This window comes from Eschrichtius robustus, chromosome 12 (assembly GCF_028021215.1).
Source record: "Eschrichtius robustus isolate mEscRob2 chromosome 12, mEscRob2.pri, whole genome shotgun sequence".
Taxonomy (NCBI): Eukaryota; Metazoa; Chordata; class Mammalia; order Artiodactyla; family Eschrichtiidae; genus Eschrichtius; species Eschrichtius robustus.
The window spans coordinates 85,731,655-85,874,490 of record NC_090835.1 but is presented as its reverse complement, the minus strand read 5'-3'; the positions used below and the strand labels follow the sequence as shown (position 1 = coordinate 85,874,490).

The 142,836-nt window shown below is 44.7% G+C and overlaps 5 protein-coding genes and 1 pseudogene across 6 annotated transcripts; 2 read left to right on the top strand and 4 right to left on the bottom strand.

Moving 5' to 3' along the window:
* Positions 1–16,840: 16,840 nt before the first annotated feature.
* On the bottom strand, positions 16,841–28,481 carry TRIM31 (tripartite motif containing 31). The gene is made up of 9 exons (XM_068558254.1): positions 28,065–28,481; positions 27,343–27,438; positions 26,028–26,258; positions 25,012–25,020; positions 24,330–24,459; positions 21,703–21,777; positions 20,615–20,680; positions 19,143–19,316; positions 16,841–17,635 (listed from the first exon to the last, which is right to left on the bottom strand). Exons 1-9 carry the CDS (start codon positions 28,479–28,481, stop codon positions 17,109–17,111), a joined length of 1,725 nt encoding a protein of 574 aa, XP_068414355.1. The 3' UTR covers positions 16,841–17,108.
* Positions 28,482–53,458: 24,977 nt separating this feature from the next.
* Positions 53,459–65,737, top strand: TRIM40 (tripartite motif containing 40). The gene is made up of 5 exons (XM_068559380.1): positions 53,459–53,803; positions 64,034–64,129; positions 64,763–64,987; positions 65,286–65,308; positions 65,491–65,737. Exons 1-5 carry the CDS (start codon positions 53,459–53,461, stop codon positions 65,735–65,737), a joined length of 936 nt encoding a protein of 311 aa, XP_068415481.1.
* Positions 65,738–71,649: 5,912 nt separating this feature from the next.
* On the bottom strand, positions 71,650–79,044 carry TRIM10 (tripartite motif containing 10). Its single transcript, XM_068558290.1, has 7 exons — positions 78,616–79,044; positions 76,943–77,038; positions 75,856–76,086; positions 75,093–75,115; positions 74,639–74,754; positions 73,422–73,454; positions 71,650–72,191 (listed from the first exon to the last, which is right to left on the bottom strand). Exons 1-7 carry the CDS (start codon positions 79,042–79,044, stop codon positions 71,650–71,652), a joined length of 1,470 nt encoding a protein of 489 aa, XP_068414391.1.
* A 2,366-nt stretch (positions 79,045–81,410) lies between these two features.
* On the top strand, positions 81,411–90,131 carry TRIM15 (tripartite motif containing 15). Its single transcript, XM_068557235.1, has 7 exons — positions 81,411–81,779; positions 83,327–83,422; positions 85,996–86,226; positions 86,995–87,017; positions 88,246–88,361; positions 88,719–88,751; positions 89,614–90,131. The coding sequence occupies exons 1-7, from the start codon at positions 81,411–81,413 to the stop codon at positions 90,129–90,131; spliced, it is 1,386 nt and encodes a 461-aa protein (XP_068413336.1).
* Positions 90,132–99,941: 9,810 nt separating this feature from the next.
* LOC137773758 (ras-related protein Rab-9A-like) lies at positions 99,942–100,591 on the bottom strand (annotated as a pseudogene).
* Positions 100,592–103,609: 3,018 nt separating this feature from the next.
* TRIM26 (tripartite motif containing 26) lies at positions 103,610–126,245 on the bottom strand. 2 transcript variants are annotated; one of them, XM_068557733.1, is made up of 8 exons: positions 126,113–126,245; positions 113,300–113,787; positions 113,040–113,135; positions 111,501–111,731; positions 107,198–107,220; positions 106,591–106,706; positions 106,316–106,348; positions 103,610–105,797 (listed from the first exon to the last, which is right to left on the bottom strand). In XM_068557733.1, the coding sequence occupies exons 2-8, from the start codon at positions 113,735–113,737 to the stop codon at positions 105,112–105,114; spliced, it is 1,623 nt and encodes a 540-aa protein (XP_068413834.1). In that variant the 5' UTR covers positions 113,738–113,787; positions 126,113–126,245; the 3' UTR covers positions 103,610–105,111. The 2 variants fall into 2 exon arrangements, with proteins under 2 accessions (XP_068413834.1, XP_068413835.1); XM_068557734.1 differs by lacking the exon at positions 113,040–113,135.
* Between the last annotated feature and the right edge of the window lie 16,591 nt (positions 126,246–142,836).

Sequence of the window (142,836 nt, the reverse complement as noted above, 5' to 3'; positions counted from 1 at the left end):
GAAGCCACTGCAATGAGAAGCCCGCGCAACACAACGAAGAGTAGCCCCTGCTCGCCACAACTAGAGAAAGCCCGGGCGCAACAATGAAAACCCAATGCAGCCAAAAAATAAATAATTAAAATTAGAAAAAAAAAAAAAAAACACATCTAATTGGCCGAACTTAATTCATATCCAGAACCCTAGCTGCAAAAATTTCTGAGAAATAGTTTTTTACTGTCCAACCAAATAGAATGGGAAAAAAGTCAATCCACATATCTAGAGTTGCCAGGTAAAATACAAGCAAATTTGAATTTCAGGTAAATAATGAATTTAAAAAATATATAAATATCTTCCAAATATGTTTGGGGGCATACTTATACTTAAAAAAAAAGATTATTTATCTGAAATTCAGATTTCAAGTAGGTGTCTTGTATTTGTACCTGCTAAATCTGGAAACTTTATAAAGATCCAGCACAGAGACTGATAGCAGGAGGCTCTAATTTAGGTGAGGGGCTGAGGAAGGCCTCTCTGAGGAGGTGACATTTAAGAGGAGACCTGAGAGATGAATAAGAGTTCATCAGGCACAGAGAGAAGGGAAGGGCATTCCAGGCAGAGGGAACAGCTTTGCAAAGACTCTAAGGCAAGAACAATTTGGGCTAATTTAAACAAAGCTGGGGGAATTCCCTGGCGGTCTAGTGGTTAGGTCTCAGCACTTTCACTGTCAAGGGCATGGGTTCAATCCCTGGTCGGAGAGCTAAGATCCCACAAGCTGCGCAGCGTGGCCAAACAAACAAAAAACAAACAAAAACCCAAAGCTGGTGCATGGGGAGCTGGGGGGTAAAGATGGTACAAGGTGGATAAAAACTTAGGCAGAGACCAGATATGCAAGCTCTTAAGTTTTTTTGTTTGTTTGTTTTTTAATTAATTTATTTACTTTTGGCTGCGTTGGGTCTTCGTTGCTGTGCGCGGGCTTTCTCCATCTAGTTGCAGCGAGCGGGGCTACTCTTTGTTGCAGTGCGTAGGCTTCTCATTGTGGTGGCTTCTCCTGTTGCGGAGCACAGGCTCTAGGCGCGCGGGCTTCAGAAGTTGTGGCTCGTGGGATCTAGAGCGCAGGCTCAGTAGTTGTGGTGCACGGGATTAGCTGCTCCACGGCATGTGGGATCTTTCCGGACCAGGGCTCGAACCCGTGTGCCCTGCATTGGCAGGCAGATTCTTAACCACTGCGCCACCAGGGAAGTCCCGGCTCTTAAGTTTTGAGTAGTGGATTAAGACAAGTGTGGAATGGGAGAGACCCAGAACCACTACATGCTAGTGGCATCCCCCAGAGTTGTGCAAGATGGTCATCCTGAAGAGAGAAATTGATTCCAGTAATTTAGGCAAGAGATGATGATGGCTTAAGTTAGATGGGAGCCAGTGGATCTGGAAACAAGCAGGCCAATTTGAAATATATTTTGTAGGCAGAACTGATGAAAGTGTTGGAGTGGTCATTGGAGGGTAAGGGAGAGGAAAATCAGGGGTGAATTCCTAGTTCCTGGAATGAGCAACTGGGTTGACGCAAGAGCTGTTAGGGAAATGGGGAAAGCTCTTAAGGAGATTTGGGTGTTGAGATGGGATCACAAGGGAGGAAGTAATGACAAAGTGATAAGATATCTTGTTTCAGTTGGACAACAGTGCACAACCACTGCCTCTCTCTGCAGAATGTTTCCAAACATCCACTTACCTGCCTACTCCTTCTCCCTCCTTCTCTGCCTTCTCCTCCATCATTTTCTCTTTCTTATTCTCTCTCTCTTTCTTTTTTTCTTTGTAGCCATCCTATTTCCTGGACAGAATCAGAGAGTCAACCAGTGAGATAGGTGGAGTGTAGGAAGCTAGAACTGAAAAGGTTTCTCATGAATCTGTGGTCCACAGTTTCCCAGTGGACCTGATAAACCATTTAGCCTCTCTTCCCTGGACCCAGGAAGGGGTGAGGCTAGGAGGAGAGAGAAGAACTTGGACTGAAGCAGCTAAGGAGGCATCATTCTCTAGCAGATGGGAAATCGACTAGTCTAAATCCCTCATTTTGAACTGAGAAAACTGAGGCCTTTGCTCACTCTGACTAAACTAGGTAAGAACCTGCAGAGAATGAAGGAACACACACCCCGCTTGGAAGCAGTGGAGTTTTCAAGATTTGATTCAACTCTTGTTATTTTTGTGACTATAAAGTAGAAACAATTATGCTTACATCAAATAATTGTTTTAAGGATCAAAGGAAATAATTTATATTCATTTATTCAACAAATGTTTACTAAGTCCCTACTATGTGCCAGATGCTGTTGGGAGGTGGGAACTCAGCAGAGAGCAAAGCAGACAGGAATCTGCCCCCATGGGAATTACATTTTAATGGGGAAAACAGATAATTAACAAATAAATAAGTGAAATGTATGGTAGGTATCGTAAAACAACATAAAGCTTGGAAGGAAGATAGAGGTGCAGGATAGGGTGAGCAGGGTTATAATTTCAATAGGTAATACTTGAGCAAGGATTTGAAGCAGGTGAAAGAATTAGCCAATTGCTTATCTGGAGGGAGAGTGGTCCAGATTGAGGGAAGGTCAGGGGCAAAAGCTACTGACGTGTGAGACTTAGCATGAAGGCCATGTGGCTGGAGCAGACGGAGCAGTGGGGAGAGTGGTAGGTAGTTAGAGAGGTGATGGGCTGACGGTGTGTGGTCTTGAGGCCACTGTGAAGACTTTCTTTGGTCCTGAGTGAAGTGAGTCTGGTAGGGAACAAAGATGATAAGGGGCTGACTTCTGGATGTGAGTTGGTGGAGAGCTGATACAGTTGCTGCTGAGTTGGATGTGGGATATGAGAGCAAAATAGGAGTCAGGAAGCTCCAAGAGATTTGGCTCAAGCACCTGGGAGAATGGAGCTGCCAGTGACTGCGGTAGGGAAGACTGTGAGGGGCCAGTTTTGGTGGGAAGTCGGGAGTTAAATGGTGGGCATGTGAAGCTGAGCTGACTGTCAGATGTCCAACTGCTTTGTGAACTGTGCAATGTCCACGGAAATAATCAATAACCAATCTATAATGAGAATAGAAGAGTTTTATTCAAGCCAAATTGAGGACTCTGGCCTGGGAAACACAGACTCAAAAGCACAGACTACAAATGGGGGAGGCTTATAAAGGCAAAAACCGCAAGGTTACATAAGTTGTTTGTCAAGAATTAGGATTGGAGCTGGCAAGAAGGATTGGTTGGGGTCCAAAATGGTTGGATAGTTACAAGGGGTGAACTTGAGACCATAAGGTTGCAGCTGGCAGCTGCTAGCAGATATTATTTTGAAAATGGCTGGTGGTGTCCTTGGCTTTGATACAGTTGAGAAAATTCAAGTTCTCAGTAATGCAGGAACCTGTCTGAAACCACAGTCCTAATGGCCACCTGGTTCCATTTTGAATGCCTGAACCACAGTTACTCCATTTTGGTTTTTAAATGCATTCTTCTCCTTAATGGTTAAAGCAGATGCATGCTTGACAGGCTGTAAGACAGGCTGTTCTAGTTAACATAAGATCAAGCAAATCATGCATAAGCCAGAGTGACTTCCCCATACCTCAACATGTGAACCTTTCTTCCATCAAGCCCTAGGTAAGCGTACGACAGTATGAGCAGTGACAGAACCAAAAAGAATAGTTCATGTTTATATAGAAATTTATAATCTTTAAAGCTTCTTATTATTTTTATTTTTAAAATTTCACTAACCGCTCCAGAGGAATTACAGGGACGAAACCAGGGCCCAGGCTTGCTTGCCCAAGGTCAAGGCTGCCGAGATGCACAGTCAAGACTGGGATTCAAGGGCTTCTTCTCCCAACCCAGTGTTAGAACCCTCATTCTTGGCTCCCAGGGACAGAGACACAAAGAGAGACACAATGAGAGTCAGAGACGTGGACTATGAGTCACAGGGACCAAGTCAGAAACATGAAAGCAAGCGTGAGGCAGAGCAGGGGCGCCCTGGAGGGAGACAGCAACACGGGACGTGAACTAGAAAAGCCTAATGAGCTGGAGAGCAGTTGAGAGAGCCCCACGTGCCTCTCAGGTCTTGACCCACATGACGGACTGTCCCTCCCTCCCTTCCTCTTCCCAGGTGACCTGTCGCCAAAACATCACTGGCATGCCGCTGGCATCCAGCCTGCCAATTAGTTCAGGAGCCTCTCCCTCTGACTTCCTCCGGAGCCTCAGATGTACTCCTTCTTCCTCCCCTTCCCTCAACACTCCCCTGCTGCACAGCCCTGCCCTGCCCTACGTCTCTGGGAGGAAAACTGGCTTCGGGACCTGCGGACTCTGCGGCTCCCCTCATCAAACCCGTCCCTGTGAAGGGCGTGGCATCTCGCACCCTTTTATCTCCCATCTCTGAGCACCTTTGCGAGCGTCTTGAAACCAATGCTTGGTAGAGGCATCCACCAGCCACGCCCGGCGCCCCCCCGCCCGCCAGGGGTGGTGTGTGTGGCAGGAAGGACAGGGAGGGGCTTCCAGGAGGTGGAGGAAAAGGACCCCACCAAAGTTCGTGGGATGGCTCCGAGGAAGCTGTAAAGATTCATTTACACGTAAGAGGAGAAAGGCAAAGGCTGCAGAGAAGTCACAGGAGGAATTAGTGGAGAACAGGGCCCATCAACTTAGATGAAGGGGACTGGAGAGTGAAACAATAGCACCAGGAATGAATGGGGAACAGAGATGGAGAGGAGAGAGATGGTCTCACAGAAGTGACTGGACCTGGGGAGAAGATTTGTCAGAACTAAGTTGGAAATGAGTTTGGAGAAGGGACAATAATAATACTTGTTACTTTTTAGAGCACTTTTTATATATTTTAATTTATTTCATCCTCATGAAGTAGATATCTTTACCCCCCTTTTACAGATCAAGAAACTGAGGCTCAGAGAGGTCATGTGACTTGCCCCAAATCACACAGCTAGTAAGACTCTAAACAGTCTCCTTTATCCTTTATACTATAAGTGCTGCTGCTTCTGTATGTGGCATATTATATAGAAAAGAGAGATTAGACTTTTAGGAAGTTGAAGATTTTTATCCAACAAATATTTATGGCGCCTTTTTAATGTGCCAGGCAATGTGCTAAGCCCTGAAGATGCTAAGACAGTCTGCCTTCAAAAGGCTGAACTAGGGACTTCCCTGGTGGCACAGTGGTTAAGAATCTGACTGCCAATGTAGGGGACACGGGTTGGAGCCCTGGTCCGGGAAGATCTCACGTGCCGCGGAGCAACTAAGCCAGTGTGCCACAACTACTGAGCCCGTGCTCTAGAGCCCGCAAGCCACAACTACTGAAGCCAGAGCGCCTAGAGCCGGTGCTCCACAACAAGAGAAGCCACCGCAATGAGAAGCCTGCGCACTGCAACAAAGACCCAGTGCAGCCAAAAATAAATAAATAAAAATTTTTAAAAGACTGAGCTAATCGAGGAGTAATGTGAGCAGCACAAATGGGACAGGAAGGCAGCCCAGATAACTGAGGGCTCTTCTCTGGGGGAGAGCAGCTTTCACAGGGGAAGTGATGCAGTCTGGTCTCAGAAGAAGACGGGAAATATTTCCCCAGTGGATGGAGGGAGAGGGGGTGGGAGAGGGCCTCTGAGGCATAGGCAAGCAAACACAGTGTCTGGGAGACCTCCAAGGAGTTGAGTGGGTTAAAAGAGAACAAAGGAGGGATATGAGGGGAACTGGGTGGAGATCAGTAACTTTTAATTCACGATCTATTTAAAACCATTGCATAAACAAAGAGAAGCCACCGCAATAAGTCCGCACACCGCAACAAAGAGTAGCCCCTGCTCACCGCAACTAGAGGAAGCCTGCGTGCAGCAACGAAGACCCAACACAGCCAAAAATTTTAAAAAAATTTTTTAAAAAGACAAGGGAATTCCCTGGTAGTCCAGTGGTTAGGACTCTGTGCTTCCACTGCAGGGGAGCCAGGTTCGATGCCTGGTGGGGGAATTAAGATCCTGCAAGCCACAGGGTGAGGCAAAAAACAAAAAACAAAAAAAAGGGTAAGATATAAGTGATGGGAAGGATGTGGAGAAAAGAGAACCCTGTTGGTGGGCATGTAAACTGGTACAGCCACTATGGAAAATATTATGGAGGTTCCTCAAAAAATTGAAAATAGAACTATCATACAATCTAGCAATCCCCTTTCTGGTTATATATCCAGAGGAAAGGAAATCCACATCTTGAAGAGATAGCTTCATCACATTCAACACTATTCACAATAGCTAAGATATGGATACAACCTAAGTGTCTGTCAATAGATGAATGGATAAAGAATATATGTTGTTCATCCATAAAAAAGAAGAAAATCTTGCCATTTGTGACAACATAAATGAAGCTGGAGGACATTATGATAAGTAAAATAAACCAGGTACTGAAAGACAAAAAAAAAAAAAAACATTGCATAGCTCTTGTCAGGGTTGATGAGGGATCTCACAACTATACAGTTAAGGGAAAGTGAGAGTGCTTCTCCATTATGTTGGAGTAATAGGAACTTAAGTGAAGTAAAGAAACATTCATTGAGAATTTCTATGTGCCAGATAGCATACAAAGCATTTTCACATACATTATCTAATGCAATTCATGTAGCTATTAAAAAGGATGTGGAAGACCTCTGGAGTGACTTGTGAAGATCTCTAAGACCCATAGCTTAAAAGTGCAAGATAGGGGACTTCCCTGGCGGTCTAGTGGTTAAGACTCCATGCTTCCACTGCAGGGGGCATGGGTTCAATCCCTAGTTTGGGAACTAAGATCCCACATGACATGTGGTGTGGCAAAAAAAAATAATAATAATAAAATAAAATAAAAGTGCAAGATAAAATAGAGCTACCATATGATCCAGCAATCCCACTCTTGGGCATATATCTGGAGAAAAGCATAATTCGAAAAGATACATGCACCCCAATATTTATTGCAGCATTATTTGCAATAGCCAGGACATGGAAGCAACCTAAATGTCCATTGATGGAAGAATGGATAAAGAAGATGTGGTACAAATATACAATGAAATATTACTCAGCCATAAAAAAAAGAAATAATGACATTTGCAGCAACATGGATGGACCTAGAGATTGTCATACTGTGTGAAGTAAGTTATACAGAGAAAGACAAATATATGATATCGCTTATATGTGGAATCTAAAAGAAAATGGTACAAATGAACTTATTTACAAAACAGAAATAGAGTTACAGATGTAGAAAACAAACTTCTGGTTATCAGGGAGGAAGAGGGTGGAGGAATAAATTGGGAGATTGGGAATGACTTATACACACTACTATATAGAAAATAGATAACTAATAAAGGCCTACTGCTTAGCACAGGGAACTCTCCTCAATACTTTGTGATGGCCTATATGGGAATAGAATCTAAAAAAGAGTGGATATATGTATATGTATAACTGATTCACTCTGCTGTAAGCAGAAACTAACACAACATTGTAACTCAACTATACTCCAATAAAAATTAACTTAGGGGCTTCCCTGGTGGCGCAGTGGTTGAGAATCTGCCTGCCAGTGCAGGGGACACGGGTTCGAGCCCTGGTCTGGGAGGATCCCACGTGCCGCAGAGCAACTGGGCCCGTGAGCCACAACTACTGAGCCTGCGCGTCTGGAGCCCGTGCTCCGCAACAGGAGAGGCCGCGATGATGAGAGGCCCGCGCACCGCGATGAAGAGTGGCCCCCACTTGCCGCAGCTGGAGAGAGCCCTCGCACAGAAGCGAAGACCCGACACAGCCATAAATAAATAAAAATAAATAAATAAAAAGTTTAAAAGATAACTTCTCAAAGATGCCTTATTATTGTATTCATAGTTTTTTTAAAAAAAAATTAATTTAAAAAATTTAAAATATAAAAGTGCAAGATATTTTGCACTATGAGTTATGATCCATATTAAAGACACACAGGGAAGTTTTGGTCAGAGGGAACAGGGAGTACAGAGCCAGGGAAGCCCAAGAGAACAAGGTGTGTCTGGAGAATGGTAGGTAGTTAACCCTGATGTTGTGTATGGTACTGATGTTTTCGTGCCTGGGGCTGGAGCTGAGAGGGACATGGAGCTTGCCATGCAAAAGGCTTAATATTAACCCTGCTCTACTAGGTGAGTCTCAGAGACTTTTTTTCTTTACTTTTTTAAAAATTGAGATAGAGTTGATGTACAATATTATATAAATTACGGGTGTACAACACTGTGATTCACAATGTTTAAAGGTTATACTCCATTTATAGTTATTATAAAATATTGGCTACAATCCCTGTACAATGTATCCTTGTAGCTTATTTATTTTATACATAATAGTTTGTACCTCTGAATCCCCTACCCCTATCTTGTCCTTCCCTCTTCCCTACTCCCCACTGGTAACCACTAGTTTGTTTTCAGAGAATTTTTAAGTGGGGAGAAACACACCCCGATGAAGCATGTTACAAAGATGGTTCTGGCTGCAGGTGGAGAATGGACCAGAGCGGGGAGGGAGACCACGAGGGCTGCACAAGGCTGGAACGTGGGAATGGAGAGGAGGAGGAGGAAGGAAGTGTGTGAACCGGTCTGAGGGAGTGAGCGGGCAGCAGATCTCCACATCGAGAAAAAAAAAGCAACACAGAACACAGATTATTTTGGGGGAGTGTGATCGAAGTTATACCTGCACGTGAAAAGGCAAACAATGAGTTAATGAGAAAAACTCACAGCCCCACCCATATCCACCACTTTCAACTCTTTTAGCTGATTTGCTTTTTGGTATTTGTCTCCATATCTGTAAACAAGATTATATTATTACTGCATGCTTTTTCCATTTTAGGCATGATCTATTGATTTGCTTTTACAAAGACACAGCTTTTTTTTTAACCATCAACCTCACTTGGTCCACAAACAGATATCCTCACCATCCCCACCATCTTCACTTTATAGCTGTTTTAAAAATATATACACACACATTCACCTAAATATGTACGTAAATGCACAGAAAAATGTCCTGAAGGACCACATCTAACTAGGACCTAGGGGGACACTGACTAAAGGAGACTTTCATTCTACCTGTCTGGTTTAAATTCTTTACAAGTGAATGTATACATTAATTACGTGTGTAGTTAAAAAAAAAACAACTAAATCACACAACAATAGTAAGAGGTAATTATCATTACCCACAGTTTACAGATGCAAAAACTGAATCCCAGAGACTTAATTAATCTGTTCAAAGTCTTACAGCAAGCAAGCACAACTGGTAAAAACCAGACTTGAGCCTGAAGGAAGAGAAGGAACAAGCATCAGACCAGGACAAAAGGAAGTGAAAGCGAAAGCCAGGAATCTTTAACAGGAGAGGTGCCATCTTTGGCAGAAAGGCATCAAGAAGGCAGAAGGCCGGAGGCAGGCAGTAGCATCGTAGCTGTTGTTTGGAAGGAGATGTTAAGGGCTCTGTGGGGAAAGGGGACTCACTAATAGACAGAAGCAGTGGACTGAAGGAGGCAAGGTCACAGCCTCATGCCCGCCTGTCTTTAGAGAGTATCCCCAGAGAACTCAGGTGCCAGGCATCTGCAGTGAGTCACTGGATCCCAGAAACTGATGGCATGAGTGAGATCATCAAAAGGCAGGGAGCAGAGACAACAAGGCCCTTGGGGTCCAGGGAGTTTAACCTGTCTGGTCAGAGGCCACTGTCACAAAACCAACAAAAAATTCATGTCTGATAGGTTTTCCTCAGGGCTCAAATGAATAGGTAGGGGAGTAACTGTGAGGCTGTGATACCAGGCAGGATGACAAACAAAAACAGCCAGGCCAAGGAAACAAGCTGCAGAGTCTCTGTCCTGGGAGAATGAAGGATGTCTGGGAGAGGTCACAGCCCAGGCCATCCAAGGCAGCCGGCCCCTCCCTAATCACAACTCAGCTTCACCAGTGCCGGCGGTGGTTACCAGTCCCCTCCCATGGCCATGGGGCTGATGACCGTAAGGGCTGAATGTGTCAGCCCTGTGACCTGGGATAATATGGCTGAGTTGGGGGTTGGACACCGGAGATAAACACAAGCCTTGCTCTATTTGAAAAGTTTCTTGCATTGAACTGGATTCTGCAAAGATAAACACACATGCCCCAGCCCCACTAATTCATCCTTTACCCAATTCCCCACCTAAACATGGAGAATGAACAAAATAGCCGCCTCTGACATTCAGAAGCTGGCTTGACACTCACAGGTAAACCATGTTATTCTTCTATTAGGCATAAACTATCTTACAAAACAATGACCTCAGACAAGTTCACTCTGAAATCATATGAGACAAAGCAAGCCCAGCTCATAATTCTATCTGAGCACAGATGAAAAAACAGTCACTATGCCACCCACAAAATACCAAACACCCCTTCCCTTGGCCAGAAAAAAAAAAAATGCTGTTACTTTTTTACCCTCATTCAGGTCTCCCCTCCCTGTAGAGAGGATTGACTGAGATAGTCATAGAATCTACCCTGCTTTCTGACAGCATTCTATCTAGAGCAAATCCCTACTTCCTCAGACCCTCCCCCAAATCACCTAACCAAAGCCCAAATCCTATTATAGATTTTCGTTCTAACACTCTCTTACTGCGATGTCCCACAGTTCCCTATGGTGTGCATTCTCTTTTGATGCCAAGAGTAATAAACCCAACTTGTTCAACTACAGGTGTGTTTCTGGGGGTCTTTGGCTGGAGGACATTGATAACATCCAGTGTTTCTTTTCTTCATTCTTAGCCTCTGAGATCTACCTTGAGGATCTGCACCCAGGCTGTGTGGAAGAAGATGGTACAAAGGCAGGAAATGCTGTCAGAAGGGACAAAACAAAACATGCATTCACTCAACAAATATTTATTGGGGACCCACCCACATATGCCACATACCGATCTAGGTGCCAAGGACAATAGGCAAATAAAGCAGGATCCATGATTTTTCAGGAAGCTCTCATTTGGGGGCAGAGGTGGGAAAGACACATAAACAGATCGTTATGATTTATAGAGCTAAGTGCAGTGATTGAGGGAGGGGTGCTCTGGGGACTGTTGCCTGCTCAAGAAGAGGTGCATCTACACTAACGTGGTAAAAGGCAGGTGGGGTATCAGGAAAGGCTTTCTGGGAAAGAGGATACTTGAGGTCCTGGAGGCTGAGGACAATCTCATGAGAAGGGACAAGAAGAGCAGGTCAGGGAGGTGACAAACTAGATGGTGAGTGGGGAATTTTTTGATCTCACTAGAGTGAAAAGTAGGAAGCACATTGCAGGAGGAATTAGGCTGGAGGCACTTACAATCATGATAAGGAGTTGCGTTTGGGCTTTACCTTTAGCAAAAGGGTGCATCATGGAAAGTCCATTGAAAGTTCTGCAAGTCCTGACAGGATGAGATTATGTTTGTAAACATCATTTAAATGTCTGCAACTTACTTAAAAATGCATAAAATTATAAAATGGACTGATGGATGGATAAAGGGACAGATAGACGGGAAAAGCACTTGATAAAGTGATTATAGTAAAATGCTAATGATAGAATCTATCATTAGGTGGGTATTTGGGTGGTCCCTGTAAAATATTCCAACTCTTCTGTTTGAAAATGTTTGTAATAAAATTTGGGGAGGGGGGCCAATTATGGTGGCCTCTGTCATGGAGGATCGATTGAGCAGGGTAAGTCTAGAGGCAGGGAGACTGGATTGATGCTTGTAGAAAGCCAAGGAAGGACAAGGATTGCCAGCGAACACAGGAATTTGAAGGGGGCAAGAAAGGTTCTTCCTTAGACCCTTCTGAGAGAGCATGGTCCTGTTGACACCTTGATTTCAGACATTCAGCTTCCAGAACTGTGAGAGGAAAGTTTTTCTTGTTTTAATCCACCTAGTTTGTGGCAATTTGTTATAGCAGACCAAAGAAAATAGTACAGGAGTTGAGGGTGTCAAGGTAGAAGGCAATACCATGGAAAGGTTATTATTTGTTATACCACACTATCATATATTTTATAGTATTTTATCTTTTCAAGATGGCTTTTGTATGTGCTTTGGGTTAACAGACCTGAGTCTGAGCATGAGTGCCGTATCTGGAATATGGGGAGGTAATGAAACCTAATTCAAGGGGTTGTGAGGAACAAATGGAGTAATGTGTATGAAACAATTTGGTAAACTGTTAAACTCTGTAAACAAGTTGTTGTTAGTACTGTTATCAGCACGTGGAGGAGCAGAAAACACCTTGAACTAGAGAATGGAAATCTAGGCCCTCGACCTCAGTGACCACTTGACTTCCCAGCCATATCACTGTGTGAGTGGCCAGGACCCTCTTCAGGTTTGTCAGCTTCTGAAAGATTCAACAGTGCTCCTCTCTGAAAGGGACAGAAGAGGGAGTGGTTGCAGTTCAAGGTCAGGGATCAGGGGGGAAGACCTCCCCAGATTTAAACCGTGTCACACAGTGTCCCTTCATTCACTAAGAACTGTGCAAGAAGGGTGGGAGGGTGAAGCCAGAATGAGTAAGAGGCTGCTTCTGCCCTCAAGTTCACAATCTCCTGAGGTCAGTGCTACCGCTTTGGGAGTGTGCACCTTCCTACAGAAGGAGCCGGTAACCGGACTGGGGAAGGCATCCTGGAGGAGGTGAGGTGAAGCTGGTCCACGACAACTGAGTGGGATTGCCAAGACGTCCTTTGTGGGAAAGAGGAATTAGGAGATGGTTTCAGTTTAGTCAGTGTTATCAACTACCTCATTCGAGGATCTGCGCTTAGCGTCAGGGGCTAGGGGAGGGAGAAAGAAAGTATGAAATCAACATACATTAGTCCGGGAAGCTCCCCTGTTCTAGCAAGGAAACAAAATCTGCATACAATTAAAGGAAACTACGAGATAAAGTGTGTGACGTCAACGACTCGGGCTTTGAATACCGGATATAGCGAATGTGGACTGTGTCAGGGAAGATTCTGAATGAATGTGCGGGGGGGGGGGGGGGGGGAGGGTTGTGTGTCCTGGTCCCCGTGTCCCCAGTCGTCACCTAACAGGCAGATGACGGCTGTTTATATAATCGACGGCGCCTCGCGGGCGACCGGGGGAACAGGATGGGGGAGCCGGGCCGGGGCTGAGTGCGCGCTCCTGGAATCCGCGCTGGGGTGTTGCCTCTCCCAGGCCCGACACCTGGGTCCGCCCTCCCACTGCGGAGACTGGCGCGCGGCCTCCGAGAGGTCGGCGGGTGGCTCGCCAAGCCGCCTGTAATCCAGCCATCTCCTAACTGCAACCGGGCGGCTGTAAATGCCCAGGAAGCCCGCCCCATCCGCCTACCCCGCTCTCCACCCGCTTGAAGGGAGTCGAAGAGGAGGAAACCGATAATAATCTTGAACTCTGGCGCAAATCCTGGGTCTTGCTCTCCGTAGGTCATCTTGTCACCGCGTTGGTTCGGGTTTCCAAGCCTCTCGCCCCTTTTACTTTTTCGGGATCATTCTGGAAACAGGGGCGGTACTTCTCTGAGTCAAACTTCGATCCCTCACGTGACAACACTATAGAAAGATTTTTGCTGCGCGTGGTGGTGGTGGTGAGGGTTAGAGAGCAGGATGCATCTGGTCCTGAGATTAATTTTGGTTTCCGAGTATGAGGAAGAAGAAAATGCAGACGGTTTGCTTTTGAAAGGGAAACTATTGATACATCCTCTTAACCTCCAGGTTAAGCGAATCTTTGGTAAGAATCAAAATCTTTTCACACCTTTGAAAGGATGTTTGGGTTCTGAGTCAGATTCACTCCCAAGTATTGACGGTGGGAGACCACACTTACAGGATGTCTTTAAATTTTTGTGTCAACTTTTTTCATATGGAAAAATTCAAACATACATGAAGTAGAGACAATAATATGAACTCTTGTGCACCCATCAACCCCTTCAAGAATGATCAACTCATGACCAATTTTATTTCATCAATTACCTCCCACTCATCCTTCCCCTTTTCCCAGTGTGTTATTTTTTTTTTTAACATCTTTATTGGAGTATAATTGCTTTACAATGGTGTGTTAGTTTCTGCTTTATAACAAAGTGAATCAGTTATACATATACATATGTTCCCATATCTATTCCCTCTTGCATCTCCCTCCCTCCAGTGTGTTATTTTTAAGCAAATCTCAGACATATTTTATTAATAAAATTTCAGGGACTTCCCTGGATGGGGAACTAGATCCAACATGCATGCCGCAACTAAAGAGTCTGCATGCCGCAAGGAAGATCCCGCGTGCCATAACTAAGACCCAGAGGAGCCTAAAAAAAAAGCTTCAGTATACCAAAACCTCGTTTTTAAAGAGGTTTAATATAAATGTACAATGTTAAAATTTCTGTCTCATGTTTTAAACATTAGATTACAATTAATTTGTTCAAACCGGGATGCAAACAAGTCTACCACTGCGTTCTTTTGATATGTCCTTTAAGTCTCTTTTAATCTATAGGTTCCCTTTCTCTCATCACCCCCTCAAACCCTTTTTCTTCTGGAAATTTATCTGATGAAGAAAAGTGGTCCTTTGTCCTATGAATTTTCCCAGACTGGGATTTGCTGACTGCATCTCTGCAGCGTTTTTTTGTTTTGTTTTGTTTTTGTTTTTTTTAAATAAACAGTCTTTGGTGATCTTTTATCTTTTTATTATTTTTTAAATTTATTTATTTATTTATTTATTTTTGGCTGCGTTGGGTCTTCGTTTCTGTGCGAGGGCTTTCTCCAGTTGCGGCAAGCGGGGGCCACTCTTCATCGCGGTGCGCGGGCCTCTCACTATCGCGGCCTCTCTTGTTGTGGAGCACAGGCTCCAGACGCGCAGGCTCAGTAGTTGTGGCTCACGGGCCTAGTTGCTCCGCGGCATGTGGGATCTTCCCAGACCAGGGCTCGAACCCGTGTCCCCTGCATCGGCAGGCAGATTCTCAACCACTGCGCCACCAGGGAAGCCTCTGCAGCGTTTTTTAAATGATTCTGGTAGATCCAGAACTGTGATGGGTTTTAGATTCATCATTTTCGGCAAGTATCAAGTCGTTACCTCCTGTTGTATTACATTGGAAGGCACATAATGTTGGATTGTCTTTCTTTTTATGATGTTAGGATTGATCAGTGGGTTCAGGTGTTGTCAGCCTGATTCATCATTGTAAGATTCCCCATCGGCTTTTCACATATGCTTCTAGCAGCCGTTGATGATTATTGCATAGGTGCATTATTTCATTGGGTGTTACAAAAGAATGATATTCTTCCATTGTCTTCATTTATTAGCTGGAGTTTGTAATAAAGAACTGTCCCTCAACCATTTGGTATTCTTAGATATATTTGTACAAGAATGATAGCATAAAAAACTGAGTATTTAGCAGTGTTCAGAAAGTGGTATAGTTTCCTAGCATTCTCCAAAAATGACCAATGAGTTTAGTTTTTAGTTGTCATGATGAACTGATGGAATTTTTTGCATATATGACGTGTCTCAATTAATTGCAGTTATTTTCCTTATTCATGCCAAAAGTATCCCATCTTTAACCCTTCATGTTGGCTCCTGAGTCATTTTTGACATGACCCCAGTAGCTTTCTCACAATCTGATGTGACAAGATGCTCCGGAATCATCTTGTATATTTTTTCTCCCAGACCTAGAATTAGCCAGTTCTTTAAGGAAACCTTTTTTTTTTTTTTTTTTGCCACGCCACGGGGCATGTAGGATCTTAGCTCCCCGACCAGGGATCGAACCCATGCCTCCTGCAATGGAAGCAAGGAGTCTTAACCACTGGACCACCAGGGAAGTCCCAAGGAGCCGTTTTCTTTTTGGTGGGAAATAATAAGATCACCATATGGATGTAAGCAGTGCTTGCTCAGTGTATCCAGTTAGGCTATTAATATTAGGCCTTCTTTGTGAAGGGAACTAAGAAATACATTTTACTATTTTTTAAGAGAAAACACATCATGAGTTTATACTGATTTTCCAATTCAAATTTGGGATCACTATGTTTTTATTTCTCTTCTTTTATGTCATAATCATAAGAGAAACCTAATCTTTCAGGTTGAAAATCTTGGTTCCTGGTAACATTAACATAATTGCTTATTTTCTTTATCCTATTATATATGTGTATGTACATGTACATAATATATAATATATTCAGAATAACAACAAAAATATTATTACCCAGATGACAACTGAACATTTTAAGTTTTATTTTCACTTCTTTTTGTCATTAGGCTATATCCCACTGGGGATATACAGCTAAATTACTGCATTTTAAAGTCACCTAAAATAACTCCTTTCTAAGGACTTACCAACTGCAGAAAGTTTAAGCTACCAACTACACACAGAGTTTCATTTTGTCTTGTTTTAACTTAATTTTGTTTTATAGTGATGTAAAACATTTACATGATTCCAAAGCCAAACATACAAAACAAAGTACATTTAGAAAAGACTAATTTCCATCTCTTCCACCTGGTTTTCCTTTCCCCACCCCACCCCCCACAGGTAACTGTTTTTGTTAGGTTTTGGTTTATCCTTCCACTTAAAAAATAAATATAAGCCCCGCAAAATGTATATTTACATTTCCCCTTTTCTTAGGTAAAATGTCGCATGCGGTGTGCGCTGTTCTCCACCTTGTTTTTTTCACTTAATATATCCTGGAGGTCACCATAAAATAATACACAGATAGTCCTTATGTGCAAAATGGATAGAAGGCGAGGGGGCAGACCTGACTGAGTCGCCTGGGGAGACAACATCCAGCGGTCCGGCGCCATGTTTTTCAGATCCCCAGAAAGGATGAGGTCAAATGGGTCAAGCCCGCACACGCACCCAGGGGCTTCCGGGAATGAGTTGGAGGAGAAAGCCGCAGGCCAAAGTCAGTTGTCTGGTCCCCTGTATCTGGATCTCAACCAACTTTCTCATTGCAGAGTTTTCAACTATCACCTATCGATTTACAGTGTGACAATAAATAGCCTTGTGTGGAGTCTTTTCGTGTATTTGAAGCTTTCTTTTCGACCGAGGTATACTGGGGAGAAAGGGGGACTGAAAGAAAAAAGGAAAATTTATTAAAGGGGGGTCAGAGACATCAGGCCTGGATCAAGAAGCCCGAAGAGTGTAACCTTCCTAAATTGCTCCTGGAAGTCTAGCTTCAACCCTACCTACCAGCGGCAGCATATCCCAAAGAGAGGAAGCAACGGGGAGGAGACAGAGAGAAAGGCAAAGAAACAACTCTAGGGACTCAGGGTGATCTGGGTGCCGGGAAACAAGAGCCAGAAAAAGGGGAAGACCTGCCCTGCAAAGGAGGCCTGGAAGGTGTAGATGTTGTTGCTGGTAGTGGCGTCGTAGAAGACGACCTCCCCGCATTCGTGATTCACGCGGACGCCCACTTTCCTGGGACAGACCGAGAGATCCTCCCTGGTGCCGACCTTGGTGAGCGCCTGGCACTTGGAGCTTGCGATGCGCAGCACCCAAAAGCCGGTCAAGGGCGCCAACACCAGCGTGCCCCTCCGTGGTACTGGCTCTGAGGCCACGCCCACCACGCAGCCCCCGCCCCCGGGCCCTTGGAGCTCCGCCTCCCAGGCCTGGCAGCCGGTGGAGAAGCCTGGCAAGCCCAGGACACAGCGGAACGGATGGAAGCGCTCAGGGTCGGTGGGCTCAGTCCAGCCGCTTTGAAAAACTTGGTCCAGCGTCACTGTCTTCAGATCCTGGGAAATGATGAGATCCGGGTGAGCCGAGGCAGCATCCAGGGTCACTGGGACTGCGGGAAGATAAGGAGGAGAAAGAGGGGCAGCCCCAGGTCAAGTCGTCCAGCCCCCTTTAGGATGGCTTTCTCTTCATAGTCAGAGTCCTGTTTGTCCCCAGAGAAGTCCTATCCCCCCTCCCCCTCTTTGAAGTTAATTCCTAAATTTCACCATATGCTGCTCTGAGCGTGCTCTTCATTGGTGGTGAGGGGGGTGTCATTTCAACACTCAGCTGAGACTCTCCTCTTCCCCGTTTCCTGTGGTCCTCATATTCGAAGAAGATTTGAGGCTTGTATAAGAGATGTCGAGGCTCAGGCTATCTGAGCTCGAGTAATTTTCTAAAGTGCAGCCCCTCAGAAACAGGCATAAATGGAGGGGTGGAATGCAGAAGGAGAGATAGTCAGCCCAGTCTCACCGCAGAAGCACACTTTCTTTTTTTTTTTAATTTATTTATTTTTGGCTGTGTTGGGTCTTCACTGCGGTGTGCGGGCTTCTCATTGCGGTGGCTTCTCTTGTTGTGAAGCACGGGCTCTAGGTGCGCGGGCTTCAGTAGTTGTGGCACGTGGGCTCAGTAGTTGTGGCTCGCGGGCTCTAGAGCGCAGGCTCAGTAGTTGTGGCGCACAGGCTTAGTTGCTCTGCGGCATGTGGGATCTTCCCGGACCAGGGCTCAAACCCATGTCCCCTGCACTGGCAGGTGGATTCCTAACCACTGCATCACCAGGGAAGTCCCCCTTTTTTTTTTTTTTTTTATGTCAGCGTGACCATGGGGGATCTTAGTTCCCCCACCAGGGATCGAATCCACACTCCCTGGAGTGGAAGCGTGGAGTCTTAGCCACTGGACCGTCAGGGAGGTCCCCACACATGCACACTTTTAATTGGATTTGGACATTAAGTTATAGTTTGTCAAGGCTAGAAGTCCCCCATCTGCCCTCTACAATTGCTTGAGCAGCTGTGGTTCCAGTCTTTGCCAAAGACTTAGGAATGGGGGCCTCATTCTGTTTGTTGTCTGATTTGTTCTCTGATTTGTTGTCTACTTTGTTGTCTGATATGTTGTCTGATTTGTTGTCTGATCTGTTGTCTAATTTGTCATCTAATCTCACACCCTCTTACTGTAATATTACTTAATTCTCCCTGCTGGATGGGGGTTGGGGAGAGATGGAGGATGTGGAAATGTGGGGAAGAGGAGAAAGAGTGACCAGGTTCATGGGGATGAGTTAGGTGAATTGTGGCCCAGGCAGTCCTTACTGGTCTCTAGAGCCTACCTTGGCTGAACTGATGCCTAGGTAAATAATTTAAAAAAAAGAAAAAAAAAAAGTGGACCAGAGCAGTCAACTATAGTGACTTCCTTTATCCACCAGGGGGTACCACAGCCAAAGCAATAAGCAGAAGCCAAGCTGGGGCTTCCAGGTCATCTTCCTCTTTTTGCTTGAGAACCCCCTCTTCCTTCTCCAAATCGTCAACATCACCCCCATCTCCCTCAGCCCAACTCCACTCAGGGACCCTTCACTGCTCTCAGCCACTCACCCAGCGCCATCTTGTGCTCTTCAATAACCGTAGCTCCAGGGCCCCCCAGGTTCTCAGAGCTGTCTTGGATTGGTAAATAAGAAACAAAAGAGGCCCTGCTTCGGCTCCGGAAGAGTGGGGCGAATGAAGCTGAGGGTTTGGGATTTGGTGGCACTGGTTTAGTTGTTCTGTCAACTTTGAGGGAGAAGGAGAGGAGAAAAGAGAGGTCAGTGGGAGCAAGGCAGCAATGCCAGAAAGTACTGCTGAGCTCTAGACACAGCAGGAGGGATCAAGGTTAGACTCAAGAAGGTGAAACCGTGCTCCAGACGGTTCCAGAAGCTGGGGACCAACAGAAATTCTTGGGCTTGTCTTACAGACTGATAGATAAGGGAACAGCTTGTTAAAACCCCTTTGCTTGTAAGCTGCCTTCACTGATTAAACTCCCTTTAGTGACTTTTTTCCCTCTTTAATTGCATACCCTCCAGGTAATATAGCACAAGACTCATCAACCAGCCCTATAGATAACACCTCTGACATGAGTCGCTATACTAATGGAAGCTTAAGTTGTTTCTTTAGGAATTGGAGTGAGCTCTTGTCCAGTTTGAGCTGGCTAAAACCCTAAAACTAGACCTGCACAGGTGTCAGAGGAACAACCTTTTGACATCAGAGGGCCAAAACTCCATCCTCAAATTATGCTAAGCACCTCCATTTTTGAACATGCATCCCATGAAGAAGCATGTAACCCAAATCCGCCTGTGCCGCAGAACGCTGATTACCTCACCTTTTCCCTACCTCTGATCATCTTTCCCCACGCCCGAGACCACCCTGTTTCATGATCCCATAAATATCTCAAGCCCCTCGCCTTCAGGGAGGCAGACCTGAGACTTGTTCTCCCGTTTCCTCCCTTGGCTGCCTTGTGAATAAACTTTCTCTGCTACAAACCTCAGCGTCTCGGCATTTGGCTGGCTGCGCGTGGGGCGAACAAACCTGGTTTGGTAACAAAAGCACACCTGAACAAGTTAGGAGTAAACTGATCAGGTGGTAGATTATTTCCTGGAGGAGGTATACTCTGGGAAGGGGAAGAGGAGATGGATGAAATGCCTGCTATCCCCACCCCCATCTCTGCCCATGCCATCTTAGCACCCGAAGTTTTCAAGAATGCTAGTTTCTACAGCCCTTCCTCTTCCTCTCCCAACTTCCAGGCCCTCTTACAGTCTTTCTAAATTCCTCTTTCTGCTCTGTGTCTATTCCCCTCCAACCCAAGCTGGAACTGAGAACAGTTATTCATTCCCACCTAACTCTGGTCAGGGAGGGTGATCTTGTATGTTAGGAAGTTCTTTCTACAGTCTACTGTCTTTCCTTCCTCTGCAGTGTCAGTCCAGTGCATTCCCATCTATGCTGGGGGTGGAGACAGCATTTTGACTCTCTGTAGTCTTAGAGGTTCCCTGACTCCACCACTGGAAGCCACCAGTGGTCAGGGGCAGGACTCCTACCTGGAGGGGTCGACTCAGGCTCCAAGGTTTTGTTCATTTTAGGATTGTTTTTGTTTGACAGGTACCCTAGGAATTGAGACGAGAAAACCTATTTTGGTCTTGATAACCAGAAGCTGCAAACTAAAAACAAAACCAAGCACCCTGCCACCATCAATAAGAACAAGAATAGGTGGTTCTCAGTGAGGACTGCCGCCCACTCATGGGGAAGTGTGGAAACCTTTCAGGTTGTCCCGGTGCCTGCAGGAGGAGGGGGAGGGTCTTTACTGGCCTAGAGTGTTTCCTGGGGCCTGGGATGTGCAACATTCAACAGGACACAAGGCAGAGAGCACAATGGAGACTTAACATCTGCAAATACCGATAGCTCCCCTGGGAGAGAAACTGCTGGTGGAACGGAATTCCTAAGTCCTGCTCTCAGCTTTGGAAGGCATTACGTATTTCGTTTCTGGCTTTGGCAAAATGATTCCTAATGTTGTTTTTGCCACTTAATAGTCACATGACTTGGGTTTAATTTACCTCACTTCTCTGGAGCTGCAGGGGCCTTACTGTAAATTGCCGATAATAACACCTACCTTGGAGGATAGTTGTGGGATTTTGAACTATTAGATGCGGGGTGCTTAGCACATGGTGGGCCTTTACGAAATGGTACCTCTAGTGTTACCATCTCAGATGGCAGAGCCATCTCTGATGACTTTGGCATAGGCTGCTGTTACAGTGGGTCTTCCTCCCCTGAGCTGTCCTGACCTGACTTATAACCAGAAACCCAGCCTATGGCTGAGGGCAGCTAATACCACAGAGACTGAGCTGCCTTTATCTTCTCCTTGTCTTACCTTTTCCTCCCTTACTCTGAGGAATGAAGAAATAAATTTACAATTTTCTATTACTTTTGAATACTTCTAAATTTTGGGATTTGTCACTGTTTGGTGAGTTACCTGAGTTTAAAATAATAAAGCACATCCATATGCCTGTTCTTCTCAACTGATGAGGAATGGGTATTCACTTATATTTGGCCTTCATGTAATCAGAGAGACAGAATTCTTTGCCTTTGCTTTTTTCACTTTCCCCAAATGGCAGGAGCAATCATCACTTACATATCTTTATGTGTTCTTCAGTCATGCCTTTGAAGAATTTGCTTTTATCTTTCTTGCTCTCAGGCTGGAGGCTGTCTGTGGAGAGAGAACAGAATGAGATGGAGGGAGTCCAGAGAGGTTGAGCAAGGAACCCAGCACCAATCACACAGCAGGGCACTGATCTCAAATGCCTTGGATTTGTCTCTCATACTCTTAGTGGACCGAGAGGGTGTAAAACACTGAGAGATGCCCTTTCTGCTTCCCTGAAGTGGCTCTCCAGCCCAGCACTGTCCAGTAGAAATATACTCTGAACCACAAATAACATTTTAAATTTTCTAGTAGTCCCATTACAAAAAGTAAAAAGAAACAGATAAAATTAATTTTAATTATATTTTCTATTTAACCCATTATTTTTAAGATATTGCCCTTTCAACATATAAGAAATTATTGCTATATTTTACATTCTATTTTCATACTAAGTCTTGTGAAATCTGACGTGTTTCCTTCACTGACAGCACACGTGACTTTGGACTAGCCGCATTTCAAATGCCCAAGTGCACATATGGCTAGCAGCCGCCATACTGGGCAGAGCAAATCTAGTCCCTCCCTAGTGAGGAGAACTGAGGAGAAAGGGCTGAGGGACAAAAGGTGCTTTTTGGCCTCACCCTTTAGCTTCAAAAGAAAGCCTGCTGTGGTACCAGCCACTCAGGAGCAGGGTGTGGTAAAGGGTGGTCTCACCCTCTTAAAGCCTGGATGGCAATTCCTCTCTCCTCCCCCTAAGAGAGGACTCGAGAGAAGAAAGCAGACGGAGCTGCTGATGAAGGAGCTTAGTGCCCTTCTGTCCTGGTTCTCTCCAAGGAGGGAGCTTCGTGCCCCACGTCTCCTGTCTCCCAGACATGGAGGGCTGTCGACTTCTGTGTACCCTGATGGAAATAAGGGCAGAGGACAAAAGACTTTGTGTGGTTGAAGGATGAGCTCAGAACATGGGGATGATGACCCATGTCCAGCCTGCATTACCTGTAGGGATGCTGGACTAGGTGAAGAGCTGTAGGGTGGGACCCCTAGATAAGGGGCTTCCTCTGGGCCCCTGTACCTTTCTAGTGATCTGTAGCTCCAGGAGAGTATAGAACCAGCCCTGGGGATAGGTGGAGGGAGACACGTGGGCATCTCATCTGAGAGCAACAAGCCCAGCCATGGGGAACACTCAGTGACCCTCTTATGAAGGGTCCGCATACCTGGAGCCAGAGCAAACACTGCCCTGAGCACTATGCCTACAGGGCCTTCAGGGTCCAGCCACCACCCCCCTCCACCCCTGGCTTCCCAGACCCAGTAATTCCCCAACAGGAGACAATGACCCTCAGACTAGGGAGCTATGGAGATTGGACCAGTGTTGTGAGTAGACTCCCCAGCACCCCCTCCACCCCCTGGGCTTTAATAGGGCCAGGTGGGAGTTTGGGGACTGTGTGTGTGTGTGTGTGTGTGTGTGTGTGTGTGTGTGTGTGTGTAGGGAAGACAGACCAGACCACGTTCATCTCTACCACAAGGTGCGTCTTTGTATCTCCCTCCTCCATGCCCAACTCCAGCCTGTGCCGAAGTGAAAGGGTAGTGGATCCCTTCACTGAAATTCTAAACTGGAACCAAACTATTTTATTTTTTAGTTTTTGGATCTTAGTTCCCTGACCAGAGATTGAACCCAGGCCAAGGCAGCAAAAGCCTGGAATCCTAACCACTAGGCCACCAGGGAACGCCAGAACTAAACTATTTTAAACCTGAAATGATTGTGAAATTGTTGGGCCAGATGAGATTACACCCAGTGGGATGGAGAGCTGGACAAAGCAGAGCAGTTACTGGGGAAAAGAAGAGCTCAAAAAACAAAATTAAGAAAAATACGCTGTGTCTGGTGAGCGGAGATTCTTAGCTGAATGAGTGATGTTCTTGGGGGCGTTGTCCTGGTCCTTTTCCATAGGCACATGGGAGGGGTGTATGGGGACGTGGGGGGCTCTTGTGATATTTCCTGGGAGAAAACTCCATCCAGCTGTCGCTACTCCTGGTTTAGACAAACACAACTTTTGCAGTGAAGGGAGTCCTTACAAATACCCAACGGTCTTCCTAGTTGCAAACCCAGACGTGTCTTTGAAAAATATCTGACCGAATATCTAAAGCCCAAGTCATCCACTTCTGTCTGATCTCTGTTTGCCTGCAAGGCTGGAAGAGGGACTTCCCCAGAATGTCATTGCCTTTGAATCTGTTTTCTCTTCTTCTGTAGTCAGCAATAGATGGAGCTCCAGTGTGAACCAGAGAAGTAAAAGCGACTTGCTGGAGATCACACAGTTTCTGCCTCTTCTCTGGTCCACCAGACAACCGAGAACCAACTTCCTGACAGTCACTGTGCTAGGCAAGGGGACCTTTTGTGGCTTTCACAGGAGTAGGGAGGAAGATAAGTGAAACATGATGAAGACAGAGTGCAAGAAATGCCTGAAAAGAAGCATAAGGATGCATGGAAAGTGCTCAGCAGAGAGCCTGGCATTGGAAAGGTCCTGTGATTACTATTGGCATGGATGAGTTACAGCCCCATTTCCTCCGGGAAAAGAATGGGAGAAGAATCCCTAGAGGTAGGTGAGCCGAGACGGTGACAGCCTCTTCCTTACCTTTGAATTTCTTCAGGCTCTCTGTGAAGGAATCATGCCGTGACTTGGCTTCACTGAGTTTTTTCTCCAGGTGCATTGAAACAGGGGTTGGGTTGAGAAAGCAAAATCCTTCACTCCTAGAAAGATATGGCTCAACTGGATGGTGAGATCAAAGGATGGGGTGCAGGGGAGGAGGAGCTGTGACAAAGAGATGGGGATGAGGTGACGGAGCCCTGAGGTTGGGGAAGGAAATCAGGATAGTGAGCTGGGAGTCAGGAGCCAGGGCTGGGGATATGGGCTCAGGGTGAGGTGGGGCATAGTGGGATATGGAAATGCAGATGGGAGATGAAGCCAGAGACAAGCAGAGAAGAAGGGGGCAGGGAGATGGGGTAGGGACCCAGGAGCCATCTAGTTGAGCAAGGGGTCATGCAGGAGGTGCAAGAAAATAGGAGAATCTGTGATGAAGAAATAGGAACCTAAAGAAAACAGCTCTTCTCTTTAGTAACCAACCTATGAGCTAATATGCTCAGCTCAGGCCTTTGCTCTCTATAGCCTAAGTACCTGACTGCAGTTAGACAGAGTAGGCAGGAATTTGGGAGGGAGGAATGTTGAGTGTGCTTGAATGCATGTTGAGCATTGTACGATGAATGAATCAGTAGGCAAAATGCACTTGGGGTGGCCCATCGTACCTTCGCAAGACAGCTTCGATGTCCTAAAAGAGAAGGAGAAAGGGCACGGCCTCAGCACTTGGCTGATTCACAGGAGCCAAGGAGGAAGTGCTGACCCTGCTGGGCGTGGGGGTAGAATAGGTGGAGTGAGAACACCTCTCTCTTCCCACGCTCCATAAAGGGCTCCTCCAAGAAGCATCCAATATGCCAGTAGGCAGGAAAATGGTTAGACCGCGAGGGGAACTAACTGAGTTGTTTGAAGATAAATTTACCTCTGAGACTAAACCAGAGACTGGAGCGGGGGGACAGAAGAAGGATTGGAATGACTTTGCATGGTCTTTCGTGACAGAAAGAAATGGACTTCTGAACTGGTGGGAGTGGGAGATGGATTTAGGAGGGATCTCAGCTTATTTCGTGCATCAGCTAGATCCGTACTGTCCAATATGGCAGCCACCAGCCACACGTGGCTACTGAACACTTGAAATGTGGCCAGTATGATGAGGAACCAAATTTTATTGAAGTTTCACTAGTCCAAATTTAAATTAAAAAGCTGAAGTAGTGCAAAATATTTTTCCATTAAACACAACTAGATCGATTTGGTCGGACTACATTTTACTTCACCCATTGAAAATGTGGTGTCTGAGTTGGGATCTGACAAACATATACCAGATTTCAAAGACTCAGTTTTTAAAAAGGGGGAGGTTCATAAAATATTTCGTTAATACTTTAAAAATATTGGTTAACAGATTGAAATGATAATATTCTGGATATATATTTAAATAAAAAATATTTTATTTAAATTAATTTTGCCTGTTTCTTTTTATCTTTTTAATGTGGCTATGAGAAAAAAAGTTGACATCGCATATGTGGCTTGCAATATGCTTGTAAATTACACGTGTGGCTCACATTGTATTTCTACTGCACAGCACTGGGCTAGGGGAAGGAGGAGAGGCGTAAATCTGGTATTCTGCCAGGTGGTCAGTGTTCTGACCTGTGACTGGGGATGGACTGCTACCTGTTTACAACTTGGCCCCCAAGGGATTCTCCGCACCTGGAGCAGCTGGCCGGGCGGCAAACACTGCCTGGCCTTCAGGGAATCCTTAAGCTTCCCGAGAGAGTTCAGCTGCGACTTGGTGGAAATGACATAGAATTTCTTCGACTTGGTGATCTCCTGATCCAACCAGTTGATCCGTGACAGGAGGAAGTTCTTCTCCTCCTGTAGCACCTGATGCAGCTGTCTGAATGCTGTGATGATCTTTTGCCTCTCAGATTCCACATGGGCCTGGGGGCAAGGAAAATGGACACTCAGAAGATGAGAGGAAGCCCTCAAAGTTCCTTCTAGCCCATTTTATTCAATGTTTTCATTTTATTAAGTTTATTCTGAGCAATGTGCGGTGGCAGACCTGGAGGAAAGGAAAGGAGAGGAGAGCAAACTTTTTAAAGCACTTACCATGTGCTTTGTTTTCATTTTAGGTTATTTATGTTTTTTGGTTTTTTGTTTTTAATTTATTTATTTATTTATCTATTTTTGGCTGTGTTGGGTCTTCTTTTCTGTGCAAGGGCTTTCTCTAGTTGCGGCAAGCGCGGGCCTCTCACCAGCGCGGCCTCTCTTGTTGGGAGCACAGGCTCCAGACGCGCAGGCTCAGTAGTTGTGGCTCACGGGCCTAGTTGCTCCGCGGCATGTGGGATCTTCCCAGATCAGGGCTCGAACCTGTGTTCCCTGCATTGGCAGGCAGATTCTCAACCACTGCGCCACCAGGGAAGCCCTATTTATGTTTTTTTGCCTTCGAGGACCTAAGTAGCTAATACTTAATACCTAAGTATCTAGTACTCACATTTCCAGAAGGCTTTTCAGTTTATAATCTGCTTTCACCCAGAGTTTTTCCTTTGCACACACCCCGCCACACAAAATCGGTAAAGATAATTGGGTGGGTTTATAGTGCCTTCATTTTCTAACTGGGGAAATCAATTTCTAGTTAGTAAGGGACCGTGAGGGACAGAGCTGGGTCTTAAAACTGGTATTTCCGATTCTAAGACCAGCACTGGTTTTTTTTACACTACCTGTCCCCAGATGGAGGAGACCAAAGCAGCCAACCTACTCCAAGAATATGAGGCTGGATGTGGAAGGTGCTAGCATCTGGCAAACCAAGTGCTGTGGAGGAGGAGAAGGCTTGAACACCCCCTGACCCATGATGCCACAATTCTTTCTGTCCCTCCTTAACTCCATCCTGTTCTGGACCTGTTTGTTTGTCAATGAGGTCTTTTTGAGTGGTCAGTGTAATAAGGGATTCCAGGAGTTTTGCAGAGATGCCATTTCTGCTTTGGAGCTCATGGACAGAGAGACCCACACCTGAGTTTTTTCTTACCATGAAGACATCGATCCTCTGTTCACCTTGTGACTTCATTTGAACTATCGCCCTCTCTTTTTGCTGCAAGGCCTCAACCTGCGATTGAATCCGCCCCTGTGGAGAGAAAGTTGTCTTGGCAAGTTGTGCCTGGAGTTCTCTCAGCCTCATGACACCCTCCTGACCTCTCAGGATGGTGGGTGAGTCCCTGTGTAATTATTAATAGAGCCTCCTTTCCTGTTCAAGCTGGGGGCTGGGGAGGGAGAAATCTGGAGCCTAAGTGACCTACAAGAGAGGAATGTGGCAATAAATTATAACTAATATTTGGATGTGCTTTGGGGTTATCAAAGAACTTCCACAAACCTTCCCTCATTTGTCATACCAGCGACTCTTAAGAGATACATTTTGTTTGTCCCATTTGAAAGGTGAGGTACCTGCAGCTCAGAGAGGTGAAGTGACTCCTTGAACAATATTCTGTAAATTCAGGAGTGTGAACTTGAACCTACACTTCTGACTCAAAATTCCGTGTTCTTTCCATTCTCCATTATACCTTGGTTTCAACAGGCATCAGTTCTCCAGACTTAGACCTTTGAAGCTACTGGGCCTGACTGCAAATTGTCTACTCAAGGGCAAAGATGGGGGCAATAGGGTACAAACCCAGAGGGAGAAGGTGACAGTTTCCAGGTCCTCACTGAACTCCTAGTCTGATGTGGGTACAGGGAGGGGAATCCCCAAATGCCTACCTGATAACTCTGGGCAGCTTCTTCTATCAAAGTTGCATTGTGGGATTTGTGGTCCTTGGATTCATGACACACCACACAGAGGAACTTGCCATCGAACTCACAGAAGAAATGACACTTCTCCCCGTGCCTCAGACATCTCAGCTCTTTCGTTTCTGGCTGCATCTCAGAGGGATCCATAGCTTGGATTTTCCCCACCAGATTCGCCAACAGCCAGTTGGGCGCGATCGTGTCCCCCCTCACAGTTTTGTTGCAGAGGGGACATTTAAGAATGCTGTCTGCTGCTTCCCAACTCTGAGTGATGCACCTGAGGCAGAAAGTGTGCCCGCAGTCGATGGTAGCAGGGCCCTGCAGAATATCCATGCAGATGGGGCAGATCACTTCCTCCTGAAGCTTACTGGCAAACTGTTGATTGGCCATGGTAGGGCAGAGGGCTGCTTCAAGTCTGTAGAAAGTCTCAAAGTCTTCTGTGGACACTGGTTCCAGGAAAAGAGAAGAAAACAGAGGACATGGAGGTCAGAGTCTATCAAGTAATGAAGCAGGGAGAGAGGAAAAGAAGAGATAGAAAAAATGAATAATAGACAAGAATCAAAATTAGAATGTAGGGAATATTATAAAGAGGAAAACAGATGGGCAATGCTACCTCACTGCCTCTTGAGAACAAATGGATATCGTGAATGAATATATGCTGCTTATAAAATGGGGTAAGTCTTCCTGAACCTTGGACTAATTAAGGATATTTTTATGAGGCAGTTAACTGAGATCAGAAGGACCAGGGCACCAAAGTCCACTCGCAGAGGTTCAGGGAGGGGGTGGAGGGACTGGAAGACGCTTCTCAGAAGGTCACAGCCAGTTCACCAGTAATGCTTTGAGCATCTCTCGTATGCAGAGCCCAAACCTTGGGAGAACGTATGGAAAGGAAGGAAGGGGGGTGATTCTCTACCTCCTGTAATTTGGCTCCACACTTTGAAGTACTTTGTGCAAATATGGAAGATATAATCACCCACTCAGGGAGTTTCCAGTTATAAGGAGAAGCAGCCATCCTCTCATGGGGGGATTCCTAGTACAGTGGGAGAAGCAAGGAACTTCCTTTCTGAAAGGTCATTTTCTGTTCTCCATCCTAGTTGATCTTTTACTTCCCCACCGCACCTGTATCAGTCTGTCTTCTTTTGGGTTCTTTTCAAATGTCTTCAATACTCTGGTGTCTCAGTGCCCTTTTTTTTTTTTTTTTTTTAATTTATCTTTTTGGCTGTGTCAGGTCTTAGTTGCAGCACAAGGGATCGTCATTGAGGCATGTGGGATCTTTCATTGCAGCGCACAGTCTTCTCTCTAGTTGTGGCGTGCGGGTTTTCTCTTTCTAGTCGTGGCCCTCAGGCTCTGCAGTTTGCGGCATGCAAGCTCTCTTACTGAGGTGCATGAGCTCAGCCGTTGTGGTGCGCGGCCTTAGTTGCCCCGAGGCATGTGGGATCTTAGTTCCCTGACCAGGGATCGAACCCGCATCCCCTACATTGGAGGGCCGATTCTTTACCGCAGCACCAGCAGGGAAGGCCCTCTGTGCCCATTCTTTGTTTTGTCTATCTGTGTTTCTTCCTGCTTTTTGGTGCTTACTTGATCCCTGAATTGCCTTCCCCTGTGGCTTCTGTCCTGACTAGGAAAATATCAACCAGCATCACCTACACTCCCTTCTGTAGCTCAACACATATGCATCATAACCTTTCTTCCTTCCCTCTTGTGTAAGGGAAGGATCCTTCCTCCCTTCCCATTTCATCTGGATCCCAGGGTCCACCCTCACCTCCCCTCTCTCCAGCATCTGCCATCTGTCTCCTTCAAGAAGTGCATCGTTCATGTTTACCGGATCTTAATCTTAGGTCAGACAGGGGTTGTAGGTGATTTAATGATTATAGTCAGAGTGATCGTATATTTTGGTTTGAGGCAGTGTTGGGTTTCACCTTTGACCTGGTGTAATGAATAGAACATCCTTCCATTCTCAAAAGTGTCCAGATTGGATGATAAATTATATGGTTACCCTAATTATAGCAATTGCTGGAATCCAAAGGCTTTCAGAAATGTTATACCTCCATTTAGGAAATGTTATGAAAAGGCCTTTCTCTTTGTTTGCTTTGAAGTTGAATTAAAGCATCTTAACATTTATATACTATTTTACAATTTATACTCACCCTAAACTGCTGGGCCCTGGAGGCAGAATTTAAATTTTAGACAGGTTTTGTTTGACATGGTGATTTTAAACATAATGATAATTTGGATGACTTTAGAGAGGGTGCATGTTTCATTTTCCCTACCACTTCTTCCTACGTGTTGTCTGCCCAACCCCTGAAGACATCTGACCTTCCCCCATACCCAGCTTTATTGATATAATTGACACATAGCATTGCAAAGGTTTAATGTGATGGGATGTGATGTGATGATTTGGTACATGTACATATTGTGAAATGTTTACCACAAGAAGGTTAGTTAACACTTCCTTCACCTCACATAAATTACCTTCTTGTTGTTGCTGTGGTTATGGTGAGAACATTAAAGATCTATTCTTGTAGCAACTTTTGAGTATACAATACGGTACTGTTAACTATAGTTACCACACTGTACATTACATCCCTGAAACTTATTTATCTTATAACTGAAAGTTTGTACCCCTTGACCCACATCTTCAAATTTCCCCCACCCATGAGCCCCTGGCAACCACCATTCTACTCTGTTTCTATGAGTGTAATGTTCTTAGTTTTCACATACAAGTGAGATCATACAGTATTTGTTTTTCTCTGTCTGACATTTCACTTAGCCTAATGCCCCAAGGTCCGTCCATACTGTCACAAACATCAGGATTTCCATCTTTTTATGGCTGAATATAAATATATTTGAAATATATATATGTGTGTATATATACACATTACATTTATATTTATCCATTTGTCTGTTGATGGACACTTAGGTTGTTTCCAAGTCTTGGCTATTGTGAATAATGCTGTGGTGAAAATGAGAATGCAAGTATCTCTTTGAGTTCCTCATTTCATTTCCTTCAGACGTATACCCAGAAGTGGGATTGCTGGATCATATGGTAATTTTATTTTTAATTTTTTTGAGGATCTTCCATACTGTTTTCCACAGTAGCTATCCCAATTTACATTCACCCATAGTGCACCAAGGTTCCCTTTCCTCAACATCCTTACCAGCATTTGTTGTCTTTTCGATGGTAGCCATTGTAACAGGTGTGAGGTGATTTCTCATCGTGATTTTGATTTATATTTCCCTGGTGATTTGTGATGTCGAGCACCTTTTCATGTATGTTTTCTTTGGAAAAATGTCTTTTCAGTCTATTCAATAGACTTTTTAATTGGATTATTTGTGGGGTTTTGCTACTGAGTTGTAGGAGTTTCTTAAATATTTTGGACATTAACCTCTTCTTTGATATATGGCTTGCAAATATTTTCTCCCATCCCATAGGTTGTTTTTCCATTTTGTTGATTGTTTCTTTTGCTATGCAGAAGCTTTTTAGTTTGATGTAGTCCCACTTGTTGCCATAATTGACTATCTAGAAGGAAACAAAGTTAGACCTGCACTGTATACCATAAACAAAAATTCTAGGTGGTTTAAAAATCAAGTATGAAAATATTAAAATTTAGAATAATATTTATCCTTAATGTGAGAGAGATGTTTTGAACAAGATAAAAAATCCAGAAGACATAAAAGTAAAATATTGACAGATTACCAAAAATAAAACTAAACAAAAACTTCACTATGGAAAATAATGCCATAAAAAAGTCAAAGGACAAACAGCAGCAAAAGAGGATTTACTAGCATTAATACGACACGTCAAGGGTTAATAGCAGTAATGTAAAAAAAAATGATTTGGGGTCAAGATGGGGATGTAAAGTCATGTGGCCACCACTACTCTCGTCTTCCAAAGACATATTAATAATAGACAAAATATTTTTTAAACATGAAAAGCTATAGCCAGCCCATGAGAGAATTCATGAATGTAAGATAGTGCTGAGACAGAATTCACTGAGAAGTTTACCAAAACACAGCACAGAGAAATACTAAGGGATGGAAACCATATAAGATAAGAGATATGGAGGATAAATCGAGAGGCTCCAACGTGTATCCAGTAGGAGGTTCAGAAGAAGAGGGGAAATGGCAGAGGAGCAAGATGTGAAGAGAAAAAGGCTTCAGTTTTTTGTTTTTTGGGTTTCTTTTTAGAATTTAAGGGTCCTCTGAAAATGCACCAAATATCAAGCACGACAAGTGAAAAATAATTTCACACTAAAAACACTTTGTAATGAAACTGAAGAGAATTAAAGATAAAGAGAAAATCTTAAAAGCTGCCAGAAAAAAATAACAGAGTACCTACCAAAGAATAACAAGTAAATCTCTAGAACTCATATTAGTATTTCTAAGTAGTTGGGGCAAATTACCAAACCAAGATGTTATATTCAGTTAATCTATTATTCATAAACGAGGGCAAAATAAAGATATTTTTGGACATTAAAAAACTAAAATAATTTTCCAACAAGAGGTCCTTGGAATCTTGCTGAAAAACCTGAAATCTATTCTTAAAAAAAAGAGAGAGAGAATGAAAGAGAGAGAGAGGCCCCACAATGGGAGTGTGATGCACGAAGCAAAGAAAACATAATTCAACAATATTGGTAAATATAGTATACCATTGACTGTAAAAACGTTAGAAACAAAAGCTTTGTCTTCAAAAAAGTAGAGCTAAAATTTTAGACAACTATAATATGGGAATTAGAAGCAGGCGGAAGTTTGGAGGATGGCTAAAGACCTACCTAAGGGAGCTAAGATTTTAGCAGTTTAATGATACTTGACAATTTTAGACTTTGTTACAAAAATATGAAGTTAATGACATAAGATAAAAATTTAAGGATAATTACTAAAGGAATAGAAATTATAACTTCCAAAGCAGCAAAGGGAAAAAAATAAAGAAAATTTAACCAATAAAACAGGAAGGCAAGAGAGTTAGAAGGGGTTATAAATAAAAAGTGTGGAAAGGGACTTATAAATAAAAAGTGTGGAAAATAGAAAAAAATAGGTAGTAGTAATAAGTTCAATGTATCAGTAGTCACCACCAGTGTATGTATGTATATATATGTGTATATATATATAATATATAAAATTAAACTCATCTATTAAAAGACACAGATTATATATATAAAATCAGATGTTGAGCTGCTATGTCTCCCAGGCAGTTATTCAGATGTGACTGACAAGAGAAATACTCCATATCAAAACTTGTGGAATTCATTAAAGTGGTACTGGGAGACCAGTTTATAGCTTAATATGCAATTACTGAAAAACAGAAAATACTGAATTTAAATGAATTAGGAGTTCAAAATGAGAAGCTGTGAAAAAAAAAAGCAAGAAAAAAGGTAAACTCTAAGAAACTAAAAAGAAAGAAAAAAATAAGAGCAGAAATTAACAAAGTTATAAAAAACACAGAGATATTCAATAAAACTAAAACGTTGTTCTTGAAAATATTAACACTAATTACTAATACTAATAACTTATGCATAATTTTGATAAGACTGATCAAGAAAAAAGAGAAGACGAACAATATTAGGATTAAAAATGGGAAATAACTATAGTAGATGGAACAGGTCATGAGAAAACACAATGCATAGCTTTATACCAGTTAACCTGAAAACATAAAGAAACATATTTTAAGATGTAAATGATGAAAACTGACTCAAGAAAAGATAACCTGGGGGCTTCCCTGGTGGCGCAGTGGTTGAGAATCTGCCTGCCAATGCAGGGGACACGGGTTCGAGCCCTGGTCTGGGAAGATCCCACATGCCGCGGAGCAACTAGGCCCGTGAGCCACAATTACTGAGCCTGCGCGTCTGGAGCTTGTGCTCCACAACAAGAGAGGCCGCGGTACTGAGAGGCCCGCGCACCGTGATGAAGAGTGGCCCCCACTTGCCGCAACTAGAGAAAGCCCTCGCACAGAAACGAAGACCCAACACAGCCATAAATGAATGAATGAATGAATGAATGAATGAAAAGAGAGGCCCGCACACCGTGATGAAGAGTGGCCCCCACTTGCCGCAACTAGAGAAAGCCCTCGCACAGAAACGAAGACCCAACACAGCCATAAATAAATAAATAAATAAGTAAATAAATAAATAAATAAATGAAAAGATAACCTGAAAATGACAGTTCCATTTAAATAAGTTGTAACAGCAAAAATATTCTATATAAGGTAACAGGTCCCAGTGGATTCAAGGGACAGAAAACATCTGTCTTATATTACCACTATCTTTATATAAACTATTCCAGATAATATAAAAAAAGACAGCTACCCAATTCTTTAATCAAGGCTAGTGTAACAGTGGTACCAAAACTGGTCAAGGACAATGCAAGCAGAGAAAATTATAGACCCATGTCACTCATGAACATAGATATTAAAATCTTATTAAGTTAGCAAATTGAATCCAATAGTGTGTGTTTCAATTCTTCATGTTATAGTTGTCTTAAATTTTTAATTCTACTTAAAATTAGTTTACAATGTCTTACAATCAATGGTATACTATCTTTACCATCATATACTACTGACTTATTTTTTCCCTTGCTTCATGCATCACGTCCCTCCATTTGGTCCCCCTACCCCCATCTTTTTAATGAAGAATAGCTTTTAGGAGATTTTTCAGTAAGAATCTTTTGGTGGTAAATAATCTTACTTTTTTTTCTGTCTGAAACTGTGTGTGTGTGTATGTGTGTGTGTGTGTGTGTTATAACCAAATAACGTTTATTCAAGGAATGCTGGAAAGATTTGGCAGAAAATCTATTGACAAAATCCACCAAAATATTAGATGCCATAATAAGGTAAAATTCAGCATCCTTCATGGTAAAAACTTTCAGCAAAAATGAAGGGAAGGACTTCCCTGGTGGCACAGTGGTTAAGAATCCACCTGCCAGTGCAGAGGACACGGGTTCAATTCCTGGTCGGGGAAGATCCCACATGCTGTGGAGCAACGAAGCCCCCGTGCACCACAACTACTGAGCTTGCACTCTAGAGCCCATGAGCCACAACTACTGAGTCCATGGGCCACAACTACTGAAGCCCGCACGCCTGAAGCCCGTGCTCCGCAACAAGAGAAGCCACGGCAATGAGAAGCCTGTGCACCAAAAGGAAGAGTAGCCCCCGCTCGCCGCAACTGGAGAAAGCCCGCACACAGCAGCTAAGACCCAACACAGCCAAAAATAACTAAATAAATAAATATATTTTTAAAAAGAAGGGAACTACCTCAATCTGCTAAAGAGTTTCTACTGAAAACCTACCACCAAAATCACACCTGATGGTAAAAGTTTAGAACTTAAATTCAGGAACAAGACAATGGTGGCCACTATAATGCTATTATTTAACTTTGTACCAGAGGTCCTAGCTAATACAATGAGAAAATGAAATAAGAGTTTAAGGATTGGAATGTAAAAGATCAATCAGTTAATATTTGCAAGTGTCATAGACTTTCCTTATAGATAACTCAACAGAATCAAAGGACAAATTATTAGAACTAATAATAGAGTTGCTGGATGAAGATCTGTAATAAAAATCAATAGCACTCTTAGATAGCAGAAATAATCAATTAGAAAATGTAACGGGAACATATTTTTTTATACTGTTAAAAAAACCCTAGGGAAACTAGGAATAATCTTTCAAAAGATTGGGGATAAAATTAAACAAAAGAAGACCTGAATTTTAAAAACATGTTAATGGACAGGAAAATTTAATATCCATAGTAATTATAGTAATTCTCCATTCATTTATAAATCCTATGTAATTCCAATTAGAATCTAAGATTATTTTGGGATATGTGTGTAAAATTTGATGGATTCTAAAGCTCATATAAAAGGACCACGGTCCCTGGGATTTCCCTGGAGGTCCAGTGGTTAAGACTCTGTACTTCCAATGCAGGGGGCGCAGGTTCGATCCCTGGTAGGGGAAGAAAGATCCCACATGCCATGCAGTGTGGGCAGGACGTATTATAAAGCTCTAATAATTGACAGTGTGGTATTACCACAAAAATAGACAAACAGGTCAATAGGACTGAATAGAAAGCCGAGGGCCGGTCAGCTTTTACATGATAACTTGGTCTGTGATGGAGGTGGCTTCACAATCAGTGATGAGAAAGGACAAACTAGTCGATTTTAGGTATCCGGTCTAATGGATTTCCCTATGCAGGAGGGGGCAGTATTTGATCCACATCTCACACCACATGCAAAAACAATCCCAGATGTTTTTAAAGACTTAAATTCAACAAAGATTTAAAAATTACAGACTAGACAGATGGATAAATGGCTATCTAGCCATCAAAGAAAAGGTTAAAACCCAGAATTTACAATGAACTCCAATAAATTGATATGTAAAATTAAGTAACTTGTAAATTAATCTGTAAATTTAATGTGATCCCAGTAAAAATACCCACAGGGTATTTTTAACAATTGGAAAGGCAGATTTTAAAGGCCATAGGGAAAAATAAGTAAGAATAGCTACGAAAGAGAGGAATCATGATAAGGTACGTTAAAAAAAAAGGTACACGTGCGTGGAAATGACCTCATTATTTTATTGACTCATATTATAGAGCCTCAACAGTGTGGCATGAACACAAGATCGGTCATAGAGCAGAGTAGAAAGTTCAGAAACAGCCAAATACATACAGGCATTTAGTATTTAACAAAGATCCCATCTCCAATTGATAACTGAATAAATGATATTGGGACAAGAAGAAAGTCATTTAGAAAAAAATTAATAAATTGAATCCACTTCCTATACCTTAAACTAGGCTAAATTCCAAACACAGCACATACTTAAAAGTAAAAAATGGAAATATAAAAGCACTATAAGAGGGCTTCCCTGGTGGCGCAGTGGTTGAGAATCTGCCTGCTAATGCAGGGGACACGGGTTCGAGCCTTGGTCTGGGAAGATCCCACATGCCGCGGAGCAACTAGGCCCATGAGCCACAACTACTGAGCCTGCGCGTCTGGAGCCTGTGCTCCGCAACAAGAGAGGCCGCAAGAGTGAGAGGCCTACGCACCGCAATGAAGAGTGGCCCCCGCTTGCCACAACTAGAGAAAGCCCTTGCACAGAAACGAAGACCCAACACAGCCAAAAATAAATAAATAATAAAAATAAGTACATTTTAAATAAATAAATAAATAAAAAATAAATAAATGGCTGTTGTTAAAAAAAAAAAAAGCACTATAAGAAACCACAGGAGAATTATTTTATAACTTCAGAGTGGGAAGGTCTTTATAAATAGGACACAAAATAGAAAATATTGATAAATTTACCTATGGAAAAATGTTTCTGCATGACAAAATTCACAAAAACAAATTCAAAAGACAAATGAAAACTGGGAGAAATATTAACAATTTGTATCATAGATTAATTGAAGATTAAGGGTCAGTTTCTTTGAGATTTAAAAAAGCTGCTACAAATCAATAAGATCAACGATCTCATAGGAAAATGAACAAAGGATAAGAATAGACAGTTCACGGGAAAGGAAATACAAACGACTTTTGAATATATGAAAAATTCTCAGCATCACTTAAAATGAAAGAAATGCATATTAAAATGACACTGAAATACGATTTTCTACCTGGTAAAAATCCAGGAGTCTGATGATCCTGGGATGGCCAATGTCAGGGGAAAAGATTCTTGCATTGCTGGGCCAATGTAACTTGGTGCAATTTCTACGGAGGTCAATATTTCAATATGTTTCAAAATTACAAGTGCTCACCCCCTTTTACCTCAGAAATTCCACCTCTAGGAGTTTATCCTATAGATTTATTCACACACGTAAAATTATTTTGGACTTTGTGGTAATGTTTGTATTTAACAAAAGATTGGAAACAACCTAAATGTCAATCAATAGGGAAATGTTTAAATAAATTACAGTAGAGCTCTAAAACTGAATAGAAATAAAAAAGAATGAAGAAGTTCTGTATTTACAGATAGAAAATATCACCAAGGTATGTTGTTATGTGGGGGGAAAAAAAACCCCAGTGACCCAGAATAAAGCATGTACTATGCAAGCAATTGGATAAAAAATTACACTTATTTTCTTGAATATGCATATAAACTCTCTCGAAGGATAAGGATCTACTAACCCTGGTTGCCTCTAAGGAAGTGGACTGGCTGGTTGCGGGATCAGGGTGGTAGAAACTTTTCACGGTTTTTTTTTTTTTTTTTTTTACATTTTGTGAATTTTAAATTTTGTAAATACTTTGTTTTCACAAAATTAAATGATAAAAAATGGGCTGAGATTGAACTGGAAATTCACAGAACGATACATTTAATTGATCAATAAACATATGAAATAGCAATCTTGAAAATGCAAAATTAAAACAAGATACCATTTTATACCTTAAATTAAAAAGTCTGGGAATATCAAACATGGCCAGAGACATGGGGAAATGGAGACACTTAAACCCTACCGATGAAAGTGTAAATTACAGCAATTTGTTAATATTTAGAAGAGTTTAAAATGTGCAATTTCGGGCTTCCCTGATGGCGCAGTGGTTAAGAATCAGCCTGCCAATTCAGGGGACACTGGTTTGAGCCCTGGTCTGGGAAGATCCCACATGCCACGGAGCAACTAAGCCCACGCACCACAACTACTGAGCCTGCGCTCTAGAGCCCGAGAGCCACAACTACTGAGCCCCTGAGCCCGTGTGCCTAAAGCCCCTGCTCTGCAATGAGAAGTCCGCTTGCTGCAACTAGAGAAAGCCCACGCACAGTAACAAAGACCCAACGAAGCCAAAAAAAAAAAATGTGCATTTTCATTTCAGGGTTATATAATAATGATGATGATGATGATGGAAATATTACTACTAATAATAATAAATAAAAACTAACATGTATTGAATGCTTACCATGTACCAGGCACAGTTCCAAGCATTTTGCATATATTAGCAAAATTATTATTTATACAGAGAAGTATTAACCCCACTTTGAGGACAAGTCAATCGAGGTTAAGGGAGATTAATTTGCCCAAGGTCATTCAGTAAGTAAATGGTAGAATGTGGACTTGAACCCAACTAGACTCCAGAGCCTAGGATTTTGCTCCTCTACAGAAAATCTTGCACATGTGCATTCAGAGATGTGTATAAGGATGTTAAGTGTAGTATTGTTTATAAAAGCAAAATATAAAATAAAACTTGTTAAAGATAAAATCACTTGGAAAGGCTCTTGACAGAAAGTCACACAGAGTCTTCAGTGATTTGAAAAAATCTACTATGTTTGAGATGTAGAGAGTTAGGGAACGTGTGATGGGAAGTGAAGCAATAACTGTATGTAATGACTGGATCTGAGAGATAATGTGGGAACAGTCAAGAATATTAACCGTAGTCCTAAGAATAGTACAAGCCAATTAGATGTCTAATCAGAAGTATGAAATCACAACATTGTAAATCAACAATAAAAATTTTTTTAAAAGTAAAAAAAAAAAAATAAATAAAATAAAATAAAATAAAACTTGTGTCAGGGTTTCCCAACCACATTACTACTGACATTTCATTTTATTTTTTTAATAATTTCTTTTTTTTAATTAATTAATTTTATTTATTTTGTTTAATCAACACCTTGTTGATTAAAATGTTTGCTGAGTTGGCAAATTGAATGAAGTTAACCTGTAACCTCATTTAAAAGGAGTAAAGAGTTTAAAGTCCTCTACAGAAATCATATCACACAGAGAGCAAAGAAAAATAACCATAAAAATAAACGCATGGGTTAACAGAAGTCAATTTATAAGTAATAGTTACAGCACTCAATATAACATGGGACTGAGTCACTCAAAAAGAGGATCAGTCATAGGATTAAATAAACCCAACAAAATGGAATGTTCATTTTCTTCCTTAGAGGGACTCATTAAAAGACATAAGCATAAATCCAGAGATAGTTTAAGGGCTGCTATACCAATGGAAATACAAAAAATCCCATGGTAGGCTCACCTGTCTCCCTCTGTCAGGAGAAACTGCAGGCTTCCTAAACACCCCAATTCCAAATGAAATATGAGCAAGGGCAAGGGAAGATGCTGGAAAGATCTGGTCTTCACTTGACTCAGTTACCTAAAGAGATCATTTAAAGTATTGGATTGACCTGTGGGATGGCTAATTCTATGTGTCAACTTGGCTAGGCAATGGTACCCAGATATTTGGTCAACACCAGTCTAGATGCTGCTACGAAGGTATTTTTTAGATGAGATTAACATTTAAGTCAGTAGACTCTGAAGAAAGAAAATTACCTTCCCTAATGTGGATGGGCCTCATCAATTAGTTTAAGGCCTTAAAAGAGAAAAGTTTCCCTTGAAAAAGAGAGAATTCTGGCTCCAGTCTGCCTCTAGCTGCAACATCAACTCTTCCCTGGGTCTCTAACCTGCCCGGCCTGCCCTGCAGAATTTGAACCTGCCAGCACCTACAATCACATGAGCCAATTTCTTGTGGGACTTTAGTTCCCTGACCAGGGATTGAACCCAGGCCACGGCAGTGAAAGCACCAAGTCCTAACCACTGGACCACCAGGGAACTCCCAAGCCAATTTCTTAAATCTCTCTCTATACACATCAATTGGTTTTGTTTCTCTGGAGAATCCTAATACAGCCTGTCTACCCTCAACTCATACCCTCAGTAATTAGGCTACTTGGGCAGGAAATGACATCAAAGAAAACTGGCAAGAAGAAATAAAAATACAGTTGCAGCTGAAGATCTAAACACACCCCTATCAGAAGACATCAGACTCTGTCATATTTTGTACCACAGAAGTACTGTACTCAGAGCTCAGCACATAGTTCTTCATAATTCCTTACTCTGAGAGCCACATTTTAATAAAGACACCACAGACTGGACCACCTTTCAGGAGGACACTAGGATGGTGAACAGCTTCAAAATCCCATTGCAGGAGGTGGGGATGAGGATCTGGCGTTGGCCCTGAGGAGCCTCAGGTGGACAGGAAAGCTGCCTTCTGAATGTTAGGAGAATTGTGGTGAAGGTCTACCCCTCCTGTCTTCCAAGCAGAGTGTTATGAGCTGAATTATGTCCACCCAAATTGGTATGTTGAAGCTCCAACCCTTAGTACCTAAGAATGTGACTATAATTTGTAGATAGGGCCTTGAAAGAGGTGACCAAGTTAAAATAAGGCCATTAAGGTGGGCCCTAATCTGACTGGTGTCCTTATGAGAAGAGATTAGGACACACAGAGACATCAGAGATGTTCCCATGCAGACAAAAGGCCATGCGAGGACACAGCCAGAAGCTGGCCAATGGCAAGCCAAGGAGAGAGGCCTCAAAAGAAACAGCTTTGATCTTGGACTTGTAGCCTCCAGAACTGTGAGAAAATGAATTTCTGCTGCTTAAACCACCTGGTCGGTGGTATTTTCTTATGGCAGCTCTAGCAAATTAATACACTAATATACAGATTAACTCCCATATCACTATAAAGCCCACCTTACATCTCACCCCCAGCTCTGAGTTGCCAACTCCATACAAGGAGTCTCCCTACCACTGCCACCTCCCACTGGACACAGCAGCACTCGTGGCCGTTTTTCCATTCCAAGCTCTAGGTGGGAGATGAGCTGGTTCAACCTCTCCAGACTGCACGTTGGCAATATATACCAAATAACATTCTTTACAAATGCACATAAGACCTTTTGACCCAATTCCATGTCCAAAAATTTGTCCTACAGAAATAATTTTTTTTTAAATATATATATATATTCAGAGAAAAGGGACAAGAAGAATAACTTATTTGTCACAACAGATATTCAGTATTTCTATGTGCCAGGCACAGTTCTAAGACTAGTGATAGATACACAGTGACAGTGGCCAGAAGCCCCGCCCATTGAGGAAAGCCAGACAAATTAGCTAACCAAATGAATTATACATTAAGAGGCAATACATATTACAGAGAAAAAATAAAGCAGGAAGGGGGCATGGCGAGCAGGGGTAAGGTTCCACTTTTCAGTAGGGTGGTCCAAATGGGCCCAAGGTGGTGACAACTGGGCAACAACTTGAAGGCAGTTAACAGCAAAATGTCAACAACTGTTATTGCTGGTTGGTGGAATTATGGCTAATTATTTTCTTTTATACTTTTCCATGCTTTCCAAATATATTACAATGAACGTATTTCTACAATGTAGGAAAAAACCCACAATAAATATTTTTATAAAAGTATCTTCAGTCAGCCCCATTTTCTACAGGACAAAGTCTAAACTGCTGCTGATATTTAAAGGCTTCCTCCCTTCCATCTAAGCTTATCTTTAGTTTCTCCTCAAAACAAACTGTCTTTTCCAGTCAGACTGATACTCTGTGACCCATACGTGCCAAGTAGGGTTGCCAGATTTAGCAAATAAAAGTACAGGACACCCAGTTAAATCTGAATTTCAGATAAACAATGAATAATGCAGTATTTGGGACATACTTATATGAAACTATCTGAAATTCAAGTTTAACTGAGCATCCTGTTATTTTATCTGGCAATGCTACAAATGATCTGTCTGCTGGAATAATCTCTTTTCCATCTTCCCAGACCTTTCCAGTTCAGCCCGAGGGTGGGGAGGAGGAGAGAGGGTGGGTGGGATGGAAAGGCACGCCTGCCGGTCAGCTCCTACCTAAGGTATACACGGGGCCGAGGTGGGGCATAGTGAAGGGCTTTTCCTTTACCTTGACTTGTGACTCCCCTGTTGGTAAAGAATGCACCTTTGATCAGAGGGCCCTGACCCTGGAGTCAGGTAAATAGATGAATGTCCAAAAGGCTCTCAAGATCTCCCTGCAAAAGAAACTAGTTTAGTTTAAAGGACATTTGTTCCAGTCTTTGCTATTTTAATTCAGGTACAATGTCCTTAGCAACTTTTTTTAACCCAAGAGTGTTAAAAAAAAATTCACATTTTAATGCTTTTAGATGTTGAATAATTTAAGGAGGCTTTTAAAATGGACGGCTTTTGTTCCAAACAAGCACGCATCTCCATTTGTCTGACCTACCCTTTGCGTCAAACTGTCCCCTACCCCATTCATTAGCTCCATGGGGATCTGAGAGCACCTTAAAGCTGATCTGAGTCAGACTCATGGTCAACTCCGCGTTTCTGCTAAGTCTGCAGGCGGAAGGCTGATACTCCTCCCTCTCCTGCAAGACAGCAACATGCTCTGGCCCAGACTCGGCTCAGAAGAGCTGCGGGGCCCAGCCTGCCAGAAACTCCTGGGCTAATCTCCAGCATCTCCAGTACACAAAGCGTCTGATACTCGCCAGCTATTCCAGTGAGTCCTCATCACAGACAGATGGGGAAGCAGCTGGATGAACACCCAGGCCAAATTCCAGAAAATCCCTCCCAAATCCAGACTTTAGAAAAAAATTTCCCCTTAAGACTGTGGAAATAAAGCTTCTTACCCATGGCCATGTTTTTCCATCTTGATCCCCTCAGCACTTAACAGAGTACCTGGTGCAAAGTAACTAATTTTGTTGCATCATATTAAACTGAGCCAATTTATAGGGGCTCTGTGTATTGACATGACAAAAATATTTAGGCTATATTGTTAAGTGAAAAAGAACATTATTTAACATGCAAAATTTTGCCTTAAAAAAGGGAGAACTACAAATATATATATAGTATAAATATATACTTGTATTTACTTCTACCTACGTAAACATTGAAAGGATACACGGGAAACTAATAAAAGTGTTCACCTGTGGGGCAGGGGTGGGGGGTGGGTAGTGGCAGATGAGGGGAATAGGTGCAGGGCGGTTGCAAGTCTTCCTGACGTACATCTTTTTATATATTACTCTTTGAACCAGGTGAATGTACAACCCTTAAAAATTAAATTCCATAGTTTAAATTACATGCTTTATTTATATTTTTGGTTATGTCATTCTGTGATATCAAAAGCTGAACTGGAAATAGGAAGCTACTCTCTCCAAACCTCTGTGATCTTTCTTTCTTCCAGGGTTCACAGGTGGACCAACAAGACTACTCCACTGGAGGACTTCCCTGGTGGCGCAGTGGTTAAGAATCTGCCTGCCAATGCAGGCGACACGGGTTCGAGCCCTGGTCCGGGAAGATCCCACATGCCGCGGAGCAACTAAGTATGTGTGCCACAACTACTGAAGCCCGCGCTCCTAGAGCCCATGCTCCGCAACAAGAGAAGCCACCGCAACGAAGAGTAGCCCCAGCTCATCGCAGCTAGAGAAAGCCCGCACGAAGACCCAACGCAGCCAAAAATAAAAATAAATAAATTTATAAAAGAAAGAAAAAGACTACCCCACTTAAGTTTCCACAACTTTATAACTTTAGTGCCCATGACTGACTCAGGCTAAAAGTTTTGTTTGTTTTTTTCTGCTATGCCACTTTTTATAATTCCTGGTTCTCTGCCAGATCTTTCAAGTTTGGCTTGTATCTCCTTGAACATAGCACATACAAAGTCGTTGTACAGTCTGTGTCAATAATGGCAGTGTCTGAAGTTTCTTGAGTCTGATTCTGTTTGTTGTTTCTGCTTTTCTTACTGGTGGTTTCTTGTCTCTCTGGTGCCTGGTTATTTTCACTTGTGTGCTAGATATATCTGAAGAAGTATTTGCAGAAATATTTCAAAGCCTAGGATTATGTTAGCTTCTTCCCATAAGGATTTTCTTTTTTGTCATTGCAGTCTAGAGTCACCTTAAACAAGTTCAACACTTGATATTTTGGGGGCTTGGGACTCTATTTCTAGTTCCTTAAGCCTTTAAAGGCTGCCAGAAAAGCAGTTTGGAATCTCAGCAACCTGCAGGATCAGTGAATGTCCCCAGACAGAGGCAACCCCAAGTTCTAGGCTCGCCTCTACGGATTCCTTTCCTTTCCCAAACTTTGGCCCAGCAATTCTTCACTGGCCCTTTGAATTTTTAAGATACCTTAAAAATATTTTATCCAGCTTTTTAAGTTGTCTTCGCATGGGAGAAGTCTGAATTACTCAGTCCACTAATGAGAGCAGAAACCCTTCTGATCCAGGCCTCAGTTTTTTCAGTGCTTTGCTCTTCTCTGGATGTTAGCTTTCAGAAAATGTATTTTCCTCTTCTCTTCTATTCCCTTTAGTAGTAAAATCTATATGGACTTTTCTTTGGTGTGCTGTGCATGCACGCGCGCGCACACACACACACACGCATTGCCCCTTTACCCCCAGATAGAGCTGAAATAGAATCTTGCATCCTACACACCTAATGTTCCAGAAGAGCTGGAGTCACAGCAGTCCTCCTTACCAGGCCTGTTTGTGCACATATTCAGGTTGGTGCCTCGAAAATGCAGGCACTCACGGGGTGGCTGTGAGAATTCTAGCTTCAGTGCAACACCAGCATAAGGAGTTGCCCTGTGGCATAAGGGTCCCTGATAGGTCTCAGCTTGCAGACCAGGATGTGACAAGGAGATTGGAGCTGCAGCCAGCTCTAGAGGCAGAAAGAGGAGCCAAACAGAAAACACGGCACACTCCGAGGTGCTAATGATGCATTAAAAGCCTGTAAGCCAGCTGAGATTTCCACAGGCCTCACTTCTAAACAAAGCTTTTTCATTCCATTGGTTTGGGGTGAGCTGCTCCTAGAGTTCTTGCTAAATGGGTCGGTATAGGGGTGACTTGAAGGACTGAGGGTCCCGTAGGGAAAAAGTTCCGAGGCTGGTTTTCTGAGGCTGCCTCAGTTGTAGGAAATCAAGTGTTAATCTTCCCAGAGTCACTTACAGTACTTGCTTTTGGTGACCTCTCTCAGGGGTCTTTGGGACCCGCCTTTCAGTGCTCCGGGCTTCGGTTTCTCCACCTACAGAATAGAGATGGCTACTCGGCAAGAGGTCGGAGGCGCGCAGCACAGAAGTGGGGCGCCCACGCCGGTACCCTGAAGTGCGCAAGGTCAGGAAGGGCCAGGAGGAGGCGGCGCGGAGACTCAGACCACCGGCTGGTGATGGGAAGGAGGCAGTTGGGCGCTGGCTGCGGGCTCAGCTGCGGTCATCCGCTTCGTGTGGGGAGAGGCTGGACGGGCCGCCTCCCCCGGCGGGGGCTGGACCGGGAGTGCCGAGTGGGGCGGCTCGGGTGGCCGCTGGGAAACTTTAGGGTGGTTGGGGCGAGGACCACTGAGTGAGCGCGCTCGGGAACGAGCCGGGAGCGCGCCCCCAGGCCGAAATGAGTGACAGCGCTTAAAGCAACCGATCTGGGGGTGTCCTGATTATATTGCCCCAGTTGAGGTGGATTTTCTGTTCTTTTTTTTTTTTTTAATCCCAAAGCACATATTCTACCAGGAAAGCCACAAAAAAAAGTTGGGGAGATGGGGCTGGAAACAACTGAGGGCTCAGATGCTTGTTGGTGAAGGTTTTCTGCAAACTTTGTACAAGGTGCAAGCCTTGCCTCTGGAATTCTGGAGCCGCTGCAAAGTTAAGAACCGAAAACAGCCTGAGCACGCGGAGCCGCAGCCCCCCGGACGGTTATGAACTTTCAAGCGGGGACTTCTGAGTGCAGTGGCCATCGGGCACACTCGCCAGGGCGGGGACTCTGCCCCTCACCTGTCACTCCATCCGCAGAGCCTCGCCAACCAGCGCTCCCAAGCAACCTCTTTTCCTGTTCAGCTCCCCTTTAGGGCTTCCTGATGGAAAGCGGCGCCCACCTGCACCGCACTGTCAGTGCCCCCAAACGCTCATGGCGGGGGGGGGGGGGGGGGGGGGGGGGGGAGGTTTAGGTTTGTGGGGCCTGAAGCTCACACATTGTTGGGCCCTCTTAAAGAAAAAAGACACAAAAATGAAATATAAAGTAAGGAACCAAAGTGAATATTTACTTAGAAAGAGAAAAGCAAGGACGGCAAATTACAAATTTTAAAAAGCTGACAAATAAACATCAAAAAATCCAGTAAAATATTTTAAATTAACTGCTTGACTCCCCATTCTATTTTCCCTATGCTTTTAGCTTTATGTTTTTTGTCTCCCTCTTCATTTGACAACAATTTTGTAATAAATTTTCTCTGGGGAGAATGACTCATTTGGTATTTCCTCTAGCGTGGTTAATTTTTTTAAATTGAAAGTTTAGAAGCGTTTATTTCAGTTTCACAATCATTATTGGTAATAATGTACCAATTTTTAGTTCGTTAACTTTGGGGAAACTTCTGTTAAGAGTTTCTTCTGTGAGCTCTAAGATTTCAGGACATTTCAAATTTTCTTGGGCACTGACTAATCTTAAATAACTCTTTAAATTGCTAAAGGTCATTGATCTGTTTATTGCTAATTCCTTGTTATAAAAGGGTATTATGAGTTCTAGATTATCTTTGTAGGTGCTGATATTTCACATCAAATCAACAGGAATTTTTTTTTAACGTAATGTGTTTATAGGTTTATTCTTTGCCAGTTGATTATCAAAAAATCTAGGAGTCTATTCTTTACTTCTATTTAAAATTTATCTCTTCCCCTCAATTATTGATTTTGATTTGATCTGAAATTTTTTTCCTCCAATTCACTTTTTGATGTCAGAATAACCTCGATTGATTTCATGTAGAAATACGTTTAAAAATAATTTTATTTTGTCATGTATACATATTTGTATATGTTACATTGTTAAATATATTCCTGATGAGAGGAACTTCCATTTTGACTAGACCTTGATGAGACTAAATTCTACACTTAACAATTATCTACATCTGTGGGTTGAAGGGATTTATTGGCTCCACTGTCCACAGACGTCTGGTACCTCATGTCACAGGACACGTTCTTTTCATGACACATCCTCTGACTCTGCACTTTAGTCTCTGATGTCAGGTAGGTTGTCTCAGTGGGTGGTAGAAGTGTACCTGGAAGCCACTTCTACACGGAAATACCCAGCAATAACTTATGAACTTATTAAGCAATAACTTATGAATCTTAGTAAACCCAAACAATGGAAGCCCAGCTTAATTTCTCCTTAGCTAGATCTCACCCCCAAAAGTCACTTGGTACAAGGGAAGATGTGACAGAGGAAAGTTGGAGTGGAAAGAGACAGAAATCTTACCTATGGTTAAAATATATTACTTTTGCAATTTTACAGAAGAGCATGGCCATGTAAACACATAGCTAGGGCCTATCCCAGGGTATTAGAAAGGGCCAGATCAAGTGAGGAGCTTCAGGGTCGATCTTCCTCTGTGTATCCTGCTACTGCAGCAAGATTGTCTCTGAAGTCTTCTCTCTGCCGGGGTCTCGCTTCTGTCTGCCCCTCACTCTCCACCTCACCTAACGTCACGCTCTGCTCTTGCTAGCTCCTTTTCATTCTTCTCCCTGCCTCAGTGAGCTTGGAATTTCATAAATTCCCCTATTTTGCTAATTGTATAGTTCCATCCTTTTGTTGAAAATAGGTGTGTCCGACCAAGTACTGATGGTAAGTCAGCCACTTGTACACTTTCCACTCAGGGTGGATTCAGCCCTTTCTGCAACCTCTACAACCAAAACATCCATACAGGTCCATTTGGCTGTGCTTCTCAGGAGAAGCTGTTCTGTAGAACTCAAGATAAGGACTCTATCAACCTGGTGAATGACTAATAGCCTCAGTACATTTCAGGCTGTACTTTCCTCCATGCCATTGGGTAGAATCCAGGAGGTCCCACCAAGAACGTGTTACTTTCACTAGCAGCTCCTAAGGCCTCTGCTGAATTCTCCATTTCTCCTGAGTTTCAAATCTTGAGCTCCTGTTCCCCCCACCCCTACCTCCTTTTTCATAATCGTGGAGCAGATAAAGGTTCAATATTACATTCTGCGTTTTAAAATTCTTGGCTATTTCTGCCACAGGACATCTTTCACTGGTGAACTTTCTTCCTTGGTCCCTGCCTTCTGCTGCTCTGCAGGTTGTCTCTCCTGGGCTATACCCCTCTTCCTCTTACATAGTTTGAAGGCCCCTTCTCCTTCCTCCCTCCCTCCTCCTGGATCTGCATATTTCAGAGCTAACTTTCCACCGCCAGGTATTCCTTGCTCTGAGGAATTACAAGGCCAGATTTGAAACTATCATTTTCTAATGGAATGTCCCAGTGCCCTGAGTCATTCTCCCTCCCAGAGAGGTGAAAATAAGGTCCTGTCTTGGGAGACAACGCCACCTACTGCCCACTGAGAGCTGCCAAACACACAGCTGAAGGACGCTTTTTATTGCCCGTTCTGGGTAAGGTTGCAAATAATCCAGGTAAGAATAATTTAGAATTGAAGTTGAGGTGGTGATGAGACATTCAAGGATGCACAGGAATGTAAACTTGGTAAATACATCAAGACCATAGATAAGGATCTGGATGGTCCTGGGGCTCAGGGAGGTTACAGGACCTGCTTAAGGTTAACAGCTGCAAAGTGGCGGAGTGGAGATCTGAATCTGGCCCATCCACCTTCAAAGTCCATGTAGCTCCACCTCATTGTGCTGGGAGGGAGCGGATCTCCTGTAATGAATGGTAAGAGCGGTGATAGGGAAGCCAAGAGCCAGCAGAGACGAGAATTTCAAGGAAGGGACTGCTGATGATCTCATTTTTCAGAGTCATCAGTTTGGATGTGGGCTGAGAAAGCATCACTAGGATTTAGTTGGAGACTTGAAAGAGTGGCTTAAGATGCCCAGCACTGGGCAAGGCATCAGAGGGTAAGCAAAGATGGGAAGATATAGTCCCATCCCTCACGGAGCTAAGCATGAGCCAAAGTCAGGGAAGTTGGCAAAATATGTAATGGTAATAAATTAGGAGGTGGTTCATAAAAGGGAGAGAGGTATATAGACCTGCAAGTCCCTCTGACACCTTTGTGCAAATTAGAATAAGCCCCTCCCCTTCCTCAGGGCCAATCATGCTCTTGGCTGCAGAGGCCCATGGCTTGGTAAGTAGACTGTGGGCTGGGTCCCGGTCCGGACTCATCCTCTCTCCTGGCTGCTCTTGTAACAGTGAACAACCTGCCCACTGTAAATGGAGGCCCTGGAAGGATGACGACTGAGTAGTTAGGAAGGTTTCACGCAGGAAACTGGGACGTTGAGCTGGGCTTAAACTGATGTGAGAATTCAGAGCAGCTGCAAGAAGAGGTAGGAGGGCTTCTCTGCTGGAAAGTGTCGAGCAGAGCCAGGAAAGAAGTGATGAAGGAGAGGGAAAAGATGCAAATCACCAGGCCCCTGGCTCCAATATTTTGAAGTAGGCAAAATTAGGTAAAATCACTCATTCAAAAACTATCGATGGCCTGCTATATGCAAGGAGCTATGCTGAATAGGTTGTGAGGCAGGGGAATAATAATAACCCCTAACAATTGTGCATTGGTTTGTAATTTATAAAGAACCTCCATTCCCAGCTGTGACATTTGATCCACTTTCCTGGCAAGGAGGCTGTGGTCGTGGTTGTCTCAGAACATGAAGCTCCAAATCTCAGAATTAGGACCATAATCCAGATCTTTGGGTAGTTCAGAATTCCTTTCATTCTAACCACTGATTATTCTTCTTCTTTAAATGTAACTAATTGTTTAAATAGATGATACCCTTACTTGGTTCCAAATTTAAAAGGTACAATGGGAACCTCCAACCCCAGTTCTCCAGACATCCAGACATCTAATTTTAGTGCATTTTAATGTGTGTTTTCTTCATGTGAGAGAGACTGAGCATCTTTTCATATGTTTTAGAGACATTTTTTCCTATGAAGTGTCTGTTCATTTCCTCTGTCCAGTTTCATCCTTGGTAGTTAATTTTTTTTTTCTTTTGTAAGAGCTCTCTATGCATTAGGGGAATTAGCCCTTTGATTTTCTTTTTTTTTTTTTTAGCCCTTTGATTTTGATGGTAGCTGTTAATATGTTTTCTTTTTACGTTTTCATGTGGTCATTTGTCTCTTGACATTGTTTTTGTAGATTTTTCCCCCATGCAGATCTTTTAAAATATGATTGAATTTATCTGTCTATCCTTGTATGATTTCTATATTTGAATCATTCTTTTTTTTTCGTTTTGTTTTGTTTTGTTTTGTTTTGTTTTCTTGGCCGTGCTGCACAGCTTGTGGGATCTTAGTTCCCCAACCAGGGATTGAATCCGGGGCCCTCGGCAGTGAAAGCGCAGACTCCTAACCACCGGATCGCCAGGGAAGTCCTTATATTTGAATCATTCTTAAATTGGTGTTAAGTACAGTGGGTCCTTGCCTTCAGCTTGCTCAATAAGCCAGTAGGAAAATCAAGAAAAGTACCTAAATAACTACGAAAGAAATTACCATATGGTCAGTACTCTAAACTTCTTCATCTGTCTATCCAGAATCCAGTTATCAATCTACCTGAAAATTCACCTTTCCATTTATTAAGGCTTTACTTAACTCCTTCTAAGGGCAAGGAAAGGTGTGAAAAGATGACATTTTGTGGTGATGAGGCATGTGGGCTAAAATGACAGAGATCCAGATCTGAATCCCAACTCTCTGTTTACCCCTCTGTGGCTTTGGGCAGGTTACTTAATCTCTCCTCATTTTTGTTTCTCATATTATCTCATGAGATGTGACAAATGAGGAATGTGGAGGGATCAAGGATTAGACATTGATGAACAGATGTGTTAGCAATAAGCTTAGGGAGAGAGATGTAAGATGAGTCCTATGCCTAGATTTGTGATTTCAGGTGGTGAAGTCTGTTCTGACAAGGACCAGAGAATGGTCACTAGTGTGGGCGGCAAAAGTAAAGGTCACTGGATGTGAGCATGTCAATGAGCTGAAAGACCTCAGTGTTGATGGTCATCTACATCGTCCTTGAAATCACCCGGGATGATGGCAGGACATGGGGTGGCTCACAAGGCTCATGGTTCATCCTCAACGAATCAAGGGAATTGGCTCTGTGGAGGACAGCAAGGCAGAGGGAGAGCGTGGACGACCAGAGCTCCACACATAGGTGCTTTTATCTGGCTCTGGGGACCTCACGCTTGGGAGGTGGTGTATGGAGTGAGGAGGATGCTCACCCCACCCGTGACCCTGAGATTCGAGGGAGCCATCCCCTTTGATAAAAAGGCCAAGGAACTATGACTATGGGGAAAGTGACTTTTTAATAGAAACCCTACAGCAGACAGTGGTCAAGTGGGATTAAGGAAGGATAGTATGGCGTGAGATTTGAACAAGAATGTTGGACCTTTTAATAAAGCCTCAACTGGCAATTCTCATTAGTGTTATCCCCTGTGGGACCCCAGTGTCAGTGCTGAAACCTGCCTGACTGGAGGGAAATTGGAAGACAGTGGGTGGGCACTTGGTATTCTGGTATCCTGAGCAGATGCCGTGGTTCTCTGATGCCTGGATCCCGAGGTACCTAAGCGGAGGCTCTGGGAGGTCTTCATTCTGTGCGTTGACTCTCACTTCATGTCATATTTACATCAGAGGCACCAAGACTTTCCTCCTCCCCATGTGCAAACAAGCCACACCTTTCACCAGCCAAAGTCCATCTCACCTTCCACCTCCCCTAGATCAGTCACGCAGGCATGGGAAGATGGGCCTTGTCACCTCTCCCCCATTTTTACTAACGCGTGAGCATATATAATCGGCACAGTCTAAAAACCATTCACCTGCTGGCCATCTCTCCAGATCTGGAGCATGAGACCATGACCTGATGTCGTGGAAGGAGAAATTGAGGTAGGATACCAGGGGAGCTTTTCTGGAGGAGGACTAGGCAAGAGGCTTAGGGATGAGGGAATGAGTGTTGAATGCAGTGTTTAAGTGAAGTGGGGACAGGGGAGTACTTTCTTCTTTGGGTCTTCTTTGGAGATGGCTTGAAAGGAAGGGAAAAGTTCTCCAAACTGCTCTATGTCCTGTTCTCCTTCTCTTTCCCTTTCATTGCAGAATCTGTATAACCCTGAGAGGGATGCTGGTTGGGAGAATGAACAGCTGACAGAGATGCTGATGCAAATGGTTGGGTAGTAATTGACAGCAGTAGCCACATTCTTACAATGTGACCACGAGCCTGCAAGTATCACAGTGTGGTACTTGATAAACTCCTGCCAGCTTCTCTCAACTGAGGGCAAATCAGAGAACACTTTCAACTTTTAAGTTTATGAATCTCTGGCTTCTGACCAGGATACTCTGGCCTTTTAACTTTGAGCTATAAAAATATGCACAGAAAGCTCTGAAGAGGAAAACTGGTCTTTGAATCACCTGCTTCCTCCAGATGTGTGAAGAGGAGTGATTTCAAGTTTAGTAAAGACAAGGAAACCAGAGGGTGTGTGTCAAAGTTGATGATTTATTTCTGAAACTTGTTGCAGAATGGTGGTTTCCGTTGTCCGTGCTACAACTCTATTGATGGAGAGCAGGCGGCTGCCTGCAGTTGGAGGGCTGAATCAGGTCCTCTGAGCTGCTCCAGGGCCGCCTCCTTCCAGCTGGGCCATCTTACCTGGACTGTCTAGGGTGGCAGGCTGTCCAAAGCTCCAGTGGGGAAGGAGGCCCTATAGATGGGAGGCTGGCAGTGTGAGGTGGAGGCCATGCTCCCTCTGCAGGAGGACAGCCGGGAAGAGGGCATCTGCCCCATCTGCCAGGAGTGCCTGAAGGAGGCAGTGCGCACTGACTGCAGACACCTCTTCTGTCGAGCGTGCCTGGCCCAGCACCTGGAGAAGGCCTCAGCCTCCGGGGTCCTCAGCTGCCCCCTCTGCCGGAAGCCCTGTTCCGAGGGGGTCCTGGGGGCCGGCTATACCTGTGACAGCCACCAGAAGAAGGTGTGCTGGTTCTGTGAGGAGAGCAGACGTCTTCTGTGTGTGGAATGCCGGGTGTCCCCTGAACACAAGTGTCACTGTGAACTGGCCATTGAAAACGCCATCAGCCACTACAAGGTAAGGTGGGGTCATCATAGCCATCCCTCTGCCACCACTTCCCTGAGTTACTCCTTCCTACTCCCTGTCCTTTATGCCTGGCGTATCATAGAGGCTCGGTAACTGACACTTTTCTTTGTTTCTTCTGCTTTAACCTGTTTTGGATCCTTGTCTTCACTTTTCTGTGTTTATCTTGCTACTAATGTTAAATTTTCAATGCATTAATAGGAGTCTAAGAGGAGATACGGTCACATGATGTCAGATTCCCAGGAAGCATGAGCTCCTCGCAGTTTGCTCATCTGTAGCATGAAGGAGTTGGACTAAATAGTGCAAAACTCTTCTAGTACTAAGACTGTATGGTTCCCCTGTTTGATAGTGCTAGAAAATTGGCTAGAAATGTAATCAGGTTTTACATATCCTAATGATTAACCTGGAAATACATTGAAACCTGGAAATTAGTACATGATTCTCTCTCTCTCTTCCTTCTTCATCTTTTCTTTCCTCCCTTTCTATAGTGATTATTTTTATCCTATTTTTAAAATTTTTTAATCATAAAACTGGTACATTCAGACAACACTGTAAGGTCTAAAGTCAAAACTAAAAATCTTTCTTCCTGCTTTCCCCCATTCTCAGTCCCCAGAGGTAACCACTTTTAGGTTTTTTTGTATCATTCTTCCAGAAAATTGTGTGTGTGTGTATGAATGCAGTCTCTAAAACACATACACACACACACACGGATTCTCTATATATTTTTCTGTAACTCGTTTTTATCATCTAAAAATACATCTTGGGCATTATCCCATTTTCCCATCAGTACATCTAGATCTTATGAATTCTTTTCAACAACTGCATGGTATTCAATTCTATGAATGTACTATAAATTGGCAGATATTGAGCTATTTCCAGGTTATTGTTTTGTTTTGAGGTCTCATGGGATGTTGTAATGAGTATCCTTCAACATATATTTTGGAGGACTTAGAATATCCAAGCTGTATTTTGGTGAAAGAATAACCTAACTTCCAAGTTTTGATAAATTTTTCCTATCACTATTTACTGAATAATCCATAGTTCCCCCACTGATTTGAATGCCGACTTCTTATTCTGCCATGGGTACGTATAGACTTGCACATTTTCTTGACTCTCCATTCCGTTCTATTCTTCTATCCATTCCTGCTTGTGTGTCAAACCATTTTAAGCACTGTACCTTTGCAATGTGTTTTAATGTCAGGTAGCTCTTAGAACCCTCACAATATTCTTATTTTTCAGAATTTTTGTGGATATTCAGATATATTTATTTTGCCAGTTAGCTTTAGCATTTATTTCCCAACTATCCTCTACCCCCATCCCCAGTTAAGTTAGTATTTGATTGGATTGACAATTGACATATTTTCACCATGGTGTCTTTCTATCCAATAATGAAGGATGAATTTCCAAGTCTTCTTTTAGATACTTGACTTTTTGAACATGTTATAATACAGGATGAGAAACTGGGGACTCCAGATTGAGGGTGACTATGGGAAGGTAGAGAAATAACTCAGAAAGCCAAAGAGGCAAAGTTCTCTGGTTCTAACATCATTCCCTCTAAGTGCAGGGTACCACAGGAGGGCAGGGAGAGTTCTCCCACCTGCTGATGGGCCAGTGAATAGATGGAAAAATCTATTCACTCACTCAATGATTTATTCAGGTCTGTGCTTTGTATAGGATGTCACGCTAGGCATTGTAAGAAGTATAAATATGATTCATAATCTTTGTCCTCAAGTTTACCTTTAAATTAAGACAGGAAAACTAAAATAAATAAATAACAATATTTGTTCATTTAAGAAAGACTTAAGTTCCTGTAGTGTATTAGGAACTACTATACATGCTAGGAATACAATGATGAACAAGTCAGATGCCATCCCTGCTGCCAGGGACTTTGCAGTTTAATAAGAAAGACAGACAAGAAATCAAACAAACTACAAGTCTCGTATGAGCTAAGAAGAAAACAAACAAGAGTCTGAGATGGAGAGTAATGGGTGACCCATGTGGTCGGTGAGGGCCTCACGGAGGAGGTGGCACCGGTGCTGAGATCAGGAAAAAGAGAAGGTGGCCAATGTAAAGTCTGGGCAGAAGGGAAGCACAGATTTGGGAGCCCCAGATCTGGAAAAGCCTTGTTATATTTGAAGAGTTTATAATTAGAGTGTGAATTGCCAGCATTTACTGACAGATTAAAGTGGGGTGAGGGAATGAAGGGAATCAAAGATGACTTCATGAGTTTCTGATTTGAGAAACTGGATGAATGATGGAACAATAAGGACTGGGGAGAACAGGTTTGAATGAAACATCAAGTTTCATTTAGGAGAAGTCAAGTCCAAGTTGAGACACATCAAAGTAGGATCTTAGTTAAGTGGCTGGCTTTGAAATCTGGATCTCCAAAGAGAGTCTGGGTTAGGATTCCCAGAACGTAGGACAGGGTTCCATCAGAATAAAGATAATATTTAAATCCAAGGGAATTGATGCAATATCCTCAGGAGAGAGTCTAGAGAGAAAAGCAGTTCCAGGGCAAGGTCCTTAGAAAGGCCATCATTTAGATGTAAGGTGGAGGGGGACCCAGCAAAGGAGACTTAAAGCAAGCCACTAGCAAGGCAGGAGAAAAGCAAGGGGAGTGGTGTTCCAGATGCTAAGAGAGAAGAATCTGTTAAGAAGTGACAGTAGAGGGACTTCCCTGGTGGTGCAGTGGTTAAGAATCCGCCTTCCAATGCAAGGGACGAGGGTTCGATCCCTGGTCAGGCAACTAAGATCCCACATGCTGAGGGACAACTAAGACCATGAGCTGCAATTACTGAGCCCACTGCAACGAAAGACACTACATGTCGCAAGGAAGATCCCGCGTGCCGCAACTAAGACCCAACGCAGCCAAATAAATAAATATTAAAAAAAAAAAAAAAAAGAAGAAGAAGAAGCAATAGTGGAGTGCATTGAATGATGCTGAGCCATCCAGTAAGATGGGCAGCAGAGAAGTGGATGCTGGGCTGGGAGGAAGCACACTTCTACCATTGTAACAGTGGGGAACATAAGAAGGCCTCTGCAAGGGGAGGGAGTCTTGCAACTTGGGAGAGAACCCAAGTGTTCAGGTATATTTCCTCAATAATATGTGAGGGAAGAACATCAACAGTTTGGGTAGAGGTGGAGGTGTGAAAGGTTTGAAAAGAGAGGAGAAGCCGCGGTAGAGTTTGGAAAAGTGAACCTATGAGTGAAACTGAGTGGAATTGGCAGGCAGCATAGAGCACCAGTTTGAGTTTTGAAACTAGGGATTTAGTGAGTTTCATGAGGCTGCCTGAGGACAGCCAAAGTCTGGGGAGTTGAAGGTATTTTCAAAGGACTGATTACAATGGGAGACCCTGAGCGTGTTTGTAGATGTTGACAGCATAGTTTTGAAATAAAGATTTCTTATGATTTCTCACCATGTCTCTATTCCTTTGAATTAAATTTTGTAAATTAAATATTTTAAATTGTAAATATTGTAAATTGTGTCCTTTTTAAAGGAATTATGTATTGCCTGACCGCACTCCAGAAGACTGAAAAATTTGCAGTGTCTTTTTTGTACATCTGTTTCCTTGCTGCCCAACTCATGCTGTTGTCAATCACTTTTTTCAATGTGCTTTGCTGGTCTTCTAAGTGCATGACAATGATTGAAGTTGTTTTACTTTGCTTGGTTATGAATGCTGGTGGTGAGGTTTCTCTCCACATGGAGACTCACTGTCTACATTTCCCCTTAGAATCAGGGCATAAATTCTACATGAGTGCATCAGAGTAGTTTATCTTTTGGATAATAAGCTATACCAATTATGTTTAACCTTCATTTTTCCTATTCTGATATTTCTTTTCTTTTTATTTCATTTTTGGGGCAAAAATTTTAAGAATTTGTACTTGAATCAGTTCTATTCTATTTAAGAAATAAAATCTCCATGTCTTACTCAGAAATTTATCTAGTATGGTGACAGATAGATAGATATTAGGTCTGTGTCATTTTTAAAGATTAAGTAATTGCTGGCTTATTTGGAATTTAATATACTGTGTTGTGTGAAGGATGACTCCTTTATCAAACAATAAAGTTATTTTTTCTTTATTCTGGTTTACAGTTGTCCCTCAAACATTTCTGTGAGTCCTTTTCACATCTATATGTTCTTTCTGGTTTGACATAAATTAAATTCTTATAATAGTGGCATTTTTTTTTACTCTAGTCCATTGATTATTTTTTTTGTTCTAAAGTTATTATATAGTTTTGATACTTATTGCTTTATGGTTTATTTTTAAATTTAGTAGCATCTTTGTCAAATAATAATTTTTTGTAACCTGATGGTCTTGCTGACTGTCTTTTCAGAAGGATTTTCTTTTTTCTAAATTTAATTTAATTTAATTTATTTATTCGGCTCTGCTGGGTATTACTTGTGGCACGCGGGATCTTTGTTGCTGCATGCGGGATCTTTGTTGTGGCATGCGGGATCTTTAGTTGCGGCATGTAGGCTCTGAGTTGCGGCATGCGGGATCTAGTTCCCTGACCAGGGATCGAACCCAGGCCCCCTGCATTGGGGATGAGGAGTCTTAACCACCGGACCACCAGGGAAGTCTCCAGAAAGATTTTCTTATATAATGTTTCTAAGATTTATGGAGAATCCCTGGAATTTTAATTGGCATTGCATTAAATTTGTTGATTACATTAAGAATTATGACTTTTGTGAGCCTACTTGGTCTTCTTGACCAATAGCAGGATATATCACCAAGCGTTTTCCTTTATGTTTCTGAATTAGATGTTACATTTCTTTATTTAAATCTTATATTGAGAGTAGCTATATATTTTATAAGGGTTGCTTTTTTGACAATTGGTACTTGTAGATTCAAATGAGAGTCTTTGCTGAGTTCATATACCTTTTAACTTAATTTCCTGACGTTTTCTAGATGCACGATTGTGTGGACATTGTCAGGTTTAGTCATCAACACCATTTTTCCTCATAAAATATAATGGGTGATATCATTCTTATCCATACTTTGGGGCACTTTTTGTTCTGTAAGGAGCATGTTCTTTGAAAGTTGGTCTTTTTGTGTGTGTGTGTGACTGTATTGGGGGAAAGGTACCTTTTTGCCTGTTAACCACTTTTTCTTTGATGTGTTTTGTAAGCCTTTTTTTTTTAAATTTTATTTATTTATTTATTTATTGGCTGCGTTGGGTCTTCATTGCTGCGCGTGGGCTTTCTCTAGTTGCAGCGAGCGGGAGCTACTCTTCGTTGTGGTGCGCGGGCTTCTCATTGCGGTGGCTTCTCTTTGCTGCAGAGCACGGGCTCTAGGCGCACGGGCTTCAGTAGTTGTGGCTCGCGGGCTCTAGAGTGCAAGCTCAGTAGTTGTGGTGCATGGGCTTAGTTGCTCCGTGGTATGTGGGATCTTCCCCCACCAGGGATCGTACCTGTGTCCCCTGCATTGGCAGGTGGATTCTTAATCACTGCACCACCAGGGAAGTCCTAGTAAGCCATTTGAGAAGGATTTTAAATGTTGCTATGTTCTCATGTTTCCTCACTATTTAATGTCCTTTTTGGTCAATTTTTTTACTGTGAAATCACATTTTATCTGATATCTGATAGGATCACAGACTTTAAAAAATATTTATTAAGACAAAACAGGTCTTGCACTATTCCCTATATTTCAATTTGTCTTTTTTCCCCCCGGAGGAATATTTTGGGAAGATAAAAGTTTGTAGAATTTTGCTTTCTAATTCTAATGAGTATCTTATTTACATAAATATTACCTTAATGCAAAAATGGATGAATAAATATTTTTTGAAAAATGAGGGACTTTACCTTACTCATTTTGAATATTTTAAACGATAGATCTGAATTATCTTCGTTTTTTCATGCATTATCTTTATTGCTGTTATCTTTGCTTCCTTTTTTCATTTACACAATCTTTGTAGTTGACTTTAAGCTCTTCATTAAATTTTAAACTACTCCAGAAGACAGGACTCTGACATTTTGAACAGGATCTTAAGAACAGGCCTGACTTTGACAGGCAGTAATAGATAGCATTCCTGGTAGAAGGAAGTAAAAGAAAAGCCATGAAGAGGCATGGCTGCGTGGGGTGTGTCCAGGAAACCACAAGCAGCTCTGTTTGGCTAGTGTGGAGAATAGGGAGGGAGTAGAGAGAGGTAACACAGGAAATGTAAATTGGGTTACAGAGGGCCTTGGATATTGGGTTAAGGAGTTCGGGCTTATCTTTGATAATGAGAAACCCTTTTGAAGACAGTAGTAGCACAGGTAAAAAATAAAATATGACTGAGGTTTCAAGCTGGATGAGAGACAGAAGGGTGGGTCCAAGGACAGAAATATGGAGGTCAAGAGTAGTGAATTGTGGAAGAGGGTGGGGAAGAGGAAGATAAGTTTGATTACTCCAAACTGAGTTTGAGCTGTCAATAGGGCAGCAGGAGATACTTAAGTCTCAGCTGGAAACATGGGATTGACTGTTAGGACAAAGAGCTTTTGGGAATTATGATAAAATCTGAAGCCTGAAATTAAGGACATCATTTATAGAAAGAAGAGGGTTAAAGAAACAACCTCAGGAAGGTCAAGGAAGGACGGGAGTGGGAGGTCGGGAGAGTGGGGTGGGTAGAATCACATCCAAGAAGAGGAGGCCTGAGAAGAAGGCACTTCTGGGTTTCTTTCCTGGAGATCACTGTGACCTTGGAGAGAGCAGTTCCAAAAGAATGATGAGAAGCAAAAGCAGATGCTGAGGAGCAAAGGGGCCACGAGGACGTGAAGACAACAAGAACCAACTGCTTCAAGAAATGTAGTTGTGAGAACAGAGTAGATGGAAGGGGTAGCAAGGTGAAGGTTGCTTGCTTGTTTGAGCTTTTCGAGACTTGAACTTCAGTGCTCACACAGACAATTCCCCACCGCACCCCAGCCTCCGCCTTCACCATTGAGGTCCCGAGTGAACTCCAAGACACCCATTTACTTCCTCCCCCTCCTTCTATGACTGTTTTATTGCTTGTCTGCTGGGAAATGCCTGCAGGTAACACCGGTGACATGAAACATTTTTAAATAATTTCCTAGTGACATCATTGTCTCCTCTGTTTATTGTTTGTTTGCTTGAATGTCCTCGCTGAAGTCTCACCCACAGCCCCTTGACCTTGGTTTCACCCTCTGAATCTCAGGACCAGAAAGAACTTTCACAGTCATCTCGTCCAACCCCAGGCTCTACCTGTACATCTCCAGTGATGTGGGACTCTTCTTTTCCAAAAGCAATACATTTTAAGAGTTTATAAGAGAAAATGAGGCAAAATGACAAAAAGAAGAAATATTCCCCATAAACAGCCAACAACAACAACAAAATCCACCCCCCCCCTAATTTTTTTTTACCTGAGGTGAGAAGGATTTACTTAATGATACACACACTCTTCAGTTAATAGCACACTCTTATCTTTAGTCCACAAATCCTGTTCATGTTTTGTTTGTTCCATTTAATCATCATTCCTCCCTCTTCCATGGACAACCACTTAAAGTGTTTGTTGTATTTTTATTTGTAGACAGTTTGGTAAAACACACATTGCTGCACTGTGTGCTTGTATATTGAATTAACAAAATTATATGATGGGCTTCGTTCTATTTCTTGCTTTTCACTCTACCATGTTTTTGAGATCAGTCCATGTTTTGTGGGTCACATAGTCCATTGTTTCTGACAGATGCACTGTGTTCCATAGCGGGCACCTGCCATATTTTACCCATCCATTTCCCAGGAGTGGACTTTATGTGATTCCAATTCTCTGTTACCACAACCAGTGCTGTAGTGTACATATTCTCTTAGAACTAGGAATTCTCTGGGATTTTTACTCAGAAACAGGATGACTGGATCACAGAGGAAAGCACACCTAGGTGGCCGGAACCGTTGCCAGAATGGCTGTGCCAGTGCATATCTCACCAGCCCACAGTGTGGTCCTTATATCCACACACATCCCAGCTCCCCCAGGTGTTATCCAGTTGTCTAATTTTTATTACTCTGATGGGGGTCAAATAATATTTCTTTGTATTAATTTCCATTTCTCTAATCACAGGTGAGTTTGGGCATCCCCTCGTCTGTGAATTAATTGTCCATATTCTCTGCAAATTTTTCTCTTGGGTTCCTGTCTTCTTATTGATGTCTAGGCTTTCCTTTTCTTTCTTTCTTTCTTTCTTTCTTTCTTTCTTTCTTTCTTTCTTTCTTTCTTTCTTTCTTCCTTTCTTTCTTTCTTTCTTTCTTTCGGCTGTGCCTTGTGGCTTGAGAGATCTTAGTTCCCCCACCAGGGATTGAAACGGTCCATGGCAGTGAAAACGCTGAGTCCTAACCACTGGACCACTGGGGAATTCCCTAGGCTTTCCTTTTATATTCTATATATAAGTCTCTTGTTGGTTTTAGACATTGCAGATATTATCTCTTAGTCTGTCATTTCTCTGTTAGGTTTGTCCATAGAGTTGTCATTGAACAGAAATATTTAATTTTGAGATAATCAAATTAAATCATTCTCTCATGGTTTGTGCTTTTGGAGGTTTATTCTTTAACATTTTATTTATTCTTTAACATTATTTTCTATTAACTTTATAGTTTTCCTTTCACACTGTCTTTAATCCAGCTAGAGTCTGCCTTCACATATGGTTCTGGATAGGGATCTGGCTTTATTTTTCCCTGTTGTTGTAAGCCAGTTTTCTCAACACCATCTCCTACAGATTTTGTCCCTTCTCTTACTGATCTGTGTATTGCTTTTTATTTTTATTCTATCTTATTTTCTCCCAGTTTTATTGAGTTATAATTGACATACAGTAGTATGTAAGTTTAAGGTGTACAGCATAATGATTTGACTTACATACATAATGAAACAATTATTACAATAAGTTTAATGAACACCCATTATCTCATATAGATACGAAATTAAACAAATAGAAAAAAAAATTGTATTGTGATGAGAACTCAAGATTTACTCTCTTACCAACTTTCATATATAACATACAACAGTGGGAATTATATTTATCATGTTGTACATTACATCCCTAGTACTTATTTATCTTATAACTGGAAATTTGTATCTTGTGACTGCCTTTACCCAATTCCCCGTCCTCCCACTCCCTGCCTCTGGTAACCACAAATCTGATCTCTTTTTCTATGTTTGTTTGTTTGTTTGTTTGTTTTGGAAGCATGATTGACCTGCAATATTATGAGAGTTCCTCTTACACAACATAGTGATTCAATATTTCTATACCTTTCAAAATGATCACCACGATAAGTTTACTTACAATATGTCACTATACAAAGATATTACACAGTTTTTGACTATATTCTCCACATTGCACATTTCAGACCTGTGACTCGTTTCTTTTTACTTTTTTTTTCTTTTTAAATTCTTTTGTAAACATGGGTCTGTCCCTGAGCTCTCTCTTCTTCCATTTTCTATTTTTTCTTGTCCCAGTACCACACTGTTTTATTACTATGGCTTTGTACACCCTTTTATCTGGTATGCAAATATATTTTGTAACTAAGGTAACAAGGGTTACAAGAAGAACATTTTCAGACTCTTTTGCTGACACCCCCCACCCTGCACCTTTCTTCCATTTTGATTCATTAAAGGCTTATGTTGATATCAGTATCAGCTTTGTTTATATTTGCTTCCTACATAGTTTACCCAAAATCTGAAAGTAAATGTTTTAGAAACTGAAATGATTCATTATATCCTTAGATTCCAGGACACCGTGACCCATCCAGACACTGATTTAAGATTTAGAGAGAGGTTCCATGCCTTCCTGGGCTGTGGGTTTGCTCTAATAGAGAGTTCTTGTCCATCCCAGCCAGGGTAGGGGAGTGGTACCAGAGGTTTTTCATCTCCTCTGTAAGTCAGTTCTCTCTAGATTGGCTTCACTTGTTGATGAGAAGTAGTGAGGGTTGCCAGAGATCAGCACATAACTTTTAGATGTCGGGAGAAAAACACCCTGAAGTCAAGTAGAAAAGGTTCTCTTACTATCTGTTATTTTTATGTAGTTAAGGCTTTTTAAAAAATTGCCTATTGCTTTTTGCCATCATTATCCATTAAATAAACTCTTGTGTTCCTTACCCCAAGCATGATGCATAGAAGGCTGCCTCTTTTTAGGCAGAATTTTACTTTAGCCTCATCCTGGGATCAGGACACCCCCTCCCCGCCGTGTGTTCCATGGGCACCACCCTCACCCCCAGTCTGACCAGCAGGGGTGTCTGTCTCTCTAGGAACGACTCAACCGCAGGATCAGGAAGCTCAGAAAGGACATCTGCGAACTCCAGCGGCTCAGGGCTCAGGAGGAAGAGAGACTGCAGGCTATGCAGGTGGGCTTTGCAGAGTCCCAGGAAGGACTCTGGTCTGATCATCTGTCTGTCTGGAGCAGCCTGCTGTGGGTGGAGGGCCTGGAGGCTGGAAACACAAGTGCTGGGCTCGGCCTAGGGGTTTGCTGGCTGAGTGACCTGGGGCAAGTCAAGCCCTCTGACCTTCATGTGGTTTATATGTTCAGTGAAAGCCAGTCCTGCTCCACCTGGTTCTAGGTGAAGATCAAAGGAGACAAGCAGCCCATCAACTGAAAACTACTCCACAAACCATACGTCTCTTTCTCTCTCTGACCATCTACCTTTCTGTTGCTTGTTCACTTCGATGTGGGGGTCTCTCCTCACCCTATGATTTGAAGGGGGTTAAAAGTCAGTGGAAGGATATAGCCGAGTGGGGTGTGTGTGTGTGTGTGAGACCTGGCGTCTGTGGATGTTCACAAGGGTGTGAGGTGGGGGGGAGGGGGAGGTGTCCCTTCATTTTTGAAGAACACGGCTACCCCGTAATACCCATGACATGCAGAGGCAACGCCATGAGGGGAGGAGGACCGAGAAATCAGCATTCTCGCTCAGAACATTCAGAGACTGAAGGTCCAGAGGGAGTCATCTGACACTGAACCTTAGGGAGCTCCTTTTCTGGAGTTTCAGGCAGACTGTAGGACCCACAGGCTGGAGGCTGAACTGGAGCATCAACACCGAGCCGGGAGACAGCTGGATGCCCTCCCTCAGCAGCAGCCAGGCCAGCTGGAGGACATGCCAGCAGAGGTGTCCAGAATCCCTGGCATCTCCAGGGCAATGATTCAACTCAGCAGCCTGGTCACTGAACTGGAGGGGATGGCTAAGAAACTGGATGCCAGCCTGCTGAAGGTGCATACCCTGAGGTGCCTCCCAAAGCCTGGGATTCTCCCCAAATAGTGGGCAGCCTACCTGTAGCATCCCTCTGGGAGGTGTAAGAAGGAGAGTCTTCTCTGTGACACGTGGTGGTGGCTTGTCCAAGGCTGCACAATGCTGCTGCAGCGGAGGCGGGTACACAGAAGGGGTGCTACCCTCTCTATTTCTCAAGGTGACAGCCCAGAGTGCCATCCACTAGTGGGTTGGGGAGGGAATTGGAGGGGACAGGAACCTGAGAACTGGTTGTGACTCTCACTCTCTTTCTCTCTCCTAGGATGCCAGTGACTTATTGAACAGGTATGAGCCGTCCCATCTCCCTTCCCACATGTGCTTACACAGCACAAACCCACACAAACATAGATGTGTGTATGGGCTTTCTCACGGTCAAGGAGCTCCGCTGCTCCATTAACTTGCATCTTCAGGCTACATGGAAAGTGGAAGATTGAACAGAATATACTGAAGGATTTCTTTGTTTCTAGGAGTGCTCCAGAGCAGTTAGAGGCTATTTATCCCAACTTAGAGAAAAGGATCAATGAATCACTTAACCAGCCATCCTCAGCAGTTCTGACTAGTTCATCCCTGGACCAGCTCATCTCAGACTCACCTCAGCCTCCTGGCTCTCCTTCCCCCAACCTGTCCAACCTCCCACTAGGTCTGCCCAGTGCACCCTCAGGCCTGCCACCTCCTGAACATGCCACAGCTGTGATCAGATGCCTGACCCTCTGATACCTGGACAATAGTCACAGCCTCTTTCCTGAACCAGGCTCCCACTGCAGAAGTCAGCATCCAAGACCGCCGTTTTGCCTGTGAACTGACAGTAGCACCCATCTCTCACAATCTCATATTAAAATGGGAGTACCCAGGTACCTGGATGGCATGAGTTCACAGTGGTGAGGCCACCTCTGCCTGTGGAGCTGGCACGTCTGTTGGCAGAAATATTCCTTCTGAGCTCCTGTAACACCTGTTGTCTGTACAACGCACCTGGAGCTTACATTACTTTTGTGGTGGACAGACTCTACAGTGACCTCCCATGATCCTCCCCTCGTGCTGTTCATGCCTTTGCATGATCCCCTGTCTTTGAGTGTGAGCAGAACCTGTGACTTGCTTCTAATCAATGGAATATGACACAGGGGATGGGCTGTCCCTTCGCAGACTGTATTACACGGATGGGATGCCTCCTTGCTAACACGCTCACTCTTGAAACTCCCCTTGCTGGATTGATGACGTGGGTAGCCCTGTGGCCAGCAGGCAGCCTCTAGGAGCTGAGAGCAGCCTCCAGCCTTCAGCCAACAAGAAGCAGAGGCCCTCAGTCTTGCAGCTGCAAGAAAATTAATTCTGCCAACTGCCTCAGTGAACTTGGAAATGGATTTTTCCCCAGTCGAGCCTCAAGAGGAGAACCCAGTCCACCTGACATCTTGATTGCAGCCTTGTGAGACCCTAAGCAGAGAACCCAAATTTCTGACCCACAGAAACTGTGAGGCAATAGATGTCATAGAAACGATGATATAATAAATCTGTGTTGTTTTAAGACACTAAATTTGTGGTAATTTTTATGGAGCAATGAGTAATACCTTTGTATATTAATTATTTGTGCATCACTTCTTTGGGTGAGTAAAGAGAGTACTCTGTCTTTGTGTCCCCAGGGTTTAGGACAGTGCTGGGCTCAGAGTTGGTGTCCAGTGAAATTTATTAAGTGGATGCGTGAATAAATTAATAGAAAGTATAAGGGCCCTTCTTTTTTCTTTTTTTATAAATTTATTTATTTATTTATGGTTACATTGGGTCTTCGTTGTTGCACACGGGCTTTCTCTAGTTGTGTCAAGTGGGGGCTACTTTTCGTTGTGGTGCACGGGCTTCTCATTGCGGTGGCTTCTCTTGTTGCGGAGCACGGGCTCTAGGCACGCGGGCTTCAGTAGTTGTGGTTCTCGGGCTCTAGAGCGCAGGCTCAGTAGTTGTGGCGCATGGGCTTAGCTGCTCCGTGGCATGTGGGATCTTCCTGGACCCGGGCTCGAACCCGTGTCCCCTGCACTGGCAGGCAGATTCTTAACCACTGCACCACCAGGGAAGTCCTAAGGGCCCTTCTTGATGCTCCATGATTAACAAAGGGGACCTTTAACTAGTATTACTGAGCCCTTGCAGAAATAGTCAATAGTATACTTGGCACTGAAGGATACAAAGAATAAAACATGGCTACAAGGAGATGCTGCATTGTGGTGTAAAGAGTAAAAACTCACAAGTCAGACTTGAGTTAAATCCCAGTCCTGACACCTAATACCTCTGTAACCCTGTACAAGTTACTTAGCCTCTCTGCACCTCAGTCCTACCCCCTCTAAAATGAGGATAATGGTACTCATGGCCTGGGATTGTTGTAAGAATTAAATGTTATTATATATGCCTGCTGCAGTGCCTAACACATTGGGAACATTTAAATGTGTTAATTCCATCTTCTTATTCTACGTCTCCAGCCAAAAGCTTATAATCTAGCTATGGAACCAGAATAAACACAGATGGAATAACAAGAGAGTGTGTGGTGGGTTATTAAGTGTCCTAGTTGCTAAGGGCAGTGGGGATTCAGAGGAGAGACACGAGTGAGGCTGGCAAAGTCAGGGTTGGCTTCGTGGGGGTGGAATTGGACAGGCAGGAGAGAAAGGTGGAGAGTATCCAGGTCAGGACAGCTCCACGGATGAAAGCACGGAGGTGGGAAAAAGCCTCAGCACGTTTGTAGGAGTACGAAAAGACTGACCCAGTTAGTCTGGAATATTCGGGAATGGGGAAGACCAGAAGTCAAGCAGAGGGTTAGATGAGTGACACCGAAACATAGGCAGTCACCAAAGGGTTTTGAGTCAGGAGTGAAAGGAACAAGTGGTGTTTAAGGAAAACCAGTCTGGACTCTTGTTGCCAGATGGATTGGGGGCAGGAAGTCAGGGGGTTAAGGGGGGAGAAGGAGAAAGAGCCTAGTGTGGATGTTCAGAAGAAGAAGGATATAGTTACTAGGCAGGAAGCTGTATGTCTCAGAGAAACGTGAGACCCCGAATCTAAGAATAAGACATTAGCCAAGGAAAGAGCACCCCTGGATGTGACAGCTAACAATTCCCATGTCCTAGCTGTGGTTAACGTCAAACAGAGAATTTGTCCAGAAGCATCCTACCAGCACTGGGAGGAGACTGACAAGCTCCAAGGGTCTGTCTCCACTGGAGAGTCAGTTACCCTGCAGGTGCCTGCCAGGCCCTCTGTCCTCTTCTGATGTGACTGCAGATGATTAGGCCGGGTGGGCATCTGACCAGCAGATGGTTGGCCAATGGTGCCTATAAGGTGGCCTGCCGAGAAAGGTCTTATCAAAGAGAGACAATGATAATTAGGTTCTCTAAGAAATTCAAAATGGATCTATGATGAAGGCATCATTGGTTGGCAGGAAGAGCAGCAACATAGGGGATCAGAGCCACACACGTGACTGTGTCCTGGAGCAAGTGTCATTGACCACGTTGCCCAGTGGCCACAGGCTAGTCCAGTCTCTAAGCTGCCTTGGGCCTCAAGTCCCCTTCCCACCGTTCTTGGATGTACAGAGGCAGTATGACTTAATGGTCATGAGCACAGACTTGGGAGCCAAACCATCTGTCTAATGTCTAGTGTCTAATGTGTATTATCGCTGTGCTATTTACTAGCTGCTCATGTGGGACCAGTTACCCAACCTCCATACATCTCACTTCTCTGATGTATAAAACAGGGCTGTTAAAAAACAAAGCAGGGCTATTAATAATAGTACCTACCTCATAGGGTTGTTGTGAGGATTAAATGAGTTAATATATAAAATAATATTTACTCCAGTGACTGGCCAGAGTGAACTCTCTATGTGTTGATTATTATTATTAGCATTTTTAAATCTCCAGTTCTTCCTTTGGGAACTACTTGTATCTCTCACCACTCCCACCACCCCACCAGAGCTTCCCACAAGGCTTGGCTAACAGTGGAAAAATCCCATTTTCCTTATTTGCATGTCCGATCTTATAAGAAACTTTCTTAATATTTGAACTAACTTGAGTGAGTCTCCATTCCCTGTAGTAGAAGAAGCTGCTACAGTGTAAGTTGTGAAAAAGTCAGGTAAACTTGTAGATGTCCCAACAAGTGTGCACGTTTCCTTTGGAGTCTTGGAGAGGACGACTGGGAGCTTGGGGCTCTGGACTCCAGCACTTCCCTGGGGGAGGGAACCCCGAGTTCAGACTCTGTGACAAGCAGAGCATGGAGGCTCACGGAGCTGCCTTATCTTGAAGTCATCATGTTTTGGGATCTATCCACTTCCTCTGCGCTGAGTCCACAATCCAAACAAGTGAATTTCAAGTAAAATTACCCTGGGAGGGGAGCAAGTGCTGATAGACCAACGTGAATATTTTCACTCACTAGCGGTTTTACTTCTCAGTGTAAGAAATATAAATTTTTTTCCTGAATCCAAACCCCTCATGGGAAGTGTGTCCAGCAGTAAAATATTCACACCAAGGCACACATTTCTGAACAAGGCAGCACAGTAGTTAAGAACTCTTTTAAGTCCGACATGGATCAAAATCCTGGCTGCCTGATCTGGCTGAGGAAGTAACCCAAATTCACCTGACCTCAGCTTTTTAACTTTAAAATGTGGATAATAATAGGAGCTACCTGGTGGGGTTACCAAGATTAAATGACATAATACATGTAAAGTCCTCCAACAGGCCAGGATCTTCATACATATATACCCTAGAGGCTAATAGTCATTTAAAAAGACCCAGCTAAAACCTATGAAAAATCAACAGAAAAATACAATCTACTCTTTGTTGGAATCCCAAGTCTGGGGGCTTGGGGTATGTTTTAGCATTATTTAGGGACTTGTGTGTGTCTTTTTTTTAAATATACGTTTTATATGAAATACTGAACACTCCCAGGGAAAGCAATTGAACCTCCCTCCGATCCTTGGCTCCTGGTCTCCACGTCTTTTCTACCTGCTAAACTGAGGATGAACAACAGAACTTTTGGGGTGACCTCGAACCCTGGGCCTCAATACATTGTGCTCACCCCCTTAGAGGTTGCACCTGGATGGTTCGCTCCTCCCAGGGACCTCAGTGGGGAGATGATAGAACATTTTAGTTTACATCCAAGCAGATTCAACAGACATAGTATTAAAAAGATTGACAGTAAAGGGTATGTTTAAGCAGAATAAATGACACCTCCAATAAGAACTAGAAAATAAAATATGTTACGACAATGCTTTTATTATGCATAGGATTTTAAATTCCTTGGGACGCGGGAAGTCATTTTACAAATTCTAGGCAGCCACGTGTTAGTGCTTGTTCCTGTCCCAGAATCACACCAGGCAGGCGGATTTCTGGAGTCACGGATAATCAGCTTCTTCACACCACCCGTGGCCACAGCTTCTGCCAATGCGGCCTGCTCCCCTGCGGCTCACCACCCAAATCCACACATCTTCTACAAATCCCTAATTCTCTCCCTTCTTCTGCCCCATCCCTCAGATGGCACTTCCTGCCCAGCCCTAGAGCAGTCCCAATGCTTTGGGCTAAAGCCACAGGTCATGCAGTTCACCCCCTGCCTCCACCTGGGATTCTTTACCCAGCACAGAGCTTACGATGGTGCTATTTCTGCTCCCACAGCTGAGCTATTTGAGACTCAGTCCTTTCCACCATCTCATTCCTTTCGTCTCACTTCTCAACCTCAGGTGGTGATCAGGAAGACGCTTTTCCCCAGGGGTTGAGTGTGGTCCTTGGGTTGTGGCTTATGGCGATTCTTCCCCTGTGCCCCTCCCACCAAGGCCCTGCATTTTCATCTCAGCCAGAAGGAGGCACTGAGTGGTGTCAGGAGTGGGGGTGGCAGCACATCTGTTTGTGAGGACAGTGGAGGTGACCCAGTGTCCCAGGGGTCACAGATCATCCAGCTAGTTCTCTGCTGTCCCTTCTCCTTAAGAGGCTTATTCCCCTCTTTTCATCATTCACTATACTCATCTTTTAGACTCATCCTTTCCAGAAAGCCATCTCCAACTCACCTCCTGTTACCTCCAAGATGGGTTATGCCCCTCCTCTTGGCTTCCCTAGTATCCAGGTCAGACCCCTATCACAGTACCCATCACACTGTGCTGTCATTTCCTCCTTATGTCTCTGTCTCTTCTCTTGAGCTCCTTTAGATACAGGACAAAATTTTTTTTCTTTTTCTTTTCATATCACCAGTGGCTACCATACTGCTTGGCTCATAATTAGCACACAATAAATATTTCTTAAGGATATGAGTAAATGAACTCTAATATTTTGGGGGGAGAAAACAAGATGAAGAGAGGTGAGATGCCTAGTTTAATATCATATAATTAGTTGATTACAAGGCTGGATCTAGAACCCAAGTCTTCTGGCCCGAAATCCAGTATTCCTTCCTCTACACAGCTACTTCTGTGCCTGGTGGGGATGGTGGTGAGGAGGGCTGGCAGTGGTCTGAGTCCCATCCACTGGGCATTGAGGAAAGGGCTTGATCAGCAGACTGAAGGTCATCCCATCTGTCCCTTGCCAAAGTCCTGACTCTATCACATCATCTAAAGCAGTAACTACTGTTCTGAATCTTACAGGCAACCCAGCCAGGGTCAAGTCCTTGGGTCCTCTCTTTGGACCCTGTGCTTAGGGGAGGGTAGCTGCACCCTCTTGGGAGCTCAGGGAGAACTTGGACCCTCGTCCCCAGAGCCCAAAGAAGGGAAAGATCTTCTGGGTGAAGGAGGCAGTGAAGGTGTAGATGGGTTCCTGCGTGACGGCATTGGCAAAGGTCACCCAGCCCACCTCGTAGTCGACAGACACCCGCACCTGCTGGGGCTGCTCCTCCAGGGCCAGGCGGGTGGGGAAGGAGCCCAGGGCCGAGACGAAGCCCCAAGCCAGCCTCACAGCCCACACCCCCTCCTCTGGCCGCAGCCGAAGCTCCCCCTTCCGCCGGATGTCCTTACTGACCACACCCAGGGTGCAGCTGCCCCCGGGAGCCAAGTCCACACTCACCACCCACGTGTGTCTCCCCCCAGTGAAGCCACCATGGGCCAGGACACAGGTGGCCCGGTCGAAACGCTGGGGGCTGTCTGGTGACTTCTGCCATTTATAGGAGAAGCGAGCCTGCTGGTGGTCCTCAGACAAGAGGAGCTTCGGGTGGGAAGTCCAGGGGTCTAGAGAGATGTGAGCTGTGGGGAAAACCAAAAGGGCCACAGATGTCAGCAGACATGCTATCACCTTCAGGAAAGGCCTAAACACTCCCCTTGGCACCCGCGTTAGCGTTACTACCAACAACGTATATAGTGCCTACAAAGACCAGCAGCATGGGTATCACATGGGAACTTGTTAGTAACAGACTCTCAGGTTCCACCCCAAACCACCTGAGATGGAATCTGCATTTTAGCAAGATCCGCAACTGATTCCTGTGCTTGTTAATGCCTGCTTCAGAGGATGCGTTAGTTAGTTGGTTAGTACGTTAGTTCGGACATCCGGGCTCTCATCTGGTTCTGTGCCGTCCCCTGGAAAGCACTTCTGCTCCCTGCAAACTGGCTGACTCCCAAAGCTGTGCATGCCTGCTCTGATCTCCTCCTGCTGCTGACACATCACGTCCTCCGCCTCCTGTATCTCGGAGGGTGGAAACATTCTCCCCTCAGTCCAAACTTCATGATCACTCCCTGGGCACTTATGACTCATTTACACAGTCTTCACTCCCCCCAGGCTCTCTGATTCACCCACGGGTTATTCGTTCTGCCTCGGTAATTCTAAAATCAGGCAGAGTCTGAGGATCACTTTTTAACAACAAAAACTTCTGCAGACCTGTGCATAGTGTTACTTTTAGTATCCATAAATTGGGACAAATTCATAAATCCAGATATGTCCATGAGTTAGGAGTCCCTGCCAAGAGCTCTGTGACTTCCCAGGGTATACGGCTGATAGACTGGGAACAGTGCCCTTGAGTGGGGTCCATTCTTCATTCCTTTCCCACCTACAGGCTGCACTCCTATCGTCTATGAAATATAATAACACCTGAGAGAGAGTAGGGGGTCCTGACAATTCTAAGAATGTGATTCTAAACCCAGATCAAATTCCACTCATCCAGGAAGCCCTTCCCGATAGACCTTGTCCCATTCTGATTTAATCTTTCTATCCCATCATCACGTGCAGATCAGAACATGAGCTTCCTGCCAGGGATGTGGTATGTGTGTGTGCCTGTCCCTTCTTCATGGTTCTCCCGCAAGCATTACATGGGCAGTGATACTTATCAGTGTCACGTGTGACATTATGTGTATATGTACATTTATATATGTGATATATATGTATTTGACTATTACAGTGCCCAGTGTAGAACCCTGCAAACTTGTCTGTCTTTTTCAAGATTAGATTCCTCACTCCCTCCCATCCTGACATAGGCTGCTTACCTGGCTCATAATCCAACTCAAAGCAGAGTTTTTCTGTAAAGAGGAAATAAAACAGGATGCGATTTCATTAGTCTTACCAAACCATAGAACATTTAATGATGAGGAAACTGAGGCCCCAAAAGGGAAGGGACAAAGAGAGGAATGGAAGCTGGAATCCTCTAGACCAGTGGTTCTGAACTTGAACTTGCATCAGAGTCCCCAGAACACTTGCTAAAACACACATGTTTTTGATTCAGGTGGCCCGGGGTGGGGCTGAGATTCGCATTTCTGGCAAGTTACCAGGGGATGTTGATGCTGTCGGCTGGGAGCCCCGCTTTGAGCCGCACTGCCTAGCTCTGAGCGGGCAGCGACCATGTGTACCTTCAGTGCCTTGCACGGAGCCTAGGACACAGTAAATGCTCAAGAAACATCTACTTAATGAACAGATAAGTGGGTTAATTTATTTCTCGTTCTGCTTGGAAATAATTTGGGGGATAGTCAAAGGTCAGCCTTTGATTAGAGTAAGATTTCCTTCACTGCCAGGCCATTTACTTGTAGGAAGTGGACTTGGGAGAAAGCTCTTCTAAGGTGACATTTTTGTGGGTGGGTCATTTAGAACTTGGTGGCATCATTCGTGATGTCATGTAGGAGGAGGGGGAAGTGTTGGCGACGAACCACATTCCTGACTCTCATTTCAAACCCTCCACACCCTCTCCTACCACCACTCCCTATCCCGGAAAAGGGGGTCATGGTCCCCACAGGGGCAATGCAACTCTGAGGACCAAACTAACAGGGGCGGGGAAGCCAAGGAAAAGAGGAGGGAGGGAAGTCAGCTACCACAGGGCACAGAGAAATACCCTTGCTGGTTATTAATTAACAATGTTCATCATCAAAAACTTACCATGTATTACAAGTGTCCCTGTGGATTTTTAAAATTATTGACAATGACAGATTTTGTTAATCACTATCTTATATATCACTTCATGACAAGCGATTAGATCTATTTGTTTCATTATTTTTCAAACCAGTTACATTTTTTTCCCGGAAATCCTCACCTTTATTATCTCACTTCATTGTCACAGATAAGCAGATTTTATAAAGATCTGCAAATAAGGAAACCAAGGCACTGGGAGGGTGCAAGCCTTGTCAAAGTTCACACAAACGTCAGGCAGCGGGGCATGGAGGCCATTCCTAAACCCAGGCTTCACAGCCACCTGTGCTTCGTGGGGTCCTCTTACCCAGAAACATCTTCATCTCCTTCCGCAGCGGGAGGGCCTGCTGGGGGAAGTCCCGAATCCTCTGGCCCAGCTCAGGGGATACAGCCTCTGGTTTCCGACACCTTCTGGTTTCACATCTAGGGGCACAGAAATGGCGGGGTCTGGGAATTATCCTTCTTAATGATGCCTCCAGACCCAGCTGGTCGCCTTCTAATTGTCTTGGAGGTGCCAGTTCCCACAGACAGACATGATTCCTCTGGGATGGACCCACTCCCTCCCCGCACTGCCCCTCTTGGGCAGTGTCATGCAGGGATGTGTATCTACAGCTAGCTGTACATGGGAATGCGTTTGAGTATGTGAAGGTTCACATGTGAGTTGTTATCCTTAATGTGAGAATGTATATTTGTGTGGTAATAACCAGGCATGTGGTGCGTGTATGTTTATGTATGTGGGAAAAGAGAAGAGAAAATCTTACCTTATTAGAGTGCTTCTGATATCCTAGGAGAAAGAGAGAGAAAGCAGGGATTCAGTTTCCATTTCTCCCTCCCACAAGAAAAGACAAAATACCATATTCTCAGCCTTAGATAGAAAAAGGACACCAGATCCATGGAGTCACAGCGTTTTGGGGTTTACGAGGCTTCAGGGATCTTAGATCCCAACCCCTTTATTTTATAAGATCCAGACAGTGAAGTGACCTGTCCCTTAGAGGCAAAGGCAAGTCCCATGCCAAGGTCTCCAGCTGCTCAGTCCCCAACGTGTCCGCCTAAATCATGCTGCCTTTCTGATGCCTAATTGGGACCCCAGTATCTCTCCTCCAGTGCGAGGAAGAGAAACAGAACAAGAAGAACTTCCTGGCTGGTGGGTGGTGACACAGAGAATAGTTTGCCTCAGCAATAGTACCTGACATTTGTTTGCACAGTACTTGATGCTTTTCAGAGTGCTACTTTCACTTGTGTTTCACTGTTGGATCCTCACAAATAAAGTATTTTTGAGGTAAATAAACAAAGTATCTCCCCTTTTTGATGGATGGTAAGATGAAGAGACCAAGACCAGAGAGCAAAGCAACCAGGGAGCTCTTGGGGAAGCAAGGACTCTTAGAATTCAGAACTTCTGGTCCTGTGACCCATCTTCCACTTGGGATACAAGGATGTGTGAGTGAAGAAGAGATGGCTTAGACAGATAAAGATGCAACAAATCATAGGTGAGCACAGGTGGACGGGGCGGGGCTCAGATCTCACCATCAGGAGCTCCCTTGCCGGCCTCTCCTTCTTCTCCTCCAGTTCTTCGATGAGGGTGCTAAACCGGGAGATTTCCCCAGTGACCAGGACATCAAACTCATCCCGATGCTTTAAGATGTCCCCATCCAGCCTCTCCAACTGGGCTAAGAGGATGCTCTGCTGTTCCTCCAGGAACTGGCTCAGATGTGCAAACTCAGAAATCACTTTTTGTTTCTTGGTGGCCACCTGAGTCTGAGGGGGCAGGAGGAGAGGGCAGGAAGTTATTCCTCCTCTTCCTCCACTTCCTTTTCCTTCTTTTTCCTTAATTCACTCCCGTCTCCCTCCAGATCCACATTCTCCAAGGTTTGGTGGTAAAGTCAGAGCCCCCCACTCCCCGGGTCCCCAGATAGACTTGGAACCGTGGCATAGTTTCCTTTACACCTGCCATGCCATTTCCAGGACGAGGTGTAGGGGAGGTGGTGAGGACACCCCACCTCCTGCCATTTACAAAGTGCACACAATCTGCGGGGCACTAAGGCACATTACTGTCCTTGCAGCAATTCAGTGAGGTAGTGAGGATTTTTAATCTCCACTTCACAGAAAAATAAACTGAGCATAGAGAGCTGCTTGAGGTCATAGAGCTAATTCATGTCAGGATTCAAACTCAGAATGGGGCTTCCGTGGTGGCGCAGTGGTTAAGAATCCACCTGCCAATGCAGGGGACAAGGGTTCAAGCCCTGTTCTGGGAAGATCCGTGCGCCACAACTACTGAGCCTGCGCTCTAGAGCCCGTGAGCCACAACTAGTGAAGCCTGTGTGCCACAGCTACTGAAGCCCATGAGCCTAGAGCCCATGCTCTGCAACAAGAGAAGCCACCGCAATGAGAAGCCCGCGCACCACAACGAAGAGTAGCCCCCGCTAGCCGCAACTAGACAAAGACTGCACGCACAGCAACGAAGACCCAATGCAGCCAAAAATAAATAAATAAATGAATAATAAAACAAAAATGCAGAATGACTTCAGAGCCCTATATGTTATGTTGCCTTGGTTTCAGAAAGGCACTGGACCCTGAGGAAGGGAAGAGGACCAGGGAAGGGATGATGACTTACCAGGAGGACTTGTATCCTTCGATTTTCTCTTGACTGAACTCCTTGAATCTCCTCTCTCTCCTTTCTTAAACACTCAAGGCACTTCTGTATTTGTTCCTGGGAAGAAGGAGCATAAAATATTTAAGATGGGGGGAGGGATAAATTAGTAGTTTGGGATTAGCAGATACAAACTACTATATATAAAATAGATAAACAACAAGGACCTACTGTACAGAACAGGGAACTAAATTCAATATCTTGCAATAAAATATAATGGAAAAGAATCTGAAAAATATGAATCACTTTGCTGTACTCTAGAAACTAACACAACATTGTAAATCAACTATACTTCAATTAATTTTTAAAAAATATTTAAGATGGAAACAATGATTTGTTAAGAGGTGTCATCTCTGCCTCCAGGAATGGAATGACCCAAGGGAAGGAGTCATTCTCTTAGCTGACAAAGCCTGGGCCTTTATGGTCCTTGACAGCTTACTCTCTTTGGGTCTTCTTCCTCTTGTTTTGTCCTCCAAGAATTTTGATTAGGGCTTTCCGCTTTTATCTCTGTGCCACCATAAGCTATGACTCTGTGTTCTCACCTGAGCCTTCCTGTCTTCAGGCTAAACACCCTAATTTCTTTTGCCTTTAATGAATGGTATCTAGGATCTGTCCTGAGCTTGATATGCCCTTCTTTGAAATTATCCCAACTTTCTCACATATCCCAAACAGAACACATCCAAACAAGCTCTTTTATAAATGGAATCAACTTTCTGGGTATGATTCCGGAGGGAACAAGAAACTTGGATAATGCAAAAAATAACCAATGAATTGTTTTAAAAATTGCTTGCTCTAGGGGACTTCCCTGATGGTCCAGTGGTTAAGACTTCAAGCTTCCACTGCAGGGGGCACAGGTTCGATCCCTGGCTGGGGAAATAAGATCTTGCATGCTGCAAGGTGTGGCCAACCCCCCCCAAAAACAAACAAACAACAACAACAAGAGCAAAAATTGCTTGCTGTAGAATAAAGAACAGGTATACACACATAAATGTCCATATAAGCACATTGCAAAATATATTTAGAACTATTAACAATACATGCTAATTAACTAATTGACACATATACATAGACTCTCACTTGTAATAAAACACAATGCATAAACAACTAAAACCAGCACACGCTCATTTAATGACAGATAAAATTATACACCATATATATTTACCCAACCTGCATATATGTAAACACTAATTTACCTACAAACACGAGCACTCAGTTACACATACACACTCAAGTAGTCAGATCCCCCCAAACACACTGCACACTCTGGTAAACATGCAGACGTCAATACACATACACCCTGTGCAATCATTTCCTCGAGTGCAAACCCAGACATCCTCAGACACACCTGACTGATCCATGGCTCAGACACACACGTTCATGTTTTGGTGACTCATTCATTCAACATGTATTTATTGAGCTACTATTATGTATTGGCCATAAGTAAACAACATAGGACATACTTAAAACACAAACACATGATCTTCCATGCCTGGGTCTATTGCCTGGGTAATCACAGAAGCAGGGAGATGGAATTAAGCTTCAGAGTGGCCCAAATAATCCACAACTCTGCTCTGATTCTTTCAGTCCAGTCCAATCCCAGACCCACCCTGGGAACCTCTCAGTTTCCCCTTTCCTACCCTGTAGGGCCCAGCCGCGTCCTCCAGGAAGCGCACAGTGTGGGCACGGTGCTCCCAGGCCTCCCGGCACACCACGCACAGCTGCATCTCATCGTCCTCGCAGAAGAAGTAGACTTTCTCCCCGTGCTCGGGGCAGATGTCCTCCTCTTCTATGTCCAGCCGGGACACCAGCTTGAGACGCTCAATGTTCTCCACCACGCTGGCCAGCTGCCAATTGGGCCGGAAGCTCCCTGGGCGGAAAGGCTCCTTGCAGAGTGGGCAGGTTGGGGGCTCCTCGGGGTCCAGGCTGGGGATCTCAAGGTAGTGGGTGAGGCAGATGCGGCAGAAGTTGTGGCCACAGTCAATGGTGACCGGCTCCCTGAGGGTCCCTTGGCAGATGGGGCAGTTGACCTCATCTGCCAGGCTGGTCACAGAGGCAGCCGAGGCCATAGTGCTGCTGCGCTTGTGGCCTCTTCAAGGTCACCCTCTCTGCTCAGCTTGGGGAGAAGGGCTGGGAGAACAATGAGGACACACACCTCACACTCACACACCTACATGTGCACATGGCCAGACACAGGGGCATCTTCCATACCCAGGGACACCCTCATGGTCACACACACATACGTGTGTGCACAGGGCAAGGTACCCACTTGCATCTCTGGCAGCCAGGGTTCTGCTGTCCCCCTCCCAAAGGAACAGACACACACCCTCCAACAGCAGAGACAGAGAAATAGCAGAGGAGGGGCAGAAGAAGCGGTCACAGCATTCCGGAGATGACCTCAGTTACTCTCCGGACTGGTGCCCATGACCTGGGGCTTGCTGCTCCTTCCCTTCCATCCAGAGACACCCGCAGTAGAAGGAAAGTGGCCGTATCTTAACCATCCACAGTTGGAAGAGACTGTTCTTCTTTTGGGAGCAGGAGGGAGACTGGGTCACAGAGCACTGATGCCACCCCAGCCTCCCTGCAATATGACCAGCTGTCTCCAGGGAGATTGGAGGTATCAGCCAAGCCAGGGGAGTGTGGGGACCCAGATAAGGCGTTGTGCCCAGGGCAGGGGTGGTGAGACAGGGCACAAGCAACTTCACCAACCGGCCTGCCATAGGCTTCCAAAGGGGTTGGAATGTACTCTGTCTGGGGGAGGAGAAAGAAAAATAAAAACAGCCAGCATTTATTTACGATGGCCATATCCCTCACGCTAACATAAGCAATTTAAACATACGATCTTATTTATTCCTCCTGTCTGCTCTGTAACGTTGGTGCTATTAAGATATTAGCTGGGCTCAGCCAGGTTACTTAGCTTGCTCAAGGCACACAGGTAGGGAGGTGGGAGGCCATAATTTACACTCAGATCTGTGAGTCTCAGAGCCGTGCTGTCCAACAGAAATACAATGTGAGCCACGTGTACAATTAAAAGATTCTCAGTAGCCATATTTTAAAAAGTAAAAAAGTGAAATTAACTAATATTTTATTTAGCCCCAAATAGTATCAACATGGAATCAGTAGAAAGAATTAGTCATGAGACATTTTACATCCTTTTTATTTGGTGTTAAGTCTTTAAGAAGGGGCGTATTTTACACATACGGGACCAGACACATCTCAATGCTCAGCAGCCGCATGCAGTTGGAGGCTCTTGTGCTGGACAGTGCAGCTCCAGGGGCTGCACTCTTTGGGGCAGAGGGAAGGTGATGTACAAAATAGTTGGAGTGGAAAGGGAGAGAAACACGGTGGGGTGCTGATCATCCAGTGGGAGAATGGAAGGAGATTTCCTTGGTTTTATCCACAGATGAAGGTGAGTGGATGAAGAACCATGGCTGTTTGATCATTGTCTTGGCTGGCAGTTCAGGAAGGGCACGGGCTGGAAGCCAGGAGACTTGGATTGACCCTAGCCTTGCAACTTTCTAGCTCTGTGACCTTGGGGAAGTCACTTTACCTTTCAGTTTACATTTCCTGTAATCATCACCTGCTCCCAAGCACTGTTTTCAGATTGGATGTAATAATATGAAAATACTAAGCCTTAGATAAATGTGGTTGAACCTGTTTATCTTTTTGATTAATTGACTTTTCTAAATTATATCAACATTGTGTTATGCTTTCTTGCCTTCTCCCTGCTGCAGTTAAAAACTAAAATTGAAGTACAATGTTACCCAAACTCCAGTGGGGACACTGGCACTGGGAGGTGGTGGTGGGTAGGAGTTTAGGAGAGACCAGCCAGAGTTGAGGAGCTGAGACAAGGAAAGGAGGGTGGAGGAAGGGACCCGGTAAGTGATCACCACACCTGCGGTATCTGAGCAGAGCCGCCGGAACAGAGTTCCCCGGAAGTCAGCATCTCCCACTCTGGCTGGACTTTGCCGCTGTGTGCACACCTCAAAGCCAGAAGTTTATGGCTCCCACCTGCTCAGCCGGACAGGAAGCAGCGTCTCCTCGGCAATTCCCCCCACCCCACTGTGGTCAAGGGAGGGGTTCCAGGAAACCCCATCTCCCTGTGACCTCATGGCCTGCTCTGCTCCCCACCCCAGGAGCCGGAAGGACCAGAAGGAGTGGAGAACTGGCTGACGGGGCCACTGTTGGGAAATGCTGGGTAATTCGATATGCCCTGGAGTTTGGACCCGCTCAGCTGATAGGTGGTGGCCAGGACTCTGGGAAGCACAAGAGGTGGAGCCAGGTGGCTTCTCTGTCCGGACACTCCTGCCTTCCCCTCTCTCAGCCTCCCATTCCTTTCCCTCTGTGACTCGTAAAAGTGACTCAATTTCAGGGAAAGAGGATTCATGTGGACTGAGGCAGAAGCCTCAGTGGATGGGCTGGGGAAGGCACCATGATGCCCTCCACCCCCTCCCACAAAGGGGCTGCCTGTTCTGAGTGCAAAGGGCCCCTGGAGGATTCAGTGACCGCCACCTGTGGACACACCTTCTGCCGGCACTGTCTCCCCCCACCCTCCCAGATGGGTGCCCAGCCCTCCGGCAGGGTCCTGCTCTGTCCCCTCTGCAAGGAGAAGGAGCAGACCGAGACCATCTTGGTCCCCGTGCCCCTGGGCCCCCTGGGGGAGACTTACTGCGAGGAGCATGGTGAGAAGATCTACTTCTTCTGCGAGAATGATGCCGAGTTCCTCTGTGTGTTCTGCCGGGAGGGTCCCTCCCACCAGGCCCACGTCGTGGGCTTCCTGGACGAGGCCATCCAGCCCTACCGGGTAAGAAGGGTAGGGTCAGCTTGGGGCTGTTTGAGGCAGGACAGTACCCCAAGGTGGTGAAGGGAATAGGGCGGGGATCTTCATGAAGGGCACAGCTTCCACATCAGGGGACCCCAAGGCTGTTGGGACCCTGGGGCAGTCTCAGACTGAGGGGGATGTGGTTCCTTCCACTTGGATGCGTGGCCTTTCACGTCTTGGGGAAGTTCAGCTCCAGCCCCGAGAAGACCTCGCGGTGACGGAGCACAGAGAATTGTAGCCATGGCTTCACTCTCTAGGGAAGGAAGGAGAGCAGGCTGTCCTGCAGGTCATGGGCAGGGTGGCCTTTGTCTCCCTGGATCCAGACTGGATATGGGGTCTAGCAAGGCCCTGACTGCTGGAGCTCAGAGAGAAGACAGGGATGGGGAAGGCATCCAACAAGCACTGCTCTTCTTTTTGAGAAAGGGAGGTGTGGCAGTACAGCAACCCATCTGGTCTTGGGGACATTATCCACTCCTGTCTGCCCCTCAGATCTCTCTCTTGTCACTCAGTCACCAGGTCTGGAAGTGGCCTCCTCAGAAATATCTCTCATCTTTCCCTCTGCCTTTCCCCCACTGCCGAATCCAGTCTCTCACCATCTGTCACCCAGAGGCTCCAACAAGGTCACTGTCTGCATTCTTACCTTTCCCCTCACCCTCCAATCTGCTGCGAGGCAGAGCTTCCCAAAACACAAAGCCCATAATGTCGCTGCCCTGCTCACAATCATTCCGTGGATCCCTAGTGCCCAAAGAAATCTCAAGTCTTTAGCAAGGCATTCAAGGCCACTTGGAGTCGGGATCCTGCCTTTGTCTGTCAGCCACCCTGCCCAGGCACCATGTGTCCAGACAAACTGACCGTTATGTACCTGCTGTTTGCTGAATTAACACTCTTTCCTGCTTCTAATATTTTTCACATGCAGTTCCTTCCTCCTGGAAAGATCTCCTCTCCCCTGACTCTTTTTTTTTTTAAGCCATTTTACCAATTTTTAAGTGTACAGTTCAGAAGCATTAAGTACTCTCCTCCCCCTCTCTTACCCAACTGGAAATTTATCTTTCAAGACCCACTGTAACCGGTTTCTGCTTTCGACACACTTCCCTTGTCCCTACAGGCAGAATTGTCCCCTCCGCTGTGCTCCCATCTCACTGTGTGCACACCTTGATTATTGCATTTGTCCGTTTGTATTTTAATCATTTGTGACCGACTCCATCTCTAGAGGGTGGTCTTTTTTTTTCTAATTTGTTTATTTTTATTTGTTTATTTATTTTATATTTTGGCCGTGCTGTGCAGCTTGCGAGACCTTAGTTCCCTGACCAGGGATCGAACCCAGGGCCCGGGCAGTGAGAGCACCACGTCCTAACCACTGGACCGCCAGGGAAGTCCCGATGGTGGTCTTGTAGGGAGAGGAACTGGGCCTTTTTCACCTTTGAATTCCTCAGCACTTAACGGTGTGCCTGGAACATGGTAGACAATTAATACCTGTGAGTTGAATTATGAATTAAACCACCTTTTTCTGCCCATTCTTCTCTCCACAGGACCGTCTCAGGAGTCGGCTGGAAGCTCTGAGAACCGAGAGAGATGAGATTGAAGACATGAAGAGCCGGGAAGACCAGAAGCTCCAAGTGCTCCTGGTAAAGGCCACATCATTGGCTGCCTTCTCCTTTGGGGGTTTTCTTGTTTTTTCTTTTCTTTTTAATTAATTTTCAACTGTTTGATTTCTATTTGGTTGTTTTCCAAATATGCTTTTTCAGTTTTCTTTTTTTTTTTTTTTTGCTCTTTCAAATTAATTATTTTTCCTATTATTCCCATTGTCTTTAAACCTTTTAAATATATTTCTAATATCTGAAGTTTATATGATGTTTAATTTCTTCTGACCCTTCATCCTGTTGCTTATTTTCTTGTGAGCTTTCCTTGTGGTTCTCACATTTGGGGACCCCACATCTGGGATGTCTCCAGTCAACACCTTTCTTTCTTTGTTCCAAGGGGGGCAGGGTGGCTGATCCACACAGGAGTGAGGGCCATGTGATCCGCCAGTATCTGGAAGGAGCACTGGCTTCTCAGTTTGATCACTCCTCTGGATCCTTCTCTTGTTTACTTCTGGTCCTAAGAAGTTCCCAAATTTTCCCATCAGCTCTTTTGGACATTTTAAGGATTCTTGTAACTTTTGAGAGTTTTTAGTTGTCTGCATTAAATGACTTTTGGGAATATATATAATTTTGTTCTAAAACATCAAATATCCACCTAGCATCCATGAGTAAAATATTTCACACAGACATTTGTGACAGAACAGTGTCTTGTAAGAAATCCTGATTTTCTTCATTTAGAACACCACTCCCCCCCATATATCATATGATAATGTCGTTATTTGTAGAGTGTAACTATTTTCTTAATTCTTGAAAGTGTTTTTATGTTTTGCACAAATTTCTGAAGTGATAATCCTCCACTCTAATGAATAACACATGTACATGGCCAGAATTACTGTTTTTCTTTTCTTTCTTTTAAGGGTGCATTTTCCTCCCCCAACCCCAGTTTTATTAAGGTATAATTGAGAAATAAAAATGCATATGCTTAAGGTGTGCAACATGATGTTTTGACATATGTATACATTGTTTCCTGTAACATTAAGGTAGTTTTGGTAGAATTAGGTGGATTTAGTCTTTTGTCTCTAGTTTCAATGCTTCCTCCTTAGCACTTCTTTGACTCTGTAAAAGTAATCTCAGTTGGGATTTTCTGTCTAATCCAGTAGCTATTTAAAACGATCCTAAGTTCAATTTTCATGCAGCTAGGTAGTACTTATTGGTTATACATTAACTGATGGTTTTTTAAATTATTATTCCCAGTGCTGAGAAAATATGACCTGTAGGATTTCATAAAGTTAATGGCACTTTTTTTAGGCCTAAAACCTTGCAATGTTAAATAATATTTTCTGAAATATTAAATGTTAAATAGTATTTGAAAATAATAATTTAATTTAATAACTTTAATCATTATTTGAAAATAATAATTTTCAAATAGTATTTGAAAATTATGTCCATACTGTTTAGTGCTCAAAAATGCTTTTCATAAGTCTACCTGACTAGCCAAACTTCAGAATAAAGTTATTTGACACTTTATTTATTTGTTTTTAAAATTCACTTTATTTAAACAAAAACAATTTACCCATTTCTCCCACTTGGAAATCCCCATTTAGGGATTTTCTTAACAGACTCTGGGGAAGCTTGTTGTCTAGTATCCGTTGCCTGGCTGGGAGGAACAGGCCGACTGTTCTTATTCACCTCCCTGCCTCTGCAGAAGGGCATTTGGGGTCAAGGTTATGGAATCCCAGAACATGAGAGCTGGAAGTGGTTCTGACATCTTCTAATCCCGGATCCGTCTTGCCAGCCATTATTTTTCAGAGCAGAAAATTGACGTCCAGAAAAGTGCTGCTCCCAAGGTCAGACGGCAAAGCCGTCTCATAATGAAATGGCTAGAACCTGGGTCTCTTGACCCTTAGTCCATTGCTCTTCCCATTACAGTCTGTCTGCCTGAAAGCATTGCCTTCAGATAGGAAGCTTGCGGCCGGAAAGTGTATATCAGTGTCTGCATTCCAGTACTGACCACAAGGCTGACCCTGAAGACAGTAGGCTGATGGTGAGGTGATATCTGCCTCCCTCCCATCTCTTCTCTCGTGCTACAAATTTTTCCAGGAGGAAATCCACAGTGTGGGAATTTCTGGTCCCTTCACCAAGGAGACAGAGTTTGGGGACAGGAAGATGTCTCCAGCATCCCTCAACTCCCATCAAAATATGCCCTGTAGATGGCGACCTCGGTGGCTAAGAACAATGCCACACTGTGCTCTAATCACAGCTTCCTTTCGCTTCAACTGCTCTCTAAGAGATCATCTCCACCTGACTCTAGGGATGGTATGGGAGGGTTAGGATGTAGGATGGTATTGCAGATGTGGAAGGATGTTTGAAAAGTTCAACATGGCTCTGAGAGCATAATGTGCATTATTATTAGAATCTCTAGGTGAGACAAGAGCATCGCCCTCATCGTTGGTAAGTTTATCCTGACACCTACCTACTTGTACCACAGTATTACTTGGGAGAGCGAACCTTGGAACTAGTTACTCCCTATCCCTTTTAATCAAGTTCATAGATGATCCTCTGGGAACGCAGCTCTGTGAGCTTCTCCCTAACCATGCCTGTCTTTCTACCCCTCGCAGACTCAGATTGAAAGCAAGAAGCAGCAGGTGGAAGCGGCTTTTGAGAGGTTGCAGCAGGAGCTGGGGGAACACCAGCGTCTCCTGCTGGCCAGGCTGACGGAGCTGGAGCAGCAGATCTGGAAGGAGAGGGGCGAGTATATCTCGAAGCTCTCTGAGGAAGTCACCCGGCTTGGAGCCCAGGTCAAAGAGCTGGAGGAGAAGAGTCAGCAACCAGCAAGTGAGCTTCTACAAGTGAGAGACAGCCCACCAGCTCGTGGGAAAGGAGAGGGAGTCCACAGGAAGGGGACACCATGCTGGGGGCTGGAAGATGCTGGAGAAAGACAGGAAAGGGAAGCAAAGATTACTTCTAATGAGAGGGACTGATGGTTATTGGGTTCCTTCGGCCCAGAGAGGTTACGGAGATGTAGTCCCAGAAAGGCTGGATGACTTTCCCATGTCATGCACCATGGTCACGCCAAGGGCTTTGGAGTGAACTTTGTAGTCAAGGGCTTGAGTGTCAGCTCATCTAGCTGTGTGACATTGGCAAATCTTGTAACCTCTCTAGACATGGGGATAATCATAGCACCTCCCTCATAGGGTTGTTGCAAAGACTGTAAAAAAAAAAAATTCATGCAAAATGTTTAGCGTAGTCCCTGGCTCACTGAAAGGACTCAGTAAACAGTGCCTGTTGTGATTATCATTATATTATCCTGTTTCACATCAGGTCTGGCTGATAACTGAAGGCCTGGTCCCTGCTAACCACCATCTCCTAATTGTTGGAGGCAGAACACACTCCTAGGATGAGGCAGAGACAGAGAAAGCAGCTCAGATGAACTGACAACACAGTCCCACATTAGTACGGAAGCATGATGTTAATGAACAGTCTGATGAGTAGGTAATTAGAAAGATCACCTCTCTGGAGGAGGAGAGTTTTGAGCTGATATGCTAACGAAGAAAGGATGTACAGAATCCCTGATGGGAAGGATGTGTGGAAACTAAGTGTATCTTTTTCTTTTGTAGGATGTCAGAGTCAACCAGAGCAGGTAGGGCCCACTGCCCAGTCCCACCTGCTTTACACTTGACATTGAGACTGAAGGGGGAGGGGCACTCACTGACTCCCTCCACCCCACCCCCACAGGTGGCTACCCAGAAAAGCAAAAGCACTCTGACAGATACACTCTCTCATCCACTCACACATAAACAGCCCCAATTTACTGAGGTTTGTATTCTAAGGTTCACTTTTTTCCCTGAGAAGTGAAGTTATAAATAACAATTACATTAGGCTGATCCAGGAACATTTTATTTAATCCCTGAAATTATTAGTGCTTAAGTCAGTATTTAACACCGTTTAAAATGTCAGTCTAAAAAAAAATAATAAATAAAAAAAAATAGCCTAAGGGGAAATATTTTGTATAGAATATGATAAGCACAAAACTTGGGAAGACCAGTCCGTTCTTTCAATCATTTTTCCCACTCAACTTTCCTATTTCTTCAAAATTGCAAATGCTACAATAAAAGGACAGCTACCAGCAGCTGAGAGGCATTACAAATAGCAGGGCTCCTTTCCTTTCTAAACATCAGCAGTCTGCCGTGGGCTGAGCAGAGACACAGCAGCTAGGGAAGACTTCTCATATACTGTGTGCCCGTGTACGTGTAGGGGGGCTGAACTCAGCTGTCCATGAATCAGGAAGTTCTCTAAACATACTTTCAAAGAGTGTCAGAGATATAGATCTAGAAGGGCCTTCAAGGTCTTCTGGTCTGATGAAGAAGCTAAAACCTAGAGGGGAAGTGCTTGCCCCAGGTCACACAGAGACTGACAAGCAAAGACTGAGCTGGAACCAGAATTGAGGGCTTTTTCACTGCAGTATAGGATTTCTTTCACCTCCTATTTTCATCCCTGCACAACCCCTTTCCCTTTGTACGGAACAGCACACAAATTAGAAAGACTGTGTAAGGCTGTTTTTCAAATGGTACTGTACCGCCCTCTAGAGGCTAATGATCTCTTCCCTTTTGGGCCCCGCATGTCGATTCTCTTAAAGCACCTACCTCTAATTCTTGAGGAGTGGTTACCATTAGTTCCTCTTAGGTCTAGCTGAAATGCTCTTGCTTTAGTAGCTACACATTTCCAGCAAAGATAAAGGGATGATACTCAATCTAATTATTCACCACAGATGCCAAGATTCTTTAGTCTGATTTTAGCCTCATTGGGTCTGGATGACCCAAACATTATTTTTGGAATTAGAACCTAACTGGTTACCAACTTGTCTGCAGGTATGAGATGACGACTTTTGTGAGTCCAGAGGCCATTTCTCCTGACCTTGTCAAAAAGATCCGCGATCTCCACAGGAAAATACTCACCCTCCCAGAGATGATGAGGGCGTTCTCAGGTAAACAGGAAGGGGCAGCAGCTTTCCCCATTCCCATCAGTTGCCCATCTGCCTTCCATCCAGCTCCATCTTTCCCCACCTTCCAAACCTGGCTTCCATCCCCTAAGACATCTTCCATCCCTTAGGCCCTCCTTTAGTGATCCTACTCTGCCCAGGGAGACCATTCCCTCGAGCATCTCCTCTCCCCAAGGACAGGCACTGCACTGAGAGGCAGGAAGGTGAGGACTACATCTCTTTCATAGCAGAAGCCAAGCCTTCTCCTGTCCCTGATCTCACATTGTTCCCAGGCCACATCGCCCTTTTGGGTGCCTATAAGAAATAATAAGTCACAGATCTTTCTATTTTTACTTCCCTCAGAAAACTTGGTGCATCATCTGGAAACAGATACAGGTAAACACCTGGGGGCTTCGGGAGCCGTTCTTTCCTTTTTCTGTTTGTGAATTCATCCTTTCAATCCAAGGCAGCAAACAGAGCAATTAAAGATATGAACTCTGGAGCCCGATTGCTTGGGTTCTCTATTCCAGCTTTTGCTCGTTATGAGACACTAACAAGTCATTAAGCCTCTTTGTCCCAGTTTCTTTATCTATAAAATAGAAAATATAATAGTACCACCCCACAAGTAGCTGAAGATAAATGAATTCATGTGTGCAAAAAGCTTCATATAATACCTGGCACATAGTAAGTGCTCAATTAATATTAGTTACTTGTATAGATATTATTTATTCAAAAATATTTATCAAGTGCTTGGTTTTTTTTGCCCAGCACTGCGCTGGACTCTTTATTGACTTGGACAAATATTGAACAATTTTTAAAATAGCATTTACTTTTAAATTGGTGCTTAATTTAGAAACTATTCCCCAAACATCACCTCATTCTGCTTCTCAAATTAATGTGCAGGAAACTCACCTGGGGATCTTGTTAAAATGCGGATTCTGATTCACTAGGTCTGGGATGGGGCCCAAGATTCTGCATTTCTAATAAGCTCCCAGGCACAGCGGATGCCCCTGGTCCATGGACCGCACTTTGAGAAGCAAAGCCTTATAGCACAGCACCACTTGCGGGTCAGGTAGAGCTGTCGTCCTCTGCCTCCTGGAACAAAAGGGGGAACTGAGGTTCTGAGAAGCCGGGAGCCGGGACAATGGCAGGCTGCACAAGGCCGGTGCTCCTTCTGCCTCGCACTCACAGCACACGTGCTCTAGGGGCATTTTTTGTGCCGCCAGCTCTGTTGATGGCCACGCCTTCCTCCCAATAGGGGTTGTCACTCTGGACCCTCAGACCGCCAGCCAGAGCCTGGTCCTCTCCGAGGACAGGAAGTCTGTGAAGTATACCCGGCGGAAGCAGAACCTGCCCGACAGCCGCCTGCGCTTCGAGGGTCTCCCGGTGGTGCTGGGCTGCCCCGGCTTCTCCTCGGGGCGCCACCGCTGGCAGGTGGAGGTGCAGCTGGGAGACGGCGGCGGCTGCACGGTGGGGGTGGTCGGGGAGGAGGTGAGGAGGAAAGGGAAGCAGAGTCTGAGCGCCGAGGAGGGCGTCTGGGCGGTGATCCTCTCCCACCAGCAGTGCTGGGCCAGCACCTCGCCGGGCACCGACCTGCCGCTGAGCGAGATCCCGCGCCTCGTGGGCGTCGCCCTGGACTACGAGGCGGGGAGCTTGGCCCTGCTCGACGCCGAGACCCAGGCGCCCATCTTCACCTTCACCGCCTCCTTCTCCGGCAAAGTCTATCCTTTCTTCGCTGTCTGGAAAAAAGGTTCTTGCCTTACTTTGAAAGGCTGAGGCTGAGCGTCCGAAGGGCGGTGCAGCGCCCGGGGATCCAGCTCCAACCCCTGGGCGAGTCGTCATGCCCAAGACGGCGGGAGGACACAGGATCTCCGAGTCCCTGTGGCTTTGTAATTTTTTCACTTTATTTATCTTATGTCCTTCAACTCCCTGACGTTCCTGGTCCCCTCTGCTGACGCTCCTGCCTTCTGTGCACCTCCGAGTGGAGAACCAGAGGCAGGCGAGGCTGTGCCCAGGACACCCGCAAAGCTGGGGAGCCAGTGGGTTTTTAAGGGGAAAAAAATCTAAAATAAAACTGTTTAAAGCTTCAAAATAACCGTCATGGGAAAAAGCAGAATTTTGTGGAGTTTGCACTAATTTTTTCAGTTGCCTGTTTTTATTTGGGCTTACACATGGAGATACTTCCGCCTTTACAGATCTTAGGGCCTCTTCATCCAGCCCTGGGTGGACCCAGGTCACCTTCCTCTCTGCTCGTTTCTCTTTCGCATAGAGAATGTCCTAAATAAGTGCGCCACCCACCCAGACTCCTGCGTTTCATGTGTCTAATCAGTGCTGATGGGGCTGAAGGAAAGGCTTAAAGCCAGTGGAATCTCTGTGACCCAGACACATCCTGCCGGTTCTTTTACTCAGGACTTGCCTGAGGGCAGTCCAGCCAGATCCCATTCTTCAATAAAACGAGGCTTGTGTTCAGTTCTAACTAACCTCTTAAATATTTATTATTGTTACTGTTGTTACTATTATTGGACACAGAAACTAACCACACATTAAAATACCTTCACAAAGTATGAATCTCTGTAATGATGATTCTCACACCACCTCCACCCTTTCTGATTCTAGCTCTCTTTCAGGTTTAACACTTACATTCCCACCCTCCCACCCCAAGCTCCGAAAAAATCTACATTCATCCCCAGTCAGGTTCCCTCTAGTATAGATCTATGTGCAATATTACCTTTTGTATCGTATGAGCCCTGCTCCTGAAGTGTGGGGTCAGATGGCTTAAAGATACTCTAAGCGCTGGTACCATATGTGAATTTCATTACAAAATTGTAATACGAATCACTGGGATGTGAATAATTACCCCTAATTTAACTGAGCAAATAGAAGTCCTTGATACAAAAGAAGCCAGAGGTATTGGGGTTTCTTCTGTCACCTTGTGTGACAGGCAGAACCACGCTGTGTTTAACCCAGAAAAAAATCAAATTGTTTGGTAGTCCAACTTAGTAGTAGTAGTAACAGTAGTAGTATTGCCTAATGTTTATTATAAAAGTAGTATATACTGTACTCCTGGTTTTAAAAAGATTCAAACATTTTCAAAGAGTGAAAAGTCCCTCTCTCCACTTCACTTCCTCTTATCACGTCTTGTAGATAACCACTGGTAAAACATTTTTGTTTATCCTGCCAGTTTTGTAGACAAGTGTATTTAGCTTTTTTTTTTTTAACAAATATGAGATTATACCATAAATACTCTTCACAATCCTCCCCCTCAAAGAAAAACGATATGCAGCACATGCCTCATTGTAACACTTGTCAAACAATACCCAAGTCAAAAGTTATTTTTCAAAAATACACATCTTCCTTTGAACCTTTTAACAAACCTGTGAAATACAGAGGACTTACTTTGTTTTTCTTGTTCTGTGGTTGAGAAAACTGGCACAAGTTAAAGGAACTTGTCTGACAGGTTTCCCAGCTGGTCTTTGTAATCTTCAGGAAGTGGAATCCGAAGGTCCTGGTCCTCGGTGCCTCAGTCCAGTGACCTTACGAAGAAGCTCAGACTTTCCAAACAGACAGGTCATGATGGGGCTTTGTTTCATTTTCTCTGCCCTGAGCTAGTGTTTTTGTCAGACAAGACTTTTTGGTTGAGTATGAAAGAGAAAAAACAAATGAACGACTTACACTGTATTTCCAAGCCTCTAGTACTTCTCATTTTAGGGTGGTCCAGGAAACGTAGGGGCGTGGTTATGCACATTTAGAGGCTCTGGGCCAAAATAAAATTGCCCCGTATAAAGCAAAGAGAATGTAGAAGCCTGAGGGGAAGGTTTAGGAGTAGCCAAGACCCAAGGATGAGGACCGAGAGCTGCCTGGAGGAAAATAATCCATTTGGTGCCCCCGCCCCACCCGAGAGTCTGAGGATATCTGTGTTGCAGTGTTTGTGCTGTAAATCCGTCCTTGTATCTCCTCTGCAGGTTCCTCAGCACAATCTCCGTTGATCTCAATACTTCTGTTAGCACTGCTGTTTTTTGGGAACGTGAGAGTGATGTGTTCTGTCCACTACTGGGCAGGAGGCAAAAAGAGATCCCACATCTTCTTTATCCACTCCTCTGTTGGTGGACATTTAGGTTGCTTCCATGTCCTGGCTATTGTAAATAGTGCTGCAATGAACATTAGGGTGTGTGTATATTTTTGAATTATGCTTTTGAATTGTGTTTTCTCTGGGTATATGCCCAGGAGTGGGATTGCTGGGTCATATGGTAGTTCCATTTTTAGTTTCTTAGGGAACCTCCATACTGTTCTCCATAGTGGCTGTATCAATTTACATTCCCACCAACAGCGTAAGAGGGTTCCCTTTTCTCCACACCCTCTCCAGCATTTACTGTCTGTAGATTTTTTGATGATGGTCATTCTGAAGATGTGGCACATATATATACAATGGAATATTACTTGGCCATAAAAAGGAACGAAATTGTATCATTTGCAGAGACGTGGATGGACCTAGAGACTGTCATACAGAGTGAGGTAAGTCAGGAAGAGAAAAACAAATATCATATATTAACGCATATATGTGGAATCTAGAAAAATGGTAAAGATGATCTTATTTGCAAAGCAGAAATAAAGACATAGATGTAGAGAACAAATGTATGGATACCAAGGGGGAAAGGAGTGTGTGTGTGTGTGTGTGTGTGTGTGTGTGTGGGATGAATTGGGAAATTGGGATTAAAAAAAAATGACAGAGAGAGAACCCTCATAAGAGCTGCCAGTCTGCTGGATTACATACACTTGAGGTGCCTTAGAGGACCAGAGGGGTGATTATAGGGAACTTGAGGGGCATCTCTCCGAAGCCCAAGAACGGTGATTAAAGCAGCCTGGATGTGATGGGAACTGGAGCCACGGCAATGCATCATCTCTGGTCCACTTGCTTGGCTCTGCATGTGGGGTGCATTTTTCAGTCTATAGGCGGGCTTGCTGGCTTTACTCGTGTCCTTTATTTTCCTGCTCATTTCAGTTCTTTATTTTATTCTGGCTTCCAGTTTAGAGTTAACTCAATAATACTCTTTCATTCTAGGTACATAATCATCAGCCCATACAAGGTTCTTGTTTTATTTATATTTTCTCCTTTATCTCCAATTCTCATTCACATTGTCCTCACCCCTGCAGGCAGCTACTCTCTAGTGTTTTCCATGTATCCTTGGATACAGAGGGATCTTTGAATATATAAATAGTACGGTACTAGATCTGTTTCTTACTTTTTAAAACCCAGTACCATGATTTTTAAGATCTAATTGTGTTGCTGTATATACATCTAGTTTATAGCTTCTAACTGCGGAATAGTATTCTACTATACACATCACCTCATTTTATTATATTTTCTTTTGGCAAAGGGCTTCTGGGATACCTACATCTGCCTATGACAACAAGCAATGCTGTGATGGACTTCCCTGGTGGTCCAGTGGTTAAGCCTCCACGCTTCCACTGCAGGGGGCACGGGTTGGATTCCTGGTCAGGGAACTAAGCTCCCACATGCCGCGCAGTGTGGAGGGGGGGGGGAAAAAAGCAATGCTGTGATGAACAGCCTAATACTCTTCCCCGTGTAAGAGCCTAAGATACAGCCCAGGAGAGGATGGCTGGTATTTGCACACTTAATTTCCTTAATTACCACCAAATTGCTCCCCAGAATGGCTATATCCATTTACACTTCCGCCAGAGGGGCTCTGGATTTCTGCTCCCCTGTAACAGGGAAGAGCTAAATCGGACTCCATGTTGGATCTGTTTCTTTGACTTTCACACATAATGGCCTGACTCAGGGAACCCTGCTCCTCCGCCTGAATGTTGAACTAAAGTGCCTTTGTTCAGCTCACAAGGAGACAATCTGACCCTGCCCACCTGTAAATGGCTGAAATTAACACATCCCCTCACCGAGGCTGGCCATTCCAGGACACGTTTCACAAGACTGATGGCCCTTTTTACTTTACTTCCTCACTGCCTCTCCCTCTCTATTTTGCCTTTTTGCTTTACATCCCTCTCTGATTCTATAAAAGAAACCGGCATCCAGACCCCGATAAGATGGTTTTTCAGAGACACTAGTCTGCCATCTTCTCAGTCTGCCGGCTTTCCGAATAGTTGTATTATTTTCCTCAACACCTCGCCTCCTGATTCCTCGGCCTGTAGTGGGGTGGCGAGCGGAGCGAGCTTGGACTCGGTAACACTCCACCCCACCTCAACAATAGGTATTATCAAACTTGCTAATTTCTGGAAACCTGCTGACTGTAAAGTGATCTCTCACTACTGTTTTATTTTTGTCTTTTTCTGACTTCCCGTGAGGGTGCATACCTTCTGGAATTTTCTATCTGTCTTTTACTCCTTATTCAGTTTTCCATCTTTCTTTTGTTGACTTCCAGGAATTTCTTGCATATTTAGACATTAACCTGCTCATTTTAGACTTGAAAATACGACTCATTTGTTAACTTTGATAATGGTGTTATTCATTAGGTTAAAATCTTGAATTTTGTAATAAATTTCATAAATTTTCACTTTGTGATTTATGTTTTTAAGGTCTTTTTCACCACCACAAGATCACAACTCTCACCCCTCAGAACCTACCGTAGCTATTCCAACTCCAAATTCCAGAGAAAGGCTTTTGATTGGCTCAGTGCTGATTTTTGTGCCAGATTGCAAGTCACTAGCCAGTGTGTCTGGATGACACTTGATAAGATATCCATCTCAGGGCCAATCGTTGTGGCCAAGGTACCTGGTAAGTTACTTAATGCCTTCACTTCCTCTTATCACGTCTTGTAGATAACCACTGGTAAAACATTTTTGTTTATCCTGCCAGTTTTGTAGACAAGTGTATTTAGCTTTTTTTTTTTTAACAAATATGAGATTATACCATAAATACTCTTCACAATCCTCCCCCTCAAAGAAAAACGATATGCAGCACATGCCTCATTGTAACACTTGTCAAACATCACCCAAGTCAAAAGTTATTTTTCAAAAATACACATCTTCCTTTGAACCTTTTAACAAACCTGTGAAATACAGAGGACTTACTTTGTTTTTCTTGTTCTGTGGTTGAGAAAACTGGCACAAGTTAAAGGAACTTGTCTGACAGGTTTCCCAGCTGGTCTTTGTAATCTTCAGGAAGTGGAATCCGAAGGTCCTGGTCCTCGGTGCCTCAGTCCAGTGACCTTACGAAGAAGCTCAGACTTTCCAAACAGACAGGTCATGATGGGGCTTTGTTTCATTTTCTCTGCCCTGAGCTAGTGTTTTTGTCAGACAAGACTTTTTGGTTGAGTATGAAAGAGAAAAAACAAATGAACGACTTACACTGTATTTCCAAGCCTCTAGTACTTCTCATTTTAAGAGGAGAATCTTAGTCTCCTCAAGTGAAAAAGAGATTTAAAAAAAACAAAACAAAACAAAAAACCTGTTCTATCAGATTATTATGAGTTTTAAATAGATTATCAATGTAATATGGTTCTGGAACCCAGTTCCAATGTGGGGCAGCAGTGGGGGGATGGGATGGTTTCCCCACATCACCAGCAATTCTCTGGACACCAGCCACGTGTCCTACAAGTCAGCTCAATTCTGACACTATCTACCTGGAGATATCATCAGATTCCACAGGTTAGGGATTCAGTCCCACAGGACCATCCTCCACTTCAGAGGCCAGTTTAAAGTCCAGGCTGTTACCTGTACATCTGACCCACTGGCTATAAATCAGAGGTTCCCACGACCCCATCCTTGGGTTCAATCAACGTTCTAGTGTGGCTCACAGAACTCAGGAAATCTGCTCACTCACTAGATTACTGATTTATTACAAAGGATATTAAAGGGTATGAATCAATATCCAGATGAAGAGATACATAGGGTGAGGTCTTGGACAAAGGGGCTTCTATTCTTGTGGAGTTTGGGGCCCAGCACAGTGGCACATGGAAGCATTCTTGTTCCCCACCTGGAAGCTCTCCGAACTCCCTCCCTTTTGGGTTTTTATGGAGGCTTCATCACACAGGCACAATTGATTAACTCACTGGCCATTGGTGATTGATTCAACCTCTAGGCCCTCTCCCCTCCCTGGAAATCAGGGGAAGAGACTGAAATTTCCACCCCTTTTCCTGGTTGGTTTCCCTGGCAACCAGCCCCCATCCTTAGTTGATTTCCAAAAGTCACCTCATTAACATAAAGCCAGTTGTTATTCATAACAAGCTGCCCATTTCACCTTTATGGCTCTGAAGCATTTTCAGGAACTGAGGACAAAAGATCAAATATTATAACAAGAGATGCTCCCATTGTTTTTATCCTTCAGGAAATTCTGAGGGTTTAGGGAGCTGTGAGCCAGAAACCGTGGACAAAGACCAAACATATATGAGAAATACATCTGAATGACCAAATATATATTTCTTACAAATCACAATATTGCAACATGTAATGGGACTGGTACAGCGCTTGGCATTTAGTAAGCAGCTAATGTTGCTCATGAAGTTGGGGCAAATTCCCTTAGAATGAGACCCTGGAAGGAAGCTCAGTGACTGATGTCTCAGATGACTGGTCTGCAGAGTCAGAATTACACTGGTATAAACCACATAAATGTGCACCAAACAGAACCTATTTATCAATAGAAGTAAGGAAATCCTCAGTTATCCTTTCTTTTTCTCATGTGTGATAGAGAAGTCTGTGGTCAAAGTCAAAAACTTGGGATAAGTCCAGCACTCTAGGACAAACATAACCGAGGTAGCAGAACTAGAACCTCAGATACTCAGAGCCACAGGTGAAGGAAGGAGTGGAGCCAGGAGTGGTCTCTGATCACGGACAACTTTCCTGCATCTCTAGGGCTGGATGTCCCCTGAATTCATAAAGAAGTGCAGCTTCATTGCCTGGGGGTCAGAGTAGGCAATTTAAAAAAAATAAAAATAAAAAAGAAATGTATTCTAATTCACAGAAGAACAAAAAAATTAAACTAATGAGAACTGCCGTGTAGATTATCTTTAATTGGGGACTATGGGGCTATCACCAGTGAATATTATTTTTGTAAATTCTCTCCCACCACCATTAGAAAGAAGACACAAGAGCTAATTATCCTTATGATGACAATAAAGCCATTGCCACCAGCACCATCCCCTCACAGCAGTCTCTTTGTGTAGGTATTCTGAGACTGGGTGAGTGGCTCTAAGAACTATGCAGAAGAAACAGTGAATGCAAACAAGTCAAGGTGCCACCCGGAGATGTGAATGCCTCCTGTTCTGATCTTGGCTCAGTCAGTGACTTTGACCTTGGAAAAATCATCCAATTTGCCCAGGGCCTAAAGAGCGATGGGATCCCTTCTAACTCTGAGACCTCGTGACTTACCTCCCCTCCTCAGGGAGCTGTCCATCTAAGGGAGTGAAGAGTGAGTGCTGCTTCTACCCTCTAAGTATCGCCTTGTATCTCATAGGAATGGGGACTAATTTCAGATACTTCCTTCTAGGTCTCTTGGGAAAGCAATGACCTCACACCTTTGTGCTCAGTGAAAACCATGGGCTCTAGAAACAGGAAGACCTTGATTCATACCCTGACTCAGGTTTTAGTTGTGTGACCTTTAGTGGTGAGACCTTAATCTCCCTGAGCTTCTAGACTCCTGGTCTGAAAACTGGGAACAAGAACCCACCTTAGGATTGTTATCAGGAATAAATGAGACAATACATGTAAAAGTGCCGAGCACATTGCCTAGTGCAGTGCAAGTATCAACAGTGCTACTGCTGCCGCTGCTAACAATGACTTAAAATCATGGAGCTGGGAAGAGCCTCAAGGGATGATCAGATCCAGGTTTCTATCTTTAGGCAGAATCTAAGGATGTCCTTTTACAGATAAGGCAACTAAAATACAGAAAATTAAAGAAATGAGAAAATGGCTATCTTTTTTTTTTTCCCCAAGAAGGTCAAGAGCTATCAGGGGCTATGTGTTCCTCAGAGTCACTGCAGGTTTGCTATGGGAGTTTTTGAAATTTTCATCTTAAATTTATAGCTGATGAGTATAACTCGCCCTGAGCTTCACCACATTGTAAGCTAACTACCATGTTAAAAACCAATTACATTCCTGCCAGTGGCACTATGAGCGATTGGTCAGAATTTTCTTTCTTTTTTTCAGTTTCACAAGATAACGGATGAGTACACTGACCTACTCAAGGAATTTTGTTTTTACTCTTTAAATCCTGAGTGGCTGTGAGAGTCGAGACTGAGACTGGAATACAGCCAGGTCCCTGTGAGGACTGCACATTCCGAGAATGGATAAATTGGGGGAAAACCACCCAGTGGCACAGGAGATGGGAGGGGAGCTTTTCCTGGGAATCCTTCTGAGAAACAGAATCCCTGGCCTAGTGTATGGATAATGTTTTCGTTTGTGGGATACGAACCCCCAAGCCAAAAAATAAATATAAAATGGTATTAGACCGGTATTACATCTGGGTTCCCTGGTTGAAGCACTGCATAGAATGCTCTCAAAAAGCCCTGCTGAAGAGGAGCTCAAAATAAGTTACTAAAAACACATGAAGAAATGACCCCCTTCCACACCAGAAGACACAAACTGGAGGAGTACAACCCCAAGAACTTCAACTATAGAACAATCTAAAAGAGACTAAAAATGGGAATTTTTAAATGATTAAAGAACGAAAAGGAAAGAAAAGAACATGAAAATCTAGTGCTAAGAACCAAGTAGAACTAGACATAAAAATATAAATGAAAATAGTCTTATTGACTTGGTCAAACAATAGATTAAATGCAAATGCAGAGACAGTTTACGAATTGAGGAAATGAATGTAAATGACAGAGAGATAATGAAATGGAAAAGCGGAGAAAAATTAAGACATCTGAAGAATGGAACGTGAAGCTCCAAAATATGACTTACAGGAGTTCCAGGAGGAGAGACGAGAGAAAATTGAGAGAAGCAGTATTTTAGGAGACACTGAGTCTGAGTTTTCCAGAACTGATAAGAGGTAGCAAGCATAGATTCAAGAAACACAGGCACTGAACAGGATAAATAATGACAAACCTACCCCTAGACACAGAAACTGAACAAAAGAAAGACAGAAAAATCCGAAAAGTAGCAAGAAGGAGAAGACGTCCCAAGGAGCAAGTCAACCGTCAGCAGACTTCTCAACAGCAACAACGGAGGCCATGGAATAGACCCTCGACCTTCTTCTTCTTTTTTATTTTATTTTATTTTTTTACAGTGCAAATGCATTGGATTTTAATCTTTAATATCTAACATTGCTTTAGGACATGTTTTCTCTGAACCAGAAACAGAATGCTAATTGCATAAAAATATACACATAGAAAAAGTAGTTCTCCATTTTCCCGGGGAAAAAACAGTAACTTCTAGAATACTCAAGTGTTTTGTTTTAATTATAAAGCCTTGGTCATCTCATTTATTAGCTCTGTAACATGCATATTTAAACATTATTAGACAACCGTTAACAATTTATAAACGTAAGTTGCCATTACTGAGTAAGTAGATTCTCCTGTGAATGGATGTGTCCCTTCTCCCACCAACAAGGCAGCAATATGGTTAGTTTAATTTCATGAGTACATGATCCATTGCTGCAAACACTGATTCTCTTCTCCACCCTGTGCTTATCTGTGCATGTATGTGAGCTGGTTAGATCGCATGGGCAACCTCTCTAACTTCAATAGTAAGAGGAGCTGGGCTTGGGCTTTCGATGCAGACTGACCGTGTCTGTCTGCATCAAGTGATCTGACCTATCCTTGGTAGCAAGCACTCTTTGAACTGCTTCCTCAAAGGCCGCTGCGACATTCGTGGCATCTTTTGCACTTGTTTCAAAGTAAGGAGAGTCGCCGTTGTCCCTGCACCAGGCTTGTGCTTCTTCTGCAGACACCTGCCGCTCTCTGATGTCAACCTTGTTACCCACAATCACAAAAGGAAAGCTTTCGGGCTCTTTCACATCCGCATATGAATTCTTTTTTCCAGTTACTCAAGTTCCGGAAGCTTTGAGAATCATCGACGCAGGCAACAGTCAGAACCTCTGTAAAATGGCGTCCTTAGGCTTCTGAATCGCTCTTGACCGGACGTGTCCCAAATCTGCATGGTAACAAAATGTCCATCCACCTCCAAATCTTTACTTAAAAATTCCACACCTACTGTATGGAAGAGCTGGGTATCAAACTTATTAGTCACATATCTGTTCATTAGAGAACTCTTCCAACTCCATCATCTCCAAGGAGAATTACTTTAAAAAGCGATGATCTTCCTGCCATTATTAATCTCAAGATCTCTGATTTCAGAACCCTTAATTGTTCAGTTCAAACATCATCATTATCTCTAGGACTGTCTGGAAGATTCACCTGGACACGGACAACAGGGAAAGCGGTTCACCACTGTGCCGGGTTCATTATAGGAGTGCAGGGAGTTTCTCGCGGCCACACGGAGGAAGCCTGGGAGCTCCGGTCCGGTCAAGCACCCGGCAGGCAGGACGCGTCGGTGGCACTGCTGACCGTCGAACTTCTGAAAGAATTGCCATTAAACTAAATTTCCGTTCTCAGTTAAATTCTAGCTCCAGAATGAGGAGGAAATGAAATTCACAGAGGAAAAAAAAAGGTAGTTTACCACAAACCTTTGCTGAGAGATCTCCTTACATTTCTCTCTCAGAAGCAGAGAAGTTAAACCCAGGAGGAAGGCGGCGGGGGGGGGCCGTTGGGGGGATGCAAGAGGCAGCCATAAGAAGGGACACTGATGAACATGTGAGAAGCAGAAGGAAGCATTAACTCCGTAGAACAACGATAATAGTGACTAACTGGAGGCATATTAAGACAAGGCGTGTACAAGATTGTTTTCAAACATCAAATTTTTATTTCAGACATCAAAATATGAAGGAAGGGACTTCCCTGGTGGCCCAGTGGTTAAGGATCCGCCTGCCAAAGCAGGGCACACGGGTTCGAGCCCCGGTCCGGGAAGATCCCACATGCCGCGGAGCAACTAAGCCCGTGCACCACAACTACTGAGCCTGCGCTCTAGAGCCCGCGAGCCACAACTACTGAAGCCCGTGCGCCTAGAGCCCGTGCTCTGCAGCAAGAGAAGCCACCACAATGAGAAGGCCATGAGCCGCAACCAAAGAGTAGCCCCCGCTTGCCGCAACTAGAGAAAGCCCACGCAGCAACAAAGACCCAACACAGCCAAAAATAAATTAAAAAAAAAAAAAAGAAAAAAAAAATTTTTAAATATGAAGGAAAACCTGTATGAGAAGTAAAAGTAATCATGGTTTACCTCATGGTGTAAATCGCTTGGACATACACATGGTAATGAACATATTCAAGTACTGGGTTGGCCAAAAAGTTCGTTCAGTTAATGAATACGTTGTTCAAGAAAGTTCTTGGTGAAAATGAAAAATGTGTCTTAATTTTACTTAAAACTGAACGAACTTTTTGACCAACCCTATACTTACCCGATGTTAGGTCTACATTGAAGGGATGGGAATGCGTGGGGAGTGTGTGTGTGTGTGTGTGTGTGGTGAGAAACAGGGAGAACAGAGCTAAATCCTCCTTCTCCACAGTGTAAAATTAGAGGATAATGCCCCAAACTCATGTTATTTACAAAAAGTGAAGGTGAACACCAAAATAGTCTGCTAAAAAGGATGAACTAGGCGACTGGGGAGAGGAATAGGGCAGGGCACTGTTCTTTTTTCCTCTGTAATAAGCACTGTAGATATATTTGACCATATGTGCAGGTGTAGCTCATAAAAAACAACTTAAAAATATGAATATAAAAATTTTTTAAATCTGTTGAATTAATGTTGCTGGCAACTTTCTGTACTAGGATGGCATCATATATTTTTATTATTACACATTTTTATTATTTTGTAAGGGTCTTCTATGCTGACACTTTATCTTCTACAGTTTATTTTAGAAGTATGACACTCATAAAACTCATTAAAGCAACAATGACCTGAATGCATTAATACTTTGTTCAAATGGAAATGTTCCCATTTTAATAACTATTAGCTTTTAATTATACAATAATCACCTAAAAGTTTCAAAAATCTCTCATTGTTGTATAAAAGCTCTTTCCAAGAAAGGGTAAAAGGCATTTTGAGAATATGAAATTATTTCATAAATAAAGGGTTAGTAGTGTATAATTTTAGGGGACAGTTCACATCAACCAACAAAATATATCTAAATTTTCAAGAATATGCTAGTAATCAGATGCAGAAAGACAAACATCATATGACACCACTAATGTGTGGAATGAGATGATACAAATGAACTTATTTACAAAACAGAAACAGACTCACAGACTTCAAAAACAACCTTATGGTTATCGAAGGGGAAAGGGGCAGGGAGGGATAAATTAGGAGTTTGGGATTAATATATACACTACTATATGTAAAATAGATAAGCAACAAGGACCTACTGTATAGCACAGGAAACCTTACTCAATATTCTGTAATAACCTATACAGGAAAAGAATCTGAAAAAGAATGGATATATGCCTATGTATAACTGAATCACCTTGCTGTACACCTGAGACTAACACAACACTGTGAATCAACTATACTCCAAAATAAAATAAAAAATTTAAGAGATTATGCTAAGAAATATTGTCTCCCAAGATTCAAACGTGAATTAAGACATTATAATTAATTATGCATGTCTTACTTCTAATAATCGACACATTTTACATATATGTATTTAGAAAGAAAAAATAAATTTAAGAGGGAAAACATTCATGAGTCCACAAATGAAAGCACAGGGAAGAAATATGCTCTTTGCCATTAGTATAATCTTAGACGTACTTTCTGTAATCCTCCCTCTTCTACCTTTCAGATGGCAATTTTTAAAAAATCAAAAAGAACAGACAAAAAATGGTGAGATAGTTGAATGTTAGGAGGCAGAATTGAATCTCTGTAGGTTATACTTCCTTTGGGTCACCGCTTATTTTCCAGGGAAGGACTGTGGGTGTGCCGTGCTGGACATTACCCTGCTCGCAGGAGCCCCATGCTCCACAGGTGCTGGATCTCAGCACAGGGCCACCACTGCAGGAGGGGAAGAGCAAGGTGGAACCTTGGCGTTGGCTGATCTGTGTCCCATGGGGAGCTCTTCTCTGGGGAGTTCCACAAATGACAGCATGTGTGCAAGCAGAGTTGCAGAGTTCTAAAGGACCCAGAAGGGGCACAGTAGAAAAACCCTGGGCTACTGCTATCAACAGAACCTCTCTGTAGCCATAGACTGTGAAGGTCGGTAATATTTGATTTACAATAAAATATATACGAATCCGGGCTGTTCATTCACCAAGTTTTTATTGAGCACCTACTCTGTGCCCAGCACTGCACTAGGTGCCATGGAGAATACAGGAGAAGTATAAGACACAGTGTCCGCCCTCAAGGAGCTTACAAAACTAGAGGCAGAAATCAGATGTACATGTGACTCAGGCAGCATGTGATATATACAAAGAGTACAACTACAGATAATGTAGTGGCTAAGAGACGCCCGCGATCCACAGCGGCTGGGAAGAGTCTCTTAGGGCAGGGGAGGAGTTAAAACTGGCTAAGCGGGGCACTGGCAGAGTGCCTGGAATGGGCAAGGACAAAGGCTGCGAGGTAACCTAGCTGGAGCAGGAGCTTGTGCTAAACTGTGGGCACTAGTGGAGCCTGGACAGAGGCTGGGACTTGGGTTGGGCCCGTGGGCAATGAGGATACGCTTTGGTCCCTCTCTTGACATGAAGACCTGGTGGCTTGCTGGGGACCCCTGCTGCCCTCCTCTCCTCTCCCAGCACAGCCCTGTCTTGCCCTCCCCAGCCCCTCTCCTAGGAAAATGGAAGCCGGATGTTGAGTAGAGCCAGTGACAGAAGTTTAATACATACCCTGCTGCAAAAACTGATCAGGGCTTCCAAGGCAGGGGAGTTTTTGCTTGACTGGATATTTGCCCTGGTGCTTTCATATGAACTGCCCAAGAGGAGGGTATTTTGGATTCTTTTAAAAACTCTCCTCAAGAGGACCAACCCAGAGATAATTCATTGATCACCAATCACAACTGTTACCCCAAAGCCACATATATCTAGATCCTTCCCCTCAGACCACAGATGGCTTCAGGGAGTCCCACCTCCTGGTAATGGAAACCTCACATGCTCAGCCCTGGTCTCAGAGAAGCATGGACTCCGCTCTGGACCTTATGAGGAGATGCTTTCCACTCGTACTCCAGGCGGCTTAAACGGCCTGGGAAGCCTCAGGGGATTTTCATTCAGTTCATTTCCAACATTTTCATCTATGTTTAACTCTGAGTTGGGGTGGCAGTAGGCGTGTTTAAAGTTCCAGGGGAGGTAGGCAGCAGAGTGGATTTGGGCAAAGGAGAAGCCATGGGATTGGAGGGCAGTAAAATGGCCTTGGGTGTAATAGTCAACTGGTCTCTCCCAAGAACAGCTGGCATGGGATGCCATACAGGGCAAGAAAGTGCTGCCTCGCCTCTTACTCAACAAGGAGAGGGCAGAGCTGGGTCAAAGGCAGTGGGCAGGAGGGAGGGAGAAGCCCTGTGGACTTCAGGGTCAGAAGTCAGCACGGGAACCCCAGGAGGCGGGAGAGGAGCCCAAGAGCAGGATGGATGGAACAGCACTGAGTGAGGTCCCAAGGGGGCCACAGCCACAAGGAGGGAGCGGCAGGGGACACGGGGTCCCTCCCCTTGCCTGCAACAGGTGCTCCAGCCAGGCACCTCCTCTCCCGTCACAGAGCCCAGGAATTCCAGAGAAGTGAAGCATCGGTGGGTGTGGGGCCGGGAGCGAGAGTCGGGGCTCAGGGTCTCAGCAGGAGGCGTGTTCCCGGCCACTTGAGCCACAGGAAGGGGAGCAGGCGCCGGGTGAAGGTGGCAGTGAAGGTGTAGATGAGTTCTTGCGACTCTGCGTTGGTGAAAGTCACGGTGCCCCCTTCGTAATCCAGGGCGATGCCCACTCTCCGGGGCCGCAGGGCTGGGAAGAGCTCGGCCTCGGGGCTGGTGTTGGCCCAGATGCCCGCGGAGGAGAGGCGCAGCGCCCACACGCCGTCCTCCGGCCGCAGGGAGAGGTCGCCCTTCCTCTTCACCGAGTCTCTGGCCACCCCCACCATGCAGCTTTCCAGAACTTCCTCCTCCTCCTCCTCCTCCTCTTCTTCCTCTTCATCCCCCAATGATTCCTCGTCCTCATCCGTTTCCCAATCATCATATCCATCCCCATAGCCGGCCTCCTCTTCCTCCTCCTCCTCTTCCCCCTCTTCCTCCTCGTCCCCCTCCTCTTCATCCTCGGACCAGCCCTCCCTCTCCACCTCCACCTCCCAGTAGACCTTGCCCCAGGTGAAGCCCTTACTGCCCAGCACCCCCGGCTCACAGTCAAACTGCTGGGGGTGCAGGTACGCGCTCTGGTACAGGCCGCTGTAGGTCACGCACTTCCAGTCCTCCGACAGCTGCAGGTACCCACTGGCCGACTGGGGGTCTAGGGTGACACTCACTGTGGGGACAAAGGAAGAAGTAGCGGTGTCGCCAGCGGACCAGGAGGGGACCCCCCAGTCTCCACAGCAGGGCTGCCACGCTGCACGATCCAAGGGGTGCGCTCACACCTGTGGCAGCGTGCACAGGCCCCTCAGGGGTATGTGGTGCGCGGCCTGACAGCAGGGCCAGAGGCAGCACAGCAGCGGGGCCTGGGGCAGACAGTTCGCTCCGAATACAGGAGCCACATGACAGGGCAGATGAGAAGGAACTCGGTCACAGGGAAAAGGACTGGCGGCAGGACCTCTGAGGAAAGAATAACCAAACATGGGCAGGAAGGGTCAGAGGCTCCAGTGGAGGGCTCTACTGCAGACAAAGGGTAGCAGAATAGTCAGAAAATGCAAGGTGGGGACTTCAGAAGTGCAGCTGGGAAACTCTCCCTGCTGTACAAGAGAACGGGCTACCTGGGGGCAGAAGGATTCTGTGGGGAGAGTATTCTTTATGTGAGGCAAATCTAGGAACAGCCCTTTGGATACTCACCTGTCTTATATTCTAAGTCTCTCAGCAGCTTCCCTGGGGAGAAAAAGAGGTCAGCAATGACCCTCAAGCCCAGCAAACCTATGAACCTGTTTCTCACTTGGACAGTATTAATTTCGTGACAAGGCTCCACCCCTGAGATCCCAAGAAGGGAAAAACAACCAGGAGACCTCAGAGGAATGAGGTCAGAGAATCCGACACGAAGGAGCCAGGTACCCTCTTCTCAAAGCGGCACCCCAGCTCCTGACTCCCACCCCAAGGCCCTCCCCAACCCCTACCTTGGAACTCTCTCAGGCCCCGCTGCAGAGACAGAAGTCTATCTGAGAATTCTCCTGTCCTTTTTTTAACCACACGAGCAATGGGTTTCCCAATCCAGAACTTCTTCCGTGGATACCTGAGAAGATGACAGACAAACCTGCTACTTAACTCTTCCTACATTTCTCTCAATCCTCATGACAATTTGTGAAGGGGGAGGGAAAGGTATGATTATCCCCAGGTAATGGAAAACCAGGGCCTCAGAGGTACTAAGTGAACTGCCCAAGGCTGAGCCAAGACTTACAACCACCAGCAGACTCAACATTCAGAGCCCTTTTGTCTACCAACATGTGTTCTCACACCATCCTGTCCCGTCTCAGACAAGGATAGTGGACACGGGAGTGGGGATTATACAGAGAACTTGCTCCGGTGCAGAGCAAGTCTCCACCAGTTCTCAAGGATGTGTTCTTGCCTCCCAGGAGAGAAGGTTATCAGGATGAACCATGCGATGTGGGAACCTCTGGCCTCATATCACACAGCCATTAATTCAGATGGATCATGGTCAAGGAACAGGGGAGGGGACACAGGCACAGGGGAATGAGGTGCACCATGGAAAGGAAACTCTTTTACCTGTTTAAGAAGTCTCTGGTGTCCTGGAAGGGAAGAAAGCACAAGAGTCAATGTGAATCAAAGAAGACTTCATCCATATATACCAACACTATTAGAGACCAGGACACATCAGTGAACAAAACAAATGTGGTTCTTCCTTATGGAGCTGACATTCTAGTGGCAGCAATGGATAAAACAAAAAGAAAACAAACAAAATAATCACAATGACAGAGCAAATGGCGGGGGGGGGGGGATGGGTAGGAAAAGGGGATGACAGGCCAGCTTCTCTGAGAGGATGACATTTGTGCTGAGATTTGAAGAACTCAGTAGTGGCCAGGTGAAGAATGGGAGGAAAGCAAGGTGGGAAAGGGCTTGGCAAAGGGGGCAGGGGCCACATCATGCAGGGCTGGACAGGCATAGCAAGGAGTTCAAATTTTGTTCTATGTTCAGGAGAAAGCCATCAAAGTGTTTCAAGTAGGGGAGTGATGTACGTGATCTGCTTTTCAAGTGGCTGAGACTGCTAAGTATCCTCCAGGATCTATTCTCTCCTTCTTCCTTTTAGTAATAGAACCTGTGGAGTAATAGCTGGGCAGAGGGCCATCCAACAGAAAACTACATTTCCCAGATTCCCTGTAACCAGGTTTGGTCATGTGACTAAGCTCCAGCCAATGGGATGCAAAAGGAAGCAATGACTATAATTTTGGGGTCACATCCTTTAAAAAAAAAAAAAAAGAAATTCCATTCTACTTCCTCTTTTTCCTTGGCTCAATTTTGGATATGATGGTGAGCTCAACTTTGACAAAACAGCTGAGGACAACGTCCCTTGAGGTTAGTGAAACAACCAGATGGAAGTAACCAGCTTTCTGGATGACCTCATGGACAGCTGCCCTAACAGCTCTAGACCCCTCGTGTCTGAACTGTTTCTGGGAGGGAAATAACTTGTTTGATATAGTCGCTAGCCAAAATCCCAAATGATCAATCACTTGGCCATCCTGTACAGAATGGATTAAAGAGAGGCAATGCCAACATCAGGGGGCAGTCTGGAGGCTGTTTATGGACCTGGCAGGAGATAATGATGCCCTGACTAGGGCAGTACAGTGAAGCCAGGGAAGCAGCGCATTCTAGGTATGTTTGAGACAGACTGGGCATACTGGTGAAAGATAATCAAGGACAGGCCACGGCTTGCACAGGAGGGAGGATGGTGCTGAGTGACAGGAGAGGGTAGCATGAGAGGAGGTTCTTGCGAGACGCTGGTTATTTCCCTTTTATAAGTCTAAATCCTCCATAATACTCTATAGCAATTTTTGCCTTCCTTTTACTCATCCCACAAATTTTAAGTGCTTCTTACGTGTCAGACACCACTCTAGAAGCCTTAGAGCAGGAAAAAAAAAAGAGAGAGAGAGACACACACACAAATCCCTAGCAGCAGGAAGCAGAGAGCAAAGAATCAACATAACAAATCCATTATACGATGCTATTAAGTGCTAGGTGCTATAGGAAGAAGACAGTAGTGTGGAGGGGGACTGGGTAAGGGTGGGGGCAGAGTGACCTCTTTGAGAGAGTGGGATTTGGGAAGCAAATGGGATCGCCAAACTGTGGCTGCTGCGGACTGTTTCAGCAAGTCTCAGGAACAACTTGGGGTTTTGCTCAAGGGGAGGCCATCCAAGAGGTCAGAGCTACACCTCGCCCCCAACCGTGAAGCAACTGACCAGAGACTGGTTGTGAGTTGCTGGCAAATCCTTCTACTCTGGCCCTCAAAACAGTAAGTCCAAGCCAGCTTCAGAGGACGGGGGGACAAATCTTGAGACAGTGTATGCCAACAACTCTGCTGGGATATGTGACATAAAAAGGCAAATAAATGGGCAGTAGGTGGGTGGGGTTAGGGAGCCAAGAGGGCATATTTTGTGACACAGGAGCTGCTAGAACAGAGAGAGAATGAGGCCCATCTAAGGGCTGAAGGTTGTGAGTGGCCCAGAGAGGGTGGGACCCAGAGCACCAGTGCAGGAACCCTTCTCCCAAAGGACGCAGAAGGGGAGACTGGGGCGTCTCGAGGTGACCTGCAGCCTCACACACTGGGCCTCCAGAGGGACGCAACCCACCCAAGGCTCCTGGAGGGCCTCTCACCCCCCAGACTCCTGGGTATGTGGAGAAAGAGGCAGTCAGAGCAGAGGCTGGGGCAGGAATCACAGCAATGCTGGGTATTAAGAACCCTAAGGTTCTTCATGGGTGTGGATGGCGACCGACAGTGGAACAGGCAGAGGTACGACCTGCCACCAGACCCTGCAAGGCCTGCCCAGGGTTGAACCAGGGGGGCTTCACAATTCCCTCCAGAGGGGCTCTCCTATCCCCTAGTTCCCTTTATTGTCTTCCTGATAGTCCCAGTCCAGAGATCTTTCCTTTTCTATCGCCTTTGTCAAAAGGCCTCTGTCTCTGTCTTTTTTTTTTTTTTTGCTGCACCGCATGTCTTGTGGGATTTTTAGTTCCCCAACCAGGGATCGAACCCAGGCCCTAGGCAGTGAGAGCGCCAAGTCCCAACCACTGGACCACCAGGGAATTCCCTGTTTTTATCTCTCGTCCTGTTGCTTCTCTCTCTCACCTGTATTTCTCTACCAGACTTTTGGATCAGGGCCCCTATCTTAGTAGGGCCTCATCTTTACTCTCCATTGACAATCAACTAATCTCTGGTAAAATACTAATGACAGTTCAGGAGTGAGCGGTCCAGTTCCCTTGCAGCAAAAGCAAACCCAAACAAAACACACAGACAAAACCCACCGGCACCAACATTTCCTTTACTGACTTTCAGCAGACACCCACCTTCTCTCCTTTCCCTCCTCCCACCTGGCCCCAGGGATGTCTTCAATCTGAGTGGTCTCAGAGGCACCGAAGGCTGGGCCTCTGCTGGCCCACAAAGCTCTTCTGGGCGGACTGCGGAGAGGCTCCCCTCCAGGCAGACACGGCTGGATCTCAGCGGCCCCCAGTACCCCAGCTATGTCCCCCTCTGTTCCACAACAAGTACACATCCACATGGTGGCAGCGGCTGTGAGGAAAGGAAGGATGCGCACCCCTGAAGAGGGGGGAGGGGGTGGAGAAGTGACCCAGTCAGAGTCTGAGAGAGAAATTCTAGGGAACAGAATGACTTCTGGAGGAAAGGAAGGAACCAGAGAGACATTCTGGACAAAGTGAGAGAAAAGAAGAGCAAGAGGCCGGAGGCCTGTGAGTCAGGACACCCGAGCTGGAGCTCTGACGTGATTCCTGACCTGCCCCACGGCCTGGGACAAACTCTTCCTCTCTCTGGTCGTCAGGGACTTCATCAGTGGGGGCTCGACCGGAAGAGTTCTACGTCCCCGCCAGTCCCGAGGCATGAGTCGGAATCCGCAATGATGGAGAGGCAGGCAGAGGCTACCTGTGCCGGCCCGTGTACCCGGCGGACTCGTCCTCTCTCCCCAGCATCCCGCCTCTGACTCGCCCTGCCACTGGCCAGGGACAGCACTTCCCTAGAGGAGGTCCTGGGCGGTTCCGCTGCCGGCCAGCAGCCCCACCATGCAAGTGGAGAAGCTCATCACACAGGCCTTCTCCTGGCCTGCAAGGGCAGAAAGATCGAGCATGCTCCCTCCAAAGGCTGCTGAGCCCTGTTTAAGGCAGTGTGACTCCTCTGAGAGACTTGGGGTGGAAGGAGCTGTGGTGTCATTTCAACGTGGCAGCCTTTTCTCCAATCCATGACCCTCCCTTTCTCGGCGCCAAAGCTGCCTCTTCCGGGAGGCAGAGGCCCCCTGCCTGCTCTCCACCTTATTCTCTGAGGCTGATTCCACAGTCCCAGAGAAAACCTCTGCCTTCGAGAAGTCTCCCTTCCCCAGCTGCCCATCTCCTCCAGACCCTCTGGGTTCTTGACAGAAGCCGCCGTTCAGCCCTCCCTCAGCGACCCCTGACCCCACAGGCTTCTTCATCTCCAGAACCATAAACAGCTTCCCCTGGACCAGTGTCTGCCAATGACTTGTTAGAAGACAGGCTCGTGACGGTAGTGATGAGCATGGAGGATAGTAACGAAAATACTAATAACCTTCTCTTCCATTTCTACAACACTTTTCAAAATTTTAAACTCTTTCAGGTAGAAAAGTTACTTTTTGAAGTGACAACATGCCAGTTATTTTATGCTCATGCAATCATTGCAATAAGTGGTGGGGATAAAGATTATCATCTCCATGCTTCAGATGAGAAAACTGAGGCCCCGAGAAGAAGTGACTCTCCAAAGGTCCTGTAAGTGAGTGGCAGGGCCAAGACCTGCTGTCCTTGTCTCCCGGCTCCCTGCCCCAGGGAGGTCTCTCACCTGCATAAGCTCTGCAGCCGGCTGCTGTGCCTTGCCCTCCAGCTCGGAGATGACCAGCGCCAGCCGGGCAAGCTCCCCGACGCCCCTGGTCTTGTACTTCTCCCTGCCCTCTGTGAGCTCCTGCTCCAGCTTCGCCAGCTGGTCCAGCAGGCGCTGTTCCCGCTCCCTCAGGAACTGGTGGCCCTGCTCAAACTCAGCCACGATGCACTGCCTCTGGTCCTGGAGCTTCTTCTGCAGGGATGGGAAGGGGGAGAAGGGGGTGACACCTCCGCCCCGGGGTAGAAGATCCCTCCAGGATCTGGTGTAGGGGTACACAGGCTGGCTCTTTGCCTCTCGTGCCCCTCGCTGACCCCATTCATGAATTCTACAGTGTTTGGGCTGGAAGGGGCTTTAGAGCTCTCCTGTGGCAACCTCCTTTCTTCAAAGAAGACACAGTAAGTCAGTCAGGTCAGTTCCCTCAGACACCATGGGATTGGAACCCTGACTGCCTGCCATTATCTGTTCTAGGTAAACCAGTATGTTCTGAGGGCCCTTTGAGGAACATTATGAGCAAACACATTTTCCCCTCCTGGACACCAATCGCCATGTGCTGCCAGGAAGTTTTCCTTGATTAATTTTATTCAAGCCTGACCAATCCTCTCTTCAGCATCCTCCCCATTGTGTGTAAAATATCTGTGTGTACCCCATCCCTGCCATGTAGGACTATATCCTCTTCCCTCAGTGAAACTGTGGAATGTCTATGCTCAGGGACCATGTCCTTTCTTGCCCCCAAGTCTCCCTGCCCAGTCCAGGCTGGGATCTGGTCAGCATCCTCGCACACTGAGCACCTGGAGGCACTCCTTGGATTGGGCCGTCTCCTGCTTCACTCTGTCCCTCTCCCAGGGCCTAACTGCTCACCGCCGGGACTGGCCCCAGCATCCCTCCACCCTCCAATGCCCACTTCCCCAACAGACTTTCCCCCAGAAAACTGGAACCTCTTATCAGTTCTTTCCCTCTGATCCCATCTCTCATCAAGCACACCATGTGCTGCCTGTTTCCTAACTACTGGCAACCCCAGGCGCAGGACTCACTAGACAGAGCGTCTTCAGAGCTGGTCGGGCCTTGCCTAGCCCACCCCTCTCAGTTCTCATCCTGGAGCCAGCTCCCTCCTTCCAAACCCCCTGCGCCCCTCACTCTCAGGAACCATGTCTTTCTCCCTCTCTTTGAAAGGAAGAACGAAGCCAGGCCTTCCTCAGTTCCCTACACTCTGGCTCTGCTGAGCAGACACGCCTGCAGCTGAGGTGAGTCACAGAAGGAGAAGGACCTTAGCTGACATCCAGGCAACCCAGTCACTTGTGAGACGAGGAAGCAGGCCAAGGCCACAGAGCTCAGACCGGCAGGGCTTGGGCTAAAACCCAGGCTTCCCGGCCGTCAGTCCAGTCGGGGCTCCCTCTCCCAGGGAGCCGGCTGCCTGCCGGCTGTGTCTCTACAAGCTCTAGAGCTCCTGCTCTGCATGGCCAATTGCCTGCCTCAGAGCTTTCCCTCAACAGCCTCACTTACCAGCACAACCAGGATATCAGCTTCTCCCTTGGCCTGAAAGCCCTGAATTTTGTCTCTGTCTCTCCTTAGGGTACTCAGGTGGTTCAGGATTTTTTCCTGTAGAAAGACAAGCAGTGGGGATGCTCTGGGCTGAGGCAGGAGGGTGGACTCGGGCTGAGTCCTCGGCCAGCGAGAAGCCTTCTGAGGGGTCTGCGCCAGGCCTCGCCTCCGGGTGGGTGCCAAGCAGAGCATCCCTCCCTGCGGGGGTGAGGAGGGCTTACCCTGTGGGGCTGGGCCGCCTTCTCCACGAGGATGGCCGAGTGGGGCCTGTGCTCCCGGGACTCCCGGCACATGACACACAGCAGCTTGCCATCGTCCTCGCAGTAGTAGTGCAGCTTCTCCTGGTGCCGCTCGCACAGCCTCGTGTCCTGCTGCTCCCAGGCTGCTTCCCCCGGCTGCCGGCCCTTGTCCACCTTCAGCCGCTCGATGTTCTCCACCAGGCTGGCCAGCTGCCACACTGGCCTGATATTCTCCTTCTTAAAAGGCTTCTTACACAGGGGGCAGACAGGGCGGCCCCCTGATGCGGGGCGGATGTCGGTGGTACAGCTGCGGCAGAAGACGTGGCCACAGTCAATGGTCACCGGGTCCCGCAGGTAATCGAGGCAGATGGAGCAGGTCACCTCCTCTTCCAGGCTCCGCAGTGGTGCCAACGCAGCCATGGTGTCCTGAGCTCAGAGGGGTCCCTGTTCACTGGTGGGGACTTCTCCTCCTTGGAGACCAGACACGGAGTCAAGAGCAGGCACAGCAGAGGGGCAGAAATGGCAGCCTTGCACAAAGCCGCCAGCCCCAGCGATCGATCAGTCAATCAATAGATACTTAGCAGCTCCTACGAGGCTCACACAGAACCAGAGCGAAAGGACCTTACTGATCCTCAAGTCCAACGCCCTCATTTTACAGATGAGGAAACTGAGGCCCAGAGAGGGTAGCTTGGTAGAAGGGAGAGCAGAGCTGCCACCAGCCCATGCCACGCTGTTGGGAAAGCACTCCTACCTCAAGACCCTTTCCTTCCATCTGTTGGGAAATTGCTCTAATATACCAATTATGATAGAACAAGGCACCAGATAACTACCTGCTGAAAAACTGTCATAATATACAAATCTACAATGTCTATTATGTGCACAGTGCTGCCTCACTTCTGCAGTGCATGGGCTGCACAACTGTTCATGGGGGGCCCTGACAGAGTCAAGAGACTCTTTTGTCTTCCCTGTAGATCTAAGGTGTCAAGGACTAAGTGCACTGAGGTTCTTTACCAAGACTCAAGAAGCGTCAAGAATCTGAGTTCTGGTGTCCTCCTCTATAGATGTTTCCTTGGGCTGTGCTAGAGTTTTGGCTTGGTTCACTTCCCCCAGAAAGCAGGTCTCTACCCAGACTCAGCCTGCTGGCAGAGCACGGCCTAACCACACCGGACTCGTTCTCAGCTGTGCCCCCTGTGCAGCTGGCCTGGCTGCTCTACTGCTAACAAGGGCGACTGAGACCAACGTGGGAGGAAGCCTCAGGTGGCTTGTGACCGTGATGTGCTGATGAGGGCTTGGCCATAAGAGGGAGCACAGAAGCTGAGCACAGAGGGGACTTTAGTCCTGTTTACCTCTGCAGCCCTGGCCCACTTCCTTTCTGAGGTTAGGAGCCTCAGCACACCTAACCCAACAGCTTCCTCCTGCCCCTGACACTGTGTGACAAGAGAGAACTCATTTAAGTACTCTGAGCCTCAGTTTATCCATCCGTAAAATGGGGAGAGTGATACTTACCTTCAGGGGTTTCTAAGTGGGTTGAGTAAAAGAATTATGTTGAAAATACTAAGCATAAGCGCGGTATAGAGGGGGAATCTAGGAGAGAACCCAGAACCCGCGGTTCCCAAATCCAGTGAGTGTTCCAAGCACAAGTAGAGCAAGAGTGGAAATTTAAAGTGAGGATGAAACGCCATAGTGACACACGAGCTCCAGAGTTAAAGCAAACGAGAGACTCGTGGGGCAAACTGGGGAATCTGCTCTGCCGCAGACCCACAGAAGGACCCACGGGAGGCAATAAGCAGTCGCTGGGAAGACAGCCAGCAGACGGGGCGCGCAGGTAACTGCGAGGCTGGAATGAAGCCCATGGAACCACAGGCAAATCAATCCGATTACCGACTATGTATGTCAAAGTCCATTACAGCAGAGTTCAGTGGCCTTCAAGGTCTTTCACTGTGGTGACATGAATGAGCTAGAAATAAAGCCCCAAAGAGAAAACAACACAGGAATACAAAGTCTACTTCTTGAGGATCTAACGCAGCAATATATAAAAAGTGCTTTATAAAGTGAAAGTACTGTACAAATGTAAGAGATTATTTTACTGCTGACAATGAACTCCAACTGGAAGCTCCAATGGATTTAGAGATGTGTGACTTTAAGAGTGTGGAAAAGACCTGTACCTACCAAGCTCAAATGAAAGAATGAAGGAATTTAACTGGTAAATGAAGGTAATGAAGTTTTTAGAATGTTAATAAGGGTAGTAAAACTCCTAGGAATCGCCTGGTCAACTCCCTGGTTTGTCTGTTGAGGAAGCGAGCCTGACCCAGCAACTTGGAGGTGTAACACAGGAAAGGGTCCTGGTGCTGGTGATTCCTGTGGGTGCTGGAGCCCTTCACCAACTCACTTTGCTGAGGGGCTTGGAAGTTCAAAGGCTAAGGTTATTTGTTTCTTTTATTGTTGTAGGGGGATGGCATGTGTTTATCTTTGGGGCTGGGAATTTAATTCTGTTGCAAATGACCAGATAAATAAAAGGACTATGAAGAGCTCAGCTACAGCTCCCCGTCCACGCAAAACCTGACACCATCAGTTGCCCTCATCACTTGGAGCAGGAGTTCTTAACCCAGGCTCCATGCTGGACTTTCACAGATCTTTAAACCCCCAACACTGTATGAAAATGGTCACTAATGTACTAGATGAAAAACCTGTCCAGGGATTACAGAAGAATGCTGGTAAGTAAGTGTAGGAGGGATGATAGAACTAGAAAAACACCATCTTGCAAGCTCCATTGCATAAGACAAGGATCATCATCAGATACTAAAACCATGAGGTACTAGGGGACAGGATAGTCCCATGGTGCTAAGTACCGCCCAGTGGGTTACTCCCTAATGTACCTTGATGAGGGAGAGATCTGGTGATGGCCTTAGTCAGTGACCAAATCCAGCATCGCTAATAGAGGGACAGGCGTTTCTGGCATATGGTTCCCAACGTGGCGCCGTGTGAATTGCACAATGTCACCTTTGAAGTAGTTGTGCCAAAAATGTTTGAGGTGGGACTTCCCAGTGGCTCAGTGGTTAAGAATCTGCCTGCCAGTGCAGGGGACACAGGTTCAATCCCTGGTCCGGGAAGATCCCACATGCCGCGGAGCAACTAAGCCCATGCGCCACAACTACTGAGCCCGTGCGCCACAACTACTGAAGCCTGTGCACCCCAGAGCCCGCACACTGCAACTACTGAGTCCACGTGCCACAACTACTGAAGCCTAGAGCTCGTGCTCTGCAACGAGAAGCCACCACAGTGAGAAGCCCGCACACCGCAACGAAGAGTAGCCCCCGCTCGCTGCAACTACAGAAAGCCCACGTGTAGCAACGAAGACCCAACGCAGCCAAAAATAAAAAATAAAAAAAGTTTGATGTGAATGAATCCAATCAAGTCTTTCAACCTACCTTCCAGTTTATAGAAAATATGAGGGTTAGAAGAATGAGTTAAAGCCCATCATCAGGAGACAGATAAATCCAGAATAGGACACATTCCACAAGACAACTGGCCTGGACTTCTAAAAAGTCAGTCATGAAAAATAAAACAGGATTGTTCTTGATTTAAAAAGACTAAAGAGAAATAACAATCAAACGCAAATACTTTGATTGGATCCTGGTTTTTTAAAAAAGCTATTAAACACAGTTTGGGGACAATTAGAGGAAATTTGACAAAAGACTAGGTATTGGATCATATTAATAAATTATTATTGATTTTTTAATAGCATTTATTGAAGTTATGTATGAGAATGTACACATTTTCAGGCAACACATGCTGCAGTATTTAGGACTGTATGACTACAACTTACTTTTAAACGGTTCAACAAAACAAAATAAAAAGTCTGAAAAATTTTCTGAGGAGAGGGGCTAGAGTTTTCCATCCTTCTTAAAAGAATCTGTACAAGAGTCTGTAACTACCAAAGATGTTGAAAATCTCTAATAGAGAGATGATCGTGCCCAACACTTGTAGAAGCTCAATACATAAGTGCTGAACAAATGAATGGATTCAGAGGAACAAGGCAATGTTAATTGCATATGCATTTGTTTGAGAGTCTGCTGAAACTAACAAATGAAACACAGTACAGTTCTATGTTCAATCCCATTGCTTGGTTATATAGGCTCCATCCTGAATATATAACAAATATTGAAGATGGCTTACCCTGGCATTGCTGACTATGTGTAAGACTCGAGGTGTAAATCTGTGGGTTGAAACCAGGTTCAAGTTAGGGCTCTAACCCAATAGCCCAGTGACTAACAACTTCTTGGTGACAGCATTTCTGTAGGACCCACCTTACCGGCCATTTACACATCTTATGTTATTTAATGCTCAGGATACTCTTCTGAGGACACTGAGGCTCAGGGAGGGAAGCAATTTGCCCAAGTGCACGTGGCTAGGAAGCAGTGTCTGGTGCTGATGCCTCAGCCCAATCCATTACACTCTCTTCTCTGCCCAGGCAAACTGTAAAACGGGGCCTAATACCAGCTCCTTTGTCAGGAAGCTCGGATGAGGTCATCACAATGGAAGGGCTTTGTAAACTGGAGAGCGCTGACAAAAGTAAAGGGTCATGTATTACTGCTGACGCTGAGCGAAAGCACCCTTGCCGTAGATTCGACAGGCAGCGGGGCTCCTATATGAGACGCGGGCGGACCTGGGCTCACACTGCACAGCCAACCCTTTCGAGCCGAGGCAAAATTGACCCTCTCCAAAACCCCTTCCCAACTTACCAGGCTCCCCTGTGATTCTGCCTTTTCTATCATTTGTGCCTTTAGCATATGCTGATGATCTCGACAGGTTTTCACAATAAGGGGTAAAACTATCACACTCCTCTCCATTCCTGGCTCTCAGGTGGACAGAAACCACAGAAAGCCAGAGCCAGAAAAAGTCTTCACAACGACACGGTCCACCCTACCGACACGGTCCACCCTACTTGCTTTACCCAAATGAGAATTCTGAAACCTGAGAAGTCGTTTCATGGATTACCTTCTACCAGAGGCCACTCACCCCTGCTCTGGGGTGGACAGGTCTTCTGTCCTTTCAATAAACCAGAAGCTGGTTTCAATTCAGAACCAGGCAGAACCGGAGACACTCCCGACCTTTTTGAGTTCCCCTTGCCCCACAATCCACGGGTCCCCTACAGCTCTCCGCATCTCGTAAATACCTACTCTACATGTCAACAGACTGGCTGAGGTGACACCACCTAATTTCTGGCACACATTTCAGGATGTGGATGCCGTGCACAAGTTTTGGCTGCGAGAACCACTGTGAGTTGTAAAAACTAGCTGAGGTTTCTCTTTTCATGGTTAGAATTCTGGTAGATAGACTTTATCAAGTTATGAAAAGAAACTTCCATTCCTACTATTTAGAGAATTATATATATATATTATACATACATGTATATATACATATAACTTGATACATGATTTTTTCTTCTTTATATAGTCACGTGTTTTTCTTTAATTCATTGATGTGATGAATTGTGTTAAAATATTTTCTTATAAGCCATCTTTATTTAGGAATAAACCCTACTTGATTATGATGTATTATGTGCAATTTTAATAAACAGTTTGATTCAGGTTAAAAAAACAAAAAAAACTAGCTGAGGGAAGCATCGCCGCGAATGCCCACACCTTGTAAGGGACAGGTCCTTACACTACTCACCCACCCCTGCCCTGGTCCAGTTCCAGAGGGAAAGGATCTAACTCTAGACCCCTGTTTCTTAACAGTTGCCAACTTCTACCCTAGCAGGTTCTAAACCTTCCCTCAACTTCCCATGGCTTTTGATGCCCCACACCTTCGTCCCTCCTTCCTGCTGCCTTGGGCTCCTACATGCCACAGCAAGGGACCCTAGAAGACATCGAATCCCAGGTGTGGACTCCAAGGCCCAGGGAGGTGAATGGAGGGGGCTGGATTTGCACCCTGGTCTCCAGGCTGCTTCTCAAGTCCACGCATGGGGCTCCAAACAAGAGCCCCTTCTTCCTTGTGATCCTAAAGTGCTTAGCCTAGGGCTCCGTGCCCTGTGGGAAGGCCAATTAAGGGCTCTTGGGGCTCCAGATTAAGCCTCATTTCTTAATCTGAAATAATCAAATTCTCCTAGAAGTAAACTTCTGTGAGACACCTCTAACAAAGCAGGAAAGGACAAAATTCAGGGCAAAAAGCAAGTGACCTGGATCTGGATACTAGAAGGAGTGGCCGTGCCCCTGCTGCCGACACCTGGACTCCCCAGATCTTTACAGGCCTGGCTGTGGGCTGGGCACCAGGCAGTCTCAGGGGATGCCAGTTTGGTGGGCGGTGCATTGCTGAGGTCACACGTGGGTTACTTTTCCCCCACAGGTCAAGCATCACTGGTGCTCTGAGGCACAGTGCAGGCCACGCAAACCCCCGGGCCAGGCCGAGACATGCTCTGAACAGTGGAAATCCCCACAGGGCCCAGGGCGGGGCATGGAAGCAGCAGCCACTGGGAGTTGGAATGGGACAAGGCTTTGAAGTGCTGCTCAGGCTTTTAAGTAGGAGGGTGTCAAAATTCATTCAACAGTTAATAGGTATTTACTAAGCGCCAGGCACTGAGGATACAACAGAGAACAAAAATGGGAAAGTCCCTGCCCTCCCAGAGCTTACATCTAGTGACTTAATTGAGTGATCCTTTGGAAGCTGCAATCAGAGCTAACTGTGGGGATTATACAATCCTCAAGGCTTTCCCGATTTACTTAAACCTCCTCTCTCCATTGCCTAGTGTTCAGGCACCGCAGCCTTCCTTTCATCCCTCAAACATACCCTGCCACGTGTAACACAGGTTCGCTCATGTAACCACCCTGGTTAACTCCCAGGCTCCAGGGATAAAGTGAAAACTCCTTCCCATGCTCTGTGAGGCCGCCGATAATCTAGGCCCAGGCCTTGTCTCCAGGCTCATTTCCTGCCATTGCCCACCTCAAACTCGACCCCACAGCCAAACCAAACCCCTCTCTAAGCCTCCAAAAGTGCCATGCTCTTTCCTGCCTGAACCTTTTGAAAATGTTGTTCCCTCTGAATAGAACACCATTCCTTTCCTTCTTAGTAGACTCCTTTTCCAGCTTGAAGTCTCAGCTGAAAGCCACCTCCTCTTCCCTGACCTGTCACAGAGTCCACATGCTCTCTCCCTTATACAGCCCCCCAGCACTCCACACTGCACTGGATACTTCCATGCAATTGTGAGTCCCTACTTATTATTATAATTACTTATTTAACAGCAGCTTTTCCCACTGCGTTGGACAGAGACTGTGTCCGCCTTATCCCCAGAATCTAGCACAGTGCCTGACATAGACGAAACATGAAAAACTGGCTGAAGAAGTGAATAAAGCACAGGCACAGAGCGTCTGATGCCCACAAAATGCTTCCTAAGTATCTGCTGAACGAGTGCAAGAAATCTCAGCCACTTGTCCTTTCCCTCCAGCAAGATGAGAAAGTACTAGAGAGAAGTGATTTCTTCAGAGTCCCTGCAGAACAGTGGGCTGCAATCACCAGCACACCCCCAGTCATGGTATCCAAGGTTTGGCTCCAGGAACGTACAGGAACCAGGAGAGAAGAAAAAGGTGTGTCCCGGGAAATGGTTGTGATTATAATGGTGATAATCGCTCCTTCCCTCTTCTTTCGTTTTACACTAGGTATGTATCCATGAACAAAACAGTTTATTTTTCCTGGTTTTGAGCATTTCAAATGAATGGAATCATATTGCATTGGGGGGGGGGGCGGGACTATCTACGTCAAGTCTGTGAGGTTCACTCACATGATTGTGAGCCGATTTTGTTCATTTTCATTGCTTTATGACTGTATAATTCTACTTCTGATGTAGCCTGTTTTTGTTTTTCGGCCACGCCATGCGGCTTGCAGGATCTTAGTTCCCCAACCAGGGATCGAACTCCGGCCCTCGGCAGTGGAAGTGCTGAGTCCTCGCCACTGGACCGCCGGGGAACTCCCTGATGTAGTCTACTTCTTATGCCCCTGAGTTGTTTCCAGTTTGGGACAATTACAAACACTGCTCTGTGAACATTTCTGCTCACATGCCCTAGTACACCCGGGCAAGCAGGATGCATCCCCAACTTAACTAGATCAGGCCAAACTGTTTCCAAAGTGGCTGTACCACCGCGTGTCCCCACCAGCAGGCTCCGAGCGCCCATGCTGCTCCACGGCCTCACCAATACCTGATATTTTCATCTTTTGAATTTCCGCCATGGTGACTATAGGTAATAATACTGAATTGCATATTTGAAAGTAGCTAGGAGAGTAGATCTTAAAAGCCCTTAACACAAGAAGAAAAAACTTTGTAACTATACATGGTGACAGATGTTAACAGGACTATTGTGATCATTTTGCAATATATACAAATATCAAATCATTATGTTGTACACCTGAAACTAACGTAATGTTATATGTCGATTATACCTCAATTTAAAAAAAACAAAACAATTAAATACGTAATAGATGCTTCACACTCTAAAAAAAAAAATTGCCAATCTGGTGAACGGGAAATAGAATCCCATTGTGTGTATGTATGTGTATGTATGTTTAATGCTTTAAAAAAATAAGAAAAAGAAACAGCATGAAGAGAGGCCCAGTATCAGGCCAGGGAATCAGCCCTAAAGCAGCAGATCAGATTGTCCCTTGATCCAACTAGTAAATGCTGTAAATGTTTATCTTTTGCAGGAAGGGGTCCACCAGCTTCCATTCTTCCTTCCTCTGCTAACTTTACCCAGTTCCTTTCTGGGGATCATGTGCTTGGGGTAGAGCTCTCCCCCAGCTCAAAGGTGGAACAAGAGAAAGAGTCATAAGCCCCCCTGGCCACGGTGCTTGCTTCAGGGTTGAGAACATGACTCAGTTGCAGCCAGTCACAAGGAGACCTAGTTGAGTCACCGGGGAAAAAAGATTCTTGAGAACTTTTTCTCTAGAACTTGCAAGAAGTGAGGTCAAACGGTTTGGAGCTGCTAGAGCAGCTAGCCAGAGGGTTAGCCTGTTTGAGAATGAAGCCAACCCAGGGATGAAGTGAAAGAAACCAGGTCCTGATGGCATCTGGTGAAATCTGTATCGAGCTGTGCCTGAAGCTAGCCTAACCTTGAACTTTTCTGTCACCGGAGCCAATAAATGCCAATAAATGCCCTTTCTGCCCAGCCAGCTTGGACTTGTCTATCATCTGACCTTCCCCATCCCCACCCCAAATTCCTGCCAGATACAGCAGAGGAAGTTATTGACGGTTACTAGGCTGAAATATACAAAGAGCTTATGCAGAAAAATCAGCCTCTTCATCTAGACAAAGCATTGGGCAAAGGTAGATACTAAGTGGCAATTCTGTTCTCTCTGGGCCCCACAGGTAGAATACAACCTGCCAGGACATAACAGATCTCCAACCTGCTCCACTGTGAGTGAGGAGCAGGCAGAATCTTCTTCCACCCCAGCTGTCATTCTAACCAAAGCCTAAAGTGAAGAGTCCTGGGTTAGGATGAAAACCCAGATTATCACCCAGCCTCAGCTACTCTGCTGTGCAGCCCGGGGCTAGATTCTTGACCTTTCTGGGTCTCAATATCACCATGAAGTGATAGGGGTAGGAGGTAACATCCAGGCAATTCACAGGACAAATTGAAATAAAGGTTTGGCAAGCATACCAGAATATTTACTGCGCAACATAAAGTCACTGCTGTGATCAAGAGCCACCAAAGCAGAATAAACATAGATGATATCTTTGGACCAGGTACCCCAGTTTTATTGTTTTTTTGTTTGTTTGTTTTGACAATTGGTTATCAGGCAGGAAAAAGCCAGCTTATCAAATTTAGTTTCTTCAAGATCATAAATGGAGTTACTGAACTCAAAATCTATGGGTTAGTGAAATGGAGATAGTCTAACCATTCATTCCCCAGAGGAAGGAGGGCCCTAAGCCACCAGCTAGGAAGTTACTACTTTAATCAAATTTGAGACACCCATGTCATTACATGTTTGCATCTCTGAAATGTGATAAATGGCATGCCATAATTTAACTGGCAAAATATTTTTTCTATGTGGAAATAAAATAATTGATGACATCTTAGATGTGGTGAAATGTAGCATATCTCGTACAAAGTGCTGCCAGGGTCCTCTAACACATGGAACTCATCCTGTCACCCTCCTGCTTCAAAACTCCTGAGGTCAAAGCTGCACAGCAGGGCACACAGGCCCCCTATAATCTGCCCCCCACTTACCCATCCAGCCTTGAATCCTAACGCTAGAGACACTGAACTGGAAAGACAGCCCCTTCTTCACCGCCCCCTCTCCCCACCCCTTGCTCTTGTACATGAGCTTCTCAGTCCCAGCTCATCCTTGAAAGCCTGAATCAGAAATGCCCCCTTATCTGTGAGGTCCTTCCTGTGCCCATCCCACCTCTGAGCTGAATGAATTCCCTCCCTCGGGAAGCTCCTGCAGATACTACATTTCTATTATAGCACTATCATACCACTTCCTAACTGATATTTTTACCCATCTTTCTTCCAACCAGGATGTGAAACCAAGGGTCACGTCTCACCCATCTTTTCATATCTCCAGTATCGGGCACAAAGTCTGTAAATGTTTGTGAGGCTAAATGTTATCCCATGATTCCAGAGCCCCATATCTTCTTCATTCTCCCCCTCACCATACTCCCCTTCCCACTTTGCAATCTCGCTTCAGCAGGAGGCTCCAAGGGCTCCCCTCAGATTAGACATTCTTGGCCACAAACATTACCCAGATCTCCTCCCTCTGCATATAGTTTGGGGGGAAAGGTCACTGCATTTCTACCAAGTTGGCAAGTTTTAATTCACCCTGGATGCCAGCCAAATTAAGCCTTTGTTTTCCAAAACCAATTTCTTCCCATTCTCCATGTCGTTTCCTATTCTGATCCTGGGGGGTATAAGTCTGAAGTCACCCCAAGAAGCCTCAATTCCAACTACGGGCTCTCCTCTGCAGCTCGCAGTGTCTTTTGCAGCAGTCACCCCAGTCTGAGCCCAGCCTATCACTCCCTTTGGGGAAAGTGACATCTAAGAAGTCACCTACTGCCCCTGGGCCTCAGTTTCCTTACTGCCTAACAAGGTAAGAATAACGTCTTGTCAAGTTCGCCAGGCTGTTTGAACTTCAATCGAGGTCACATAAGTGAGGGTGTTTTCAACAGCAAAAAACTCTATAAAAATACATGCTAGAAAAGAGCACAGGAGCCAACTTAAAAGAACTCGCAATGGCTAAAGTTGTAACAAAACAAAGTAGTATTGAATTATAACCCAAAGTATAAAATAAATATCCATGAGTCCATACTGATACAAATAAATGATTGAATAAGTGAATAAATAAGGCAAAAGAGACAAATCTCCCACGCAGAAGAATTCCAAATAATATATGTATGGAGTTGCCCTTAAGGAGGCAGGAGATAATCTCACTCCTTAGGTCAGGGCTGCACATAGTTTGACTACTTTCCAAAGAGTACAGTATGGAAGGGGGTGGGGGGCACGGGGGGGAGGGGAGGAAGAGTTACTTTACAGTGGAGAAGCCTGACTTCTCAGCCAGGTAATCAAGATCAGCATCAAGTTATAAAGCATGTTCCCTTGATGTGAAGTGATGAAAACGGCAATCTACCTCTGTGGTCTTCCTCCCAATAACCCATAAGCCCAGACTCAGGAGAAAAACAACAGACAAATTCCAATAGAGGGGCAGCCTATAATATACATGGGGGATATTCCTCAAAACTCTCAAGATCATCAAAAACAAAGTCTGAGTAACTGCCACAGCCATGGGGAGCATAATGGGAACTAACTGGAATATGGTAACCTGGGTGGGATCATGAAACAGAAAAAGTACTTAGGTAAAAACTAAGGAAATCTGAATACATTATGGATGCAGGCCAATAATAATGTATCGATACAGGTTCATTAATTGTAACAAATGTTCCATATTAATGTAAGGTGTTAATAAATGAATGAGGAAAAGGTTTGGGGTATATGGAACTCTGTACTAGCTTCACGATTTTTCTATAAATCTAAAACTGTTCTAAAAAATAGTCTTTTTTCAAAAATATGGAATTGCAGTTTGAGGAATATATGAAATAAAGTCTATTTTTTAAAAAGCTGATTCTTTTAAACTTGGGGGGTGAGTAACTCTAGGGACTGATTTTTAGCTCAGGCACGGTCCCTGACACTGATATTTGTTGCATGCACGAACGAATATCATTCTCTGGAAGTTCACACAAACCGGCGTGGTGTCAAAATCTGGAATGTACTGGGAATTGTTTGCCTCTCATAAGCTCCACAAAGGCAAATTTACACACTTTTCTAAGGCCATACAGGGTGAAAAGCAGCAGGGAAAATGCTGATGTGCTAATGGTCTGGAGGAGGAAGTGAATGCACAGCTCCAAGTATACGTGGCTAAACCGGTTTATTCTGACCAATTAAAAAACAAAAAACAACAACAAAACACCATGGCTTTGGTCCTGGAGCCTGACTGGCACATCTACTCGGCTCCAAGCAACGAGACCGTCATCTGGGCCACGCTTACTTCTGGCTCTGGAGACAAGAATGGATGGGTGCCTGAGCTGGACACGGGAAAGCGAGGAAGACCCAAGAGGAGGGAGCGAATGGAGGCCCAAGCAAGCAGGAGGATTAGGCCGGGAGGGAGGACGCCACGAACTTCACCCTTCTCCCGAGCCCGCCCGGCGGCCCGGCCTCTTTCCGCTCGCGCGGCCGCGTACGGTTGCCCGGACCCGGGGCGCGTGTGTGACTGCTGCTTTGCTGCATTTCTCACCGGGCGCCCCCTACTCACCGGTCCCCCGCTCCGGGCCGCGAATCCCGGGCTGGTGTCGCTTCTTTCCCGCTGCGGTCAGTTCCGGGTCGCGCTCCTCCGCCAGCACCCAGCGCGACGGCGCGTCCCCGCCCGGTAATCTCCGGGTTCTTTAGAGCCCTCCACCGAGATTTCCCCCGGACCAGCGCCCGGATTGGCCCCTGCCGAACGCCGCCTCCCAATGGGAGCCTTAGTCCCCTCTTCGTCACTGATCACTGGGCGAATCCCCGGGCCGCAGCGGTGGGTGGGGCAGCAGGGGCTGAGAAAGGGAAACTGAAATCTTGCGGAGCTGAGGCTTAGTGGCTGCCGCAGCCGGAGTTTGGCGCGCGGTGCGCGCTCCCGCGCTAGGGTGGAAGGGAGTCGAATTTTGAGGCCTAATGAGACACCTCCGCAGGACTCTGGGACGCCAGAATCCCTCCCCTCCCAATTCCCGCCCCGGTCTGGACGAGGGTCGGAGGGCACTAGGCGGCGAAGCGAGTTTGCCAGGTGCTCAACATTAAATATGACTCTGCCCGCAACGTGGCCTAAATTTGCTTCCTGGACCGGGCAGAATCTTACCAAGCAGATAGTCTCAGGGGGCTATTTGCAGAAATTAACTACCATTTCCGAGGCGCTTACGATGAGGCGCTTTACATAAAATATCTTTAAACGAGTCAGGCATTTTTGTCCCCATTCGACAGAGATCCCAAGAGCTTAGGGGCCTGGGCTGTTTCCCTCTTTGGCGTTGGATTCAGAAACCACACAGCCCGAAAAGTGGACGGACACTCGGGTTCCCAGGATCCTCCGTGGGGAGATTTCCTTGAGGCTCCCGAGCGTCCACGCCACCCGGGGCCCGGGAAGCTGACGACGCCAAGAGTCCCTGGCCGCTCCCTCGACTCCTGTGTAGTCGTTGCCTTGTCTCAGGCACCGCCGCATGCAAATCGCCCTGGGCCAGCGGGACAGTCATCGCGTTCAGCCCATAGGCCCTCCAGCTACCTACTCTTTTAGTTGGTGTTTTGGAGGAAATGTTTAAAATGCTCCTTAAATGATTTCGTGCTGCTAATTTGTCCTCTCCTTGTCTCTAGGAGGTACTTGCCCCACCCACAGGCCATTCGTGCATCCTCCAGCCACAGAGGTCCTTTCCCCTGCTTGAAATTCTCTGATAACTTCCCAGCCCACTTAGAGAGACAGGAAGGCCTCTGCAGGGCCTGCGGGGCTGACATAACCGCCCTGATTATCTCTCTGACTTCCCTCTTGCCACTTCTCCCTAAGTCCCTGTGCTTCAACCCCTCTGGTCTTGAAACTCCCTGCCCTAGCCCTTGGCATGGCTGCCCCCTTCTTGTCAGTCATGTCTCTGCTCCCTTGACATCTCAGAAAGGCCTTCCTCCACCGTCCAGTCTGTTTCACTTTTGTCATACATTTTTCATCATTCGAAAGCATCTTGTTCATTTCTTTGTCAATGTGTTTATACTCCCCACTCGCCACCCACCCCTGAGCAATGTAAGCCCCATGAGGGTGGAGACATCACCTGCCTCCCCTGCACATGACTGTCATTCAGTAAATGTTTATTGAATGAATGGGCTCTGCTTGGGCATTTCTAGAAGCTTTCTAAAGCCCTATGGCCCTGCTTGGCTGCAGTGTCAGTTATGCACTCCCCTCTCCCACCACACTACACCTTGGTTGATGCGGCTTCTCAAGCCCAAGTAAGGGCAATGGTGACTCCAAGGCTTGCTTTATACAGTCAAAGGCAGTTTTGTAGTCGCACACAGTGGTATCCGCCCCTATAGCTACTGGGTGGTCAGACTCACTGCCCCCGAGTTTCTGAGGGTAGAGCCAAAATTCCTTCCTCCAGCCCTCCAGCCCAGTGTTCATACCAGCTGGAGACCAGAGCATCATATGGGGCTGGTTAGGAGTTTAGCTGTCGAGTCACATCTCTGCTTGGCTCTGCATGGGCTGGGATCATCCTCTCTGCCACTTTCTTCGTGATTCTGGGGAGTTGCTGAGCCTCTATGTGCCACAGGTTCTTTCTCTGAAAAATAGAGATAATAATTATATCTACTTCATAGAATCATTGTGAGGATTAAATGAGATAATACATGTAAAACCTTTGAAACTGTCTATAAGTATTGACTAGCCCAAAGGATATAATTACTTGCATTTGAAATGAGAATCTTAAATCAAGCAAGAAAATTTAGTAGGTATGTTCCTACTATTTACCATATTTATTGAGTTAAAATATGGTTTTCAGAAATCTCAAGGTCTGAAGAATGTTAGAGTGCTTGGAAAGAGGCCTCTAAACAAAAATACTTAAAAATATGAAGCTCCCACTGGTAAAGAGGCAAAGAATTTGTTTGAAGCTTTCATATGAAGGATACCTTGTTATCAGGGCCAGAATAAATGACTATCTCTAAAGGAAAAGCTAAAAGTTACATGAACTAAACTGGGTTTTAAGCCTATATGTCTGTTTTCTAGCAAAGGTTTAACAAATAAAGAAACAAATGTATGCTACTAAGAACTGACTGCTTTTGTGCTAAGACCTGGCTATGGGCTAAAAAAATAACAGGCTTCACTGTCCCTTTCAAAAGGAAAAAGAAAGGCATTTTGAATGCTAACAGCATTAACTGCCGGGTTTTAAACGAAAGCAAGCATAGGCTGAGCCAATCTCTTATAAGACTTGAGTTGTTCTTTAAAATACTTTATATTCCAACTTTAGGGACATTTATATAAACGTCTTTTTGTTCAAAAGTTAGTGAAAATATGCTGTATAGTAAACAATGAGAAATTCAACTTTTAACTTTAAAATTAAGAATTCTAAACCTTATGTGGTGAAGGTGCAGTTACCCCAGAGTGTGAAGCAGAGTACTATCATTACATTTTTTTAAATTATTATGGAATTTTTCAAACCTACACAAAAGTAGAGAAAATATCATGAACCACTTGGCCTCAACAATTATCAACATGTTGTTTTGTGTCACCTATTCCCTCCCCCCACTTTCTTTTTTAACTGGAGTATTTTAAAGCAAATCACAGACATGTTTTACTTTACTTGTAAATACTTCCACATGCTTTTCTAACAGATAGGGACTTTGCTTACATAACCAAAAAGCCATTATTGCACCAAGCAAAATTATTCATTTAATTATTCAATATTTTCATAATATCATTTAGTACCCAGACCATATTCAAATTCCTTGATTTTCTTAAAGATGTCTTTTTGCATTTGAGTTGTATGTATCCAGATGCAAAGTCCATACTATTAAGAAAAAGAAAATCCCAAACTTGGACATAGACAAAATGATGACTGTGTGTCCTTTCTATGTAACACTGGAGCATTTTCCAACAGGCCCATGAAAGAATTATCTCATTCTCTAGGGCGGTTTTACTTTGACTTATTATTTTAGGGTATTTAGCATATTCTTTAAGGGTAGATGTGAATTTATAGAAAAATAATATAGATACAAATGATTCTTGGTCAATAACAATGTACATGAATATTAGTCAGTAGAGATATAAAAGATGTATATCCAGTGCCCATGTATAGTAAGTTTTTAAAAATCTTTTTGAAATAGTTCTTTTTTACTGGTCCCCTTGTTAATACTTCCTTGATAAATGCTTTTATATTTGTCTAAGACCACTGTTTTTAAGTTTTTGAAAATTATACTTTGACAATACATTGCATTTTATTATTATGTCTTTTAATCCTTATCTATAGCAATCCACCCTCCCTTTAGTTTTATACTATTAATATGTTGGAGAAAACAGTTCATTTATCCTGTAAAACGTTCTACATTTTAGATTTGCCTGGTTTCCTCATAGTGTCAACTAACTTGTTTCTCTATCCCCTGTATTTCTTGTAACTGGTAGTTAGACCTAGAGGCTTTATCAGATTTGGGTCCCATATTTATTTATTTGGCTGTGTTCCGTCTTAGTTGTGGCACGTGGGATCTTTCGTTGCAGCACGCGGTCTTCTCTCTAGTTGTGGCTCACGGGCTCCAGAGCACCTGGGCTCAGTAATTGCGGCACCCAGGCTTAGTTGCCCTGCAGCATGTGGGATCTTAGTTCCACAACCAGGGATCGAACCCGCGTCCCCTCCATTGGAAAGCAGATTCTTAACCACTGGACCACCAGTGAAGTCCCTTGGGTCCCATTTTTTAAGGCAAGAAATATTCCAAAAATGCTGCTGTGTACCTATTGCATCACACAAAGAAATATATGATCTCCACCCCACTTTGAGTGATGGCAAGTTTGATGGAAGGTTCAGATACTGTCATCCTGATTACTCCTTCCCCATGGGATTGGTTATATATTTATTGTTTCTCAGCTCCGAAATGCACCTGAGCCACTTAAATATTTTTCCTTTGCCAGCAGGCACTGAGCATTGTCACTAGAGGGCAATAGAGAGTCATTGCAGGGAAAACGATTTTTGCTTCCTGGTTCTGGTATGCTCCTTGCCAGGCTCCTAAAGCTAGCGCCTGGCTTTTCCAGCACCAGCTCCTGAAGCACAGGAAATCTCCCTACCATCCAGCTTCTGCCGTGCATGGTGGTCATCAACAAACAGCGCCAGCAGCAACCCCTCGGGAGATTTTATATTGTTCACCCTGGTGTGAACAGCTTTCTCCTGCACCCAAGAGGGTGGATTTCTGGGAAGTTCCAGAGGGCAGATTTCCAGTAAGCTCTAGATATCATATTTCCAGCAAGTTCTGCTGTGGCAGAACCACCTGGACTTCCCTCCTCTCCATTGAGCCTCGTTGGCACCTTCACTAACAAGGCCAGATCCCATCCCTTCTGTTTTCTCGAAGACTATGCCTCTGTGATGTCCCACTTCCTGTATCATCATTTTTTACCTTTTCACTGACTTAGTCTCATAAGCATACACACATAATATCCCTCTTTAAAAAAAAAAAAAAACTCCTTGATACCATAAGTTTTTCAAGGATTTTTGCTTAGCCAACCCCTCCCTCCATTTCTCTGCTCCTATGACTGGAAATCTTGTTTGTACTTGATTGCTTCATTTCTTTTCCTTCCTCTCAAAGACTGTGAAATATATCAAAATATATCATCTGTTGGAAAGAGTACATATAATGCATGTATATGTTTTAAAATAAGAAGAAGATAATAAAGTAGACATTTGCACTCATCTCTCATTCTAGGAAATCAGATATTTCCATCATCTTTCACTGTGTGCCCCTAACGGATGTATCACTCCCTCTCTCCTCTAGAGGTAAGCATCAATGTGCTTTTCTGTGATAGTCATTAGCTTTTCTTTGTAATTGTTTTACACATGTAGATATCCCTAAACAGTGCATTATCTAGTTTTGCCAGTTTTTGAATGTTATATACATGGAATCACACTGTATGTGTTCTGTGACTCGTTGTCTTTGTTTTTGAGATCCACCATCTTGATGCATTTAGCTTTGGCTCATTCATTTTCACTGCTGTGTAGTATTTCAAATATGAACAGTCTACATTTTTTTCTTCTCCACTCTACTGTTCCTGGAATTTGGTTTGTCTCCATCTTTTTGCTATTATGGGTAATGCTGCTATAAACATTCTCATACATGTATCCTGGCACACACCTGCAAGACTTTTTAGGGTATGTGACCAAGAGTGGAATTTCTGAGTCTTAGAATGTGCATACATGTCGTGTTACTAAGTGAGGCAAGACTATCTCCCAGGGGTTGTATTTCTTACTCTTCCTCCACTGGCAGATGAAGTTGCAATTGAACCACATCCTCAGCATCACTTGGTATTGTCAGACTTTCAACTCTTTGCCAATCTGATGTGTGTGAAATGTTATCTCATTTTAGTTTTAGTTTCCATTTGCCTAATTATTAATGAGGATGAGAATTTTTCATTTTTCCTTCTTTTTTTTGCCATTTGTATGTCTCCTTCTGTATAATGCCTCTTATGTCTTTTATCCATTTTTCTATTGGGCTGTTTTTAAATTTATCTTGTGGATTTATGGGAGATATTTGTTTTTTCATATATTCTGGGAACTAATTCTTTGTTTGTTGTATGTGTTACACATACCTTCTCAGAGTTTCTGGCTTGTCTTGATGGTGTCTTTTGATGAAGAGAAGTTCTTCATTCTAAAGTAGCCAAATTTATCATTCTTTATGTTGTGGACTCTGGGTCTAGTTTAATAAATTCTGCCCTGTCCCGAGATCACATAGATAATCTCCAGTATTATTTTATAAACATTTAAAAGTCTTGTGTTTCAAATTTAAGCCTTTAGTATATCTGGATTAATTCATTTTTACATTTGGAGCCAGATATGGATTTGTTTCTCTTTTCTTGATGGTTATCTGATTATCCCAGGACCATCTATTGCATATGCTCTTTATCCATTTATTCATCCTCCAATACTTATTGAGCACCTACTTTGTGCTAAATACTTTTATAGATGCTGGGGCTCCAGCAGAACAAGAAAGACAAAAATTTCAGGGGGGCTTACATTCTACTGAGGCAAGACAAATAATGGACAAAATAAATAAATTAAATATTTGTTATGTTACATGTTGATAAAGGATCCCTATGGACAGTTCACACAGAAAGGGAAACAAAATAGCCTTCAACATGAAAAAATGCTCAACCTCACTCATAATAAAGAAGGAGCAAATAACTACACAGAGATTTTATTTTGCACCTGTCAGAATAGCAAAAATCAAAAAGTTTGGCATACACTTGATTGGCAAGACTGTGAAGAAACAAGCCCTTTCATTTATTGCTTGTAGAATCCAACTTAGGACAAACCTTTTGAAAAACAATTGGCAATGCGTGTCAAAATTGTAGGTGTATATACTCTTAAACCCTGCAATTCCACAATTCCATTTGTTGGAATTCATCCTACAGATATGCTTATACACATGCAAAAAAATTGTACAATTTTGTTCATTGCAGTTTGTCTTAACAAAAGATTGGGAATAATCCACGCATCCATCAATTTTGGACTGGCTAAAATTTTATATACACACACACACACACATACACAGGAATACTATGCAATGAAAAACTAATCACAATGCAGGCGTTCTCTGTGTACTTTTGGTAAGATCTCCAAGATATATTGCAAGTGGAAAGAGCAAGGTGAAAAACATTGTGTATAATAGGCTAGTTTTGTGTTAAAAAAAAAAAAAAAAAGAGGAGGGAACCAAGAATCTCTTGATATTTTCATAAACTGGAAGGTACACAAGAAACTAAAGAAGGTGGTTCCCTGTTTGGGGATGAGGCTTGAACTAGACAGATGGTGGGCGGGATTGGGAGCAAGAGCCTTCACTGTCTCTACTGTGGCAATGAGCACTTCTTCAGACAAATGCGGAAGCTGCATTGTGTCGCATGCAACCATCCCAGTATTTGAATGTTTTGCTCTGAGTAGCAGCAGCTGAATGCAAAGTACCAAACGTAATTGAGCAGAGCAAGCTGCGGGAATATGATGCTATAGACAAGGCCATCCACCCCACCTCCTTCCTCTCCACTCAGTATGGACACATTCTCTATCTTGAAGTACTTATTAAATAATTACCCTGATCTTCATGAATTTTTTAAAAAATATTTCCTTATTTATTTGGCTGTGCCAGGTCTTAGCTGCAGCATACAGGATCTTCATTGCGGCATGTGGGATCTTCGTTGCTGCATGTGAGATCCAGTTCCCTGACCAGGATCGAACCCAGGCCCCCTGCATTGACATCATGGAGTCTTAACCACTGGACCACCAAGGAAGTCCCTTCATGAATTTTTTGAGGACGAGACTAGTAAATGCTGCTGCAGTACGATTCTACATAGGAATGGCAACAAATTTTTTTGCTGATGCACCCCTCAAAAGTGTGGAAGAAAAATGTCATTAGGCTGCCCTACAAGAGCTTTCCTAGGTGTCTTCTGCTTTAAGTAGAAATGAGACCCATTTGCAGTGATAGAAAATGATGATTTTGGTGCACTCTGTGCTCCGTGGCACAAGGTTGTATTTGGAGCTCTGTAAGCTGCTTCTCAATAAAAGAAAGAAGGTAGCGAGACAACCAAAAAAAGCCAGTGCAAAAGAAACAAACACAAAACAATGAGCCAAAGCCACCCATCATCAGCACCTACTTTTTGTGCAAAGTCTCAACTGCTTATCCTGCAACTTCTGTTGGTGACGACCCCCTGCCTTGTTTCCATAAACCACCAGCTTCCATCTTTCCTTACCCTCTCAACGTATCTTTACCTTTTTTTTTTCAATAACAGTAAAGTCCTTTACCTCATATTATAATCTTTATCTATTAGCTATTTAACAAGTCTTTTAAAAACAATGCTAGTGTTTTTATTTGGATTATTATTGATTGTTTTGTTAGTGTTAAGGTTACAAAGAAGTATAGATTCTGAGTTGTCTGCCAAAACCCTATTTTCCCCATAAACCCTGTTATTTTTGTGGTTATATATTTATACTCTTTGATTACGTGAATCATGTGAGTCCCTTACTATTCAAAAAGTTTTAAACAAAGAAAATTAATAAACCACAGGAAGATTAAAAAACACAAAAATTATCTATACTCCCACCACAGTAGACCCCATAGCAGGATGCGGATGCCTAGTTGGAGAGTGACAACTTTCCCTTTGACCAGAGGATCAGCCTTCCTTCTGGACCAAGAACAGCTGGCAGCTGCTGTGCAAAGGGCTGTCCTGCTCCACAGGGAGAAAGTTCATAAGGTCCAAAGCCCAGGGGCTGGCAGGTGCCGGAAGAATCTTGCTGCCAGAGACTCTGGGGAGCTTGGTCACAGACGCCCATTGTTCTGTGAGGCCTGAAGAAGGCAGGGAGACCAACGGCAGGACTTCTTTACAGTTGCTTGGATGCTTTTGTGACTTCCTGTTACTAGAGTCCCCTTCAAATTTTGTTTCTTGTCTGGGAGTTTGGTACAAAGTCAGGGAAAGTTCTGCCCTCAATATCCAAAGGTTAATCAGATACTGGCAGGAGGGTGAGGGCACTTTTTCTTTGCAGTTGGAGGCTGTAAGGCTAACAGTCTATCTTTTCTGGGTTGTGGAGGGTCTCTTTGGGCTCTGTCTGAATGGCTCCCAAGGAAGATACAGAGCCCTGGATTTTATCCTCACTCGAGGCCCACCCAGCCTTAACCAGGTATGCAGTGTGAGCTGAACAGTTTCTTCACTGGGGACTGCTATCCATATAATATCAGTGGCTTACCTTGTGCTGAGCTTTATTCAACCCATTGATGGCGTATTGAACAATACTTTAAAGCCCCTGTGGAAGTATAGCAAAAGTATATTGCGTGACTTGCTAAAGAAAGAAAAACTGATCCTGTTTGGAGGACTATAGAAAAGTAGGTGTTAGCAAGGTCCAAGGCTTCTTCCCAAAGGCCAGGAGCGGTTGCAGTTTGTCCACCCCCAGTAGTAATACCAGCATCTGCAGGAGTAAGTGGCCACCTCCTTGTATGAGCCTCCACAGTCCACAGTGGGAGGCCAAGCACCAGAGACCTTTTCCCAAGCAAGAAACAGGCTGCAAAAACTACTCAGTTGCATATATGTGCTACCCTTGCAGAAAAAGGAAGGATGGCTCTGAGGGCAGAGCCTTAGGCCCAGAGGATGGTGCTGCCAGCCACAGAATTATTTCTGGGCCTTGAAACCAAATGGAATTTTCCCTGCTGCTATTAACATTGCTTCAGACCAGTGACTCCTTTCTTCCTTCCACTTTCTCCCTTTTGGAATAGGAAACATAGCTGTTTCATATACCTGTCCCAGCACTGAATTTTGAGAGAAGGATAACTTGTTTTCTAGATTCACAGGTCCATGGTTGAAGCAGAATTTTGCCCCAGGATGAATCATACCCAGAGATCACTGATACCTGGTTTAATGATTTAGATGATGAGATTTGGGTCTTCTGAGTTGATGATATATAGATGAGATTTTGAACTTGAGTTCATGCTGTAATGGGTTGAGACTTTCAGGATGGCTGAGATGGGGTGAATATATCTTGCACTGGGGATGGACATGAATTTTGGGGGGCCAGAGGGTGGAGTGTGGGTAGGCTGAATAATGGGCTTCAAAGATATTCATGCCCTAATCCCGAGAACCTGTGAATGTTTTCTTATATGATAAATGGAATTTTGTAGATGTGATTAAGTTAAGAATCTTGAGATGATGAGATTATCCTGGATTATCCAGGTGGGCCTTAAATGTGCTCACAAGTGATCTTATAAGAGGGAGGCAGAATGAAATTAGACTACAGAAAAGAAGAAATAAAAAACTGGAATGATGTACTTTGAAGACAGGGGAAGGAACCACAAGCCAAGGAATCTGGCCATCCGAATCTGAAAAAGGCGAGGACGTGGATCCTCCCCTCAGAGCCTCCAAAAGAAACCAGCCCTACTGACATCTTGATTTTAGTCCCATAAGACTCATCGTTATGACTGTTAAATTAACATTTGTTAAGTAGAGCACAGAGTGCTAGATGGTGAGCATGGCTCAGCAACAGACCACAAGAGAAATGGAAATAGGGAAGTTTATTATTCACAGGTGCTGGAGGAGGTACGTAGCATGCCTCAAGGGGCCACAGAGGAAGTTTAAGAGAGAGTGCAGACAGAGAGAGAAGCAGGACCTGGGGCACCTGCCTTATCTAAGGTGTGTACAGGGAATGGTTCTGGAAGTCAACGGAGACTGTTAGGGAAGTCATATCAGGAACTTACATTTGCTTGTGATTCTGTGGGCTGTTTTCTAGGGCATGTGGTTGTGTGGAATGGGGGTAGGGTTAGTTTAAGGCCCCTGCAGGCTGCTTTGTGGTAATTTGTTACAGCACCAGTAGGAAATGAATACAGTTGGCCACCGGTTTAATGCACATATTGCTTCCTTTGGGATAGCACCCTAACCTCCTAGGGGGTCGTCTTCCAGTTGGTGCTGTAAGTGAGCCTCAGAGTAAGTCATGGCGCAATTTTATGAAGCCAGCTTCTTCTAGGTGATGGGACATGTGTTAAGATCAGTGAAGTCCATGGGCATAAGTCCATTTCCACATTTCCTTTGCTGCAAAATATGTCACTTGTCAGATGTGATGCTGTATAGAATACCATGGTGATGGAGAAGGCATCCTGCAAGGTTACAGTTGTAAAGCTGGGAGAAGTGAACCAGTCACAAAAGGCAAATCCATATTGGAGTAAGTATCTGTGATGGAAAGGTTAACTCAGCAGGCCTGGGTTGCTCAAACCCTGCACATTCCCAAGAAGGGCCTGTTTTCATGACTGACCTTTGGCCAACTCCTGGGAATTGAGCTCTTAGAATGTTCTAACTGATAAAAATGTTTTGCATGATGTGGTGTAAGGCTTAAAATTATGTAATTAATATTATAAAATTATAATGAGCTTAATATTATATGCTGCCTTGACATTGGGTAAAATTCGGGGAGCCCTGAATGGCCTAACTGCAAGTTCCCCTCCCCACGCTGTTCTTGTGGATAAGGGCCCTAGCCAAACAACCCTCCTTATCAAAGGGACCAGGCACAGTTCCTGCTTAACCCTGAGTGGTAAGTGGTGTCAGGTTCCTGACAGCCTGAAGAATTATTCAAACAAGCCGATCACATCCTCCTCCAAGAACCAGGGGTCACTCAGCTTCTTGATACTACAAAGCTGGCCTCCCACAGAACCTAGTTGCTGAAAGTGTTACCAGGTGCAACCCCTTTGTGCCCCTGCGTGGTGTACCATGGGGTACTTTGCCTTTGCACACAATCTTTGAAAGCAAGACTTTAACTGCATCTACCCTTCTCCAGAACAGGTATGATATTACATTGATGACACCCTCCTCTGAGAAGATTCATTTGACACACTCATTCAGGACATAGAAACAAAGGAGCTCACAAAAAAGGGATGGCCCCACACGTAGTACAGGACCCTGCCAACCACCTCTGTTCAATTCCTAAAAATTATTCAGCAGGTCAAGGGCTGCTCCATCCCCTACACACTGTTAAGAAATCTTTGACCCTCTTGCCATCCACAATGCTAATAAAAGCTCAACCTTTTGATCTTTTGGGGGGATTCTGTAGACAACTTATTCCTCATTTACAAATTTTACTTAATCTCACTTTTGCTGTTACCTGCAAACCAACCCGCCGTGAATTTGCCCGTGTCCAACCAAAGGCTACAAGAGGCACTCTTATTGGTTTCTCCAGAGACTCCTTCACTGTAGAGGATTTAGCAACCTCCTCTCATACCTCCTGGAGTCTCTGGACTCCCCATGTTTGCCATAAGTTGTTCATTGGTTTCTGAAGCAAAAACTTGCCTTCCTTGGTTCTGTGCTATGTATCATTAGAAGAGCAGCTGCTAGCTGCTTATTGTGTGCTTCTGGAAACAGAAACTTTCACAGGCCCTGTATCTGTGACCCTTTGTACCCAGCTGCCCATTATGCCTTTGATCATGAAAGCACCCCACAGCCCAGCATAGCTACCCAGGCCTCCTTGCTATAGGATGGAGCCAAACCTGGACTCTTTGGCATACTTACCTGCAGGAGGGGATGGCCTCCCCTGTCCCCAGTCCCTTGCCAGATTTCTTGGTGCTAGAGGAAGTCCTCTCTCCCAGACCTCTTGGCTACCTGGGATGCCCCTTGGGATCAACCAAGTGAACGGCAATGGGAGTTTATACAATTTGCAGATGGTATCATCACCATAATACATAAAGGAGCTCAGTGGAACATTTTTGATTTTCATCCCTTAACCAGGATGTCCCTAATAAAGGAGAGGACCCAAGGGTCAGAACAATTGGCCACACTTCCGGCAGTCATCTTAGCACTGAATGCCTGGCCAGCAAATGGCCACATCTGTACTTTTTTACAAACTCTTGGGCCATTGCCTAAGAGTTGCCCCCTTTGGGGTAAAGAATTCTGGGAATCTCTTGCCTCACAGATACCCAAAATATAAACTGAGGTAACAGATGTCTCTACATATACTAAGGCCCCAATACAAGTTTCCCTCCCAACTCTGCTCCTGTTAATAAAGTCCTCTAGTCAAACAGACTTTCTTATCAAAAGAGTCTGGGCATAGTTCCTGCTTATCCCTGAACAGTGTGTTTCAGTTCCTTGCCAGGCTGCAGAATTATTCAAACAAGCCAATCACATTCTCCCACAAAAACCAAGGGGCACCTCACCCTCTTGATACTACATAGTCTGCCTCCCGCAGCCACTGGTTGGTCCCTGTTCCCAAATGCTCCCTCCGTATGTGGCTCTGCGTGGTGTGCAGTGTTCTCTTCCCTGGGGTGTGAGTAAATGTGACTATTAAACTGCTGTTGAACTCATCTGACTCTTGTTGGTACACCTTGGCCGGGTCCTTCAGCTCTTTGAGGATAAATATCTTTCCTCCCTTAACAGGTCCACAATTCTCCAACTCAGTATTTTTGACAGCCATAGTTATTGATCTAATGGTCAGGAGGAGAGGTTAGCCCTTGGTCCTGAGAGGAGTACGTATTATGTCGCAAGGCAGAGGTCACTGTGTCATCTTTTAGTAAGGGGGCATGTATTAGTTTCTGAGGGCTGTGGTAACAAATCACTACAAACTAGGTAGCTTAAAACAACAAATGTCTTCTCTCATAGTTCTGAAGGCCAAAATCAGAGCAAAATCAATGTACCGGCAGAGGTCACTCTCCCCAGAGGCCCTAGGAGAGATTCTGTTCCTTGTCTATTCCAGTTTCTATTGACTCTAGGCATTCCTTGAATTGTGACTGTATTACTTTAAGTTCTGCCTCTGTTTTCACATTGCCTCTTCCTTTTCTTGGTGTGTCTCTTATAAGGACATTTGGATTGAATCTAGGGTCCACCCTGGTAGTCCAGGATCGTCTCATCTCAAGATACTTAGTTACAACTGCAAAGACCTTTTTTCCAAATAAGTTAACCTCCACAGGTTCTGGGGATTCAAACGTACACATATCTTTTGGGGGGGCCACCATTCAACCCACCACTGGGGAGGACAGCCCATAACAGGAAGGAGTGGGCCACTTCTCTAGGCCAAGAAAATGCAGAGGAATCTGAGTAGTCAAGTCTTTATCTGGCTTTGATGTCAGGGTAATGCTGGCCTCATAGACCTAAAAACCTGTCTGGCCTAGAAGCAGTTAAGATGTAAATTCCAAGCAAAAATGTTTTTTCACAACTACTATGATCTTTTTCATCTTTTGTGCTATTTGGTTTTGGGATTCAGATTTGTTCCCACTGATTGGTTAGTTACATGTGACATTGCACTTTGCCAACATACATGCCTAGTCTGAGGTAAAAAATAATGGGTGCCTGGCATCACACAAAGAGTTGGTAAGGCCTTACACATTCGTCTAGGGAAAACATAGAAGAATTCTAGGATACCAGTGGATATGGCTGTCCAGATCGGTGGAACTCCAGTGGTCCACGACCTCTCCAAAAGGCTAGGGCGTGAGGTGGGGTGGAGCACTTGGGATTTTCAAAAGGGCAAAAGCAAATGAATGGTGAAAATGGCAGAAGCACCTGACTCTGGATGGATGAACCCCCCAGTACAAAGGGTAAAACTTCCACCTGTAGGTCCGGGAAATTAGTCGCCTGCCTGGGAGCATGGGTGCCCCGCGTTGCCAAGCAACCGTAGGGCTCGCCCCGGGGCCACAGGGACTTGGTCGAAGTGAGGGCAGCCATCTTGGCCAGTTGGTGTCTGCTGCTCCTTCCTTGCTCTGATTTGTAAAATGGGCCTACCAGCGTCTTTGTGCCCTCCCGCACAGGCTTGTTGAGGATCACAACACGGCACAAATTATTTTAAAAGCATTCGTGGCTGGTGAATCTCCCTGGTGCCGCTGGGCCCTCCTTTTCCCTGCCGACCTGGGCGCGAGGGGCCAGACGGTGGACGCGCGGGTCCCTGAGCAACGGCTACAGTCCTTGGGCCGCCTGGTGGAGGCCTTTCCTGAGGGTCCAAGACGCGGGACTGAGGGACAGTGGTCCCGGAGGCACAGGCAGGGCTGGGATTGCCCAAAAGGGCCCGGCAGTTGTCACAGAGGCTCCAGCAGAGCCCAGTGACTGAGGCCTTGTCTGCGATTAGGCGGCAGGTGGCCCAAGTGAGTCCGGGGCTGGGCTGGAGAGGCCACGGAAGGGTGGGCCAGGTGCTGTGATGATGGATGCACTGCAAAGGAGACAGAAACAAGAGGGTCAAAGCGGGGGTCCCTGTGAGGCCCAGGATGGCAGCTAAAAGTGAAATATTAGCTCCCATTTCTTGGTGTGGAAATAATAACCAACATTCTATAGGGCATTTTGCTTTGCAGAGTGAGTTTCATTTATTTACCTGATCTCACTGAACCCTTTCTGCAGTCCTCTGGGATGTGGGGGTTATTATTATTACCTCCCTTTTATGGGGGTGATGGTGGTGGTGGTAGGGAGCTTCATGGCTGGGTTAAGGCCAACTGATGCCCTAAGATCAGCTCTACAGTGGTGCCTCCTTGGCCTTTCCATGGTTTAACATAACATCTTAAGAATACTGAGTCCTCCAAGCCATTAATATATTTCACCATTTATTGAGATCTTCTTTGATTTCTTCCATGTTTTTTTTTTTATTTTTAGCTTACAGCATAGAGATCTTACAGATATTTTGTAAGATTTATACCTAAGTACTTCACATTTTATGGTATTGTTGTAAATGATACTGTTTTTTTAAATTTCAATCTTCAGTAGTTTATTTATTTATGTGTATTAACAAACAATTTTTAAAATATTGACCTTGTATCCTGTGGCTTTGTTAAACTCATTTATTAGTTCTGCTCCTTTTTGTAGAATCTTTGGCATTTCTTTTTCTTCCCGCAAACTCTATTGAGATATAATTGATACATAATGTTGTGTAAGTTAAAAATGTACAACATGTTGATTTGAAACACATATACTACGATACGATTACCACCATTGTGTTAGCTAACACCTCCATCGCATCACATAATTACTGTTTATTTTTTGTGGTGAGAATATTTAAGATCTACTCTCTTAGCAGTTTTCAATTATACAATACAGTACTGTTAACTATAAGAACAATGCAATGCATTAGGTTCGCAGAAGTTGTTCACCTAATAACTGGAAGCTTGTACTCTTTGACCAATATCTTCCCAACTCCCCCACTCTCCTAGCCCCTGGTAACCACAATTCTACTCTCTATTTCTGTGAGTTGTTTTTCTTTTAGATTCCACTTAAGTGATATCATATAGTATTTCTCTTTGTCTGATTTATTTTTACTTAGCACTATGCCTCAGGGTCCATCCAGGTTGTCACAAATGGCAGAATTTCCTTCTTTCTCATGGCTGAATAATATTCCATTATATAGATATAGATATATCATATCTTCCTTATCCATTCATTCATAGATGGACTTGTAAGTTGTTTCCATATCTTGGCTATTGTGAATAATGCTGCAATGAACACGGGAGTGCAGATATCTTTCTGATATCCTGTTTTTATTTCCTTTGAATATGTACCCAAAAATGGGATTGCTGGATCATATGGTAGTGCTATTTTTAATTGTTTGAGAAATCTAAAAAAAACCAAACTCATAGATATGAAGAACAGATTGGTGGTTGCCAGAGGTGGGGGTGGGGGTGGGCAAGATGGGTGAAGGTGGTCAAAAGGTACAAACTTCCAGTTACAAGACAAATAAGTTCTAGAGATGTATTATACAGCATGGTGACAAAAACGTGTATTCTGCTGCTGTTGGATGTCTGTTAGTTCCATTTAGACTAAAGTATGGTTCAAGTCCAACGTTTTCTTGTTGATTTTCTGTCTGGATG

Excerpts from the sequence above, each read along its gene's own strand:
- TRIM40 (XM_068559380.1), top strand. The coding sequence starts at position 53,459 with ATGCTCCCTCTGCAGGAGGACAGCCGGGAAGAGGGCATCTGCCCCATC. Across the intron at positions 64,130-64,762 it reads AGAGACTGCAGGCTATGCAG|TTTCAGGCAGACTGTAGGAC; the intron begins GTGGGCTTTGCA and ends CCTTTTCTGGAG. Across the intron at positions 64,988-65,285 it reads TGGATGCCAGCCTGCTGAAG|GATGCCAGTGACTTATTGAA; the intron begins GTGCATACCCTG and ends TCTCTCTCCTAG.
- TRIM10 (XM_068558290.1), bottom strand. The coding sequence starts at position 79,044 with ATGGCCTCGGCTGCCTCTGTGACCAGCCTGGCAGATGAGGTCAACTGC. Across the intron at positions 75,116-75,855 it reads CGGCAAGGGAGCTCCTGATG|GATATCAGAAGCACTCTAAT; the intron begins GTGAGATCTGAG and ends TCTTTCTCCTAG. Across the intron at positions 74,755-75,092 it reads ATCAGAAGCACTCTAATAAG|ATGTGAAACCAGAAGGTGTC; the intron begins GTAAGATTTTCT and ends CTGTGCCCCTAG.
- TRIM15 (XM_068557235.1), top strand. The coding sequence starts at position 81,411 with ATGCCCTCCACCCCCTCCCACAAAGGGGCTGCCTGTTCTGAGTGCAAA. Across the intron at positions 81,780-83,326 it reads AGGCCATCCAGCCCTACCGG|GACCGTCTCAGGAGTCGGCT; the intron begins GTAAGAAGGGTA and ends TTCTCTCCACAG. Across the intron at positions 83,423-85,995 it reads AGAAGCTCCAAGTGCTCCTG|ACTCAGATTGAAAGCAAGAA; the intron begins GTAAAGGCCACA and ends TACCCCTCGCAG.
- TRIM26 (XM_068557733.1), bottom strand. The coding sequence starts at position 113,737 with ATGGCTGCGTTGGCACCACTGCGGAGCCTGGAAGAGGAGGTGACCTGC. Across the intron at positions 107,221-111,500 it reads CGGCTGCAGAGCTTATGCAG|GACACCAGAGACTTCTTAAA; the intron begins GTGAGAGACCTC and ends CTTCCCTTCCAG. Across the intron at positions 106,349-106,590 it reads GGGCCTGAGAGAGTTCCAAG|GGAAGCTGCTGAGAGACTTA; the intron begins GTAGGGGTTGGG and ends TTTTCTCCCCAG.
- TRIM31 (XM_068558254.1), bottom strand. The coding sequence starts at position 28,481 with ATGGCCAATCAACAGTTTGCCAGTAAGCTTCAGGAGGAAGTGATCTGC. Across the intron at positions 21,778-24,329 it reads GAGCCTGAAGAAATTCAAAG|ACAGCCTCCAGCCTGAGAGC; the intron begins GTAAGGAAGAGG and ends CTCTCTCCACAG. Across the intron at positions 19,317-20,614 it reads GCCTGAGTCGACCCCTCCAG|TTGACAGAACAACTAAACCA; the intron begins GTAGGAGTCCTG and ends TCTCCCTCAAAG.